General features: G+C 32.8%; 1 protein-coding gene across 5 annotated transcripts; it reads left to right on the forward strand.

Annotated features, from left to right (window-relative positions):
- Window positions 1–15,284: 15,284 nt before the first annotated feature.
- RPS6KA6 (ribosomal protein S6 kinase A6) lies at window positions 15,285–117,398 on the forward strand. 5 transcript variants are annotated; one of them, XM_079124510.1, is made up of 23 exons: window positions 15,285–15,607; window positions 15,793–16,071; window positions 47,985–48,044; window positions 58,693–58,809; window positions 63,797–63,878; window positions 64,506–64,586; window positions 66,140–66,219; window positions 76,295–76,401; window positions 76,699–76,736; window positions 85,994–86,136; window positions 87,880–87,950; window positions 88,185–88,273; window positions 89,056–89,114; window positions 95,143–95,245; window positions 95,796–95,926; window positions 96,417–96,539; window positions 97,035–97,124; window positions 98,188–98,346; window positions 100,526–100,687; window positions 104,269–104,345; window positions 106,347–106,464; window positions 113,073–113,213; window positions 113,804–117,398. In XM_079124510.1, the coding sequence occupies exons 2-23, from the start codon at window positions 15,982–15,984 to the stop codon at window positions 113,927–113,929; spliced, it is 2,247 nt and encodes a 748-aa protein (XP_078980636.1). In that variant the 5' UTR covers window positions 15,285–15,607; window positions 15,793–15,981; the 3' UTR covers window positions 113,930–117,398. The 5 variants fall into 5 exon arrangements, with proteins under 5 accessions (XP_078980636.1, XP_078980637.1, XP_078980638.1 ...); XM_079124511.1 differs by having other exon boundaries at window positions 16,003–16,071; XM_079124512.1 differs by lacking the exon at window positions 15,793–16,071 and having other exon boundaries at window positions 15,286–15,607.
- Window positions 117,399–144,179: the final 26,781 nt, after the last annotated feature.

Raw genomic sequence — 144,179 nt, forward strand, 5'->3', positions numbered from 1 at the left:
TGTTTATCTCTCTGATATTTAATATAAATATTATATTTTTAGGAAAATAATTTCCACAAATACACATTATTTTTACTACATATAATTCAAATGTATTTCAAAGAAAAGAAATCTAAGAGTTGTCAAATAATGATTCTCATTCTTCTTGTATGATATATTAAAGGTATGTGAGTAAGATACATTTAAGAGATGGCCATTATTACCCTATATACATGTATAATTACACTACCTGTGTGACTCTGCATCATGTGCAGCCAGAGGAATGAAAAGTTTTGCTCCATTTGTGTACAACAGATCAAAATGAATTCTAATATCATGTATAACTAATTAGAACAAATTAAGGAAAGAAAGATAAATAATTTCTCTGCCTTTTAATAAAGCAATGTAAGATATTTTGTGGCTATATCCAGATAACATATATAAAGTTAAAAGTATGTAAATTCTGATGTATTTCTTTCTGTCAGTATCCTTCAAAATCTTTTTAGGAGATAGCATTTCAGAGCAATCACTGTGGACATCCCATTTTTCAGATACTCTAAACTATTGCAAGGGATATTTCCTTGCATACACAGATATACAGAAGGACAGTGACTCAGTACATTAGTGGGAGGGAATAGAAGATGACATAACATTCTATTGCTAAAAACGATTTGACATGTCCTTATATAAGCAGCACAAAAACACCTCCACCCATAATCAAGGTAACAATGGCTAGTTGGGTTACAAAGGTTTCCACCCCTTTAAATATTCTCCCTGGACCTCAAAATGCCCTTTTGCAAAATCTACTTCCCTACTCCAGCATTAAGCTTCTTAACAGTACCCTACCCTATTGTTCATAACTTGTGCATCACTGTGTGTGTGTGTGTGTGTGTGTGTGTATGTGTGTGTGTGTACTTCCTTTTCTCTTGACTCATTTAATGCCCTTTTCTGTAAGTCTTGTTTATTGAGGAATATTTTTGGTGTATTAAACCACAATATTTTTAGGGTGCCGTACTGTAAGTTTTGATAAGCACATACATTCATGTAATCATAATCAGAGCACTTTTCCATCACCTTCCCAAATTTCTGGAGAATTTTTACAAATTTTGCTAAAGTGCAGTTTATCATTTTAAAAATGAATCATCCATTTCACATATTAAGGATTCTTCATCTAAGATTTGTAAACCCTAACTCAGAAAGGGTTTTTCCTATGTCTTTTTCTAAAAGTTTATAGTTTTCCATTTTATAATGTGAAATGTATTAAGTTAATTTGCTGGAGTATTTTTGTACTTGCTAGCATGGAGGTGGGACAAGGAGATTTCTCTGTTGTCCCAATTCAGCCTCAATTTTAGATAAGTGTTGTGTTTCTGGTTATCAGGAGTGAAATTTTCTCAGGGATATTCCTCCCCATGACAGCCAACGTCTGCCTTGTATTTTTGGCAGGTGTAGGAGAAAGAGATTGCCCTGCCCTTGCCCATTGGTAGTTATATATTCTAGTTACATAGTCTGGGCCTAGGAAAGTATTCTGACCCTCTCTTAGGAATAAAGGTTACTTTTATTTCACCCTTTGCCAGCAACAGAGGATCTCTACATATTTTCTTGGGGGTAGGGTAACATTATATGCTGTCCCTCCTCATTCTGCCACTTAGTATCATTTATGCAGATTTTTTTTACTTTTCATGCCAACAGTAGCTGTCCCCACTATTCCAGGCCTGTGATGCTCAGAAAGGCTTCCCTTGTATTCTATTCTTCTATCTATCTTTCTCATGATCAGCAGATATTAAGTTTGTAGAGAATAGTGTGAGATTGGAAACATATTTCCTTGCTTCCACAGCACCAAGCACCAAGAAGTTCTATAACTTCATAGGATCCTGCAGCTGGCCTTTAGCAATTCATTAAGAACTTTAACGTAATTACCCTTACTGCTTTTTAAAAATGTCTCTTACCTATATGTACTATTACAGGTGAGCCAATGCTTACATTCCATCTCTCCTTGGAAGACCTGTCTTTTGAATTTCAGGCTGTTTGTTTGCCCTGCGTATTCAGTTCTCCAATGGACTCAAGAACTGTTACAATTTTGTTCCTTAATTATATTTTGTACTGTTGTTAGGGTAGAAAAATTATCTATTCATCTTTTTATATCATTGGATGAAGTGCAACACTGGTTGATATCTTCTAAAATCAATTTGATTAAAGAAAGCTGAAAGAACATATATGAGTTTTCCTTAGTGCCATACCTCTTTGGGTATATGCCTAGTTATCTATTCTGGTTACAAAATGTGTTACAAAGCTCATATTTTATAGATTTTTAAAAGGCTACTAAATCTATCATTTTAAAGTATATTTTAATAATATATTTTCACTTTATTGTCATATAAACAATGAAGGGTTTCAAGGACATGATATTAAATTCAGTTTTAATAATTATTCATTTACAAAAACTTTATTCTATTTTAATTAAATGGATTAAAATTCATGAGACAAGAAATGCTATTGTTGGACTTCTGAATATGAGTAGGTTTTAGTCTTGCTTTAATTAAATTTCCATTCAAATATACTAGATCTTACTCAAAAGAATAAATAACAGAGATGCTAGAATCTGTGTTACATATGAATAACTTTTATGGCTATATAGAATGGATTTTCTAGGAATATGTTAAGGAATTATTCTGTGTGGCATTCACTGTGAAAAACTCCTGAAACTAGATACTAGCTTAACTCATATATTCATTTAGAAGTTAGGGACCGAGCCTGTGCTTAGCATGTGCAAGACCCTGGTGTCAATCCCAGTATCACCCCCCGCAAAAGGGCACCAAATGAACTCTAAATCACAAAGTGAAGAAAGAGAATAGTAAAAATAATTATCAGTTTTAGAATGAAAAACCAGTAAAGTTGGCTCTCTGTATTCTTGGGTTTTGCACCCATAGACTCAGCCAACTCCAATAAAAAATATTTGGAAAATATTGTGTCTCTACCATAAATGTATAGTTTTTTTTTGTCATTCAATAAACATTATGGTATAACTATTTACATAGCACTTATATTAGGTATTATAAGTAATCCACAAATTTATTTAAAATATATGGGATGGTGTGCATAGTTTATATGCAAATGGTGTGTCATTTTATTTAAAGGACTTAAGCCTCTGCAAATTTTGGTAACAGGAGGCAGGATGTTCCTGGAATCAATCCACCATGGATACCAAGGAACAACTGTAATTGGTTTTTATAAGTCTTTTTTTTTTTTTTTGGTCTAAGAGCCCTGACATAGGTCATAAAGGCTCATAGTTATCTCTATGTTGTTCTAAATTAGACCAAAATATGGTCTAATTTAAGAGGGAGTCTGAATGTTACTTGGGAAATTACAATAATCTTCAACTCTCTATAAACAAGGGATTAATTTTACATAAATATGTAGAATCCTTTAACATTCAGAATTCTAACAATAGGTAAAGCTCAAAAAAAGTCTAAGTCAAGTCAAGCAAGACTTAAAACAAATTCTCTTCCAGGGAGCTATCCAGGGTACTAAGACTTCATATACCTGAAATTGTCCTGATGCTCTGGGCAAAACTCGGCCCATTTTCAATGTTTACCTATTTTCCTAATTTCAACCTGATTATCTCTGACTTGTTGAACACGAATAACCTAGAACCCTGTCACCTTCCCTATCTGTTCCCAGAATGAATCAATGTAAATTGGAGCATATACATATAACCTCACTTGTAGACATGTCTAAATTTGCCCATACTCCTAGTTAAGTTTCAAAACAGGGCATCAGGATAAAAGGCAGTTTTTATTATGTTCCATTATTCACACTAATAATCATTTGTTATTAGCATACTAATTATTTTTGTATAATCAGGTCTTAAACTGCCTCATAGAATTTGCACCTTATATAAGTTATAAAATGTTTTACAAGGTTAATGTTTCATAAATCTTTTGCAATGTAAATTTGCATTTACTTTCTAAGTTCTTATTCAATTTTTACTCTATGTTAAAACAATCTGAAATCTGAGGGTTTTGAACAAGAATATTTTCTAAAATATCAATCAATAAATGGGCAAAGGAACTAAACAGACACTTCCAAAAAGAAATATGAAGTCAACAAATACATGAAAAAATGCTCAACATGGCTAGCAATTAGAGAAATGCTAATTTAAACTATAATGAGATAATCATCTTACTTCAGTCAGAATAGCAATTATCAAGAATACAAGTAACAGTAATGTTGGCAAGGATGTGGGGAAAGGGTAAACCCATATATTGCTGGTGGGACTGCAAATTATTGCAAACACTGTGGAAAGCAGTATGGAGATTCCTCACAAACCTAGGAATGGAACCATCATTTGACCCAGTTATCTCACTCGTTTGTGCATATTCAAAGGATTTAAAATGAGCATACTACAGTGACACTGTGGCATCAATGTTTATAGCAGCTCAATTCACAATAGCCAGATTGTGGAACCAACCTAAGTGGCCTTCAACAGATGAATTGATAAAGAAAATGTAGTTTATGTACACAAAGGAGCATTACTCAGGCATAAAGAATGACTGTATGACATTTGTCAGTAAATGGATGGAATGGATATTCATGCTAAGTGAAATAAGCCAATCTAAAAAAATCTAAAGATCAAATGTGTTTTCTGATATATGGAAGTTAACCCACAAAAAGGGGGAGAATAGAATTTCAATGGATTACACAAAAGGGAAAGAAGGGAAGGGATGGAGGAGAGGTAAAGGAAAGACAGTAGAATGAATTTGACATAAATTTCCTGTACACATATATGAATATACCACAGTGAATCTCATCATTGTTTACACCCTCAAGAGATAAATTAAAAATAACTATAAAAGGTAGAAAGATCAATGGGGGGAGGTAGTAGAGTCTGGGCAAAGAGAAGGGGAGTAGAGGTACTAGAGACTGAATTAGAATAAGATATATTCCTTGCTTGTATAATTATATTAGCATGGATTCTACTGTCATGTTTAAGTAAAAAGAACCAATAAAAGATTGAGAAGCAGTTCTCAAAGTATTGTCTCCAGACCAGCAGAACCAAAATTACTTGATAGTAATGTATACACCCAGTTCCCATCCTACATTTCCTGAACTAGAAACACCGGGCATGTGCCCAGGGATTTGTGTTTTGATAAACATTACAAGTGATTCTGAGGCACACTTATTCATGACTTAGAGTAAGACCATAAGTATAAGTCTGAAATTATCTAGTGTAGTTTAACATAAATGCTATTTAAAAAAAAACATAAATTCTAGGGAAACCTAGTGAGGAGGCAAGCAGGGATCTAAGGGAATCTTTTACCATTACTTCAGTGGTAGGAATTCTAATCATATCTTTTATTTTAGGTGATAATAACTTTGCAAATTATATGTAAAATACAGTTCTGAATCTATTCGAATCAGTAGAAGCACATACTTGTAATTATTATTATTTTACAGATTTAGAATTATATTTGAAGTTCGAGCCACAGTAACATAGCTACTCTAATTTCTTAACCAAAGAATGGTTCAACTTTATTTCAGCAATGAAGTTCCAAGATTTGAAAAAGAGCCAAAATTGAAAATTATATTTTTGGGAAGAGACATTGAATATCCAGTCTTATTGGCTGACTCAATCTCAGTGGAACATGCTATGAAAATATTACAACCAGATTACCTTCATAACTAGTGTTATTTCTTTGACTTAAAAAATATCTATTTCTTCAACTATGACTGGTTATTGCACTGTATAGTCATTCTCAAGGCTATACTATCAGGGATCATTTCTATAGTTCATAACTTACGTAATTCTCAAAATTTATTTTTTATTCAGTGGACAGATCAATCTAACATTTTGGCAAAACTACTACTAATACCTACTATTTTTTTTCATAAAAATACTATAACCAAACATTTTTATCCAATTTAAAGAGATTTAGAAATAAAAAAGAGAGCATCTGGTCACATGAGCTGCTAGACTGAAAGGAAAAGTGAGTTATATTGCCCTTTATTTTTGACTTGAACACACTAAAGCTCAGGAAATAATACCAAGTTTATAAATGGGATGACATCGAATTAAAATGCCCCTCCACAGCAAAGGAAACAATTAAGAATGTGAAGAGATAACACACAGAATGAGTGAATATTTGTGCTACTACTCTTTTGAAAGAGGATTAAAGTCTAAAATATATAAAGAACTAAAAAATCTTAATGTAAAAAAACACAGGAGCTGAAGAAGTAGCTCAGTTTGGAGAGCACTTGCCTAGCATGTGCAAGGACTGTGGTTCGAATTCCCGGCCCCTCAGGTGGGGGAAAAAAAACCAACAACAAAACTCTCTGGGGCTGGGGAGATAGCTCCGTTGGTAGAGTGCTTGCCTTGCAAGCACAAGGCCCTGGGTTCAACCCCCAGCACTGCAAAAAAAAAAAAAAAAAAAAAAAAAAAAAAAAGTAAAAAACCACAAATTAACTGATTAAATGGGCAAATTACTGAAACAGACATTTCTCAAAAGAAGAAATATGAATGGCCAACAAATATATGAGAAATTGTTCAACATCAATTGCATTTATGGAAATGAAAATCAAAAGCACACTGAGATTTCCCATCTGTAGCAAAATGAAATTAAACCCCTATCTTTCGCCCTGCACAAAAATCAACTCAAAGTGGATCAGAGACTTAGGTACTAGAACACAGACCCTGTACCTAATAGAAAAAAATATATAGGTCCAAATCTCCACCATGTTGACTTAGGAACTGACTTCCTTAACAAGACCCTTGAAGTACAAGAAGTAAAATCAAGAATCAATAAGTTGGATGGAATCAAACTAAACAGCTTCTTCACAGCAAAGGAAACAAGAGAGAACCTACAAAATGGGAAAAAATCCTTACCACATGCACCACAGATAGAGTATTAATCTCCAGGATATATAAAGAACTCAAAAAACTTAACACCAAAAAAGCAAATAACCCAAGCAATAAATGTGCTAAGGAACTGAACAGACACTTCACAGAAGAAGAAATATGATCGAGCAACACATATATGAAAAAATGTTCAATATCTCTAGCAATGAGAGAAACATATATTAAAACTACATTGAGATTCTGTCTCACTCCAGTCAGATTGGCAATCATTAAGAATACAAGCAACAATAAATATTGGCGAGGATGTGGGGAAAAAGAAACATTAATACATTTTTAGTGGGACTGCAAATTGGTGCAATCACTTTGGAAAGCAGTATGGAGATTCCTCAGAAAACTTGGAATGAAACCACCATTTGACCCAGTCATCCCATTCCTCGGTTTACATCCAAAGGACTTAAAGTCAGCATACTACAGTGACACAGGCATATCAATGTTTATAGCAGCTCAATTCACAATAGCTAAACGATGGAACCAAACTAAGTGGCCTTCAACTGATGAATGGATAAATAAAATGTGGTATATTTACACAGTAGAATATTATTCAACCTTAAAGAAGAAAGAAATTATGGCATATGTCAGAATTGGATAGAACTGGAGAATATTATGCTAATGAAATAAGCCAATCCCAAAGAACCAGAGGCTGAATGTTTCCTCTGATATGCAGGTGCTAATTCACAATGGCAGGGGGAAATAGAGGTATTTTGGACTAGACAGAGGGGAATGAAGAGAGGGAAGGGAAAATGGGAGTATAAATTATAGTAGAATGAATTGGACACTATTACCCTATGTGCATATATGATTAAATGACCTGTGTATCTCTACGTCATGTGCAACCAGATGAATGAGAAGTTATAATCCATTTATGTATGATGTGTCAAAATGCATTCTACTCTCATGTATAACTAGTTGAAACAAAAAAAAAAAACTACACTGAGAAATAATTTCATACCAATCCAAATGACTGTCATCAAGAATACAAATGATAATAAATGCTGGAGGGGATAAGGAGTAAAAGAAACATTTTTGTACTATTGGTGGGATTGTAAATTGGTGCAACCACTATGAAAATCTGTTCAGAAGGTTCCTCAAAAGGTTAGGCATGGAAGCACTGTATGACCCTGCTATATTACTCCGTGGTATTCATCCTAAAGAACTAAAGTCATCATAATATAGTGATACACATATACCAATTTTTATAGCAGCACAGTTTACAATAGCTAAACTATGGAACCAGACTCACTTTCTGTCAATGTATGAATAGATAAAGAAAATGTAGTATATTACACATTGCAATTTTACTCAGCCATAAATAAAAATGACATGTCCTTTGCAGGAAAATGAATGAAACTTGAGAACATTATATTAAGCAAAACAAGTCAAACTCAGAAGGTAAAGGCTCATATGCTTTATCTTATATGTGGATGCTAGAGAGGAAAAGGGAAAAAAAAGTTGGGGGGAATCATGAAAATCAAAGGGATATCAATAGAATAGAGGAAATAAACAAGGAGATGGGAGATAGGAAGTGAGGGGGAAAGTACTAGAGAACTAAAATGATCAAATTATATATTGTTATACTGTGTGCATGTGTACTGATATATAACAACAATTCCCACAATTATGTACAACTATACTGAATCAATAAAAATGTGGATAAAAAATGAGAGCAAAATTTTGTTTTTTGATAGTTTGCTTATATACAACATAGCAATTCTTCTTTGTAATGGATACCATAATTAGAATGAAGTGAGGTGGGAGTTTTAGAGAAATCATAAAATATAAGTAACTTTCTTAGAAACCTTAAGAGTTAGATTATAAAAAAATGGCTGCTACTCCTCTCTTTTTCTAGTATTAAGAAAATTTACCCTCATATATTATATAAATTTTAATTACTGTTCAAAGAGGAAAAACTTTTAAATTATTATATTGATTTTGTATTACTTAATCTCATTACTTTCAACATAAGGGCAGTAGTGAGTTTTCATTTCACTAATATGTGTAAATTACTTGTCTTTTTGCAGTTGATTTGTAGGGGCCCAATATTATTCAGTATTTCTAGAAGAAGTTGTCTGAAATTCTCAAGTTATTATTTAAGGATAATAAGTAAGTATATACTAATACTTATACACTTAAAATTTCCATGTTTCTGTACATGAACCCCATGTTTTAAAATCACTATGTCTCCAAAATAAGATCTTTGAATGTTTTTCTAGTAGTGTTTTTATTATGTGATTGCTCAACATTTTCTAACTATGTGGATTATAATATTTGGGGAAATAGGGGGAGAATTGAGAGGTTATATGGCACTTTTGATAATTATTCCCCAACTATGTATTACTTTTTATAAGTCATAGTTAAAAAATCAAAGCCACAGTGTAGGAACTGTGGGTGGTCTGTGATCCATTGATCAAAGGCCCTTGGTTCATATTTCACACTCCCTTAGTGAGGGCAAGATGAGTCAGTCAACATTTTTCACTTAAATTGCATGAACACCCACTTTCACCTCTGACCCTCATCATCTAGTGTGTGCCATTTGTTACAGGGTAAAAAAAAAAAGTCATTGTGGAGTTTTCAGCATATCCTGTTCCTAGTCCTGGAAACACTCAGAGCACATGTTATAATGGTGTTTTCATAACCTTTTATGATGAAAAGTATATTATCTAGAAACTAGATATAATGCATCCCAATTCTCAAACTACTAAAATTGTGCTAACCCTTCTGTGATTTTTAATGTTATGATATAACAATGGAAGATAAAGAGATGCATAGGCACATAGATGATTTCAGGTCAAAAACATCCTGAAGACTGAAGAGAAAGCATAAACTTCTGCTTTGTATAATTTGCAGAACCCTGAGAATTTCAAATCTTCACCTAATACCTATTTTGTGCTTATGTAAGAAATTATCATAATTTTCACCAATAGTTCAAGTGCCTTCTTAGCTAGTAGAATTGAGGCCCTGTTTACTAGTAGTTTAAAATCAGACAACATATCTCTAACATAGTTTACATTGAATAAATAAGCACTAAGCTTCAGAGAACTAATTCTTACCCATTTTTATATCAGGCTACAGCTTTAACACAAAGTCTGGTTAGAGTACAGAGGGTTGTTTGTCCATCCAGCATATTTATTGAACTCCAACCATATGCTGTAAATGCAGAGGTTAGTAAATCGATTCAATACATGAAAAAGTTCAAATTTTTCTGGTATGGAAAGATTAAGGAGTACTGAAATAAGAATATGAAAAACACCTTATGGAAGTAGGGAAAGATAGTGACTAGTTTCTGCAGGGCATGAGTGGAGGGAGGGTATGGAGAAGTCTTCACAGAGCATCAAGTGGGATAAAGAATTTGGCATCAGGCAGATCTGGTTTTTAATTCAAGATTTCCCATTTAATAGTTTTGAGGTCTTTGAGAAAAATCACTGAAGTTTTCCCAAGCTCAGTTTCCTTGTCTATAAAATACAGATAAAATAATTTTTATAAGATGTTATAAGGGCTAAATTAATTTATGAAGATCATATGCCTGGAGAATAGTAAACCCTTAATAAATGGTAGTTGTTTGTATCAATTACTAGTAAGAGTAAATCGCATCAGGATGCCTGGGAAAGAAAAGAAGCAATAACATGTTCATAGATTTTACTAGAGTACATGGTGATAGATAGTGAAGATGAAGTTGTAAAGGTAGTTAGAAGCCAGATGGTGAAAACATTTGTATTTAGAGATAAGAAGTTTCAGAGACACTGCATATATGGAGAATTTTGGTCACTGGGTTGAAGTGAGGAGAATGGATAGATATGCAAGAGTGTGTAAATTGAGAGACGAGTTCAAGTCATTAGTTCAAATAAGTATTCTAGGAGGTGATTTGAGGAAATGGCAATGGTTATGGAGCAGACATTTAAAAATATTTGAGATAAAGTTAAAAACACTTGTTAACTCATTGAAAATTGTGAGAAACAGGAGCTTGGTAAGCCATAGATTTGAGGAATAATTTTTGATCACTTATTAACATGGGAGAGATGTATGCATTGTTATATACTAAACAGGAGGTTTGTAAGCTATTTATAGTCCTCATTTATTTCACTTTAAAAGAATATTTATTAATGTTTAATTTAAGAAATATGACTTTTTTTGTTATGTTTTACCAAATATATATGCTAGAGTATCTTTTGAAAGCACCAAATTCTGAATTTCAAAATACATCTGACCTCAAGAATTTTGGAAATTGTGGATTTGTAAAACATACACGAGGTTAAATAATAAAATATTTACATAACAACCAACATAGTAATAGTAAAAATATCTAAAATCAGTACTTGAAAAATAGCTAGTACTTGGGTCATGATGTCTCTTTTGGGTGCCCTGCAGATAGGCAGGCACTCAGTCATAGATCCCAAGGGTTAGAGTTAGATGAGGTGGGGGTATTTTCCTGACACTTCCAGGCATTAAGAAAAGCAGAATGTCTGTATAAACTGAATCCTTCAGAGAGTACTGTCAAAATCAGGAAAACTAAGTTCAGTCATCAAGGGGTTAGAGAAGACTTATAAAGGAAAAAGAGAGTCACTGGAAAATAAACACGAATTACAGATAGGCTAAGGGTCCTGGAGAGTTGCCACAATGATGATAGATCTACAACCTGTGGGGTATGAAGTAGATCACACTAATTAAAGCTTACAGTTGGAATGGACTAGTTTGGACAATTGGTGCTAGGACCCTAGATCTAGAAGTGACCTTTAATAACATCATTTAGTCCTAACTTTCTCCTTATTTTACAAATGATTATCCGGAAGATTAATAATATTTTTCCAATATCCAGGTGGTGGTTAAACCACAACACAAAACAAGGATTCAAGTTGCCTACCTTGTGTTGTTTCTGCTACCACAGGGAGAGAGTATTTCAGTTTACAGTAGTCAAGAATGACTTTTCATAGAGTATGAGATTTGAATTGAGTGAATATTACTATAGTAATTTTTTTTTATTGTAAACAAATGGGATACATGTTGTTTCTCTGTTTGTACATGGCATAAAGGCATACCATTTGTGTAATCATAAATTTACATAGAGTAATGTTGTTTGATTCATTCTGTTATTTTTTTCCCTTCCCCCCACCCCTCCCACCCCTTTTTACCCTCTATACAGTACTTCCTTCCTCCATACTTGCCCCCCTCCCTAACCCTAACTCTAACCCTAACACTAACCCTTCCCTCCCCCCCATTATGTGTCATCCTCCACTTATTAGCGATATCATTCGTCCTTTGGCTTTTTGAGATTGGCTTATCTCACTTAGCATGATATTCTCCAATTTCATCCATTTGCCTGCAACTATAGTAATTTTTAAAAATTCTTTCGAATGATCACTATTTATTTTGGGATTGAATTAAGAGGCTCTCTACTACTGAACTTCCTCCCCAGTCCTTTATATTTTTCCTTTTGAGACAGGGTCTCACTAAGCTGATTAGGGCCTTGCTAAGTTGGAGAGGCTGGTTTTGAACTCATGATTCTCTTGCCTCAGCCTCCTGAATTCTGGGGTAAAGGCGTGAGACACCTTGCCTGGCTGACTATATTAATTTGTAAACACTTAATTCCCCATAAATAAATGAATGCATTTTTGTATGTATTTTCCCATTTTAGGTAACTCAATACCATGGATAGTTTTGATTTTGGCAATGCCCAGATCACCTAGGCAGTGTTTTGAACATTGTATGGCTGTGCACTTACAAAGTCTCTCACATTCAATTTCTATTTTCAAAGAGCATAAGGTCAGCGAAGTTTTAAACTTTCTTATTCTGTGATTTAGGTTTGTTTCTCTATTTGCTAGGACATTATAATTGTCTTAAATCCTCACTGGTTTTAATTATTTAAGGATTACAAAAACATAGGTCATAAGAGTTTAAACTTTCCATAGAATATATTCCCTTCTGTAGAAGTATCTGAATCTATATCAAATATAGTACAGATATTTTTGTCAACTGAAAATAAAAGAAATAAATAGCAATGATACATTTGTCAACAATCATTTAATATTCAGCATTGTTATGCAAAGCATTGAATAATACATATTTGCCTTCAGGTAGTTTAGAGTATTTAGTAAGAATTTGTTTCTTTCTTCTTTAAAATTTTATACATGCATAATAATTGTACAGAATGGTGGGTTTCATTGTGGAATACTTGTACATGCCCATAAAATAATTTGATCAATTCCTTATCTCAGTTCCTTCCCTTGCCCTGCCCTCCTTCCTCCCCCTGACTACCTTCTTCTACCCTACTGGTCTCTCTTCAATCTAAAGAGAATGATGGATGAACACATATGAATGTTTGTTTATTTGGTGCTGGATATTGAACCCAAAGCTTTATAAATGCTAATCATGCACACACTTGGCCACTGAACTGTACCCACATTCCCTAGGTTAAATTTTATATATGAAGCAAAGGAGAATATATTAATTCTAAGGAAGTTTCTTAATGTATGTGAGGCAGTGTATTTATCAAAAGTGCATGAAAATAGCAATAAACAAATTTATTTAGAAAAAAGTTAGAGTCCCATTATGTTCCAGATATTATGTTCTGAGGAAAATAATTAAACAAACATATCGCATGTTTATTGGTGAGATGAAGAAAAGGCAGAGTGAGGGGAAATACTTATGGAGATGGTGTTTTAGATAGGATGATTATGGAAGGATACTCTGAAGTAAGAAATACTCACTAAACTAGGTGAATGGGGCAGATCATTAAGTGGCCTGGTTTAAACTAGGGGAGGAACAGATTGGTTGGGGTCAAATCAAGAGTCAGGTTTGAATAGGATACGTTTGAGAGACCTATTAAATAGACAAGTACAGATGTTGAATAGACAGTTGCAGACACGAGTCATTACTTCAAGAATGAGTTTGTCACTGCGTCACTGGAGATAATTTTGGGTATCCTAGCATAAAGATGAGGCTTAAACCATGGGTCTAGATGGGATGTGGGGATATTTGGAATGCTGGGGAAGATGGAGGTCATGGAATGAATCTGAAATTACAACAGTCAGAAATTGGAAAGATGAGAGTTGACCCAGCAAAGAAGACTGAGAAGAAATCTCTGATGATGTAGGAGCAAAATAAGAACTGTTTTGTTTTGGAGGTCAGGTGAAGAAAATATTTAAAGAAAAGGGAGTCATGAACTGTATCAGATGCTAGCAAGTGGACAACCAAGGTAAAGTGAAATCAACATGTGTTTAGCTGGTGGGAATGATCCAATAGAAAGAAGAAAATAGATGATGTGGAAGAAGGTGTGTGTGTGGGGGGGAGGGTCTATGGTAGTAGTGGATCTAGAACTAAGTCTTTGAGTAAGGAAGAGGGAAATGGACTCAGAGCTCAAAAGGATTAGCCTTAATTAAGACACTCTCAGTTCAGCCAAACAAATTTATTTGCAGGTGTGCACTCACACACTCACCCATTTTCAAATTTGATAGCCCCATACACCCATTACTTTCAAATCTTTCGTTTTTACAGAACCTATTCCTAATGTTCACTTTTCTTCCTGGTTTTTCAGCAGAACAAGTGGGAGAGCACTGTTGGTGATTCTTGTTTGTAATTAACTGCTAACCTCTGTAGCCTGTTTGGCTTTCTTAGCTCTCGAGGCCAGATGGTGAAATAAATGGAGGGCATAGATCAGTGTTCTCTGCCAGCACAACACAAGGACTGTAGGTGTAGAAGGGGGAAGGAGTGGTGTGAGTTTTCTGCAGAACGTTAGAAACCTCTCCAAGGTACTGAGTCAGCAAGGAGCTGTTGCAGTTGCTCTTTTAAGTCTCTTTGAAGTGTCAAAGGTTTGAAATAACTGTTTTTTACTTTGAGGTCTGAAATGTCTTGGCGAGAAAGGTTTTGATTATCCATCACCTATGTTTGAGACCATACTTTATCTCCATAATGTCGCTATCGACGAGTACAGTGTGAGGCTCACAGAAGCAAAGCAGTAAAGCTTGTTTTGCAGAAGACAGAAGAATTACAATTATTGTTACTAAAGATTCAATACTCTCAGAGCGAGTCAAGGGAGGGTTAGCATCGTACACCCTGTCTTCATTGCCACAAGTGGAGTTCAATAAATGGTGAGCATGTGTGTGCGTGCAAATACATTGGAAACATCGTGTGGCATGTATCCGGAGGGTATTGAGAGGGACAAGGAGGGGTGGGTAAGGATCACAGGTATTCGAATGTCTCTTAAATGCATTTTCTTCTACCTCTAGCTTCTGGAAGGCTGATGTCTACTGGAGTAAAATCCCCGCCCTAGTATTTGTCACTAAGTATCGAAATGGGCGTGGTTCGGCATATAGGACACCTGTTTTGGGTGAACCCTGCAAGTAGATACTCCCGGAATCCTCCCCTAGCACTAACTCCTCAAGCGTTCGTAAGGGTCTTCCAGTTTTCGCATCCTTTTTGGGAATCCTCCCTCCAGCAAAGCTGCTCTGTAGTCCCAAGAAGGCCTGCTGAGCATGTGTAAAGAGCGCCGCGCATGCTCCGTGAAGTGGGCAGGTTTACCGAGGCGCTAGCTGTGGCTTTTACTACTCTTCACCCGCCTCCCCCGCCTAGCACGCCCCCCTCCCCTATTTCCCACCCCCACCACGCGGTCTCCCGCATCCACCCCGCCCCTCCTTCCCACCCCCCCACCCCAGTCTGGGGAATCTCCATTGACGTTCGGGTGACGCCGCCGTGCTGCCGCCGTGGGGGGTTCCAGGCGCCGCACAGGTAACACCGCCGCTGCCGCCATATTGACAGAGCCGGGAGCGGGGAGGGGGCCAAAGGAAGAGGGTTAGCTGGGGGCGGGGAGGTAGTCACCGTCAAGCGGCCGTCGCGCCGGCGGCAGTGGTGCGCAAGAGCGGAGCTGCAGCTCTTGGAGAGGCAGCACGGAGTTGTCTTCTCTATGGGAGCAGCAGTGTGCGGCGAAGACCCCCGGGTCCCGGCCTCTGAGGGACCCCGCGGCGAGCGCAGTGGGCGCTGAAGGCGGGGCTGGGGGTCACAGCAGAGAAGGCGGCAGCAGCAGCAGCGGGCCAGTTCAATAGACAGGATGCACGGCCGCGCTGGCGGTCCGCAGCTCCTGTTCGAGTGCTTCTGAAAGGGCGATGCTACCAATCCCTCCTCAGGAAGAGCCCTGGGACCAAGGCATGGAGGTGTTCGGCGGCGGCGGCGGCGGCGGCACGAACAGTAGCGAGGTTAGTGGGGTGGCCAAGATAGCCTGAAACCAACTACCCTTGTTACTACAGGACTCTAGCGGGGGACTCAGAGATAAAGGGCGTGGGACCGGAGAGTGGGGCTCCTGGGCAAGCCCCCTTGAGGCAGCAGGGCGGTGGAGCACGTTGTCCCAGTTGTGCCTTCACTGGGAAGCGGGTGGGGATGAGGCGGAGGGCTCCAGCATAGAGTGGAGCCCCAGCTGGGCCTCGGAAACGCCTGCCTCACCGGCTACGCTGGAGTTGTTGTGACTAAGTTTCTCCACTTTCCAGTCCAAAGTGGGACTGGGGGACGCCAGGGGTGCAGTGCCTGCCTTGGCGCATCCCTCTTTCTCCAAGGAGCTGCGTTTGCTTGCTGGGAACACTTTAGGGGACATCTGCGGATTGCATACAACTCGCTGTTGAAGCCTGGGAGCTTTAGGAACCCAGTGCAACAAAAACACACCAAGGTGACGAAGTTACCCTGGGGACATTTACGCATAGGGACGAGTGTTTCTTGGTAACTTAGCTTTCTCGTTTCTTTGTGGCTTGTTATTATTACAATTTTTTCACCTCAAGTACAAATGAACAGTGGGCCGGCCGGGTTTATCTACATTCAGGTGAAGTTCTGCTGCCTCATCTCAGGTCCCCTATTTTACTGCCCTTTTTCTTCTCTCCTTCGCCTTTCCCCATTCACAGTCCCCGCCCCGTTGGTCTGTAAAAGGAGATTTAAAGTGAACCCCAGCCTTTATAAGATGAATCTTTAGTAAGACAGGGAGGTTCAACCAAAATAGTTTGGTTTGCCTCTCTTCCCGCTTCTCTTCCGAAACTGTTCTGGTTGGGCTTTGGTCAGCAGTGCCATGAGAACTTAGATGTGCACAGGTACTTTGTTGTTATAAAAAGTGGGCAACATTTAAATATAAAAACATGTCTATCATGATAGAACATTAGATCCTTTTCTAGTAAATAATCAACAGAATATTACTCTGAAAGAAGCCATTATGAACCTCCTAAAAATAGTTGACAAATGCCAAATTGATTACTAGTAGGCTATTTTAAGGTAAGACTTGCACTCCTGTACATCTCAAGGGTGCAACTTTGTCTTCAAGTACTTGCTCCATCTTTAAAAATCCACTTTGAACTGTTGTATGATTATCTTATGGTTATCTTTGTTCTTTTAAAACAATTTTGCAACTAAACAGGTGTTAGATTACACATTACAATAACATACAACAAGAAATACGATGGAAATAAATTCAGAAGTACCCTGAAGTTGAACTCTTTATATTTTTAGGAAATATTTTATTAGTGTCCTAGGCAATGCCAACATATGCTTTAATATTCTTCATCTCTTAGACCAGTATAAATGAAGAGGGGCTTAATTTCTTCTCAAACTGTGGGAATGGTAACTGCTTGCATAAATTCAAGCAAGACTATTCAAGACTACATAAAACTATTTGTTTTATTTCATGTATATAATCTGTTGACATAGTCACAGACATTTTGTGATAACATGTTAAATGCTCTAATATAAGATGGAATGGGAGGTGGGAAGCCTTTTGCATGTGTGCTATTTATTATTTTAGCTAACTTAATGTAGTATGTTTTAAATTGTAATTACCACATATGGTTTTTTTTATTGTTTGCAGTATGTTTTAGGTATTGTAGAGATTTAACAATGGGTCTCTCTACTTCAGCAATTTGGAAAAATACTCGAGTGGAAATTGTTAATCCCTATGAAGTAAAACGAAAGGTGAAGGTAATGTGGTGAAGGTAGTATTTCTGCCTTCTTTGTGTAAAACAATTAAGATTGGTTAAATTTAGCCTTGTCGGTGACTTAATTAAAAATAGGTGAAAATTTAATGCTACATTTGAACAGATCCACTTAGTACTTACAAGAGATTTTAATTTTAGTGATATTCTCTTGATATGAAGGAAATAATTTTACTGCATAGAAGATATGTTTAATTACATGTTTATTGATGTTGGCTTTAGAAATGCTTGCTTAGAGTATAAACTTTACAACCCATAACTATTAGTTTTTAGGATTAAGGTGCTTTCATTATATAATATATATATGTATATATATATACATTTTAATGTGTTAAAATTCTTAAAGAAAATGTAGGTAAGAATAGTGTAAGTTTAATGTCAAAGGAAATAATTCTTGTCACTTTCTCTGTGTGTTGAACCTTGGTAAGATTAGAGGTTATAGATACTATGATATATTTTCGTATATCTTTCAGTATCATCTTTTACCTATCTTGCTTGCATGGGCAGTTGTTAACTATTGAATTACCATTCAGAAGTATGTATATTTGTTGTTTGAGACTCTTAACACGTTTTCCCACAAGAAAAACTTATTATGAGTAGTTACATTTTTAGATCAGGGCATAATAGAAGAAGCAGGTATAATGATGAAGAGCCTAACCACTGTTTGAAAATTTATCCTATGGTAAAATGTGTCAAGGTTTCAAACAAGAAATAGTTTGGTTCCAATGAAAAGTGAAGAATGGGCCTGAGAATGGGAAATGTGGGCTTTCTTGGTTTTGGGAAAAGAGTTCTTAAAAGAGGGGATATAGGTTAAGCAAGAATCTCTGGTTGTCAGAGCTAAGGTACTGTCTCAATTAGGTCTACTGGGAATAGGGACTTAAAAGGGTATCACCCCTTAAGAAGCTAGTTTTACCTTTTGCCTGGATTCTCTCAGGATCACTGAAGAGGTATTATTTAAGATGGGGCAAGTATTCGTCATTAGTGGGCAAGGGTCATAAAGAACAGCCTATTTGAGTAATGTGAATTTCTCATGAATTAGTGCCATGAACATTAGTTCATGTACTTAGTTTTTTTTCTCTTGGGTTGAGGGAGTGCTTACTTCCTTACAGAGGAGTTGATTGTAGAGTTTTCAAATTGCATATCATATAATATTAAAACTGCTGTTTTGTATTATTTCTTTAACAATACTGCTTTTGTTTAAGGGAGTTAGTTTTAACAGTAATATTATGTCACTGATAATACAATTTGAGATTACAGTTAAAAACTTTAAAATTTAACCAGAATAGTAACTCTGTTGCAGATTGAAAAAAAAAACAAAAAACAAAAACTGCACATTTAATTAAGTTTTATGTGTCCTGGTAGTAATTGAGCAGAGAACATGTGCTTTGGAGGCAGATAAATCTGTTCCAAACTCACTCCCTTCTCATACTCACTGTGGGATCCAGTGTATATCAACTAAGCTCTGTGAACCTCCATTTATTTATCTGTAAATGGGATGAAAATATCTTCAAAAGTTTTATGTGAAGGGAATGCAGTGCTAGTTTTTATACACTTCTGAAGGTGTTTTGCACATCGTAGGTCTCTATTAACAATGTTCCTTGTCTTTCCCCACTGAGCTATGAATCTTTGTCACTTATATTAAAAACCTTGGGATTTAGATAGCCCAGGCTTCCCTACTAATGGGAAGTTTTTTCCAAAGACTTCCCTCATAAATTTGGTCACTTCATGTAAAAATATTGAAGATCTTATTCTGTATATTTGTAATCACAGATAGGGTGATTCGGAAATAAAATATGAGGTTATATTCAGGAAAACTTTGAGGAATATGGATAAACAGTTTCATTATTATAACTGGCCAATGAAATGTTTCATTCACATTTTTTATTTCTATTTGGAACTCTTCTCGTAGGAATTGGTTTAATTCATTGTGTTTATTGAGTATGGGCAATGCAGTACATAGTGTTACAAAATGAAATACCATATTACAACTACATTACAATACATTACAAAATCCCACCCTACTCCTACAGGTTTAAATTCAGGTGAACTTGACAGGAATGTGTATAAATTATTATTATAAAAGACACAAAACCATCAACAATGGGGTTAGAATGGTGGGGGTGGTTGAGAATGAATCTGGTAAAACCTTGTGAAGGAAATGGAATATGAGCAGGGCATGATGGAGTAGTAATATTTTGACAAATGAAAGGAAGATATTGGAAAAAACTTCCCCTTAGTAGGGAAGCCTGGGCTATCTAAATCCCAAGGTTTTTAATGTAAGTGACAAAGATTCATAGCTCAGTGGGGAAAGACAAGGAACATTGTTAATAGAGACCTACGATGTGCAGGGTAGATGGGAAACAATATAGGCAAAAGCATAGAGGTGTTCTGGGAAGAAGGACATATGTGTGATATTGTGAGTATAAGTTTGTAGTGTAGGAATGGGGATATGGTATGAAATGAAGTAAGAAATGTAAAGGCTACACCCAGATTTATGGGGCTTTTAAAACCATTTAAGTGTTCAATTATATCTTGTAAATGGGAGCTATTGAAGGTTTTTGAGGACATGAGTAACATTATCAAATTTATGCATTGAAAAAAATAACTGATGTTACTGTGGAGGGTGAATTGTATTAGGGGAGATACAAAAAGTGGGGAATACTAGCTACCAGGTTATTGTGGTAGTGGATATAGTAATGAGATTTTTGAACTAAGATGGAAGGGGTAATATTATGACCAATGGGAAAGACTTGGAAGAGGTGGAATAACTGGAATTTAGTAACAGATTAGAAGTGTGGTGATAGGAATTAATTCAACTTTACAGGTATTTAATATGTACTTGCCAATATAAGTCTGTGCTAGCCACTAGATTAATAAAAAATTAAATAGATCTTTGCAGCATAGGAAGATAGAAAGCCAAAGTGAACTTCTCTCCTCTTTAATATTGTCATGTGCAATAGCAGACCATTCGATAAAGATTTCTGGTCATGCTTGGCATGCTTAAACTCTTTTCTACTATAGGTGAATGTATGTTTTACTATCTGAAATTTTTTCATGGTTTTTTTAATGGGCCATGGATAGAGAGTACTGTTCAGAGTACATGGGTATAGAAGTGAATTGTACTTCTTTCTGGAATGTGGAAAAGAGAACAAGGGCATCTATATTTCATGTATGCTTTTACTAGGTTCACTAGGAGTCACTAAATTCATCCAAGTCTCTTTAAGCTAGTCTAGTCTGGAAATATTCAGGTCACTTCCTCTAGGGCAGGGCCTCTATATTACACTAATTACACTATCTTGTTTAGTTCATTAAGAGAGCTAATCATAACTTCCATCCGTGGTACAGTTGCTTTCTTACATGGTATAGTTGCTTTCTTAGATCATATTGTTTCAAAATTACCCCTCTTATAGTCTTTCTCATCTATAATTTCAGGAAGGAAATCAGTACTTTTTAAACTTTCTTATAATTGTTTTCTTGATTGGTGGTATTACTGTATTTAGAAACAGTTCTGAAGATTTGGTAAACACATGGAATCTATAGGTAAGCCTTTCAGTACTTAGTAAGAATTTGCCATACAATGTTTACTCATTTATGTTATAGCCAAGGATTATATACTGTTTCTGCTTATATTATTTTCTTGGTAAACTTTATTTTCTTTTTTTTTTTTTTTTTTTTTTTTTTTTTTTTTAGATAGGAGAAAAGTTTGGACAGGAAGGAGATTTAGAGCTAAGTGTAATCTGGCTTTTGTAGATGATAGAGAGGTTATCAAAATTTGCCTGAAGGCATTTTCTGTGACTGATTTTACTGATAGATTTTAACCTGTATCCATACATTTGAAGTAGTTGGCGCTGCTATATATGAGATAGAGAGTGAATGTATGTATTACTTAATGTCTTCGTTTCATGAAGTGTTTGGGATAGGAAATAAAATCAGATAACAAATGTTTGATATTCAGAATAAGGGAAAACATAAACCAGTAAATGTATGCAAAAAGGTGCGGAATGTATGTGTAGTGTGAAATAGAACATAGGTAAGTAGACTCTAGGGGTTTACTATGTGTTTAAATATAGTTGTTATTAATTTGGCTTTGAGTTTCCTTGGGCATGTGTTGGGCTAGTATTTCTCAACTCTGAATGTATGTTAAATTAATCGGGGAGTTAAAAAAATTACCCACACCATTGCTCAACTCACAGATACATTTACTGATATGGAGGGGGCCTTGATATCATTCTCCAGATAATTATGATATATAACCAGAGTAAATGAACCACAACTGTAGGCCATAGTCAAAGGAGAAATCATGTACTTCTCATTATTGAGCAAGAAAAAAGCATATCAGTTTCTCAGCAATTAGGAAAATAATTATTTTCTGAATTGTGGTTTTTATGCATGTTTTATTCTGTTGTTTTAGGATATTCCAGAGGCCAAAGGAGGTTTTTGAGCTGTTTTTTATGCTCATGTTGTGTAGTTTAGAGGAATTTGCTTTTCCATAAGAGTAAAAGTAAAATATTAGTGTCCTAGTAATTTTGATATGGTTTGTCCCCCAAATTAGCAGGTTAAATAAACTGTGCACCTCATTTTTAGCTAAGTAAGGGGATAGTTAGTTTTAAGTAATAAATGATCAATTAAGTCTCCAAACAAAAATTCCAAAGGTCATGCATAATTATCATATTTTACAACTTCTCTGTTTCTTGTATAAAATGGTTAGGGACAAACTTTAAGAGTACATATAGCAATGCTACTAAAATTTTTATACCCCAAAATATACTGAAATTTATTCCCTCTTAAATGTATCTAAACTAGAGAAAGACATGGCATTTATTGAGCATGTAGTATGGATCAGACACTATAAGATAGATTATCTTATTGAACTTTTTCACTTCATAACAGCTCACTAAGACAAGTATACCTTTTTAACAGATGAGAAAGAGGTAAATCAGTGAAAGGAACATCTGGGATTTGAAACTATATTGCTTTAAATTCATGCCTTTTCCTTTATGCATTGCAGTCTCCCCCATAAGGATAATTTTGAAGATAAGGAGAAGATATAGATAAGTTGTTGGAAACCATATCAGATATGCTGATTCAATAAATGTGTGTCTACTCAGTTTAAATAAAAGTCATTAAAATCCCAGCAATCCTGTTTTTTCTTTTGTTTGTTTTTGGGTAACATGAAAAAACTTATTCTGAAATTATAAAAGTAAAGGACCTAGGAGCTCTAACATAATGTTAAAATAGAAAAGTAAAATGCAGGGATCATTCTTCTGCATGTTAAGGTTTACCATGGAACTACATTGAAGACATTGTGGTATTGGTCAAAGGATAGACACAGATCAATGGAACAAAAGAGAACCTAGAAGTAGAGCCACATAAATATGCTTAACTGATTTTCGAGAAAAATGAAAAAAAATTGGTTAAGATCATTTTTTAAATCTAAAGATTATCTAAAAGGGAAATTTGCTGCCTCAAAATGGAGAAATTAAAAATACTTATATTTGTATTTACTGAGATTCTGGGGAAAATCTTACATTAGTATTTTGCTAGTGGCAGTTACACAGTTGAAACTAGTTATGAAGATATGAATAAGTGAAAATGGATTAAAAATTCTAAAAGATATATGCCAGATAAAGAGATGAGAATTATGGATGTATTAAATTACTCAGGATCAGAGTGGATGAAACTTCAGAAAACAAAGAAAAATTTCGTGAGTGGAAACATGGAAAAATATCACATTTCAAATGACTTTTATTCTTTCTTAAATGCAGCATTAGGAGAGGGAGATGAGGTATGTAATGAAGAAATTGTTTTAAGTGAGAATAGCTAAAGTTTAAGAACTAAGGAAAAAGAATAAATTATTAGGTCTGATTAGATGAAAGTCCTTTATATTCATAATTGTTGACCTGGGGCAGCTGCAATTGGAAATGAATGCTGTCTGAAACAATTTCATTTCAAACTTATACGGGTATATATAGAAAACCACATATTGATTAGTTATATACTGGAATAAAAGAACATACATAGAAATAATTTTGTTTTTATACTTCATTTCACAAATGGAGAAGTGTAGCTCCACATTTTCTGGCACAATTATTAAATATTTATTATGTTTATCATGTAGGGAAATTGTAAAAGAATAAATGAATACTTATAAGACCTTTTAAGGGAAGTAAATATGGCTATTAAAAAAGACAGGATCATTTAGTAATATAAGATCTATAAACTATTAATTTTATTTCATATACTCCTTGTCCATGATTTTGTATGTGTCAGTTCTTTTATTACTGCTCTGCATTATTCTGTTGCATGTATTTAATACAGTTGGTTTATCCGTTAATTATTTGAAGGACATTTGGATTCTTAACAGTTTTTGGCAATAATCAATAAAGCCTTTATACAAATTTGTAGATCTTTGTTTGAAATAATTTTGCCTTTGTCTTGAGTAAATATGTATGAGTGGAATTACTATGATGTAAGAGTTTTATTTTCTCTGAATTGTTCTCTTTTAACTTTTGTTATTCTAATTAGGATCCCAGTCTTTTAGCTGTAGACCATGTTGAGTTACAACGTAGTGTATTCTTATATGTACATAGGAAAGTTATGTCAAATTCAGTCCATTGTCTTTCTTAATCCTGTAACCCTCCCTTGCCATTATTCCCCTTTGTATCATCCACCGAACTTCTGTTCCCTCCCATTGTTGTGAGTTAGTATTCACATGTCAGAGAGAATATTCTACCTTTGGTTTTTTTGGGAATTGACTTATTTCACTTAGCGTAATAGTCTCCAGATCCATCCATTTACCCATGAATGTCATTAAGTCATTCTTTATGGCTGAGTAATATTCCATTGTGTAAATAAATCACATTTTCTTTATCAGTTCGTCTGTTGATGGGCACCTGGGTTGGTTCCATAGCTTAGCTATTTTGACTTATGCTGCTATAAACATTCATGTGGTTGTATCACTGTAGTATGCTAATTTTAAATTCTTTTGATCTATACCAGAGAATTAAATAACTGAGTCAAATGGTGGTTCCCTTCCTAATTTTTGAGGAATCTTTATAAAACTTTCCATGGTGGTTGCATGAATATGCAGTCCCACCATTAATGTTCATGTGTCCCCTTTTCCCCACAACCTTGCCAACATTTACTGTTACTTGTATTCTTAATAATTACCATTTTTACTAGAATGATATGGAATCTCAGTGTAGTTTTAATTTGCATTTCTTTAATTTCTAGAGATGTTCAACATTTTTTCATATATTTGTTGACTGTTCTTAATTTTTCTTCGGAGAAGTGTTCGTTTAATTCCTTTGCCCATTTATTGATTGGACTATTTTTTTTTGTTTGTTTCTTTTTGGTGTGAAGCTTTTTGAGTTCTTTGTACATCCTGTAAATTAATACCTTAACCGAGGTGCAGGTGACAAAGATTTTCTCCCATTTCATAGGCTCTCTTTTCACTTGCAATGGTTTCCTTTGCTGTGAAGAAGCATTTTAGTTTTATACCATCCCATATATTGATTTTTGATTTTACTTTTTACGATTTAGGAGTCTTGTTGAGAAAGTTGGTTCCTAAGCTGACATGGAGTGTTTGGCATATATTTTCTTCAAGTAGGTACAGGGTTTCTGGTTTGATACCCATTTCTTTGATTCAGTTTGATTTGAATTTTGTGCAGGGTGCCAAATATGTGTTAAATTTCATTCTACTACATATGGATTTCCAATTTGTAGCACCATTTGTTGAAGAATCTATGTGTTCAATGTATTTTTTGGTGCCTTTGTCTGGGATGAGATAACTCTATTTATGTATGTTTGTTTCAGTGTCTTGTATTTTGTTCCACTTATCTTTATGCCTATTTTGGTGCCAATAACATAATGATTTTGTTATTATAGCTCTGTAGTCTAATGCTAAGGTTAGGTATTTTGATGCCTCCTGCTTCACTTTTCTAAGTATTGTGTTGTCTATTCTGGGACTCTAATTTTTCCAAATGGATTTCATGACTGTTTTTTCTATTTCTATGAAGAATGTCATTGAAATTTTGATGGGGATTGCATTGAATCTGTATATTGATTTTGGTAGTATTGCCATTTTGACAATATCAATTTTGTCTATCCAAGAATATGGGAGATCTTTCTATCTTACAAAGGTTTGCTTCAATTTCTTTCTTTAGGATTCTGTAATTTTTATTGTAAATTTTTTCAACTATTTTGTTAGATTGATTTCTAAATTTTTTTGAGTCAATCATGAGTGGCATAGTTTTCCTAATTTCTCTTTCAGGAGATTCGTCATTGTTTTGGGAACACAATTGATTTATGTATGTTAATTGTATATCCTGGCACTGCTGAATTTATGTGTTCTATATCTTTTTTTTTTCTCTTTCTTTGTGGTACTAGGGATCAAACTCAGGGCCTTGTGCTTGCCAGGCAAGCACTCTATCAGCTGAGCTATCTCCCCAGCCCTCTATAACTTTTTTAGTGGAGTTTGTTGGATCTTCTAAATTCAGTCATCATCAGCACAAAGAGATAGTTTGAGCTCTTCTTTTCCTATTCGTATCCCTTTAATTTCTTCTAATTGCTCTGGCTAGAGTTTCAGTTTTGAATACAAATGGTGAAAGAGTGCATCCCTTTCATTTTCCAGATTTTAGCGGGAATGATATCAGTTTTTCTTCATTTAGAATGATGTAGGCTTGGGTTTAACTTATATAGCTTTTACAATGTTGAGGTATGTTCCTAATTTCCTTAGTATTTCTAGTGTTTTAAACACGGATGGATGCTGTATTTTATCAAATGCTTTTTCTGCATCTTTTGGGGTAATTATGTGATTCTTGTCTTTAAATCTGTGTATGTGGTGAAATATATTTATTGATTTCTATATGTTGAGCCAGCTTTGCATCCTTGTGATGAAATTGACTTGATCATGCTGTACTATATTTTAATGTCTATTTGTATGTAATTTGCCAGTATTTTATTAATAATTTTTGCTTATATGTTCATGAGGGATATTTGTCTGAAATTTTCTTTCCTTGATGTGTCCTTGTCTGGTTTTGGTATCAGAATAATACTGGCTTCATAGGATGAGTTTGGAAGCATTTCTTCCTTTTCTCTTTCTTGTAATAACTTCCAGAGTATTGGTGTAAATTCTTCTTTGAAGGTCTGGTAGAACTTGGCTGAAAAATCCAACTGGTCCTGGGCTATTCTTTGTTGGTAGGCTTTTGATGGCATCATCATTTCCATTGCTTGAAATTGATTTGTTTAAACTTTCTATGTCCTCCTGATTCAATTTGCATAGGTCATATGTCTCTAGAAGTTTGTCCATGTGATCTAGATTTTCTAATTTATCAGATGTAAATGTTCAAAATATTTTCTGTTTATCCTCAGTATTTCAGTTGTATCTGTGATATTTCTGTTTTCATCCTGAATTTTAATAATTTGAGTTTTTCCTCTTTCTTTTGGTTAACTTGGCTAAGAGTTTCTCAGTTTTATTTTTTACCAAATAATCAACTCTTTGTTTCATTGATTTAAAAACATTTGCTTCAATTTCATTGATTTCTGATTTGATTTAAATTATTTCTTGTCTTCGACTGAATTGGGTGTGGATCAGTTCTTTTTCTAGGGCTTCGAGATTTAATATTATTTATTTTGTCTTTCTACTCTTTTAATGAATGAGCTCAGTGGTACTAACTTTCCTCTTAGAACTCCCTAAAGATTTTGATATGTCACTATTTTCATTTAGTGTTTTTTTAAAAAAAATCATCCCTGATTTCTTCTACTATCTATTCATTATTAAACAGCGTATTATTTACTCTCCAGGTATTTGGGTAGTTTCTACTTTTTATGTTATCATTGATTTCTAATTTTCTTCCATTCTGATGTGATAGAATGCAAGTTTTCTCTTTTATTTGTTAAGAGTTGCTAGGAAGTTTATTCAAACTTTGATGGATGAGATATTTTATATATGTCTGTTAAGTCTAAATTATTAATTGTAGTTTTTTTTACTTCTATAGCTTCTTTGTTTTGTTTTTGGTTTGAGTATCTATCCAGTGGTGATTAATGTGTGATAAAGTTGCCCCATCCTCATATTAGTTTGTTTTGGTTCATTTGATTCTTGAAATTGAGAAAGGTTTGCTTGATATATGTTGACATTTCATTGTTTGAGCCATGAATATTTACCATTGTTATTTCTTTTTGTTGTATAATTCCCTTTAGCAGTATGAAATGACATTCTTTGTCTCTTCTGAATAACTTTGACTTGAAGGCCACTTTATCAGATATCAGGATAGAAAGAACCCCTGCTTGTTTGAAGGATCCTTGTGAATATTTTTTCCCTATCCTTTCACCTTCAGTCTGTTGTTGTCTTTGTCTTTGCCTGTGAGGTGAGTCTTGGATATAGCATATTGTTGTGTTTTGTTTTTTAATCCAATCCACCAGCTTATGTCTTTTGATTGATGAGTTTAGCCCATTGACATTCAGTGTTATTTTTGAGAGACAAATTTTATTCCCTGTTATTTTAATTTGCTCTAGTTTTTAATTTGTATTAGCTTTTCCTTTGACTTACTATATTTCTGTTGGAATTTTTTTTTTTTTTTTTTTTGCGGTACTGGGGATCGAACTTAGGGCCTTGTGCTTGCGAGGCAAGCACTCTACCAGCTGAGCTATCTCCCCAGCCCAAGTTACTATATTTCTAATGTAGTTACTCCCTCTGCTAGTTTTCCATTGTGCTTCAAAGGAATGAGTACAGGATTTCTAGTTGTGAATTTGTTTAACTTTTGTTTATCATGGAAGGTTTCAATTTCCTTTTCAATTCTGAAGCTTAATTTTGCTAGGTATATTTGGTTGGCATCCATTTGCTTTTAGAGCTTAGTATATATTATGTCAAGACCTCCTAGTTTTGAGTGTCTGAGTTGAGCAGTCAGCTGAGATCCATATTGGTTTCCCTCTAAATGTGACATGTTGGTTTTCTCTGACTGCCTTTAAAATTCTATCCTTATTCTGTATTTTAGACATTTTCATAATAATGTGCCTTGGTGTGGGTGTGTTGTAATTTTGTATATTTGGGGTCCTGTATGCCTTCTCTATTTGATTTTCCATTTCATTCTTAAGGTTTGGGAAATTTTCAGATATTATTTCATTGAAAAAATTGTGCATTCTCTTGGGTTGTATCTTCGAGCTTTCATCTATACTAATAAATCTAAGTTTGATCTTTTCATGTTATCTCATATTTCTTGGAAGTTCTGTTCATGGTCTTTTAACATCTTTTCTCTATGGTCAACTTTATTTTCAAGATTATATATTTTGTATCAATTACCTGAAGTCTGTCTTCCAAGTGGTCTAGTATGCTGGTGATGCTTTCCAAGGAATTTTTAATTTGGTTTATTGATTCCTTCATTTTGAGGATTTCTGTTTGATTCTTTTACAGAATCTCTCTTTATTGAATTGATCTTTTCCTTCCTTTACTTTCTCTGTGATTTCATTCCTTAAACTATTGTTGCCTCACAGATCAATTTAACTGTCAACTTTCTATATTCCTTCTTAGCATTTCATCCACTGTTGTATCATTGAATTATGTTATTGAGTTATATTTCATTGTTTGGGGTCTTTTGTTCCCTTGCTTTTTCATATTGTTTATATCTCTACCCATTTATCCATTTGAATCCAAGGTTGTAGAGCTTCCACAATATGAACTTACAGTATCCCTGAATGTTTCTAGTACCTCATGGTTTAGGGAGAGACAAATAATACTAACACCCAGTACAGACAATATACAGCATTAAACTAAATTTTAGTTCCTATTATGACATCTACAATGTTAATTGGCATAATAAACAGAAATGGTATGATAAACAATTGCCAACAGTAAACACAGTGAGTTCGCAAAAGGGTTTTCTGTTTCAAAATGTCAATGCAGAAGAGATGTACAATTTGATGATTATAAGAGAGGAGGAGAAAGGAGAAGTAAAAAAATAAAGAAAGAGTAAAAGAGTGATTTGTAGAATTTGTTAGCAAATGAAATGAAAGAGAATCAATAGAAACAGACGAGGGAAAAACAACACAAAACAAAACACAATACACTAATCAAAAACCCTAATCCTCAAAAGACAGTCATTATATATAATTACCTTCAAAAATGCTACAAATGAGAACAGTGAAGCAAATATGGACATATACAAATGTCCATGAGCTGTTCACCACACAAGCAAAGAGTAAGAGAAATAAAAGAGGAAAAGAAAAAAAAAAAGACTGAAATAGAATTTAGAAGAGTTTTTTGTTTTGTTTTGTTTTGGTATTGGGATTGAACCCAGGGGTGCTTGACCACTGAGCCACATCCCCAACCCCTTTTTAGTATTTTATTTAGAGATAGGGTCTTGTTGAATTGCTAAGTGCCTTACTAAGTTGTTGAGGCTGACTTTGAACTTGAAATCCTCTTTTCTCAGCCTCCCTAGTTGCTGAGATTATAGGCATATGCCACTGCTCCTGGCTAAAAGAAAGTTCTTGATAAAAAAATTAAGGAACTGAGATTGGCTTATCTCACTTAGCATGATATTCTCCAATTTCATCCATTTGCCTGAAAAAGCCATAATTTCATTATTTTTTATGGCTGAGTAATATTCCATTATATATACATATACATATATATATTTATTTATTTATATATACCACAGTTTCTTTATCCATCCATCAATTCAGAGAAACAAGATGTATCCCATTTAAAATTCATAAAAATGAATTTTAAAAAATTAAGGAACTGTTTCAGTGGAGGTGGTCAAAAATTGTCAATGAGAATATGTCTTCGTGGTCTTTTCCCAAATGTCTGTTTTTTTTTTCTTTCTATTTTTTGTTTTGTCTTAGGTATGTTCTGGGCATGAATAGTAGCCACAGAATGTCAAGACCTTGTTCCTTTTTTGTTGTCAAGTTGTCAGTTGGAGATAAAAAATTCTCTGCTTCCCTTTTTGGCAGTATGAGTTTGGGAGGGTTGGCCAGTGTTTTCTGCTCTGGTCTCTGGGTGAAGTTGTTTGTTGTACAGTTCTCTGAGAGTATTTCCCAGAGGCAGAGCTCCTAAAGGTGGGGTTTAAGTCCAGTCAGGCCCCAAGTGTTTTGTTAAATGGTGATTAGTATGAAGATTTTTAAATGAGCCCACCTCCATAGCTGGGCAGATGCCCATCCATGCTTGGAGTCTGCACCCCAGGAATCTTCCCTGGGTTCCACTTGTGCAGTAGAAGAAATAATCCTTAACCATCATTGCCACCTTTGAATCCCATCCTTCCTTGCCTCAGTCCCCAATGCATAGTCACTCCCACATGCCTGATAGACTTCCTGAGCCACCTCAGCTGGTCCTGCAAGCCACCAGACTCAAAGTGTGAGAGGGACCTGAGATCTCTTAGGTCTCAATAACCTGAATTCCCCTGGGTATAATACTCTCCATTCCTGAATTTCTCATGGTTTCCTAGGCACACTCTGAGTCATGTGGCAGGCCTCTGCCTGGTCTGGTTTTTGGACCCAGCTTGGATTACACAAGACTGGTCTCTGGGCTTGGTTTCAGTGCCACAGCTGGGACAGCTGGGGATATGGCTTCTGCCTCTGCTCTCTGCAGGCAACTGGGAGACTCTCAACTTCTTTCCTGCATAAGGATATAGAGTAGCTCATCTTCTGATGCAGTCCAAGTGTCCTTGGTCTCTGATTTCTCTGTAACAAGACACATCACAGTGCCATCAACTGTGGCAGCCACTGGCACTGGAGATTTTTTTTCCTTTTATTATATCCAAACTTCTGAGTTTCCAAGCTGTTCTGACAGTTCGATATTAAATTGCAGTAAAGTTCCTCTTTTCACCTACCTCAGAAGCTGTTTATCTGCTTTCCTGGTGTCATGGAGGCATCTTGGAAATCACCGTCCTCTACTCTGCCATCTTGACTCTATTTTCTCTGAATTCTTGCCAGTGCTTATTGTTTTCAGATAAAATTAAGAACAAAATCAGTCATTCTCATAAATGTATAGTGGTATCTAATTGTGATTTTCACTTCCATTTCCCTAATGACAAATGTTGCTAAGCATTTTTTCCATAAGCTTGTTTGATATCCATATATTTAATCTGGTGAGTTGTCTTTTCATATTTTTGTACTATTTTAAAATGTCCTGTTTGGTTTCTTCTTGAGTTTTGAGAGTTCTGAAACATGTTTATCAAGTATTAATTCACATTTTTTCTCCCATTCTGTGGCTAACTTTTCAGTCTTTTAACAAAGAGTAGAGATTTTTAATTTCAGCAGTGTCCAGTTTATTCAGTTCTATTTTTCTGTGAATCTTGCCTTCGATAGATTATCTAAGAAATCTTTCCCCTAAATACTAGTTCACAAAAATTTTCATTATTTTTTACTTCCAGAAATATTTTAGTTTCATGCCTTATTTTTTAGAGCTTTGGTCTTTTTTCCAGGTAATGTTTGTTTACTGTGGGCAGTACAGGTTGAGGTCCATTTATTTCTGTGAGAGTTTCCACTTGTTTTCACACCGTTTGTTGAACAAAATCTGTTCTCCACTGAATTGCCTTTGTAGTGTTCTGAAATTTTTTTGGCTTTTTGTCATGTATGTTTGTTTCTCCTGAAAGGTTTCATGAATTATGTTTATAGAACTTTAGAATTTACACTTACTGAACATAGGTATATGATATTAATACAATTTTGAAATTATTTCTGCTGGAGTTTAGTGCTCTATTTTTTGAAAGAAAATAATTTCTGTTGTATATTTTCTTTGTAGTCATTAATTCTTAACACATTAAGGTGACTTTTCATATCCCCTTTTAAATATTAAGAAAAATAAAGGTATCAGAATTTGATTTCTTTCTTTTTTAATTTTTTTTTTGGGGGGGCAGTCCTGGGAATTGAACCCAGGGGTGCTCAACCACTGAACTAAATCCTAGCCCTTTTTGCATTTTTTATTATTTTATTTTGAAACAGTATCTCACTAAGTTGCTCAGGGTTTCACCAAGTTGCTTAGGGCCTCAGTAAGTTGCTGAGGTGGCTTTAAACTCAAAATCCTCCTGCCTTAGCCTCCCAAGCTGAGCTGCTGGAATAACAGGCCAGTGCCACCATGCCTTGTTAACATGCCAGTATCTTCTATGTGAATTTTTCATGCTGAAATAATGCTTTTCTGCCTATCCCCTTACCCATATCTATGTAGTACCCCTAACAATTTATTTTTCTATAGTAGAGGGTCACCTGTTAGTTTCTCAGGGTTAGACATGAAAGTTACGAAACAGAACAAACTTTGGAAAACACTCTAGAAACTATTTATTTGCCAAGAAAATGGAAGCCTGGATCACTAGCATTTTGTTAATCATCATAAATATTGACTTATTTTTGCTGTTTTAAAAAATTATTTAACTTTTTTCTTTATTTAGTTTGGTTTAGCAAACTTGGGAAATCATTTTGTTATAAGCTACTCAGAATTTATAAACAAGTCTCCCTTAAATTGCATTTTGTTTAAAATAATAACTTTATATCATGCAAATAAGGTTCAAGTATGAAAAGTGCAATATTGAAATAACAGCTCTCTTTACGTTCAAAATGTTTAGTTTATAATAAAACTGTAAATTGTAAAACACAAGAAAGTAGTAAAACTATCAGTGTCATTGATTGTAGAGATCCAGCAAGTTACAGCAAAATATATCTGGAAGCAGCATATAAATGAAAAGAAAATATCTGTGTTTTTACCTTGTTACATTGTTATTATCTGTAGTCTTTTCTCCTTTCCAAATAGAATTCTACATCCTCTAAAATGCTGCTCTTGAGTCAAACATTTTGTGCAGTCATCACTTGCATATTTCTAAAATTACCTTCTTCATTTTCTTCTTTTTCCTGTGGTCCCATAATAAAAAATGCATATTCTTTTTGATCTTAAGAGGTAAGGGCTAGGGAGATAGCTCAGTCGGTAGAGCGCTTGCATTGCAAGCACAAGTCCCTGGGTTCGATCCCCACCACCGCAAAAAAAAAAAAAAAAAGGTGAATGACACTAGTTCTGTGAGTAGCATTTAACTATCTCATTTAATTAAACCTGAATAATGGTACTAAATGCCTCCTGCCTTTCTGTGTGAAAGTGGAAGTATGAGAATATTGTGTTAATTAAGTTGATTGTTATTCTTTGATTTAAAGAAGTGTTAAGAGTTGGTTAGCCATCCCTGATTCTTTAGACACTCAGGACAACATAGAATATAAAAGTAGGTGTTCTGGAGCTAGAAAACATGAGTTCAGATTCTGGTTATTTACCACGTGATCTTTGTATAAGTTACTTAACTTCTCTCTGCCTCACTTAGTTGCTCTAACTGTAAAATGGGAATAACAGTAGAACATAGTACATGTAAAACACCCAGAAGAGTGCCTTCTACATTGTAAGCACTCAGAAAATATTATTACTTTTAATTTTGTCATATCTCAAGCCAAGTTTATTGAAGATGATTAACAGGTTTCCAAATTTAAAAAAAAAATGAACTCCATGTAAGTACACAGATTGGGTATTTCTGTGTGTTCAATTTATATCCAATATAGTACATGTATTCTTTGAAAGCAAATTTACTAAGGGCATAAGTTGTAGCCCACGTGAAACTGATCAAAAGGCCAGTGCATTGGCATTGGGAATACTTTGGAGCTATTCAAAACCATTAAAGCCATTGGCTCTGATTGCAGCTAAGCAGAGTAAACAAATTCCTGCTTGAATAGAAACCCAGGAAGCTGCATTTCTGTCATTGAATCAAAGTTTTAAAAAATCAAATGTCCCACAAATACCTTCTGGTGTGTACTATAGTGATATGCTTAGTTCAACTCAGTAGTAGTATAATAGTAGTACAATCACTAGTTCTTTCTAAAGCATAATGATATTTGGATTGGTTTTAATTGATTCTGAATATTATTTTGCATGCATTTATTTGCCAAATAAATGTGTAGTATGTATAATGTAGGATAGTTACTTAATAGAGTTCATTTGATTATTGCTTCAGATTTCTGCCTTTATAACTGAGAACCAGCTAACTACCCATTCTTCCATAATCACAAGGAAATATGTAAATGGAAGGATAATATATAACAGACTTATGTTTATATAAAGCTTTTTAAAACTATTTTTCTGAGGTGTTAGTATTTTAATTCCTCACGGAATTACTAATAGTTTTGCTGATAGATATTTTCTGTTTTGGTTTTTAAAAAAATATTAGTAGCTGATTTCCTCCCACTCAAACTGTCAAGAGCGTATAGCCTGAGGGGGAAAAAAAAAGTTGTGGTTGTGCATGCCTACAATCCCAGCTACCATGTACTCCTGGAGATTTAGGCAAGAGGATCACAAGTTCAAGGACAGCCCTGGGTACCTTAGTGAGACCTGAGACCTTGTCAAAATTAAAAGGGCTGGGGATGTAGCTCAGTGGTAGAATACACTTGGGTTCAGTGCCAATACCAGAAAAAGGGAAAAAGTAAATAAGCTTAAGTCAATTCAATTCATATTTCATTCTTACCCTACATAGCTCTTCTTATCACTAGCACTAGATTATGGAATTTAGAGAGTGTTATATTTGGGCATATAACCCTCTTGATTCTATGTTCTTCTATACTCATTTGTGCCATATGGGGAAGGAAACTTACTTTTCCAATGCATGATCTTTTAAAAATATTAATATTTAAATCTATTGCTTTTGAATTTAAATCTCTTAGGTATTTTGAACTCTCAACATTAATGTTGAAATGATGAGGTTTCTATGTGGTTGGTTTTCTAGGTTACAGTGTTACCCTAGAACTAATGGTAGGTCCTAACTGAGTGGTGTTTGATTTTGTACATTCCATATCTAGTTGCTAGTGTATATTGAAATTAAGGCATAAAATATATACAGCCGTTATAGCAATAACAATTTAAAAATCATTCTGATTCTTATTATTTTCAAAATGAAGTTGTTCAGAACCTGGATTGCAATATGTAAAGTAGTATATGTGACTTTTGGGGTCTCACTGTGTTGCCTATATGATCTTGAGTTACTGGTCTAAGTGATCCTCCCATCTGCAGCTTACAGAGTTAGCTGGGACTATAGGTGCACAACAACTTAACCTGGCATTTTGGCCCTTTTTTGTGGTGTTGGGCATCAAACCCAGGGTCTTGTGCCTAATAGTCAAGTGCTCTACTGTGAGCCACATCTCCATCCCTGTATAAACAGTCCTTGGGAAACATGGGCTTGGTTAGACAACATGGAGCTGACTTTAGCCCTTTTATCTAAACTGTGAGGCTGTAAGTTTCAGAATGCTTATTAAGAAGCCTTATAGCATGGTCATTTTTTTTTCTAGAAATAACAGCATCTATGAAGATAGACATTGATGTTTGTATTAGGGTAATATTTTCAAAACTTATTCAAATTGAATAAATTTTACAACTTGGGAGTTACTGTCTTTTGATTTTGAAAGAAACATATCATCATTTCAGTTTTTACATTCTTAAATCTGACATTCTTTGAAAGAGGGTGTGCTTGATTGTATTAGATCTTTTTAACAATACTATGACACAAGTAAATTATTTAAAGTGATTTTGCTGAATTATGCCAATTCCAAAATGTGAATTAAATGTCATCATCTATTAGGCTTTTATTAACAGCTTCTAAGTCTAATCTTTCCTTCAGCGAGTTTCTTCCAGCAAAAGTCTGGTTGTCTTGTTAGCTTTTTAAATCCTTTGATAAATAAGAATTCACTTTTCTGGCCACCTTTGAAGAAAAACTTACAAAGGTATAAGGGATACTGGAGTAAAAGTAAGTTGAAAGTACTGGCTAAATTTTATGAAATAATGAATATATTCTGGGTAAAGCAATATCCTTTGTGTACTGTGCCAGTTATAATTACATAGAGTAAATAATTTTAGTTCTTTCTTTGATAGGTTAGCTTGATACTCTTTTTTTGTGTATTTGTTTAGTTTATGCTTATAAAAATTATATAGTTAGGCCAGGGAATGTTAAATGTTTTCCAGAAAGTGCCAGATGGTAAATATTTTAGAGTTTGTGGGCCACAAACTCACACCTCTATCACATATTCTTCATCGTTTTTAAAGGAGATTTTAAAAAATGCTGAGCAAAAACAATTGTTCTTAGGTAACAAGCCATACAATAATTGGCAAAATTTAGCCCATGGTCTGAAGTATAGACAAAGAGCTTTAGGATATAGTTTGAGTAGTTTATACTAATTTTGTTAACAAAACTTAGGGTTTGGAATATAAGTCTGAAAAAATATAACCCTTTGAAATAATATCCATGCAAATTGTGAAATATGAAGAAATTTTAAGATACTGTCTTTTGAAAAAATCCTTATGACTCATCCAAGCTCTGCATTTTAAAAATAATTTTGAATGAGCTGGATTCCTGTTGGCTTTTAGAATTTAAAATTAAGAGTCAAAAATGATAAGCAAAATGACTTACTGAAAATAACTTCATGAAATTAGCTTTCAAAGTTGCTTTCAGACATTTCAAGTAAGAAAATCTAAGGAAAAGTATGCACTTTTTATTGAATTTATTTAATAAATTTATTCATATTCCAAATTTAGATATTATTTCACATAAATATTTTTTCCAGGATCTCTTTATGTTCCAGAAAATATGCTAGGTCTTGGGATAACAAAGAATAATAAGATGTGATACTTTTTTTTAGGGAGCTTATAGTCCAATAGATGAAACAAGATACTTAACAAGTAAGACAGTGTTTATCGATGGACATCTATATAGGGTAAGGTGAGTCTCGATTTTCAAAAACATACATGACCCAAAATGGTGAATATGCCAAAGATCATTCATATTTAACTTTGACTCTGTTTTTATGTCTGAATATGAACATTGAAATTTTTTAGCTAATTCATTGTGCAGCAGAACTCATAATTGCTTTTATATACATAAGGGATAAGCATGGAGGCTATATACAACTTTCCCCATGCTGAGATTCTCTTTTTAAGAGACTACTCTGTCAGATACACTTCAAATAGAATTGCCCTTTCTTAACTCTTCCTTGAAACAGTGACAGTAGTTAGGTGGGGATGTTTCAAAGGACTTATCCATTGGGATAAAATCTTTAAGAACATAAGAACAAAATCATTAAGAAAAGGATCAAAATTAATCATTTTGAATGAATATTATAAATGCCATCAAATTTCATAACAGTATGTTAATGATGGAATTCAGTCTAAAAGTTTAAAAAGGTAAATAGTCTACCAGGGAAGTGACCGTAACTATTAATAAAAGTTTGAAAATATTTGGTAGTTAAAAGTTAGCTGACAGATTGAAACCTTTATGTGGAATGCAAAACAAAGAAAAACAACCATCTCCCCCTTCATTTTGGATATGCCCTGCTAAAAGACTGTAAGAGAAATTGAGAGTGTTAGCATAAAAATACACAATGATGCTTATTTGTAAACATCTCTCCAATTTGTTATTCCTTTGTTTTAGTATTGGGGATTTGAATCCAGGGGCACTTAACCACTGAACCACAAGTCCAGTCCTTTTTTATATTTTATTTAGACACAAGGTTTCACCGAGTTGCTTAGAGCCTCGCTAAGTTGCTAAGGCTAGCTTTGAACTCATGATCCTCCTGCCTCCACCTCCTGAGCCACTGGGATTACAGGTATGCAATACCATGCCTGGCTCCAATTCATTACTCTTAAAGCAAGGAATATATGTGAGACTGTGTATGTATCTTTATGGGTTGGTTTGAAATATTCTTTATAAGTTGACTGAAAATAATTCTATCATTATTTTAAAAGTAATCTCACAAAAGTATGACATACTAAAACAGGTCAGTAGTTTATGATTATGATGGAAGTTTTGATTTATAGGTGTATTACTTTGTGTACAAATAATATTTTGTGCTTTTGTGACTTTTTAAAGTTTATTTTTAACTGACCCATAATGATTGTACATACTTAAGGGGTACAGTATGATGTTTTAATACATGTATATGATTTGTAATGGTCAGATTATGGTAATTAATATATCAATCATGTCAAAAATTTATTGGTTCTTTGTAAAAGAAGTGTTCAAAATCTATTTGAAATAAACAGTGTATTAAACTAGTTACCTACTCACAGTAGAACTTATTCCTCCTATCTAACTGTAACTTTGTACCTGTTGACTAATTTTTCCTTATTGTTTCTTCCCGTGTGCATTTCCCAACCTCTGGTAACACTATTTCTCCCTCTATAAGATCAATATTTCTAAATTTCACAGGAGAGCTCATTCTTCATTTGAAATTCCAAAATTCAGAATGGTTCAAAAGCCAAAACTTTCCCAGTGCTAACATGATGCCTCAAATGGAGGATTCCATACCAGACCTCATATGAGTCACACTAAAAACTTGTAAAAAATTACTTTCAGGTAGCTGGTGATATAGCTCAGTGGTAGAGCACTTGCCTAGCATACTCCAAGTTCTGTGTTTAATTCTTAGTGCTGCAAGAAAAAACAATGGGTATCTATAAAGCATATGTGAAACAAATTTTGTACGTAGATTTAGGTTCCATCTCTAAGATAGGTAAAATATATATGCAAATTAAAAAAAAATCTGAAATTTTTCCAAAGCCTCAAAAAATTAAAAATCCAAAACTCTTCTGGTCCCAAACATTTCAAATAAAGTACACAACTTAACTTAAATTTGTCCTTAGATTTGTGTCTGGCTTATTGCATTTAACATAATGATGCCTAGGCTCATGAATGTTGCCTCAATTGACAGGATTTTATTCTTTTCTTATGGCCAAATTGTATTCCATTGTGTAAATATGCATGTTTTCTTTATCCATCTGTTGGTGGACCTTTAGGTTAATTTTATGTCTTGAGTGTTTTGAATAGTGTTGTAGTAAGCATAAAGATGCAGGTATATTTCAGATTTCTGATTTCATTTCGTTTGGATATATCATCATGTGCTACATAATTATGTTTTGGTCAGTGAAAGCGCTGTGTATATGATTGTGGTCCTAAAGATTGTGTTTTTTTAAGAATACTTCATGCTGTTCACACAGTGATGAAATCACCTAACAGTACATTTCTCAGAACCAGTTCCCATGATTAAATAACACATGACTCTATACCTGTGAATGGGATTGCTAGATCATATAGTAGTTCTGTATTTTTATTTTATGAGAAACATCCATACTGTTTTCCATAGTGATGGTACTTACCTTTGATAAATTTACTAACTAAAATGTTTGTTATACTTTTATTTCTATATTCTGTTTTTTGGCAGAAAAATATTCACACATCATATATTTATTGAGCATATGTGAAACACTGTTCCAGCTGCTTTAGAAACATTATATTAATTTCAACAACAACCCTTTGTTGCTTATTTCACAGAAGAAGAGATTGACACTAACAAAGTTTAAGAAACTTTCCCAAAGTAGTAAAAGTAGAGCTTTAGAATGTGAATCTACTTCAGTTTGATTCTAAATCATTGATTTTTCATGATAGCACTGTACTACACCTGCTTCAAGAATAAATCACATTATCTACCCTTAAGGAGGGTAAATCTACATACACGTAACAAGAGATTTAACTTTGTCCTCATGTGACTACCTTATTTCACTTAGCATAATCTCTTCAAGTTTCATCCATGTTGTAGTAAGTCAGATTTTTGTTTCCTTTTTAAGACAGAATAATATCCCATTGTTTGTATTACCACATTTTGTTTATTCATCTGTCAATAGTCAATAGATGCTTAGGCAGCTTCTAGCTTTTTAGCCATTGTAAATAATACTGGCTGTACAAGTACTTCTTTGACACCCTGCTTTCAGTTATTTTGGGTATATGCCCCAAAGTGCAGTTGCTATAAACTAGGTTAATTTTTTCCTTATTTTGAGGGAAAACTATACTGTTTCTTATGGCAGCCATACCATTTTACATTGTCACCAACACAATACAAAGGTTCCATTTCGTTGGGCTTTACTTGAACAAGTAAACTCCACAGTATGTTGCGGGTTTAGTATACATTGGACTTTTGTATTCTATTTTTTGCCTCTTCTGTAACAACAAATCTGTGCATTTGATAGTTCACGTTCAGAGAAATAACTTAAGATACTGAAATATCCCTGATTATTAAAGAAGTATGAAATTATGTTCTTTACAATATGCTTATTAAGTTAGCAATTGATTTCTCAGAAAGCAAAATTAAAGGGCAAATGTGTATCTTCTCAATCTCACTTAAAACAAAAAATAATTAGGTAGCCCTGTTGGTCAAATGTTTTAACAAATATTTGGTTGTACTTGACTGTTGTTCTTAGGTTACTTAGTAGCATGTAATTGACAAATGAGAACAAGTACATACATTTAATAAATATGTATTTTTAAAAGTATTAAAATATAAATTTCTCCCTAGAAACTCTCTTTTGGGTGATAATTTTAAATCACAGGTATTTTATCTAGTAATATTGATTGTATTAATTATCTATTTTTAAATTACAGTACACCACAAATTTAGAAGATTAAAACAAAACACATTATCTCATAATTTCTTTGGGTCAGGAATCTGGGCATGACTCAACCTGGGCCTCTGTTTAGTCCCACAAACCTGTAATCAAGGTTTTGGCTCTTCTGCATTCTTATACAGAGGCTTGAGTGGGGAAAGATCTACTTCTAAACTCCTTCAGATTCTTGGCACAATTCTTTTTTGTGATTGTAAGACTCTGAAGGCTCTAGCTTTTTGTTGGGTGTTGACTGGAGGCCGCTCTCAGCTCCTAGAGGTTGCTTAGAATCCCATATTATCTCACTACTTCAATAAAGTAAAAAAGGAAAGTCTCTAGAGTCCTCTATGATATAATATAATCATGCAAGTGAAATTCCATCACTTTTGCCATATTCTTTTGTGTGGAATACAACCATAGGTTGCATTCACACTCTAGATGATGGAGATCATACAAGGGCATAGACACCAAGAGGTGAAGATCCTGGAAGATCCATCTTAGAATGTGTCTGCCACATTGATCAGCTGTGGAAGTTTCTGTTCTGGGCTTAATTCAGTACACTGACATAGGTATTTATTCTAGGTAGATATAAATACAACTCTTAAGTTTTAGATATTATTTGTTCTGGTTATTTAATGTGGAAAAAAACTGATGAACTCTTTATAAAATGTGACAGGCTAATGGACAAACATAAATCTTATTCAGAGAAAGTTTTTCTTTATGCTGCCAACTTATTAAACGTGTTCAATATTAGGCATTGTTTGAATACAGTGATTTTGTTTACTAGTTGCATTTTGAGGATCCTGGAGAGTACTTTTAAATTTATAATAGTATCAACTTTGTTGAGAAAACTGTTAGGTTTTGTTAATCACATTGTTAGTTTACATCACCCATATTTCTTCTTACTTTCTACTTAGTTTTTCCTTATTTGTGTATTTCTCTACTTCTTCAGTGTATTTTTCAGCACCATGTTTTGCTCTGTTACATTACTCTTGTATGTTAGACTAAGGGGTAGGTTTGTATTATAGAATTATGGACCAGATAGTAGTAAACTCTTTTCAAAACTATATTTATTTATATTTCACTTTGCTACATCACCTCCAATTCTAAAAATCTAAAAGGAAAATATGTTTTTCTTTCTCAGTTCAGGTTTCCTTGATGACCTGTGTTTGTCAATAGTAGTAAGAAAGTGATAGATTTGAAGTGACCCATATGCTTTTCTGAGGTTAGATGATTACAGCAACTCAGTTTGTTTCTGTTTGTCCAGAAGACTTGTAATTCAATTCTTTTCTGACAAAACAAAAATAAATTTAAAGTATTCTTCATTAGGCTTTGACATGAGAGTTTTATTCACTTGGATTTTGGAATATTTGTGTAAATTTTTATAGCATTTATAATTACTGGTCAGCTTTCTAGGCTTTGGTAGAAAATTATTTCTTCTCCATTGGGGGAAACAACATGATTATTTTTCTTTTCAAATTATATATTTTTTGAAATAAAAATTCATTGTTCCAGAGAATTATGAAAACATTTTTTGTTTTCACATGGGTAGAAATGATTTAAATTCTAATAATGATCAGTGAATATTGTGGTCCTCCGTAGGAATGAGTAGTTTATATTGAAAATCTGGTACCTTGAGGGTAGATGAAATGGAAAAAAAATGTAGAGTTCTAAAGGTAATTTCTGGTGACAGAGATGATTTCCAGAATAGAGAGATCTTTTTGACTCAAATTTATTTTATTTCTAGTTCCTTCAGATCCACAGCTTCATGGAAAATTAGTCATAAGATGGTATGAATAAGAAGTAACCAGTAACTAAGTAACAGAAGGGAAGCAGTGTTTTTCTTTTTTGATTAATCATCTTTATTCTATGTGTTACCCTTCTTCTTTAGATAATCCTTAGAGTTGCTTTATTGTAAAAGTAAAATATAAGTATTCAGCCTTTTTTGATTTTTGGACTGTTTTGCTGAATGCTCACTGTTAATGACAAATCTGTCTCCTGGAAAAAATTACACACACACACACACACACACAGACAGCACTTTGACAGTTCTGTTGAGGTAAAATGGTAAGATAGTGGCATCAGTTATTGAAATGGGGAACCCTAGAGGGAGAGCATATTTGTAGGGGTCACTAATTCCTTTGTATCTTGGTTATTTTTGAGATACAGTGAGATAAACTAGTGGAACTGTTAAGTATGCAGGTGAGAAGAGTAGTATCAGAGTAAATCTGAGATTCATCAGTAATTTAGTTGCATTTCCTGAGGAGTTACTGTGTTTCAAAGATACAGAAAAAAAGCAGTCAAGTAGGGTAATAGAAAATGAGGTAGTGATATCAAAGAAGTCAAAGAATCCAATAGAAATTTGGTCACCTGTGATATGCTACAGAGATTAAAATAAGATAAGGACTAATGGATCCATTAGAAAAATAGGCATCATTAGTTGCTTACCTTGGTTTTCATTGTTGTTTTAAGATAATGTTCATTAAATTATATAAATAAAATTTACTCCTGGAACTGTGTGGTTTGAGGATAGACAAATGCTTAGTATTGTGTAACTACCAACACAATCAAGATAAGGAATAGTTCCATCAACCCAAAACCACCACCCCCTGATGCCCATTAAGGTGCCTCTTTGTAGTATGCCTTAAACCCTGGCAACCACTAATGTCTTTTCCATTTTTTATTGTTTTGCCTTTTCAGAATGCTATAAATGATGTCTGTCGCATTATGTAGCCTTTTGAAGCTTGCTTCTTGCATTTAAAATAATATATTGAAGGTGCACCCATGTTGTTGAGTGTATCAATAAATCATTCCTTTTTATTGCTTAGTAGTGAGTCCCCTTATTCTACTCCCAACCCCTGGAAACTAATGATATGAATTCTTTCTCTGTAGTTTACCTTTTTCAGTGTCATGTATATGAAGTCATCCAATATTTAGCACTTGGGTTTGATGACATTGAGTTATTAAAATGCTTTTAAGATCCATCTGTAATCTCAAATATCAGTGCTTCTCCCATTTTTATTGATGAATAATATTTATTTACCAGATTAAAGACACATGGCCTGTTTCCAATATGACAGTTATGAATAAAACTGCTCTGTTAATATACAAATTTATTTGTTTACATGTATTTCCATTTTTCTCAGGTGAATGTTCTTCAGCTGTTTTCTGACCTCCATGATTTCTCTTGGAGGAATCTATAGTCATTCAATTTGATGTTCCCCTTTATTTAAAACTTTTCTCTCATTTCATTATTTTTTCCCCCAGTTTTCTTTTGGTTTAGAGTAGCTTAATTAAGATATATCTTTAGGTGGTTTTTCTATAACTTTGTACTGTTTGGGGTTCTCTGACCTTGAATCTATAAATTTATGTCTTTTACCAGTTTGAGAAATTTCCAGTTATTAATGATTTTTCAAAACGGCTTTGAGATATAATTCATACATTGTATAATTTACCCATTTAAATATATAATCTGTTGCCCTTATTAAAATATTTACAGATGTTTGTAGACATCAAATTTTTCCTCACATCCAAAAGAAACATTGTACTCTTTAGTTATTACCTTCATCCCCACAAATATTAGCCTTGAACAACCAGTAATCTACTCTGTTACTATAGATTCCCTGTTCTCCACATTTCATAGGAATGGGATTGTCTTTCTTTAAGTAATTTTTTTCAGTATGATTTTATTTTTAATGGGATATTAATGAAATTGATTTTAGACCATTTGATATTTTTCTGTGCATCTGAGGCTCTATTTTTTTATGTACATATGTATTCATGAGGTATAATGTGATATCCTGATTAGTGATAACTCAGTAATTAGCATATCCAATATCTTAAACTTTTATCATTACCTTATGATAAGTTCTTTTAAATTTAATTATTTTGAGATCGAGAATGAAAAATTGTTGTATTCACCTTGCTGTGCCATAGAGTACCAGAACTGATTCTATCCAAAAATAACATTGTATCTGTATTAGATCTCTCCCCACCTGCCAACTATTTTCCTCAGTCTCTGGCAACCACTATTTTGCTCTGAATTCCTACAAGATTATCGTTTTTATATTCTCTATATAAGTGAGATCATGCGGTTTTCTTCAGGTTCATCTGTGTTGTTGCAATTGACAGAATTCTGTGTTTTTTATGGCTGAATAGTATTCTATTGTGTACAAATACTGCATTTTCTTTATCTATTCACCTGTTAATGAACATTTAGTTTGATTTTATATCCTGGGTGTTGTGAATAGTGCTGCAGAAAACATGGGAGAGCAGGTGCAGGTTTTTTTTTTTTTTAGCATATTCGTTTTATTTCTTTTGGGTGTATACCCAGTAGTAGGATTGCTGGATTGGGTTGTAGCTTGTTGTAATCATTTTCACTGTCTTCATATTGGATTATTTCTGTTTATCTGTCTTCAACTTTACTATATCCTCTTCTATCTGCATTCTTTTATTGATCTTATACAGTATTTTAAAAATTTCATATATTATGATTTTTGATTCTGGAATTACATCTGTTCTTATTTGCTTTCTGTGAATCTGCTGAGAAGTGTTTATCATTCTGTTCAGGTATGTTTATTTTTATTCAAAAAATCTTGGTACAGCTGTTCTAAAATACTTGACAGATATTTGGAGTTGACAGACATCTTGGAGTTGATTCCATTCACATTTGTTTCTTTCAGTAAGAAAGTGTTTGGTTCACACTCCCAAGTTCTGTCTCCCCCTCTTTGAATAATTGTTCCAATATTATTTCAGTTTTCAGACCATTTGGGTCATTACTCTGCATTTGCTACTGAATGCACTTCATAATTCAGTTGGTCTAAATCTTGAGAAATGGTTGATATTGCAGGTCAGTTTTCGAAGCCTTTTTTGTGTTCTTTGGTTTTATTTGCTACACATGCAGTTTGTTGTTGAACATGACATATATTGTTTCATACAGTCAATTAAGAGATTATCTTTCTGCCATTCTGTTTTTGCTGTTATTTTTTCCAAATTATCTGGTTCTCAGAGACTCTTATGCTGTTCTTCTGGCAAACAGTGTGAGTTTCTCTCAAATTCTTAGTCTTTCATTTTGTCACAAAGCTTTTCACTGTGAGGGATGCCCTTGGAATGAAGTGAAGAAGAGAATAAAAAACTAATAGGGATGACTTCCATACCTTTCCTATTATAAAATCCTCTTTTCCTGCTTCCTCTTGCCAGAGAGCTAGGTTTTCTTTTGATTGGGGTTTACCTTAGATTAGGACTGGGAGTTGAAAAGAAGGAATGTCATGGGAAATGCTTGACTTTTCCTTATGATCAACATCTCAAAAGTGCATTTTTTCCTGGTTCTGTATTTACAAAGTAGGATTTCTCTGGAAATTTTTGTTCATGCCTACAGTAGAAATCTATGACTTAGCCTGTCCTTGGGTCAATTTCAGGGGATAAATTTGGAACATAAGCTCAGGGAACTCATCAGTTATTTCTCAAATTTTGATCTCTCTTCCTGTTGCTATTGCTTAGTTTCTAGAGTCCTTAGGTAGTTTCCTTTTGTTTTATGCCTAGGGTTTTAGGTACAATCAGGGGAGACGCAGGTGTTGTGGGCTTATTTCATTTGACTGTCACCAGTAGCTCTGTATAATTTACTTCATTTTTCTACTTTTTTATGGACTTTTTCTTTTTTTTTTATTGTAAACAAATGGGATACACGTTGTTTCTCTGTTTGTACATGTATGCCTTTTATGGACTTTTTCAAGTGGACAGTGTTAAAATTCCTTTTTGCCCCTAGACCATTTTGCTGTTTCAGATATCTTATGTCTATGATTGGAAGACTTTTTTATGAATGCTCAAATAATAAATACTTAGGCCTTGCAGGCATAGAAACTCTATCACAACTATGCAGTTTTGCTGTTTAGAAACAAATGGGCGTGGCTGTGCTCCAGGAATATTTTATACAGAAACAAGCAGCAGGCCAGATTTGGCCTATGGATCATAGTTTGTAGACCCTTGATCTAAGTTGTTTATATTTAATCTTCTTTTAATTAGCAATTGAAGAATACATTTAATTATATACTGAGATTTGTATGTTGAAATAATTTCTTTTCACTGCCACATATCTGTCTTCTACAGTTTATTCTTTCTTCTGTGTAGTATTTTATGTGTTTAAATTGAACTCATATGATTGGAGAGGAATTCGCAACAGGGAAATTATATAAAACTCTTACCATCTTAATTTTCTTGAATATATTCAAGGTAGATTTCTTTTTTTTAATAAAATATGTATTTTAGCTGTCAATGGATCTTTATTTTATTTATGTATATGTGGTGCTGAGAATCGAACCCAGTGCCTCACACATGCCACTAGGCTACAGTCACAACCCCCTAAGGTAGATTTCTTCTGTCTGACATTTTTTTATGTCATAGATATTTTCCTTAGGACAATCTTAATTAAAATACATGATTCATGTATTTAGTGTATGATCATATGTCCTAGCAGAGTCCTAAAATATATAAATGAAATATAAAGCTCTGAGGAATCAAGGATTCTTAAGGACAATCTGGTGAACCATATTAGTAGTTTTTTTTTTTTCTAAGTACCTCCTACATGTCCTTTATCTTTCTGTTTTTCAGTAATTGTGGGCCTTATTAGATTTCAAAGGGAGATGCTTAGGGTTATATATTTCTTAGTTATTACTCTTGTTTTAATACTACTGAATATCAATTTTCGAACAATGTTTTTCAGGTAAATGGTCTTAAAATGGTTGATGAGCCAATGGACGAGGGAGAAGCAGATACTTGCCTTGTAAGTAATCATGTTGATTTATTAGGCAACATTTTTAGCATTTAAAGAAAGAGAATAATGAAAGAACATCTGTCACTTACTGCTAGTTATTCAGGTAAGGTTTTAGTAAATAAATGTAATTATAATAATCAACTACAGTTAAAGTATAGAACAGACTTTTCTGTCAGGAATTTTTGTGACTGAAATACTTTTAATAAACAGCTTTTTTGAAACAAAAGTTAGGTGCCTTAAGCTTCTCCCATTTTAAGTGCAATGGATGAAAGACTTAATTGACAGTAAATAAGTAATTGGAATTTTTAAATATAGAATCATTTGAATGAAATGGATAAGTTTATCTTTAATATCAGGGTAGAAAGAGCTCTTATTTGGAAATGTTGAACTATAGGAATAGTGTGCGCTAATTTAAAATTCACTTTCTGGATTTCAGAGAGGATTAAATTTAAATTATTTCAGAAGTTACTAACTAGTTTTAAAGACTGTTTAGGTAATTAGTTCTGACTAATGTAGGCCTCTCCATTTATGCTGTAATTTTATGGTTGCCATTTCTATAGATATTTCATATAGTTGTAGATTTTTTTAAGTTGGAATGAGCCTTGAAGATAGTATTTTGTAATACCTTCATTGCATAGATTAGTATACTCAGATTTGGAGAGACTGTGATTTACAATAGGTGATAAACAGCAAGTAATAGAATCAAGATGTATGACACAGTATGCCTCCTCTTAGCTTAGCTATATGTTGTATAGACCCCCAAGAAACAAAAGAAGGGCAAAACCATTTGTTTTCTCATTTAGTTGTGGATAAAATCAACCTCTCTTTTTCCCTTGTAAAATGTGTTTTCAAGTGAATATATCTCACATAGAAACCAGCAGTTGGGTTAATCCAAGACTATTATTTGAAATACTGTAACTGTCTCTGCCAGCTGTTATCATGAAACACTTTCAGGTGACAAGCCGCATAATGTTGGCATTTTAGTTTTTGCAATTTACTTAATAACATTTTAATTTTGAGTACAGATATAAACTTTAAGCAAAATCATCTAGAGATTTATCTCCAGATCATATGGGCTAAGAGGCATAGAAATATTTATGTTCCATTGTGTGTATATATATATACTACAGTTGCTTTATCCATTCATCTGTTGAAGGGCATCTAGGTTGGTTCCACAATCCAGCTATTATGAATTGAACTGCTGTAAACATTGATGTGGTTGCATTACTTTAGTATGCTAATTTTAAGTCCTTTGGGTATAAACTGAGGAGTGGGATAACTGGGTCAAAAGGTGGGTCCCTTCCAAGTTTTCTGAGGAATCTCCACACTGTCCAGGTCCTAGGGCCATTTATTGATTCTTTGTATTTTTGGTGTAAAGTTTTGTAAGTTCTTTATAAATAATATCATGGCATTTGCAGGTAAATGGATGGAATTGAAGAATACCATGCTACGTGAAATAAGTCAATCCCAAAAAACCAAAGACCAAATGTTTTCCCTGATAAGTGGAAGATAATGTATAATGGGGGTGGGGGTGTGAGAGAAGAATGGAGGAACTTTAGATTATGTAGAGGGGAATGAGAGGGAGGAGGGGGCAGGGGTATGAAAAGGTGGAATGAGACAGACATCATTACCCCTATGTACATGTATGATTACACAAATGGTATGAATCTACATCATGCACAACCATAGAAATGAAAAGATGTACCCCATTTGTGTATAATCAATCAATGTGCAGTCTGTAAAAATAAAAAATAAAAAAGAAATATTTATGTTGTTACTTTAGAAAAGATAAGGAATATAAAGAGCTACAAAAAGCAGTAGAAATGAGTACCTTATTAGATTTTAGCATTAATAAAATGAGAAAACAAGCCTAACACCACAGAAGGAAAAAAAAAGTGTGTGTGTGTGTGCACACATACTTTGTGCACTTTGTACATGTTTGCATGTATATATGTGTATATGGGAAGCCAACATATATTCATAACCATGAATGTAGAGTGATAGCCACATATTCACCATTATAATTTTAGTTGAAAATTAGGAAGTACAGATTTTACTGAAAAGACAGTAAAGATATATATTTCTAGATGTAATATGATTTATTCCATGCCACCAATTTAAATAGCTATACGGTAGATCCTGAAGTTTTAGAAAGTAATAGACCTAGGAACACTTTCAGGGATTTGATTAATTCATGGTTGATCTTAAATATTTAGGTGTGTGATGGCTTAATGGTGCAGTCTGTACCAGTAAAACTATATGAGTGATAAATGCTAACCACATAAATTTATCCTGTTTTCTTTTTTAGTACCAGGAATAGAATCTAGGGGAACTTAACCACTAGGACACATTCTCAGCTCTTTTTTACATTTATTTTTTGATAGAGGTTCTTGCTTAGTTGTTGAAGCTGTCTTTGAACTTGGTGGTCCTCCTACCTCAGTTTCCTGAGCCACTGGGGTTATAGGTGTGCACTACCAGATTCAGTAAATTTATCCCTTTAACAATTGTTTTATTTATAGGATTTTTAGGTTGTCATTGCCTGTACCAATGTGATGTTCACAACTGTGCATTTTTGTTGGCTTTTTTTTTGGTTATTGTTGTAAAACAGTATAAATTGTAAAAATTGCTCTATGATACACGTCATTTCAGCAGTCATCTTTAAATTTGAATTTTAGGGCCTGGTGATGTAGCCTGCATGAGGCCCTATATTCAATCCCCAGCTTTGAAAAATAAATAGATAAGATAGTTGAATTTTAGGTGTTGCCTGTGTGACTTGATGCTGTTTTTTGGTTGGCTGATATAGACGACTTATCTACTCCATCTCAACTAGTGTTACTGTAGTCTTTCATAGTCATTTGTTCACTTTTCTTCAGTTAAAATAAGTAAAATTAAATGTTTCTCAGACTACATATATATCTAGCATAGGATCAGCAAGCTGAAATATATGCTATGTATAATGCCAGTATATCTCTGTCATGAGCCATTTTCTAATTTTCAGGACAACCTTCACACTGGGAAAGTTTAAAATAACAGGTCACTGATAAAAGATATTTATATAAAATTTTACCACCTAGTCTCCTAACATCAAGTTTAGAAAAAGTATGTTACCATTCACCTCTTTTAGTATAAGATGGCTGATGTGAGTTAATTTCTTAAATTCTTTCACAATAATAATAGCTGTCTCTTCAATTTGATACTTTATGATCCATTTATGTTTACATTTAAAGCTTTATGGACCTGGGTACATTCCTGTAATCCCAGTGGCTTGGGAGGCTGAGGAAGGAGGATCATGAGGTCAAAGCCAGCCTCAGCAATTTAGCCAGGCCCTAAGCAACTTAGTGAGACACTGTCTCAAAATAAGATATAAAAAGGGTTGGGAATGTGGCTCAGTGAATAGGTGCCACTAGGTTCAATCCCTGGTAACAAAACAACCCCCAAAAAACAACAGAAACAAAATAAACTTACGATGTGTTTGTTATTCCCTGAAATCCTGAAATAATAGATTTTTTTTTTACTTCTATGAATATCTTAAGAATTTCAAGGAAGATTAAATTAGTGGTTAGTTACTTTTTAGTTACTTTCTGGTTCCATTACTGCAAAATCATCAAGATATTTAGTATCTAAATTGATTTATAGTTTTACTACCCAGAAACATAAATGTTTCATTTAACTGAAAATGTATGGTCAAAAAAAAAAAATCAAACAAACTAATCTCCTATATTTTAAGACCTAATTTTTAATTTTAAAAACTATTATTATTATTATTTGGCACTGCAATCCAACCCAGGGTTTTTTGCCACTGAGCTAGGTCCCAATCCCTTTTTTTTTTTTTTTTTTTTTTTTTGGTGGTGCTGGGGATCAAACCCAGGACCTTGTGCTTGTAAGGCAAGCACTCTACCGACTGAGCTATCTCCCCAGCCCCCCAATCCCTTTTTAATTTATTTTGAAACAGTGTCTTGCTGTGTTTGCGATTGGTCTTGAGTTTGGAATCCTCCTGAGTAGCTGGGATTACCGGCGCATGCCATTGAACCTAGAGAAACCGTTCTTTATATATGCCCCTTATAAGAATTAAATAAAAATAAAGCAGTATGGAAATTCCTCAGAAAACTAGGAATGGAACCACCATATGACCTAGTTATTCCATTCCTCACTATGTATACAAAAGATTTTAAATGAGCATACTATAGTGATGTAGCCACATCAGTGTTTATAGCAGCATAATTCACAATAGCCAAGTTATGAAACAAACCTAGGTGCCCTTCAACAAATGAATAAAGAAAATGTGTTATATATTCACAATGGAGTATTTTCATCCATAAAGAAGAATGACATTACAGCATTTGCCAATAAATGGATGGATCTAGAGGCTATCATGGTAAAGGAAATAATCCAGTTCCCCAAAGTCAAAAGTTGAGTATTTTCTATGACATGTAGAAGTTAATCCAAAATAAGAGAGAGGAATACAAAAAGAAATGGGAAAAAGGAGAGGAAATTTCACCAAAATAGAGGAAAGATCAGTAGAGTATACAAAGGAATTGAGGAAGAGGAAGAAGGGATGGGAAAATGGAAGAACAGTGGAATGAATTTGAGCAAACTTTTGTGTGTGTATGCATAGTTGTGACTTGGTGGGGCCTGGCATGGGTGTATCCACAGGACACTGCTTAGATAAACAAAAAAGTAAACTGTAAATGTTTTGAAGAAGGATCAGTGGAATAGAGGGAGATCAGCTGGGGGTGGGGCTTAGGGAGAGTGCTGGGGAATAAAATGGAGCCAGTTGTGTTCCATGCTTTTGTGATTATGTCAGGGTATATCCTGGTGTTATATATATGTAAAAGGAATACATTTTTAAAAATTAAAAAATACTCTTTCATATGTTGGTTTTACATAGTTAAACTCGTGGGATATTAAGCAGGTAGTATTTCAAGTGTGGAGATGAGCTGTTTCCTATATTATTGTTTTTTTCTTTCCTGTATTTCCCTTTCCATTCTGATGGGCACTGTAATCTTGCTATTCTTCAATATTTTTCCATTGCAGTGCTGGTATTTGTTTTCTATTCATTTTTTTCTTTAAAAATTTAGAACCCTGTACTACAAAATGCAAAATTCTCTGATTAATAATTATTGTTTAAGTAAAAATGGTTGGATAGTGATTATAAGGTAGAGTGAATGCTACACAATTAAGTACACAAAGATAATTATTATAAATAAACTCAATAGGCTCAGTTTTATAATACCTTTCAAAGTTCTTAGTTGTTCCTGACATAATTGAGATTTGAGATGGATAGAGCAGGTATTATTTTCATTTTATAGATGAGGAAACTAAGGAACTTAAAAGAACAACAAAACTTAGTTTTCCACCCTTCTTTGATTTCCATTCTTCATTACAAAAGTTTACAAAGCTAAATTTTATGCAGTTACTTTCCAATATGTATATTATTTTTATATGTTTAGTTCAACCTAGTGGTATTGGATATTTATGTGATAATTGTTGTAAGCCTTTTCAAAGTATGTTGTTATTTGGCTTGGTTTTCACTGACCCTTAATTTTTTTCTGTATGAGAATGGTACATCAAGCTGCTTTTCTGATTCTCCACATATTCTTTAACTACTCCATAACTAAATGCTTCTTAAAATTTCAATGTGATCTTTTCAAAACTTTTTTAGACAAACTGGCCAGTCTTCCCTGATATAAAGCAATTGTTTCAACAGATGAATATTTCATTATTACAGCAAACATAACAAATTTAAACATTAAAAATCTCTCTCTTTTGACTTGTTTCCTGGAGGTTAATTCCATAGTCCTGTGAAACTGTTGTGACCGAGGTATAGTACATTACTAATAGGTTGTCATCAGCTCTTTCTCTTTCTGTTTAACAAGTGGTTTATTTTCCCTAAAGAAATTAGTTTTCAAATGAACAGAGCAGTAGTGTATTTGGCAGTTAATTTTGTACTTGATCAATATGTTTTTTCAATGTTACAGCATTATTCACCCCCTGAATTTAAAAAATGATTATAAATTACAGCGGTCAGATCATGCTATTTTTTCTTGTGGTGGAAATGCCACAGTTTTTTGTTAAATAATTACTTCAAGCTTGGAAAATCTAACCTAATTTTGTAGCCATTCCTGTTTTAGATTTATTGTTTAATGTGGATAGAATAGTAGTCTCTGGTCATTATTGAATCTTTATTTCCTAGTAGCAGCTTTGTTTTCACAGATCCACTAAGATCAGATACTATTTATGAGTTTGCTAGGGCTACCCTAACAAAGTACTATAGACTGAGTGGCCTAACCAACATAAATGTATTTTCTCACAATTCTGGAGTCTGTTAAGTATGAGATCAAAATGCTGGAAGGGTTGGATTTTCTGAGACCTCACTCTTTAGCATGTACATAGGTCCCTTCACTTTATGCCTGCTCATGGGGTTTCCTTTGTGTGTATGTGTCTTAATCTCCTCTTGTTATAAGGATATCGGTCATATTAGGTTAGGCAACATCCATTATGATATCATTTTACCTGAATGACCTCCTTAAAGTACCCCGATATGGTCATACTCTAAGGTACTGGGCATTAGGATTTAACATGTCAATTTTGAGGAGAACTGATTCAACCCTTAACATGAATGGATCTTTTTGTTTCTTTAAAGGATGTGATTCTGACCAAATCTTCTTTCTCCAAATATTTTACTCCTGAATCCCCAGTGTGTAGCAGCATCTGATACAGAATATTGTTTAATAAATGTTGTCAATTATTTGAGTATATATGCAAAATTTAAAAGAGTGTTTATATGGGAAGATAAGATGATATACCAAAAATTTATTATACAAGGATAGAGAACTTTCTTGAGGATGGTATACTCTTAGGGAAGAAACAGAAGACTCACTGAGAAGTAAACTACTACCTTATATAAAGCTAGATTGTTGCTATTCTTAAACTTATGGAGTAGTGTAAAACCTGAAGAAAGTGAAGTAGAGGGTGGTTGGAGGGGGAATTTCAGAGACAAGAAAACAACATTATAATAGTTAACAATGAACATAGCCATGGGAATGCTACACTATGTTCTGCAATATTTAGGAATATGGCGGGAAACAGGAAATAATAAAAGACAATATTGGAAATGGTAACACAGGAAGGCATCAATTACTTTGATAGTAAAAAAAAAAAGAGCTAGTGGCATACAAATGATAAAACATTCCTATAATAAGTAACTGTAAGCACTTATATATATGTATGTTCATGAAGAAATATATCTGTATATGTATTTTATGTGTAAATATCTGCATTGGTATATATATATATATATATATATATATATAACTTCAATTACCCATATTTGAAGTACCAAAATCCTAGACAAGTATCAGAATAATCATCTGGTGAGATTTAAAAGTATGCATGCCTAAACCACCCTAGTTTTCCTGAACCATAATCTCTGGAACTGGGATCCAAACAAGTGTATTAAAGACATTTTTCTTCTATAGATGATTCTTATGTGTACATAGGCCATTATATACTACTATCTACTTAAAGACAAACCAACTATAATATAAAATTCTATCCACTTAAAGGCAAACCTCCCGTAATTTAGTGATTTAATTTGTAGCAGATGGTTGCCTAGGAACAAATATATTTATTTAAAAAGACAAATGGATAAGCATTAAATAAATATCAGCATTTAAAAATACAGATTATGGGTTATTATGTCCTTCATTTGTGTTGAATACAGTACAGTGTAATAAAAATAATGTTTATGAATAATGGGAAAAGTTCATTAACATTCTTCACACTCTAAAGGAAAAATGCTCATTTTAATAAATTTAGAAATATTGCTATCAGAAGGTTAGTAATATTTTAAATTCACATAATTCCATTACCCAGAATGAGATTCCTGTTTTATTGTTTTCTTTATATATTCAAAATAAATTCTATGTATATATTTTTCTGCTTTTTAGAAAGTATTTAACTTAATGCTCTCCAGTTCTATCCATTTAAGCCAAGCTGGGAAAGGTAATGCCTTATTTTTTTTTCTCATATGGAAGCTAAAAAGAAAAATGGAAAAACAGATTCTATTAAAATAGAAGAAGATTAGAATAGAGGAAAGGGACCAGGGGTCTGGAGGAGAGAAGGACAAGGGGAGATACTAGGGTTTGAATTGATCAAATTATGTTATGTGCATGTATGAATATACTACAGTGAAACCCACTATTTTGTATAACATCTACCAATAATTTTTTTTAACTATTTAAAATAATTTTGATATTTCTTATTGGTTAATTTTACCTTTCAAAATAATTCTTTTTATTGTATGCATTTAAGATATATAAAATGTTTTCACATGCATAGTGAAATGCTTAATATAGTGAAACAAATTACCATATCTATTATCTCACAAAACTACCTTTTTCACATGTTTGGTAAGAGCTATTTTTCTTTCTAAAATATGTTTTTCTTCTCTCTATTTTTATAAAACTCCTTAGCTTTCTTCTCCCATAAGATCAAACAAGTGTTGTACTAAGTGTTAGGAATACAGAGATGAATGTGGTAATTGCTGCATTGAAGAAATTAACAGTCCAGTAGGAAAGAAAGATAAGATATTAGAACACATTATAACATTATTTTATGGTGGCTGCCTGCTAGGAAGAGGGGTCTTTCTCATCTACTAACATTTTCCTGTTAGGAACCTTTAGGGCACTTCTGTTGAAAATTGAGAGACATATTGCAGTTTTAAAGCATGGGCATGTGTGTATTTTAATAAAGGGAGGAAGGGGTTTTGAATCGACATTTTCATATGGAAGACTTGTTTAGGTTTGGTGAACCTAATTAGTGTACACTTGTTTCCCAATTTAGAGCACTTCTTAGAAAACCTGATGCTATCATGATCCATGCTTGTAATGATGTTAAACATGCTAGGTACCTGAAGTGCCTTCTTAACCATGATAATAGTATATTGTGTTCAATATAGAATCCAGGTCTAGACACCCATCCAACAAGACCCCTTTGTCATCTGAAAATACTGAAGTAGAGAGCAGTTTGTGATTTGGTCAAGGGTGCTTAGTTTGTGCATGACAGAGCTAGGAATAGAAGCAAGTCTCTTATCTCTTCTAATGTTCTTTTCACAGGAAAAAACTTCCAGAAACTTTCATACTTGAAAGACCAGTAATATATGTATAATATGTAGTGAAAACTCATTTATAATATTAATAACATGTAATCTATTGTTTTTGGTGTACACATATTTTAAAGATACACACAAATACACCATAATTTCATAGATTTCAAAAGTGTCATCTACAAAGCATGTACTTTAACATTTAAAAAAATTATTGACTATAAAAAAGAAAGGACCCTTTCAAATGGTAAAGCTGACTCATAGCAGGTTTATTTATTTTTTGTGTGGGCACTGGAGATTGAACCCATGACCTTACACTTAGATAAGTGCTCTGCCATTGAGCTATGTCCTCAGTCCTTATTTTTATTAAAATTTACAGATCTTTGACTACTTAAAATGGTCTATTAAATGTTATTTTGTTGTATAAGAAACATCCATTGGCATACTCTGAGTCAATTAGTATTTTTTTCTGATTGATTTAATAATGGTTCCTAACAACTAAAACTAAAATTTCTCTGCCTGTGCACTCTCTTGATAGAGTGAATGTTTGATTACCTATGTAACATGGAAGTTATTTGAGCTGCCATGAAGCCTGTCTAATTTGGGACCACATTATTCTTCACCTTGGCCATAGCCATCATTGATTAGTCAATTAATATAAGGGTAAATTGATCAAGAATATTCTTAACATCCAGACCAGTATTAATATGGTATAATGGAAAACTCAAGAATTCTAGACATTGTGAACAACTATTCATGGAATAATCTGTGTGAGAGGGTTAAATAATGTATCCCTTCCAGACCCTTCCAGATCCTTCCAGATGTGTTATTTTATGATAAGTAATGCAACTGAGTTTTTTTTTCCCTAGAAACTATGCTTTCTTTAGGGATTAGAATTATAACTCACTTGAATGTAGTCATACAGTTGAGTGGAACCCTGTACCAAAGGGCTCAAATATTCCCTGAGTGGCTTCCTTTCTGCCTGGCCCCGATGAAAGAAAATCTGGCATGTAATTTATATTCAGTTATTCAATAAAAGTAGGATCATGGCCTGGAAACATTTTTTGAACTCTCAAAATTTTCTTTTATTTATGCCAGTTTCTTTTGCATTGATGTGTCTAATTAGACACTTAACTATTCAAAAGGGTATAGTAAAACATTATCGAAAGTAACTCTTGAAGTTTACATTTTTTGCCACGCTTCACAATTTACAAGGTTTTATCTTGACTAACTCTGCCTTATAAGTCACAATACAGTGAGGGTGTTGAGAATTTTAGTTGGTAACACTTAGTTTATTATTTCCTTTTTGGAAAACTGAAGCATAGATTTTATTTTGCTTGCTTCCACTCACAGAAAAATATATGATAGGGAAGATAGTGGTGGTGTACCTGCATGTTAAGTTAGAAAACAGGGGAATGGGGATAAGAAATAGCCCATAAAACTATGTGATAGATTGAAGGAGGCAGATAGTATGTGATTTCTGTTTTAAATAGAGCTAATTGCAAGATGTTAGAACTATATTTGTGTATTGTTTGGATTTATTTTTTACAGGATGATGGTGTTGTTAAAGAAATCCCTATTACTCATCATGTTAAGGAAGGTTATGAGAAAGCAGATCCTGCCCAGTTTGAATTGCTCAAGGTTCTTGGTCAGGGATCATTTGGAAAGGTAATGAATAATTTTTTCTACATTTGTTATTTTTAAATGTTTTGGTAGTTGTATCTGGACAGAATACCTTTATTTTATCTGTTTACTTCTCTGCAATGCTAAGGATCAAACCCAGTGCTTCACATGTGCTAGGTGAATGCACTGCCACTGAGCTATAGCCCCAGCCTTCTACATTTATTTTTCTTGTAAACATTTAGCCAAAAAGTGTATACATGAATATAAATTTGATAAATGTTTCTAAATTTCTCAAAATGTTTCTAAACTCCTCCTGCCTTTATAACCATGTCAAAATTAATCCTGATGTTATGCATAACTAAAAAGAATTAATAAAAATGGAAAAAAGATGCCCACATGGGTAACTCTAATTTTATTTGTTGTCCTTTTATTACTATTTCCTTGCACTTCTCTGTAATAGTCAAGATTTTTCCAATCTCCTGGAATTACTGATATCTCAATTAAAAAATATAGCATGCTCTTTTTTAGGTGTCTAAATCAAGTTAGTTTGATTTTTATAGAGTGATATTCTTTGTTTGCCAGTTTATGATAGTACAAACACAACTTGCTTTGTCATGATGAATTCATCTATATTTATTCGCTCTATCCTTGAAGTTAGAATTTATGTTTTAATTCATGTACAAATTTATAGGTTCATCTATCATCTCTTAGAGTAAGGTAGAACATGGATGTATAAAGTAGAACAAGGGTAGGTACTGGCTGATATGTATTATGTGAAACTCCTGCCTTTAAGGAATTAAAAATTTAAGAAAGCAAAATTGAGAAAAAAATTACTTATATACTCATTATTGGGATTGTTTAATAAGTATTTGCTATCATGTTTCTTGGAAAAAAGTATGCAGGTCTAGTTCCTGACCTTCTATTATTGCATATGTACAGCAATTAACAGCCTTTAGTAAAATAGCAACAACTACAATTTAAGGAAGAAGAGAGTTAAGTAGAAACTACTAATTTTTTAGTAGTTGAGGTTTAGTTTCAAAAGGAAAAAGTAAGGCAACTGAGCAGTGATTAGTTGTAGTACTGTGGAACATTTTTAAAGACATTTATTGAATACTCAGTATTTATACAAAAGTTGTATGCATAGTATTGATGAATATGATGTATATATTAATTATCTTAAAGTAACGCAATATCTCTGCAGTGTAGAATATAATATGTGAAATATATAGAAACATTTTTGGGACACACAAAGGACAAAAAGAGATGGATTATGGCTTGGCAGCAAATTGGTACAAGGAGATATCTAAAGATAGTAGATAGGATTTGAACAGTTTTCCAGGGAGAGAAAAACTAGAAAGGGCTATTAATAGATTGTAATGGTGGTGGAGAGGTGGTTTTCAAACTGACCTGTAGAGTAGGTATGTACATTCTAGACACATTTATTTTAATGATTCCGAGAGTATATCTTTATTTTAACTATTTTTTAAATTTTTAACTGTTTTATGATCCTAATTTTAGAATAATAGAGATGAATTTCTTTTATATACCAAAATGTGTATTTGGATTAAATGAAATTTCACCATGCAAACATTTCAAACCATTAAGATTAATTGTTTTGTTATTGATATGTATATTTATGTATGCATTTATTTCTTCCTAGCCTTATTGAAAGATTTAAGGCTTTTATAGATGAATATTAAATAAAATAGTATTAAATATAAGTGGCAATGTAAATGGAAGCAGAAATATTAGAGCAGGAAATATTAGATGAATCTAGGAATTCATGTTGTTTTTCACAAATGTATGACATAATGGCCTAAAAGTCTTCCAGAAATGGGCCAAAAATGAAGACTTCAGTTTTCGGCAACCAGTGTAAGAAAGCTGTTGTATTCTAATGTGTTATTATTGATAATATCTTTAAAGTAGAAGCAGATTAAAAAGAAGAGAAAAATTTCTCTTATGGATCTTCATAAAGAGAATAGTATAATGTATTGAACTTTTTCAATCATATCTTCACATTCAATATGATGAGTTGTCATTGTAGTCCTTAAATTCATGGAACACTCAGTTTTGTGCAGGAATTTGGTTCAACAAGGACACTACTAATTATTTTTTTTAAATTCGTAATGTTAAAATATAGAATAGTGAAGTTTATGCAGTTAATTAACCAAACCGAAGAAATATTATTGAAGTGTTTTTTGTTTTATTAATTAATTAATTAATTTACTTATTATTTTGCTTCTTAGGATGTGAATGTACTTGTTTGTCAGGATTACATCATTTGTGTGTAGGCATTGTGTAGGTATGACTTGTTATATGCTGAGCCTATTCAGGAATTTGGACAAGGCTGTGAATCAGATAAGTGTAGGAGCAATTCTAAGAAACTTTGGGCTGCAGAGTTTTATTTAAGTTTTTTTTAATAAAGTTTGTATTGTTAAAAGGCAGTAAATGGGATTTTTAGTTCATATAAAGTCTTATGGTCTTATGATATTAAATGTCATAATAGTCTAATGGGAAATCCTCATAAAGTCAATTCAAATTACACTTTAAAAAGCAAACTTTATCATCATGAAAGGTACATATAAAATTCCTTATGAAGCATATATAGTATTATGCTATTAATGATCAATAACATATGGTTTAAAATGTAGTACACTTAAAAACTTGAATTATTCTAAAACAAGTTCAGGCATAAACATGTTTGAAATCATGAGATTGGACTTATTTATATATCAGACAACAAATCATATCTATATAAAGCATACTTTCATGAATTATAAAACAATGTTTTTGGTTTTGTGGTAATAAAGCCTTTAAGTGTAGGACTTAAAATATATTTAAAAAATATCGAACTCTTGTGCTATTAAATAACTGATTAACTGTCAAGAAAGGTTTAAAAAGATATTTTTATATTTTAAAATATCCTTTAGTAGGTATTTTCTCTATAATCAGCATTTAAATATGTGTGATCTTCTACTTCACCTGAACAAATGCTTATTGAGTACTTCTTAATTAGCATTAATGGAAAATATAAAAGCCCATGTTATTGACAGAAAAATATATTGAAGTTATTCATTTCCCATCTGAGCAATTTCCTAAAATAATACTAGTGTAACTGAAAAGGATTCTCTTCTGTTAGGATAGGTTTGGTTTTATATGCACTAGTTGGAAGCCAAACTACTCCTTCTATAGTTGTTTGTGAAACAAGGACAGAGAGATATGTCGTCTTATACTGATAAAAGGAGACCAGGTAATGAACAAATAAATGGTTACTTCTCTATATTGTGAATGATGACTTCTATAGATGACATATTGGGATTCTAAGGAATGTTAAAAGAGCTAGTAAAAAAATGGCTGTTTTGTATGACAGCATATTTGTGAAAATCTAGAGTATTTCTTTCTTCCTTATTCCCTCTTCTCACCCTGAATACTTTATTTTTTGCAGTTCCTCTAAGGACTGTGTTCTGGAATAGTATTTCTCATGTTGGTTTGCATATCCTTGGACATCCCCAAGACCCTTTCAGGGAATCTTCAGGTCAAAGCAATTTTATAGTAATCCTAAGATATTAATTGTACACTGCTAGCACCTTGGCACAATAAAGATAGGGAGTCTAAATAGTACCAGTAATCATTGTGTTCTTCACTGCCCCAATATTAAGGATGTCATTGATGAGGGATTAGCAGTTTATCTAAATAAATTATTAAAATTTTATTAAATCTCAGCCCTGATATACCCTTATTTTTAATATTCTATGATGAAATGGAAAGTACATATAAAATAATTTGACTGCATCTGGAAATAAAATAGATGTCTTAAAGCAGAACACTTGTGTAATTTTTTGGGTTGTATACTGAAGTAGCTAATTTTTCATATATTACCATTTATACTAGAAACAATGACAAACTGATTACTATTAAATGGTACAAATACCATGTCATAGATTTTGAATTAAGACACCTCCCCATTGTGTTGAAATATAATTATCATATACATGATATGCAGTTAAGGGTTTTGAGTTATACCTAGGGAAATGGGAAACACAAAAATTAACAGTTCTTCCATCTGCAATTGTGGGTGAATAAGTTTGTGTTACTTATTTGCATTTTAAATTTAAGCAACAACACTTGATTAGAACTTCTTAGGGTTTGTAATAGCAGGTTGAGATGGAGAACAAGTATTACTTATTAATTGAAAAAAGAAAAAATTCTTTTCTAATGAATAATTCTTATAAAACTATAATCTGTTCATATTTCTTTCATAACTGAAGCCTTGTAAAAACCTAGCTTTTAATGAGTCACATTCTTAATTTGAAAAGATAGTATAATACTAAAATTTGCTTAGTAACATTTAAGAGTTAACATTCACTAGTATATTGAGATAATGTGTCATCTTGATTCTTTTATGTGTCAGACAGTAGATAAGCATTGCCTGTGATTACTCACTAGAAAATAGAATGTCTGGTAACTTCTAAAATAGACCAATAAATAAAGAGAAATGGAAGTATCAAATTCATGGTAATAAACTTTATTCTTTATTAAGGACATGGACATGGGCTTGGGTTTTAGAAGGAAGACTTCACCTCAAATTAGTCATTCATTGTTATTTTATTTCTTATATCACAGACTTCTCAAAGTATAGTACCATGTCATTTCTTTTTAAAATTTTCATTCCTAAAGTGGTTTGTATGAAGAGTTTTATTTACTCAATGAAGGAGAATATGAGAATATACTAACTAAAAATATAAATTACTATATAACTTACTGGGAAAGTATCTTTATAACATTAGAGAAAATGTAAGAACAAAGATATGAGCTAGTGAGTTTATGGATAGCCAAGAATGGCTTCGTTTTTCTAGCTTTTTTGAAACATATAGCCTATTATTTTTATCTGTAGTTACTTGACTGCAGTAGCATACCTGAACTTCTTGCTCTTGTCTAAGTGCCTTAATACCTGTTGGTCAGCCTTAAAAAAATGAGAAAAATAAAAAAACAATGACGTGAATTTCACTTTTTAAGAAAATTCTCCTATTAGGTTTTTCTGGTCAGAAAGAAGACGGGTCCTGATGCTGGGCAACTCTATGCAATGAAGGTGTTAAAAAAAGCTTCTTTAAAAGGTATAAAATTAGAAAGTTTATTAAAATAGAGTTTGGAATAGTTTATTTTAAGTAATATGCTATACATTGCATGTATAATGTGAGTAGATATGGTTTCTTAACATTAGTAATTCTTATAGTTTTTGAACCAGCATGTAAGGGATTAAAGAGAATGTATCTTGGTTAAAATTTCATGCTTAGAAATGTGACATATTTAATTTAATTTTATCTAGATATACGCTTTTCTTTCACTATTTTTTGTTTTTTTTCTGTTATATCTTTGTTGGTGTTACATATTAAGAAAGCACAATCACCTACATATACTTTATACTATCTTCTAGGCTATGATAGAAATAATAATAAGCTCAATTTCTAATGATAAATTCATTTGCAGAATTAAAGGCTACTACACAATAAATGCATAGTAGCCAAATATTGATTTTTGCCACTGTAACCCTTCTCTAGATATATACTGAGTTTGTTTATGTTCTGAGAATATGATTGTTATTATCTAGGAATATATACACTGTAAACTTAGGCACCTTTGAAGTTATATTTTATTATTTTATATTCTTGATTGGTAAATCATTGATTAGATCATTACTGAAATTATAAGTTTAATATGTTCTACCCTTTTGTAATTTTTAGTTCGAGACCGAGTTCGTACAAAGATGGAGAGGGATATACTGGTGGAAGTAAATCATCCATTTATTGTCAAATTGCACTATGGTATGTAGTCTTCTTATTTAGAGAACTGGAGAATGAAGATTCCCATTTACATAATAAAAGAACAAGAAACAAATACTTCAAATTTATTATTGTTATTCAACTTTGTAAAATATATTTATCTGAAATGAGTATAAACATCTAGCTTTTAGTTTTAATTATTTTATTGTCTGTGTTGGTTAACTTGTCCAAGGTAACAAGATAATGTCTTCTGCATACTTGTCTAGTAGTATTCCTATACTAGGCTGCACCTCCAGTGATCTTAGGCAATAAACTACTGTGATAATTTTTGTAAACTATTTGGGTATTTGTTCATAATAACAATATTAATCTTATTTCCTGGTTCCTTTCAAGAGGATCATGTAGTTACAGTAGTCTGTTTTTTTAAAAATATATTTTTATTAGTGGTACATGGACACACTACCTTTATTTTATTTTTTTATCTTTATGTGGTGCTGAGTTTCAAACCCAGGGCCTCACATGTGCTAGGCAAACACTCTACCACTGAGCTCCAACCTGAGTACAACATATTAGTCTGTTAGAACTATTTTTTATACGTAGAAGTAACAAAATATCATTCAAAAACACTGAGAATCATTGAACAAACAGGAGCTTTGGAGTCAGGTATTTCTAAATTTGAATAATGACTCCAGTGTTAATGTATGGATGAGATTGTGGAATATGGCTTCCCTGGGGAACTAAAAGATAAAATGAAACTACTGATGCAGTCTACTGTGTTACTTTCATTTTCTTACATTTAAAAAATTAGTAGCAGCTATTGATTTTATTCTTAGAGTAATTTTGACAAATATTGCATTAAACTATTTACCCAGTTGTATTTTAAGGACCTGTAAGAAATTTGCATCCATTATTCTTTCACTCTTTGTTAGCCTAATAGAATAAAAATAGCATTATCTGAGAACCTTTAATCTCCAGTATATCATTAATCATTAAGCACCTATTGTGCAAAACACTGTATTAAATACAGTGGTTATGAAATTTATAATCTATAAAGAACACAGACATAAATGAAGTAATTTATAAATCAAACCGCAATAAATATGATAAAAGAGAGGCATACATAAAGTGTGATGAGATCTCAAGAGTAATAGCAAATAATTTCATGTGGATGGGGTTAGGTATGATATAGGAAATTGAAAATCAAGAATCCTGGAAAAATTAATGAAGGGGGTGTTATTTTTCTTGATCTTTATGGATTTAATAGATTTTCAATAGATGGTTGGGGTGAAGTTCAGACTGTGGTAGAAAAACATGCTACAAAAAAAATCAGGAAAACATTGGTGATAGAAATTTCTGTGTAAAGCCACAGGCAAAGTTGATTTTTTTCTGAGAAGGAATTTATAGCTATATTAACACTGGATTAAAAAGTGCATTTAATTTTGAGACATTATCCAACAATGGCCCATGTGAGTAAATATTTAATCACTTTATATTGTTTAGGGATAAGACTCTAAACAGACATATTAGCTTAAAAGTGTATTAAGCTTTTTAAGCCTTTTAGATTGTTCTGGTACTACATCATGATTTATAATTAGCTTTTCAGACTGAAGGGAAGCTGTATTTAATATTGGATTTTCTCAGGGGAGGAGATGTCTTCACAAGGTTATCCAAAGAGGTGAGTATAAATTTTTACTGAATTTTGTAGAAATAAAAACTAAGAAAACTCATATTTTCCTATAGAAATTCAATTGGTAATTATTCTTATTGTTTCATTGCATAGTACTTAGTGATGTGCCAGTTAATAGCATTTTCTGTCTGCATGTCATTTAAATCATCTTGATGTACTACTGTGTGCAATTCATTTTACTTTTAGACACACAAAACATATGAATAACATTGAATTAGATAGGAATGAGCCTAGGACTTTTGCTACTCAAGGTACCTAAATGCCTTTCAGGGTAATATTTAATAAATTCATTAAAATAGATTTATTGAAGTATAATTGACATAAAATAAACTGTACATATTAAGTATACAATTTGATAAATTTTGACATGTAAGTATACTTGTGAAAACATAATTAAAATCAAAATAAGTAGCATATCCATCATCTCCAAAAGTTTTCTTATGTGACTTTGTAATACCTTATTCCTACCCTAACCACACTGAATCTGCTTTTTGTCATTATGTGATTTGCGTCTTCTAGGAGGTTATGTAAATTTAATTATACAATATATATTACTTTTAGTCTGGCTTAAATCAGCATAGTTATTTTGATTCATCCCACATTGTTGTATGTATCAGTAGTTCATTTTTATTACCGAGTAGTATTACCCATTTTATGGATACACCATGGTTTGTTTATCTATTCACCTGTTGATGGATGTTTGAGTTGTTGCAGTTTTTGGATATTACCAATAAAGCTGCTGTAAACATTCATGCACAAGTGATTGTATGGACATATGTTTTCATTTCTCATGGGTAAATACCTGGTAGTACAATGATGTGTCATATAGAATGTGGATATTATAGCTTTAAAAGACACTGACAAACTATTTTCCAAAGTGGTTATATACTTACATTCCCACTAGCAGCATATAAGAATTTCAGTTGCTTCATATCATTGGTAATTGTTGGTATGGTCAGTCTTTTATAACTTTGGACATCTGATAAGTGTGTAGTTGTAGTATCTCCTTATAGTTCTAATGTCATCACACTTACTAACAAATGATATTGGACATCTTTTCCTGTACTTACTTGCTATCTATCTTCTTTGACAAAATGTGTTTGAACCTTTTTTCCATTTTAATTTGTTTGTGTTCTTACTGAGTTTTTAGAGTTCCTTATATATTTGGATGTTATTTCTTGATCATATATGTTATTTGCAGATATTTTCTTCTAGTTCACAGTTTGTCTTTTCAATCTCTTGATGGTATCTCTTGGCGAACAGGAGTTCTTAGCAATTCTTTTGAAGTCTTTCTGTAGTTTTTTCTATTAATTGTGTTTATAATATCCTGTTTAAGGAATATTTGCCTCATCCCAGGTAAATATTTTCTCTTAGAATTTACATTTAGATTTCTGGTCCATTTTAATCACATTTTAATACATGGTTTTAAGTATGTGTTGAAGTCTTTTTACATATTATCCAGTTGTTCTAGCTTCATCATTGGAAAATACTTTCATTTTTTGACTGAATTTTCTTTCATTTTATTTGAAAACCAAATGATCATACATATGAAGGACTATTTCTGGATACTCTATTCTGTTCATTTATCTCTTTATGGTAATCGCACATTGTCTTTTATAATATGTCTTGAAGTCAGGCAAGTATAATCCTTGAGCTTTGCTTTTCTTTTTAGAAGTTATTTTGTCTCTTTCAGTTCATTTGAATTTTCATATTAATTTTAAGATAAACTTTTCACTTTCTAAACAAAAGCCTGCTAGGATTTAATAGGGATTACATTGAATCTATAGGTCATTTTGCAGTTAATTAACATTTTAACAATATTGAGTCTTCCAATCCATGAACATGATCTCTCTCTCCATTTATTTACCAGTTGTTTATTTCAGTTATGTCATCTTTTCAATGTATAGGTCTTATACATCTTTTGTCAAATTTATCTGATTCATATTTTAATGCTAAAAATAAATTTTATCATCAAATCAATAAAATAGATTTCCTAATTTCAGTTTTAAACTGCATGGAAATACTTATTCTTATATTGAGTTTGCATACCACAGTGTAGCACAACTTAATTATTACTTCTAGAATTTTTTTAAAATAGATTTCAAGGACAATATATTTGTTCTCTGTGACCAAGTTGTTTTACTTCTTCTTTCAATTATAAACATCACTTATTTCTTTTTCTTTGTACATTGTCTTCAGCCTCTAGTCCAAGAGGACTGGTGGAAGTGGATATTTTTGCCCTGTTTCTGATCTTAGTGGGAAGCAGAATTTTACTGTAAACTGTTAACTTAAATGTTGGTATTTTAAGATGTTTTTCCTTCTCTTACTGCTTTATAGGGAGTTTTTTTTTTTAATGGATGTTATGTTTCGTCAAATACTTTTTCTGCATTTATTGAGATGATTATGTTTTTTCTTCTTTAGTTTCTTAATGTGGTGAATTACAGTAATTGATTTTCAGATGTTGAACCAACCTTGCATTTGTGTATGAGTCCCATTTAGTCATGATGCATTATCCTTTTTGACTATTTTTGGATAGTGTTTGCTAAAAGTTTAAGAACTTTTACATATATTTTCATGATGAATATTTGACTGTAATATTCTTGTATTTTCTATTTATATTAGCACAGTAATTCTTTCTTCATAAGATAAGTAGGGTAGCATTTTTTCCTCTTCAACTATTTGGAAGACTTTATGTAGATTCAGTGATAATTATTCTTAAATGATTGATAGAATTAACCAGTGAAGCCATCAGAGCCTGGATGTTTTGTTTACCATGAAGTATTTAACTACAAATTCAATTTATATGTAGACTTATTCGTTTTTGAGTGAGCTTTGCTAGCCCCTGCTTTTTAAGATTTTCTCCATCAAAATTACCAAATTTATAGGCATAAAGTTTCTCATAATATTGCCTTATTATCATTTTTATAACTGTGGAATTGTTAATGATGTTGCTGCATATTCCTAATGTTGATAATTTATGTCTTCTCTTTTTTTTTTCTTTTTGTCCAACTTAGCGTTATTAGGAGGCTATCAATTTTATTTTTCTCCTGAAAGATTCAGCTTTTGGTTTCATTAATTTTTTTCCCTCTATTGTATTTCCATTCTCCATTTCATTGTTTTCTGCTTTAGCCTTTATTACTGCTTACTTTGTGTTTCATTAGCTCTTCTTTTTCTAGTTTGTTAAGATGAAATGTTAAGTTATTGATTCAAAGACTTTCATCTTTTCTAACAGGCATTGTTACAAAGTTCCTTCTAGTTACTGCTGCTTTAATGTCAATCCCACAAATTTGTATGTGGCATCCCCCCCCCCCGTCTTCATTTTTAAACTTACTTTTAATTTTCCTTTGTTTCCTTAACTCATTGGATATTTAGAAACATTATTTATTTTATAAATATTTGGTCATTTTCTATATATCTTTCCAATATTAATTTCTAATTTAATGTCATGATAGTCATTAAACATTTTGTTTTGACTTGAATTCTCAAATTTATTTATACTTGCTTTATGCTTTAGAACATGGTGTATCTTGGTAAATATTCTATGTGCGTTTGAGAAAAATTCTCTGTTCGGTGGTGGAAGGTTCTATAAATGTCAACTAGGTCAAGTTTGGTAATAGTAGTATTTGGTCTACTGTATTCTTACTAATTTTCTACCTGCTTGTTTTATAAATTTAAAAAATTTGATGTACAAATTTCTAAATTTTTGAGACAAATCTTTGAATATAATTATTGATTTGTATATTTTGGAATTTCAGTCAAATTTTGTTTCATTTATTTTTGAAGTTCTGTTACTAGGTTCATTATTCCTTCTTGAGGAATTGACCCTTTTAACATTACATTGACTTACTTTCTACCTTTTTTACTTTGAAATCCACTTTAATATTAATATTAAAGTACTCCAGGTTCTCTTTAAAAAGTATTGCTATTAGCATAGTGTATCATCTTCCTTATTTTAATTTTAACCTATTTGTGTCTTCATGTTTTAATGTGTGATACTTAAGGAAGCTTAAAGTTTCCTTACTTTTTATCCAATCTGAAATATCTTTACATGGGATTTTAGATGTCACTTTTCATGATTGTTGAAATGGTTGGGGTTAAATCTCCATTTTTCTACTTATACCCTTAATTCTCATTTATTCATTGTTGTTTTCTCTTTTTCTTCCTTTTAACTAATTTTTGTACTATTTTATTTTTATCATTGCTGTTTTCTTGACAATATTAACTATAGCACTTTGTTTTTTGTTATTTTAGTAGTTTTTCAGTGTTTATAATATGAATCTTTAACTTAGGGTCAGCAAACTATGATAGTCTTTAGGCCAGATATGGACAGATTTTTTTTTCTTTATGAATAAAATTTAATTGTAATAGAGCCATCCCCATTTGTGTAAGTATTGTCTATGACTTCTGTCATGTTTTAATGGCAGCATACTTGCATGATCATTTTAATTGGATGGTAGATATTGTAAATGTAACTTTTTGCATGCTATAGATACATTGTTTTCCTATAAATTATATGATATATAGCTTTGTTCTGAACTGATGTTGTGTTATTGAAAACACTTTGTATGTTATTTGAAATATTTTGATTGTCTTGGTTTTTCTTTGTTGATGTTGTTTTGTTTGTTTTTTTCAGTACTAGGGATTGATTCCAGGTTCTCACACTTGCTATACAAGCTCTCTACCATTGGTTTACACCCATAACTCTGGGTCTTGATTTTAAGCTTTGTTATATGGGACTAGGGCAACATTTTATATAGAGTTAATATATCCCGACTGTTGAATCAGGACTTTTCTTAATGCTTTAACCAACATCCTTCAAATTGTGAGATGTTTTATTCTGACTGTTGAGAATTGGAGTTATCCTGGTCCTTTGTGAACTCAGTAGATTCTGTTAATCCTTTAAAGTTATTCTTTTCCTGGGGTCAGGTATTTTCCTCTGATCTATGATTGGTAATTTCTTACTAAATGGCAGACACTGTGAAATGTACCTTGTTAGGTGATGGATATCTGTGGATATTGCATTTTTTTCCCAGGATGTCAAAGTAGTTTTACATCTTAGCTTCAGGTCTTACTTTAAAGGTTGTTAAACTGCAGCAGAATAGCATTTGGTCAGGAGTTAACTTTGCTCTACTACTGAAGTAAAACCCTTCTGATTATTCTGATACTTTAAGTATGAGGTTTTTCTGCTCTGGCTAGAGGTAACATGAACTATTACTGGCCCGATGTGAGTTCCATGGATTGATCCCTATAATCCTTGGTTCTTTTCCTGGTTCAGAATAGTATCCTCCCTTCTATATGCTGAGCATTTCTCTGCTGTATGCTTGAGGAGACTGTCTACATCTCTCCAGAGTTCTCTCTGCAGTTTTCTTTGTTCTGTTTCTCTATCCTGTGAATTCTGTCTTCTTTCTCCCAGACTCATAGCTCTAATCCATTAAATCAGGTAGTCTCTTGACTTCATTTAATTTAGCACTCCCTGCACTACTTTTTGGAAATTTTTTTCAGGTGGTAAGCTGGGCCGATTTTAGGACATGCCTTGTTTGTTCCTCATCGTTCAGTATTTGCTGTTTTGTTTTTTTTTTTTTTTTTTTTACAGTTGTCCAGTGTCTTGAAAAAAAAAAAAAACATTTCACATATTTTGTCCTGTGTTTTAGATGTTTCATGCAGGAGAACAACTCCTGTTCTTGTCCACTTCATTTTGTCTTGAAATGGTAGACTAGGAGGACTGTTTTAATTGGATGATAGTGGTTCACCATCTCACTTCCAGAATTTACAGTATTGGGTGTGGGAGAGCTACTGTGGTTTCCCAGAACTATGGAACCTGTTGTGAAAAAGGAACAATATGTTTCTGGGATAGTAGCCAGTGATTAAGTGGCTCAGGTCTCTGGCTTATATCTGTCTAGCTCTAGTGCAGAACATGTCATGCATGAACAATAGAGTGTGTTCTTGGTATATTTATCATTACAGAACAGAATTCAGTATGTAATAGGGTCTGTTTAGGAATCCCCTTCCAAGATGGTTCTTTAAAGAAACTTTTTAAAAGCTGGTCCCAAGGTTTATAGGGACAACAATATGACAAGGCTCCAGAATTCATGATTTCTTGTGTTAGATTATAGAAGTGTCAAAAATGTTTTTTGAAAAATTCTTCCCTGTAGTCATTTCTAATTTTCTTTTAAACTCTTCAGACCTCCATTCTCGATGTGGGACTATCTAAACCCATACTAGCACAGAGATGCAGTCAGTAAGTTTTGATTCCTAAGTCTGGAATATTAGGTAAGAGCAAGCATTTTAAATGCATTTCCCAAAAGAAAGTAAATTAGTTTATTCATTGAACAGGCTTTAAAAAATTGATTCAATGTTTACTTCTATAGGCAGAGTATTATAATTAGTTGTTTGTTGGTTATACTTCACTTGTATATATAAAAACTTTGTTAAATAATCCAATATAATACTTATTTTTATTCTTTAGAAATAGACTTTTGAAAGTACATTTTTGGCATGTGTTAAGGAATTTTATAGTGTATTTTATTTATATTTTAAAGGAAAGGTACATTTCAAAATATCTCTTTCCCACAATGCATACACTCACATATACCAATATACATATAAACACACAAAACTCAGGCCTAATTTGTTAGAATCAAGAAAATATAGTTAAATGAATGACTGGTTATTTTAAAGTTGTTGGTTCTTCCAAAACTAACTTATTGTTTTAACAAAATTTGAAGAAAGCTGCAATAGGAATTTTTGTTTGCATTTGCCATAATTATACTATATGCAGAAAAGTAAACAAATGAAAAGTACTAAGAAATTTTTAAAAGTCTGAAGGACACCCTTCCTTTTCTCTATTTCTTTGTTAAAACTCTAAATCTTTGAATTTAGCACAGTGATGTGCAGCTGTAGTCCCAGCTTACTTGGGTGACTGAGGCAGAAGGATCTCTTAAGCCCAGGAGTTTGAGGCTGGCATGGGAAACATAGTGAAACCTCAAAAACAAAAACAACAATAGACTTTATGAAGTTTCTATAAACAAATATCACAGTTTCAACATAAGTTTATAAACATAGTATGTGGCCTAAGAATATCCCGTTACATATGACATATTATTATATATAAAGGAAGAATCATAGATTGTGACAAAGAAATTGGTCAGTAAACAGTATTTGATAATTGGTTAGGCTTTTTAAATTGAAAATACCATGTCTACCATATAGAAGTGTAAATTTCACTTATATTAAAGAACTTAGTCTGGAAAATAATTACTGTATCCTAATAGAAAATGCAGCTGAATATTAAGTTGACCATTGAATGGAAAAAGTCTTATTAAGCATTATAGCAATTAAGGAAAAGCATTGAGAAATGATGAATAAGGTGAACCACATAAAAGTAAAAACTATTGAACATAAAAACAGCACAAAGCTGGAAAATATTTGCAACTGACATGATGGGGAAGTGACGATTTTAACATTTAAAAGGGCTTGTCCCAATTGACCAAACAGTAAGTTAATAGTGGGAAATGGGCAAAAACATTACTGGTTTTGAATGAGAAACATGGAAAGACCACTGAACAAAACATGTTCATCATAAGAATAAAAATTTAAATTAAATCAGTATTGATCCCATTTTTGTATATCGAATGTGGAAATACGTTTAATGGTTTATCTGATGGTGTCATAGATATGGAAAGATAAATGCCATCATAACTGCTGATGGGAGTGGAAACTATCGTAACCTTTTTGGAAACTAATTTTACTGTGTATATCAGGAATCTTGGACTATTTATACCTCTTTGTACCTGTTTTATTTCTTAGGAATTCATTTTGGGAAAATAATCAGTATACCAGTAAAAATGTATGCATATTTCACAGTTGTTTTAAACAGTGAAAAACTGGAAATAACCTAATTATCCAGAAGGGGAACAATTAGATAAATCATGGCAAATGGGTATGGTTGATATTGTGCAGTTGTTGAAAACTGTTTAAGTGGGAATAAGTACTATAACATTATAGCATAATATTAACTGGGGATGAAGGAGAACCCTGAGTAATATATACAGTATGATTTCAGGTATGTTAATATAACTCATCTATTCATACACATACACAAATAATTTCAAGTGCAATAAAAGATTAATAGAGTTTTTCTTCATACTGAAATTTTGGATGATTTTCATTTTGAAGAGGGATTTATGAGTAGGAGAATCAGATAATAGGAAAGCATTATTGGCAACAAACTTAAAATTTACAATGAAATTGTAGAATGGCATGTGGTAGAAGTGGCTTCTGGGGAAAAGGTCATTCTTAAGGGCACATATCCTATCCTTGTGTTCAATTCCTGAACCTCATACTTCTTATGTTATTTTTGGCAAATTACTTACCAAATCTCATATGTAAAATGTGGATAATACCTACTTCACAGAGTTGTCTGGAAGATTGTCATAAAATAACAAAGGTGCAATGTTTGACATATAGTTAATTGTAGTTGTTCCATAATTGCTACTTAGTACATTTCTTATTTGTGTCAATTATGAATCTTTCTAACCAGATAACTTCATGACATGATGGTAGGTTTGACATAAACTGTAACCTAGACAATGTTTCTTCCTTTTGAGTTTTTTTTTTCCCTGATGATGGGGATCAAACTACCCATGGCCTCATGCATGCTGGGCAAGTACATAGAGCCACATCTCTAGCCTTCTTCCTTTATAGTTGTAAAAGACTTTTATTTATGGTTTACTCCTGTGTTAGGTTTCAGTGAACATTTTCATTATTCTTTCCCATAAGTTAAACAAGTAACAAGTATTCTTCTTTAATATAAATGGTCATGTGACAATGATGTTCTTATACATTTGCAATTTTAATATTCAAATTAATGTTCCTGAAACTTAGATAATGAATATTTGTGTTTTTTTCTGTTGATCATTTTAAAAAGTAAATGGGATATCAAAAATTATCTTTAATTGCTTAAACTCTCTGGAGTTTTATTAGTAGTTTTAATATGTATTGTGAAATACTATGGCCATAATACTAAATGGCCAAACTGGTTATTAGATTTTATGATATTTTATTAAAAATTTGAGCCTTATTAGTAACCCAGGTTTTTCTTTAATGAAAATAACTCAGGGCTAGAAAAAATATTTTTTGCCATTTGGAAGTCCTTAGTAAACTCTAAAAATTACATGTAATGATTGAGTAGTACCCAATTCTGTATATAAACTAACACTTGTGAATGAATACATATGTAAACTTATATAATAATAGCTCTGGTTGTACTTAGAACATTTTACAGTTTAGAAATATTTTTTTTGCCCCACATAAACTAATTGAAATTTCACAAGTACCTTTTTAGGGAGATAATGCAGATATTTTCCTTGTTTTATAGACTTAGAAACTGAGGCTCAGAGGGCTTAAGTGATGTCTGATAAAACTGTGTATTCTGGTTTCAAGTTTAGTACTCCTTTGTTATAACAGTTCTACTTCCAGGCACAGAAAGAATGAGGAATACAGTGTCATAAACTCATAAACCTTTCTAACAGAAAAGACTTAGAGGTACCTCATAAATCAATGATGAGTTTAGAATTTTGTGATATAACAGCTACTCGTTTAACAAGTCTTAGTGGTAGGTTAGAAACTTTGGGTTAGTATAGCAGGAAAAAACTGAAATACCTGAGAAGCAAAAATGGATAGTGAGAGAGTAAGAGAAATAATGGAATTAACAGTGTTAAAACAAAATATCCTATATACTTCAAATACCTAAGGGCACCGAAAGATCATCAAAAAAGATGAATTGCATATAGTATACTTAGAATATAAGAAGATATAATCATGCTTTACAAAGATTAACATTAAAATGGGTAATATTTAAGGAAAGGATTATTTAAGAAATTAATTTTATCTATCTAGAAATTTTACTTTTTTGGTATACCCAGTCATTATTCCAATCAAATAAAAATTGACTATGTTTACTTTCTTATTATTTTCTCAAATTTGCTGGTTTTTAAAGAAGTACATTCTTAAAAATACTCAATATTAGAAGAAAGATCAATGGTAAATTATTATTTTATTTCAGGTTCTGTTTACAGAGGAAGATGTGAAATTTTACCTTGCAGAACTGGCCCTTGCTTTGGATCATCTGCATCAATTAGGAATTGTATATAGAGACCTGAAGCCAGAAAAGTAAAACTATATTCTCCTTATGTATCACTGTTGTCTATATTTCTACAATTATAATTACATTTTGACATACTCCACTGCATTTTTAAAATATTATAAGAAATTCTGTATGAAGTACATTAATTACATGAAACTGATTTGTAAAAAGTAATCTTCATATAAACAAACCTTGGTTTAATTACTTAAAATTTTTCTAATATGCCAAATTATGACCTGTTTTAAGTTTATAATGGTTTTTATGTAGATGTGTTACATAAAATATTTTATTCTATCTTACTGAATATGAATTTTGATTTACAGCATTTTGCTTGATGAAATAGGACATATCAAGTTAACAGGTATGCAGATTTTCTTATGTACTAAACCCACTGTTTTTCATTATTTTACTGTTACTCTCAGCCTTTTTCCTTTTTCTTCTTTCTTCTTTGCATTTGCATTTTGTTTATTTAGTGAAAAAAGGTTTAATTAAAGGTTAGATAGCTTTCATAATAGTTTTTAATTATAATTTTCAAATATAAAATTCAGGCACTGTGCAAATTAAAATTGATATTTGATGTCCTGAGTAAAAATACATGATCTTATTTTCAGCATAGGCTGAAAGACTTTACAATACTCATTACATTTTAAATATAGTGACAACCTCTCTCCCCATTTCCTGCTCTGCAAACAGTTTTCTATTCTGTATCTATGAATTTATTATTTTGAGAATATTATATAAACCAATTTTGTAAAACCACACAGCATTCACATTCCTCTTTATCTAGAGAAGTAAAAATTTACATTCACACAAAAATCTATCCATGAATGTTCAGAGCTCTTCTGTTTGTAAAAACTCAAGACTGGAAATGACCCTGGGGTTCTTTAAAGGGTAAATGGATAATCAGTGATGCATCCATATAATAGAAATCCTACTCAGCATTTAAAAGAAATGAACTGTTGATTCTTGCTGCAATTTGAATGGAGTTCAAGGGCATTATGCTGAGTGAACCAATCTCAAAGTTTACATGTGCTTTGAGTAGATAGTGCATTCTATATTTAATTATCAGAATGCCTGAACAAAGATAAAATGAAGACGTGATCTTTACAGAGAATTTTAAACTGGTAGGTTTATAAGGTTAGTTGCGCTAAATTCCTTAGTGCACTGTATCAAGGTAAAATTAAAGTATAAAGATGTTACCTTGAAAATGAAAGTAAATATGTCAAAGTTAAAGTTTAGTGAATCTCATAGTCTCATTCTTTTTTTCATGTATATAAAAACAATGTAGGTTTGCAAGGGATTGAAAGCAGAAAAGAAAAAGAATGAGAAAGAGAACAAAAGAGTTCTGAAATTTTATATAACAGTTTTTTTTATTTTAAAGCAATTGAACTTTAATCAAAAAGCTAATTGGAATTTAATTGCTTCTTTCATTTTTTCTTAATAAATTATACCTGTTTTGTCAGAGGTGAAAAAAGGAGATGGATAAAAGTATAGAATAAATCTTTCCTTTATCTCTCTACTACAGTAAGTTTAATTGGGTGAATAATTATGCTAAGTTGTATTATAGTTAGTCTTCTAATTGGAATTCTACCTTTTATAGCTTTTAGAGACATAAACTGAGGAAGGAAGAGTAGTTAGCATCAATGTTAATTTATAAGCAGGGGACACAAGGTATGTAAAAAGAAGAAAGTGTGATTTATAATTTTTTACAATGCAGACTATTTTTCTTAAAATTGCATGAATATTTATTTTAAAGAAAATATACGGTAATGACTATTAGATAATTTACAGTTTTATGATTATAACCTAATTCAGAGTTTTGTGATGAAAAGTACATTTGTGGATTAAACCTCACAAGTATTCCAGTGAGGTTTGTTAAAGTGAGAAGCTTAACAGCAATCATTTTAAAACTTTATTCTTTTACACTTTTTCCTTTAATTCCTTTATTCTCTATTCCTTCCTTTTTGTTTTTTCTTCTTTTCTGCTTTTCTTCCCTTCTTTGTCTTTCCTTCTGTATGTCCTACGACCTTTTTTTTCTTTTCCTATTTCCTACTTGACATTTTAAACACTATAATCAAAATACAGCAGACTGATTGCTGTTTGCATTGACAGCAGTGGGCGCTGTGTGGGCTGCAGTGATTTAGGAATGAGTCATTTCTAGCATTGTGAACTTTCCCAGAGTAATCTTAGAGCAGTGGTCTTTTTTTCCCCACCTGTTGATATTAAAGCTCCTTAGGACAGCTGAATGCTTTTGGCATAGACTTGTAATCCCATTTATTCTGGAGACTGAGGCAGGAGGATCACAAGTTCAAGGCCAGTCTGGGCAATTTAGTAAGACCCTGTCTTACAATAAAACTAAGTGGATTTGAGATGTAGCTCAATATAAGAGCACCCCTGGTTTCAATCCCCGGTATTGCAAAAACAAACATTAAGGATGGACCTAATGTTTAACAAGCAACCTGGAATGACAGTGGACTATAGAAAACTTCCTGTTTTAACTGTACTTTCAGTATTATTTGCCTCATACTGAGATTAGATTGTATAGCAAAATGTTAGTAAAAGGAGAGTAGAGATCCCCAGATATCTGTACTCTTGCTTATGTATTATTTATATTTTGTATATGACAATTTTTTTCAAAATCTTACCTATAGTATATAAAAATCTTAATCATAACTTGAGCTCAAATAAATTCTGTGGTTGCCATAATGTGGTTTTGAGGGCCATAATTTAGGGGTGACTAATAAAGACAAATGATGTATAGAATCAGAAATTTAAATCACACAGTACTTAAGTATTTAATAGAAAATGTGGACATGAGAAAATAATTTTAATATTTTTTAAGATTACTTGCAAATTCATCATTGGAATTACTTTTGCTTAATTGTAATTAGTCAACTTGGGTTCTGGGTATGCTTTTTAAAATTTAAAATGTTAGAGTCATTTAAGCTTGCAACAATGTGAAATATACCTCGATACCCCCTTGTCCCCAAACCCTTCCTTTATGTAACTGATTTCTATGTATTTTATTCAAATTAACAACTTGGAAAAACCAGCATTTAGTGTCTATCTCATTTAATCTTGCAACTGGTTTTATAATGGTCAAATTTTTGTCATTTGATTACTGAGCAGACTCTAGTGTTAAATATCAGTTTTGTCTGAAGTAGTATGACAAAGGAACTTTTATCTGTTAGCCCACAAAATGTTATTGTGGGTCTTCTATCATTAAAAGTAAGGTTGTTCTTGTAGCTTTTTATTTTTTTAATTTTACTTACAGTAAAATTCATCTTTTCCATCTTGTGATAGGAATCTGTTTCTTGATTGCACCTGTGTTAATATCTTGGCTATTTTATTATACTATGGTTTTGTAAGATGTTATCATGGGATAAAGAGTAAACAAGATCTCTGTAATATTTCATATAACTGCATGTAACTCTACAGTTATTTCAAAATACAAAGTTTAATGTAAAACAAATTTCAAAGGTAATTTAAAAAAAAACACTTTCTGTGTGTGGTTCTGCAAGTTTTAACAAATACCACACTTTTATAACTACCAATAAGATAGTAATATAAAATAGTTCTGTAGCTTCTGAAATTAGACCTTTAAAAGTCAGTCCTCCCTTAATTCAAACTAATTACTAATGTACTTTCTGTCCCTACACTTTTGCCTTTTCCACAGAGCAATATAAACATAGACATACAGTATATAGCATTTTAAGTCCAGTTTTATTTGCCTAGCATACTGCATTTGATTTTCTTCCATATTTTTTAATGTATCACTACTTTTTTTAATTGCTGAGTAATATTTCTATTTTATGGTGGTACCTTGGTTTGTTTATCCATTCAGCAATTAAAGGGTATTTGAATTATTTCCTGTTTTGGGCAGTAATGGATAAAACTGCAATAAATAGTACAAGTTTTTATATGAATACATTTTATTTCACTTGAATAATTACCTAAGGAGAACATTATTGCTCATATTGCAAGTGTTTAGTTAACTTAGTGAGAAACCTCCATACTCTCTCCCAGTGTGGTTGTACCATTTTGCTTATGTGTGTGAGAGCTGCAGTTGCTCTTTATTCTCACCATTTCCTGGTGTTAGTATGTTTTAGTTTAACTATTCTAATAGTAAACATAGTAATATCTAATTATGATTTTAATCTGTATTTCTCTAATAACTAATGAAACTGAGCATCTTGTCGTATATGTATTTCTTTGGAGGAGTTTCTATTCAGATCTTTTTCCCATTTGGAAAAAATTTATTATTTTCATATTGAATTTTTTGTTTTTTATATACTAAAAGTACAGGTCACTTATCAAAAATGTGATTTGCAAATATGTTCCCCCATCTAACTACTTTTTTCATTTTCTTAAAATGTCTTTTCAAGACCAGTTTTTTGTTTTTGTTTTTGTTTTTGACATAAGGGAGTTTATTAAGCAAACAAAGTGTCTCCCTGCAGGTAAGAGAGAAACTATGAGAGGAAAAGAAAGGGAAAGAGAAAGGGCACTCAACTAGAGAGAGTGGAAATAGAGGAGGAGAAAGAAAGGAAGTGAGTAGGAGAGAAAAAGCAAGAGAAAAGATCTAAAGACCAGTTTTTACTGTGATGATGTCCAGTGCACAGCTTTTATTTTTCTTCTATATATTATACTTTTGAGGTTGTTTCTAAGAAATTTTTGTCTGACCCAGGTTTACAAAGATTTTTTCCTACATTTCCTTTTAGAAATTGATAGTTAAAATTTTACTAGAATATAGTTCTATGGTCCATTTTGAATTAACCTTTGCTTTTGGTAGGACAATGAATTTTTTTTATTAATATCCTTCATATTCTGGCATGATTTGTCAGAAAAAAATATGACCTTCAGTGGTTGCTTTTGCACTTTTCCAACAAACTATCTGGCAATATACAGCCAGTTCTGTTACAGTGTGACCTAATGTGATCTTAATCACTACACAATGCAAAATCACACAGTAAAAGCTGCAGAACTTATGGAGGAAATGGAGTTAAAGGTATAACATTAAAATCTTAAACTATGACACACTCAGCAAATTATGGAAATCATCCTTGGTGTCATCAAAAGACACATGGATAAAAAATGTGTTGGATATGTTCAGTAGAGTTTTACTCAGCCATAAAGAAGTATAAAATTATGTTATTTGCTGGTACATGGGTGGAACAGGAGAACATCTTGCTAAGTGAGATAAAAAGACACAGAAAATCAGGGGTTAAGTGTTTTCTCTCATGTGGAATTTGTAGATTAAAAATATAGAAAAAAGTGAATCTCATGAGAATAGAAAACCACTAGAATAATGGAAGGGATTTGAGAGGGAGGTAGCAAGGGAGAGCATGGGAAAGTTGTAGGGGATGAAATCTACCAGATTATGATATATCCATGTACAAATATACCACAGTGAATACAGTTTCATTTATAATTTTAATACACTAATGAAAATAGTAATAAAATTAGAAGGGGGTTTAGTAGAATAGAGTGAAATAGAGCAAGCCAGATCATGGGGAGGAGGGAGAGAACAGAGGAGGGAAAGAGAAGTATAGGTGTATTAGTTTTCTCTTGCTGTGATGAAAATACCTGACAAGAAAAACTTAGAAAAAGTTTATTTGGGCTCATGGTTGCAGAGGTTCAGTCCACAGTTGCCTGACTCCATTGCCTTGGGCCCAAAGTAAGGCAGAACACGATAGTAGAATGGTATGGTGGAAGAAAGTTGCTCAGCTCATGGTAGATGTATTAATCCACTGCTGAAGTTTTAACTATCCTAATCCAAACTTTTTTGGGGGGTGGGTATCAGGGATTTAACTCGGGGGCACTCAACCACTGAGCCACGTCCCCATCCCTTTTGTTTTTTAATTAGAGACAGAGTTTCACTGAGTTGCTTAGCATCTTGCTTTTCTTGAGGCTGGCTTTGAACTTGAGACATTCCAACCTCAGCATCCTGAACTGCTGGTATTACAGGCATGTGCCATTGCACCCACCTAATTTAAACTTTTCACCTCTGAACATCGTTATGTTGCCTAACACATGAGCTTTTCAGGAAACATATCATATCCAAACCATAGCATTTCACCCCTGGTCTCCAAACACTGAACACCCATCTCACAATGCAAAATGCATTTATTCCATCTCCAAGAGTCCTCATGGTTTTAACAGTTCAAGCATTGCTCAAAAGTCCATGTTCACAGTCTCCTCTGAGAATCAAGGCAAAGTGTTTGTGGGCCCTTGTACAAGTCAAAACAAGTTACATACATTCAGTATAAGAGGGCACAGAGAAAACATTTCCATTCCAAAGTGAGGGAATAGGAAACAGACAGAAGGGATGGGAACCAAACAAGATGGAAACCCAGCTGGGCAAACACATCCTTTAGCTCCATGTCTGGTATCTAGTGCACATGACAAGATGTGAGCTCCAAAGAACTTGGGCCTTGCTAGTTATAGCTCACATGGCCTCTCACTTGACCTGACTTTTCCTGTTGCTTCTTGCAGCTTTCCTGGAAAGACATTTCATGATACTGGCAGCTCTTAATTCTGGGGGTCTCCAATGTAGCTCTGTCTTCATTCTCACATCTTCGTGCATCACTCTCTCAGAGACTGTCTATAGAGATTCTGAACCTGCTACCCTTTATTTAGCTTCCCAGACTCTCCTTGGATATCAGGGTAGAACTTGGAGAAGTAGTACCACATGGAGTATGCCGTGGTTTGCCACCAGTTTGAACCACATGTTCTTTGGCCTCAGTTTTATGTATACTTTTTTTTACTTGTCAAGTTGTTTCAAATCCTTTCTCTTCTTTCTGCTGCTGATTATCACAGTAACCCTGATTAAAAGTAGCTAGGATTACCTATGCTACTGCATGAATAATATACTGCCTTGAAATTCCTTCCACCCAGTTAATTATTCTATCTCCTATAAATTTGGAGAATTTAAAAGTCTTAAGAGCGTAGGCAAAATGTAGACAAGTTTTTTGTTAACCTGAATGTACTATAAATAGCTTCTATCCCAGTTCTCAATAGTCTTCAGTTCCATCTGAAACCTCATGAGCAGAGTCTTTTCCATCTGTATCATTATAGGCATCCTTGTATTCTGAGCTCCCACCAGAATTTTCCATTAAGCTCTGCTTACAACATTCTAATACTTCCCTATCCTGCATTTCCAAACTTTTCTGAACTCCTCCCACAAGCTAGTCCAAATGCTTCTGAACCAGATTTTTTGATATCATAGCAGTGACCTTGTGTAGTCAGCTTTTCATTTCTGTGACTGAAATACCTGGCAATAACAATTTAGAGAAAGAAAAGTCTGGACTCATGGTTTCAGAGGTTCGGTCCATGGTCAGTCAACTCCATTGCTTGGGGCATGAGGTGAAGCAGACCTTCATGGTGGAAGGATGTGGCAATGGAAAGCTTCTTAGATCATGGAAGCTGAAAAGCAGAAAAATAGAAAACAAAAAGAGACAGAAATACAGAGAAACAGGGTGTGTGGAGTCAGGGACAAGATATGATCACTGAGGTAAGCCCCCAGTGACTTACCTCCTGTAGACATGTTTCACCTGCCTACAGTTACTATCGAGAAGTATATTTAAATTATTAATCCACCAATGAGGTTACAACTCTCATAATCCAATCTTTCACCTCAGTATTCCCACATTGCCTAACACATGAGTTTTGGGGGGATAGCTCATATCCAAATCATAGAAAGTATGTGAATAAGGTGAATTATGTTACCTGCATGTAAACAAATATGATTCCCACAAATGTTTATAAGGCACCAATAAAAAGCAAAGAAGAAAAAGGAAATACAATACTATAAAAAGATAGGTACTACAAAATTATCACTGTTTTACATACTATAAATTATTAAGAAATATATAAAGAGTTGGGTACATGCTGGTAAGCCTAGTGGCTCCGAAGGCTGAGACAGGAGAATCGCAAGTTGCAAAACAGCCTCAGCAACTTAGCGATATGGTGTCTCAAAACAAAATAAAAAATAAAACATGCTGGGGAAGTAGTTCAGTGGTTTATCTCTGCTGGGTTCAATTCCTGGTCCAAAAAAAAAAAAAAATAGAGTAAAGGAAAGGAAAAACAAATACACAAAGAGTGCAATAAATGTGGTATATTACCTTGAGAAATACCTGACATTTGTTTGTGGAAGTGGATGTCAGAAAGGTTTTATTTTGTAAGGTATAATGAAGTTGAGGAAGATAAATTACATTAAATAGGAAGAAAAGTAGTAACAGAAGTGGACAGGAATAACTTATAACAAGATTAACTGAGGTAGCTGGTAGATGTTTGAGTTGCAGGTATGTGTGCTTTATATGAATTTCTACTTTGCTAATCTTAGCTAGGTTCAATTTTCTGTGTTCTTGCAGACAAGACCTTGTGTAAGCCAATGCCAGATTCCTGTTATGCTGAGTGTTTCATAATATATCTATTGCATTGAAACACATTTGTATTTTGAAGCAAGTGTTATAGCAGAACTAGCTGTGTATTTCAGTCTGTTATCATCTACACTTCCTCTAGTAGGAGAATATTTATTACTGGTAGTAGCTTTATAGCAAGTCTTGAAGAGTTTAAGTTCTTCATATTTTTTCTACTTTTTCAAAACTGTTTTGGCTGTTCTGTTTCATTTGCCTTTTCGTATAAATTTCGGACTCAATTTGTTAATTTAACAAAAATTTGCAAAGATTTTATTGAAGTGTTATTGATTCCATAGTTCAGTTTTTGGAGAGGTGACCTCTTAACAACATTGAATCTTCCTGCCAGTAAACACAATACATCTCTCCATTTATTTAGGACTACTTTTATTTATTTCATCAATGTTTTCAGTTTTCAGCATATAAATTTTACACATATTTTGTATATTTTTGCCTGTGGGTTTCTTAGAATTTTGGGGGGTGTTAAAATGGTACTTTTAAAATTTCAGTTTACAAATTTCCATTCCTAGTACATAAAAATAAAATTGATTTTGTATTCATGTTTAGTTCTTTGAAGAGTTTAAACAAAAATGCAAGCTTGCCTTAGCAAAATTTTGCTTTTTTATTATTTTAAAAACTCTCAATTGCTACCTCTCCTTTGTCTTATTCTATTTTAAAATTTAGATTAATTTTACAACTTTGATTTAATTGTTATTCATTAAAAACTGTTGCATGATATTGTAGTACAGACTTAAAGCCAGGTATTTTGATCATGAGGTTTAACCCAACCATATTTACGTATCTTATAGTGTATCATTATGAAATACGGGTTGTTTTCTATTGTTGGTCTCACTGTAGTTTTCTTAAGAGTAATTGTAGACCATCCATTAATTGTTTTAATTTTTTTTATGGGTACTGGGGATTAAACTCAGGGGCACTTGACCACTGAGCCACATCCCCAGCACTATTTTCACTATTTTGTATTTTACTTAGAGATAGGGTCTCACTGATTTGATTAGCACCTCACTTTTTGCTAGGTCTTCCTTTGAACTTGTGGTCCTCCAATCTCAGCCTCCCGAGCTGCTGGGATTATAGGCATGCACCATCATACCTGGCCTAATTGTTTTAATGTTTAACCCATTATTTTGTTTCTATTGTTGTTTTGTATTTTCTGAAGTTTTTCAATGTTTTTGTATTGTTATAGACTTTGGACTCAGCAAGGAGTCAGTAGATCAGGAAAAAAAGGCCTACTCCTTTTGTGGTACAGTAGAGTATATGGCTCCTGAAGTAGTAAATCGGAGAGGCCATTCACAGAGTGCTGATTGGTGGTCATATGGTGTACTTATGGTAAGTAGTAGTATTTTTATTTACCATGTCAGCATATGATTCATATTATTTAGAATGTTGTTTTAGTGAAAATTTTGGAATGTGTCAGGTAAAAAAGGGGTTCTGTTATTTCATGATTAATGCTTAAAAGTTGTGGTTGGCTAGCTGTTTTAAAATAATAATTAGAATTTTAGTCTTTTAATGTTGCTACTACAAAGGTAAGTGGTAACATTGTTATATAAAGTTTATAAATTTGAGACTTAGAACAAGGTCTTTCGATTCTAGAGTTCAGAATGCTGAGTTTAGCAGTTACATGATATTTTAATTAGATATCTCAGAAATTATCACCCTACCATATACTTTCTTATTGTTCATTTGTTTCAGGCATGGCCTAGAATGTAAACCCCTTGAAGAGAAGATTTCTGATTTGTATTACTTTTCATCCTCCATAGTAACTAGCATAGGGAACATTTATTAGATGCTTAATAAATGCCAACTGACTAAATTGATATGAGATTATACACAGAATATGTAGTAGTAAGTAGGATGATTGGTGAATAGCTGTTGAATCAGACATAATTTGCCTCTGAAATCTGATAATCCACTTTACCTATTTATCAAAGAATGACACAGAGTGTGACACATCTGGTGGGGTGGTAACTGATTCAAAATATATTTAGCATTTTATCTGATCTAAGAACACATACAATCTGGTTGGGGGAACAATTGTAATGGCTAAATAAAATGTCCAAAAGTACTTTAGAGAAACTTCATAAAGTTGATCTAGACAAAGTAGAGAAGATGGAACTTAGGTTATGCCTTGAGTGATAAGTAAAATTTAAATTGTTGCATGTCAAGAAAGAGAGTATTATGATATTAGCAAATGCTTGGGGAACTAGTTTGACTACAGTAGTGAAGAAAGAGGGAGAAGTTGCAGGAAGTGAAACTGCAAACCTGTAATGTTTGTATAATTTTCTGAGTAGTAATACATGATTTTAGATTCTTAAACAGGATGCTAGTTAGAGAAAATATGTACTTTAGGAATATTAATTAGCCTTGGCAGCAATGTATAAATAAATTGGAAGTGTCAAAAACTAGAAACTGACCAAAAGAACTCCTTACAGGACAGTTGTAAGATAATAGAATTTAAAAAGAGGAAATATTAAAGTGTTTCATAACTAACTTTAATAGCAATTTAAGTGATACAGATGAAACCAAAGGTAAAGCTCAAACACAAAAGCACCTCTAAAATTTATGAAATTTAGGGATTGAAAGAATGGTACATTGATAGAAAATAGATAATGACAACAGGTGGGGAAAGAATTTATTTTTAACTTATGTAAATAACTTATTTTTAACTTATGTAGCATAAGTTACTGTAGATTGGTGACTAAACCTTTGGTCATGATAAATTAAGAGGGGCAGTGGAAAGAAAACCAATTATGTGGACTCTGTATTTCTCTCTCTCTCTCTCTCTCCGTGTGTGTGTGTGTGTGTGTGTGTGTGTGTGTGTGTGTGTGTGTGTGTGTGTATGGTCCACTACCCAACCTGTTGTTTCCTTGAGGGGTCATTAAGATTCCTATATCAAGAAAGTTATTTCCTTACGTGATGGAGTTTTCTAGTTCTGTTTTGACCCACTCTCGTAAATCTTGCATGACTTGATTTCATTTGATGATCATGTAATATGAGTTTCAGTTTTTTTCTAAAGAATTTTATTAAATATTCTGTTATGCTAAATTGACTCTGATTATTTTATTCTTTTAGTTTGAAATGCTCACTGGTACTCTGCCATTTCAAGGGAAAGACAGAAATGAGACCATGAATATGATATTAAAGTAAGTATGAACACTCATTTGATTTTGGAAAAAATCACTTGCTTTCATTTTGAGTAATTTAATGTGGTTTTACTTTGAAGCAAAAGAACCCTTTTTACTGTTTTGTTCTATTCCCCTAAAATATAGGGGATACTATTTGCCATTGTAAAAACAAATTTTAAGATTAGTTTTGAGATTTGTTCATTTACAAGTGTATTCGATTTAAGTGAAATTTTCTAAAATCCTCTTTTTCAGAGCAAAACTTGGAATGCCTCAGTTTCTTAGTGCTGAAGCACAGAGTCTTCTAAGGATGTTATTCAAAAGAAATCCATCAAATAGATTGGGTATTGCTTATTTCTTATCTTTAAAATGATGTACTACATATTTGGGGATCTAACTATATCTTTATTCTTTCTTGCTTAAGTGCTTCAGTTCATTTGCTTTTGTTATACATTTATATCTGGAATTGTGCATTTTGTTCCAGAAACAATAGACTTTGTTGTATATAAGGTTAAAAGGTTAAAAAATAGAGTAGTCTCATTAATCAAAACTTTTCTTATACATATATCAGTATGTATATGATATGGGTTACCTCTTTTGGCATAATTCACAGAATTACCTTGTAAAGGCAATCCTTTTAGATATTTGATGATAATTACTTTGTTTCTCCTAATTTTTTTTTCAAAGTAAATAGAATGTTTCCATTAACACTTAATTATAAGACTACTTACTGATAGCCTTTCTTTGATTCTAGATGTGATCCTCTTATCCTGTTAGCATCATTGTATTAAAATAGTTTATGACTTTATTCCTTTAGTTTTTGATCTGTCATAAAAATCTGAGGTCATGAGTTGAATTATGAAGAAAAGAAAGCATACTTAACTTTTAATGCTATGTCAAACATGAATTCACTACCCTAAGCAGTTCAGTATAAACATCAGTTGTTTTTATTATAGTGAAGTGAAAGGATAAATGAATACAATGCCAGATAAGAATTCATAGATGTTTTCACTTCATGAAATCTATGAAATGTGTGTAGTCCAATTTATAGATGAAGCCAATTAAATCAGGTAGCAAGATTTAAAAACAAAAGCATGCCAATAAAGTATTCTTTTCATTTTTATAGGTTCAGAAGGAGTCGAGGAAATCAAAAGACATCTTTTTTTTGCAAATATTGACTGGAATGTAAGTTGGGTAGAAAGTTTTTTTTATTAAATAGGTTTATATTAGAATGAGCATAAAATTTATAAGTAAGTAAAAATATATGGACTTTGCTGATAATCCATGTGTTATATTTAGTGAAATTTTTTTTAATAAATATTTATAAATCATGGGATTTATCTTGAACCAGATGTGTAATAATAGTATATTTTTGTTTATCAATTGTTTTATCTGTTAAATGTAGTTAATCTTTTGCCCTTATTCTAGACTGGGGAATATGAGAGAGGGAAGAAGGGGAAAGGAAGTGAAGTATGTAACAGATTCTTATACGAAATATATTATGAAGAATCTAAGGTGTATTTAATTTCAGATTGTTCATTGTTTTGTATTAGAACAAATTAAATTTATTAGTTATAACAGCTGTTTCATTAAATTTTGACAGGATATGAAACCAAACTGATAATTCTGCTGAGTCATGTATAGAGATTTTTAAAAATTGCTCTTCTCAAACTAATCTAAGAATTTCTTAGAAGATTTAATTTTTTGTGCTTTATAGAGCAGCTTTATATATTTTATATATTAGAAATAATCTACTTAAACATTTTTGATGTTATGTGGTTCTGTCATGAGTATCAAAATTGCTTCAAAAGTAAAGATTATCTATTTTAAGACAGAGATCGAAAGCTGGTATTCACTGACCAAATCATTTCTTCTTCGGGCTTGTAGAACAGGTTTCAGTAGGCAATTTTTTTCTTTTTTCTTTTTTTTTTGGTACTAGGGATTGAACTCAGGGGCACTTAACCACATGTCTAGCCCTTTTTTGTATTCAAATCAAATATAGGGAGACAGGGTCTCACTGAGTTGCATAGGGCCTCACTTTTTGCTGGGACTGGCTTTGAACTCGCAATTCTCCTGCTTCAGCCTCCCACACTGCTGGGATTACAGGTGTGCACCACCACACATAGTTTCAGTGGGCAAAATTTTATTATTACAAAACTAACTTGTTGTAATCCATTAGTATTAATACCCCAAAACACCATTGAGTGGGCATGCTGCATGGGAGCTGACTCTTTTTGGTATATCATATAAATCTTTCCTCAGGTATCTTTGTATCCTCTTTCATTTTCTCCCAGTGCTTCTCTATTCTTTCTTTCCTAGAAAAAAGGAAAGTACATTTTCTCCCATTATTGTTATATCTAAATATTTAAAAAAAATTTTCCTTTTAAAATTTAGATTTTTAATACATTAAAACATAAATGCATTCTACTGTCATGTACAACAAATTTGATCAAATAAAAAATGTAAAACATAAATCTGAATGTATATGTGGGTGTCATGCAATATTCAGATACATGTATACATTGTGTATTGTTTAAATCAGAGTAAACATGTCGGTCTCCTGAAATATTTATCGTTTCTTTATAGTGACAATGTTCAGAATCCTTTGATAAAACTCTTTGAAATTTACAGTACTTTATTGTTATTATAGTAAACCTACTTAATGCAGTAGGTCACCAGAACTTTTGATATCTACCCAAGTATAACGTAGTACCCATTGATAACCATTCCTCCACCTTCTCTCTGTCATTAATTTTAATTTAAATAAATTAGTGGAAAGTTTACATATTTCATTATGTGAAAATTTCTTTAATGTAATTCCCTCTAAATTTTTCTGTAGGACTGTGAGCTGTGAAAAAGTAGTTTCTAAAACATTGGCATACGTATATTTTCTGTTTTTCAAAATTAAATTTACTTTAAACTGACATCATCACATAAAATTATACGTATCATTTACGTATACGTAATCATATACGTAACTACTTTGATACATATATAATATTTTAATGTATCTCCTCAAACATCTGTCATTCAGTAGTGGTGAAAACTCATAAACCTTCCTTTTAGCTTTTGAAATATATAGTACATTATTGTTCTCTGTAATCACCCTACCATGCAGTAGCACACTAGAATGTCTTACTTCTATCTAAGTGTTACCTTTCTCTATCCTTTCTTCCCCCAACTTTTCCAGAATCTGGTAGCCAGCATTCTATTCTTAACTTCTATGAGATCAACATTTTACAATTACACATATAAATGAAATCACGTGGTACTTGTTTTTCTATGCATGGCTTATTTCACTAAACATAGTGATCTCCACTTCCATCCATGTCATCGTTAAAAACCAGGATTTCATTCTTTTTAAAGACTGAACTGTATTCCATTGTGTATGTGTATCACATTTTTAACCTATTCATCAGTTGATGGGTACTCTTGATTATTGTGACCAGTGTGCCAGTGAACATGAGTATGCAGATATCTCTTAGACATACTGAGTTTTTTGGTTTTGATATATACCAGTGGCAATGCTGCATCATGTAGTTGTTCTATTTTTTTTTATGTATTTTGAGGAATATCAGAACTGATATTTGTAATGACTATAATAATTTACATTTTTATCAACAATGTGCAATATTCCCTTTTCTCCATATATTCATCAGCACTTGTTATCTTTAGTCTTTTTGATAATAGCCATTATTACTGGGGTGAATTAATATTGCATTACAGTTTTAAATTGCGTTTCCCTGTTTATACAGCTTTATAATGTATTTTGAAGTCAGGTAGTACAATGACTCCTGCTATGTTCTTTTTACTTAAGATGGTATTGACTGTTCAGGGTTTTGGGGGGTTCCATATAATTTTTAGGATTATTTTTTCCTACTTCTTTGAAGAACATCATTGGAATTTTCATAGGGCTTTCAGTGAATCTGTTGATTGCTTGGTTAGCATGAACATTTTAATACTATTGATTCTTCTAATTAACGAGTTGGGATCTCTTCCCATTTTTTGTATCCTCTTCAATTTCTTTTATCAGTGTTTTATAATTTTCATCAAAAATTCACCTCTTTATTAAACTTACTCATATATATTTTAATTTTATACCTATTGTGTATAGAACTATTTTCTTGATTTCTATTTCAGATAATTCACTATTGGCATGAAGCTATACAACTGAATTTTGTATGTTGATTTTGTATTCTACAAAATTTCCAGTATCATTTATTAAAGTATTATTTTAGTGGAGTCCTTGGGGTTTTCTATATATAAGATTTTGTCATCTTCATACGATGATAATTAGATTTCCACTTTGACCTTTGAATGCTCTTTATTTCTCTTGCCTGATTGTTCTTAACAGAGACTTCAGTACTGTGTTGAGTAACAGTGGTGACGGTGGGCATCTTTGTCTTGCTCTAGATCTTAGATTGCATTCAGCTTTTCCCCATTCAGGGCAATGCTAGTTATTTGCTTAGCATAAATGGCTGTTATTATGTTGAAGTACTTCCCTTCTATACCTAATTTGTTTAGTATTTTATTATGAAATTGAGTTTTATCAAATGCCCATTTTGCATCTATTGAGATGATCATGTGGGTTTTTCCCTTCAGTCTGTTGATTCAGTGTATTGTATTTATTGATTTGCCTATATTGAACCATCCTTGCATCCCTGTGATGAGTCCCACTTGATCATAGTGAAAAATCTTTTTATTGTGTTGTTGTATTTGTTTTGCTAGTATTTTGTTAACGATTCTTTGCTCTGTGTTCATGAAAAATATTCGCCTGAATTTCAGTTTTTTGTTTTGTCCTTATCTGGCTTTAGTAACAGGTTACTCCTGGCCTTGTAAAATGTGGAAGTGTTCTTTCCTTTCTGATAATTTGGAATAACTTACAGAGAAATGGTATTAGTTCTTTAAATGATTGGTACAGCTGAGCAGTAAGGCTGTGTGGTCCCAGGCTTTTCTCTAATGGGAAATACTATTGATTCAATATCATTACTTCTGATTGATTTTTTAGGTTTTCTGTTTCATAATGATTCAATTTTGGTAAGGTGTATGTATCTTGGGATTTGTCCATTTCTTCTACATTATCAAATTTGTTAGCATTCGGTTGTTCATAATAATCTCTAATGACCATTTGTATTCAGTGGTGTCAGTTGTAATGTCTCCCTTTTCATGTGTGATTTTATTTATTTGAGTCTTCTCTTTTTCTTAGTATAGCTAAGGGATTGCCTATTTTGTTTATCTTTTCAAAGAACCAGTTCTTGTTTCTCTAATATAATCTTTTGTACTTTTTCCTCAGTCTCAATTTATTTATGCTTTAATATGTATTACTGCTTTCCTTCTACTGATTTTAAATTTTGATTGCGCTAATCTTTCTGATTCCTCGAGATGCTTTGAATGGTTGCTTATTTAAGATCTTTCTGCTTTTTTGGTATAGGCATTGATTGATATAACTCCCCTCCTTAGTACTCTACTTTTGTTCCCATTGGTTTTAGTATATTGTGTTTCCATTTTCATTTATTTCAAGAAATTTTTGGATTTTATTCTTGATTTCTTCCTGATCCATTAGTTGTTAAAATGTAAATTGTTGAATACCCATATATTTGTGTAGTTCCAAAGTTTTTCTTTTGTGTGATTTCTAGTTTTATAGTTTTGTGGATGAAGAATACACAATATGATTTTAATGTTTTTGAATTCATTGAGATTTGTTTTGTGTCTCGGAATATGGTCTACTCTGGAGAACCTTCCAGGTGCTCATAAGAATGTGTATTCTAAAACCAGTAGGGTAAGATGTTCTCTAGGTGCATGTTAGGTCCATTTGGTCTCTGGTGCAATTTAACTCTGCTCATTATTGTTCAACATTCTGTCTGGATGTTCTGTCCATTGCTGAGACTGGGGTGTTAAAAGTCCCTAAGTAGTATAGTACTAGTGTCTATCTCTTTTTATAGATCTATTAATATTTCTTTGTATATTTGGATGCTTCAATATTGGATGCATGTATGTTTATAATTATTCTTTAACTTTGCTGAATTGACCCTTTTCTCCTTGTATAGTGACTTTTCCTTGTCTTTGCTTTTGATAAAATCAGTTTAATATGATAGAAGTATGACTACTCTTACTCTTGCTTTCTTTTGGATTTTATTTGCATGGACTATTTTATTCTGTGCCTCCACTTTCAGTCTAAGTATGGCATTAGTGTTGAAGCAAGTTTGTTGTAGGCACCCTATAACTTTCTTTCCTGCCTTATTTGATGCTTCCTTTTTACATACTAAAAGCTAAAACTATGATATCTGACTTGATTTCATTAGGTCTTGTAAAGGTAGTTTGGTAAATTAATAGTTGCTCACTGTGTCTGTGGGAAAAGATAGCCTGAGGAACTTAGCTGCCACTTTGCTCCACTCTTCTGTGTTTTTAAATATATAAATTTTAGCAAATAAGATTGTTAAACAAGACTGCATTTTTATTCTATGACTGAAGCCTTAAATAGTACATTTAATATACATTTTCATGGCAGATCATAATACTTTAATTGAAATACATACTTCTTGAAAATAGTCTAATTATTGATTTTAATAACATAAACATTATTTGATTATTTATTCATGATGATGTTATGACATATTCCATATGGATATAGTACCAGTGAGAATTCTAGTTAGATTTATAGCTGAAATTGAACATATTTATTCCTCGTGAATGCAAGTTTTGGCATCTACTGCTGTGTTTTCTGGTCTCAGAAGATTTTGGGCATTATCTCTCATTTTTTTACAATTTAGTTAACAGGTACCTGAAGGAATTGTGAGTCTTCTTTAAGAACTGTGAATATTATGTTCTACTTCCCCTTACTTTGGATAAAGCTTGAGTATACTTTAAAGTTTTGGGGACCAGAAATAATTCAAATTTCAGATTTTTTAATATTTGTATATTCATAATGTAATAACTTTAGGATGGGACCAGTCTAAACATAAAATTCATTCATGTTTCATATATACCTTGTACACATAACCTGAAGGTAATTTTACAGAAGATTTTTAGTGGGCCTGCATTTTGGCTGCTGCATGTCACTTGAGGTCTGTTGAATTTTGCACAGTGATATCATGTTGACACTCAAAAGATTTTCGAATTTGGAGCATTTTGAATTAAGATTTTGGACTAGGAATGCTCGATATGTGATGATATTTCAAATGTAAAATGTTTTGTGTTTCCCTATTATTTCTAGAAATTATATAAAAGAGAAGTTCAGCCACCTTTCAAACCTGCTTCTGGAAAACCAGATGATACTTTTTGTTTTGATCCTGAATTTACTGCAAAAACACCCAAAGGTAATGCAGGTTTACAAATAAAATCACAACTTTTATTTTAATAATGATTAAATAAACTATCTTCTTAGGTTAAAAAACTAATAGTAAATTTGTAGAGAGTTGGCTTTCTCCCTTTGGAAGTGCAGCATTTATTTACAACATTACTTGGCTTCCTGTCAAGTAAAGTTTTTAAATGGGAACTGTTTGGTGATTCATTTGACATGCTAATGAAATACAGGGTAAAGGGCAAGAAATAAGACATGAGGTATATTATACAGACTCAATTTAGAATTTGCTGTGGTTTACTATGAGTGGCATTTGCTTCATATAATCATTGAACAAATATTGAATGCCTAGCAGATTCTAGGCAATGAGGAAGTGACAGTTAACAGAAGAGACAAAAATCATTGACCACATAGAATATGCATACTAGGGATGAGAGACAGATAATATAAGTTTAATAGCATGTCAGATAGTGAAGTTTAGTGGTTTCCTTTGCATTTAAAAAACTGCTTACGTTTTATACCAAAAATTCTGTAAAATTTTAATTATGTAATTATTTGAACATTAGATTCTCCTGGTTTGCCAGCCAGTGCAAATGCTCATCAGCTCTTCAAAGGATTTAGCTTTGTTGCAACTTCTATTGCAGAAGAATATAAAATCACTCCAATCACAAGTTCAAATGTATTGCCAGTTGTTCAGGTAAATTCTACTTAATCACATTATTCAGTTTGTGAATATATAAGTTTGGGAATAATTATCTCTTTGTTACTGATGGTGGATTTTCCACAATTTTTTAAAAAGTAATTTTATGAATTATTTATTTTTTGTTTTGATTTTTACAGACTTTCTTTATCTCTTGGATGAATTAAATGTGTTTCTGTGTGGTTTGGAAAAAAAGCAGAGTGTTAAAAACCTTTAATTATATTTATGTGGTCCGTATTGGCAAGGAAATGTTAGCTTGATTTATAATCTGACTGATTTATTATATTGGTCTTGAAGATCTAGAAAGCTTGCAATTTAGGAATGGTTCACAATCTGCATAGCCAATTTATAAATATTAAAACTTTTCTAGAATGAGTTATTTTAGATTTTTTTAAGATTTACAATGAATGTGTATTTAGAACAAAAGATAGAAAACGTGAAAATATTTCATTCTTCTTAGTTGTTTTACTTTTTAAAATAAAAACAGATAAATGGAAATGCTGCACAATTTGGTGAAATATATGAACTGAAAGAGGATATTGGTGTTGGCTCCTATTCTGTTTGCAAACGGTGCATACATACAGCTACCAACTTGGAATTTGCAGTGAAGGTATTGTCTCTAAGCCTAACTTGTTTGTTTGATATATGCATTTTAAAGTATAGGTTAACTTACAAACATTTTCAGTGAAGTGAGAGAGGAAGGATAATATGATGAGAAAGACCTCTAAGACTTATTATTTTCATTTTGAATTTTTTTGCAAGGCTTTTTTGGTGGAACAGTGTATTTCATGAAATTTTTGCTTTTGAATACTTTTAATATACTATATTAATATTGAATGGTAGTAACAGTTATAACCCATTTGGAACATATCATTTAATATAGTCTCAGTGAAATGGAATGTAATGTTAAAGAAAGTACTCTGGTTTATTTTTTCTGCTAAGTTTCAGTTATAGAAAATATGTAAATGTTAATGTAATAAGCAGTGTTTTTGAGCTGTAAGTATTTGTTTAAAAGTATAAACAAATGGAAAATATTCCATTCATTTTAGATAAAGAAAATGAGTTTTTCCTCTGAGATTTTTCTCTTGTCCAATTTCTTTCTTAGATCATTGACAAAAGCAAGCGAGACCCCTCAGAGGAAATCGAAATTTTGATGCGCTATGGACAACACCCCAACATTATTACTTTAAAGGATGTAGGTATTTTAATATATCAGGATAAGCTATGTTAGAGAAGCTATGGTTTGAATCTTTATATTTGTGCCATTTATAATGGCAATAAAATGTGAAGACCTTTAAATTTACCACATTAATTCTCTTTTCCTAGGATTCTATACTTCTACTCTCATTGAATGCCAAAAACAAACAAACAAAAAAAACAAACACTATAATGGTTGGTAAAAGAGTGTCTTCATTACTTGAATATATTCTGCCTGGTTAACTCATTAACATTGTAATTAGTGCCATTTATTATTTTCTAGTCCTGTAAGTATAGAAAATACAGGAAGTTGTCTGTATACCAGGCTCTTGAAGATTTTACTTTCTTGATTATGCAGCAGTTGGCTACAGCATTATGGATTGTTCCTTGAGTGAAAGAGTATTTGTAGAATGAACATATCTTGATAGATATTAGATGCTGACTTTTCACATAAGATGATAATATTTTCTTTTTAGAGAAAGAAAATTTAACTATTACTTTATCAGTTTATTTCATATAGACTAACATGCACTTTCATTTGTAATCTTTCAGCAATAGTTTACATAGATGTACACACAAAAACACACTCTTTACCAATGTCACATGCCTTGAGTATAAAGGATATAAATATTTTTCTGATTTATTTTCTTTGACATGCTATTTGAATTCAGTATACACTTAAGACACTATGTAAGAATATGGACTGACAATGTGCTTACTGTCAGAAAGAAACTTACTGTTAGGGATGAAAAGTACCTATAATATATTAAAATACTATATATATGTCATTTGAAAGACTTGAAGTTTTACTTTTCCATTTATATCCTTTGATGAACTATAACTTACAACAAAACTTAATGAAATTATATGTTTAACATGGTCTTACAGTACTGTATTTTTGTAAATCCACTTCAACTTCAGTACCTTATATACTACATTAAAAATAAAGAAATAATAAATCTATTTTAAATGCTAGAGGTTCACTTGCAAAGCAAATATAATTTAAACCATTTAGAATTATAATTGCAAATAATAACACCTTTAAATATGTTCTCTTTTAGGTCTTTGATGATGGTAGATATGTTTACCTTGTTACGGATTTGATGAAAGGAGGAGAGCTACTGGACCGTATTCTCAAGCAAAAATGTTTCTCAGAACAGGAAGCTAGTGATGTACTGTATGTAATAACTAAGACACTTGATTATCTTCATTGTCAAGGAGTAAGTTATAGTCTTCCCTTTAATTATGGGACCTATATCTTCATGAAATTATATTAGGAGATGATGCCACCTAAGATGAATTGTATTTTCTGTCACTTGTATATTTAATAAAGAATATCCTAATAATGTAGTAAAGGTTATGAATTTAGGAAATTGTCCAGTGCTTTATTCTCTTCTCACCATCTCTTGAAGTATATACATATGCCTAATCTTGCCTTTGATATTATTAAACCTAATCATATTGTAACAATTCTTGAAATTATATTATATCTGACATGTAAAGTTCTGGCAGGAAGAGAAATATATACCTTGATCCTTGTCACCACTCCCCCAATTACAGTAAGAAATTTGGATCCCAAACACTTGAAATATTAATATATTTGTGGTTATGGTGGAGAGACAGGCAGGCTTATTATTTTGCCTCCTATCTTCTTTTTGTTTTTTTGTTTTCAGCACTGGAAATTATACCCAAGGCCTCACACGTGCTACGCAAGTTTTATACCACTGGGCTACATCCCTAACCCTTTAAATTTATTTTGAGATAGGGTCAGGGTAAATTGACCAGCCTAGCCTTGAACTTGGCATCCTCCTGTCTCAACCTCCTGGTAGCTTGGATTATAGTCAGACACCAGCTATACCTATCTCTTCATAAAGTAGGGAAATGAACTGAGTTACAGAGTCAACTTTTATTATATATAGCTGTTCAAGGAATCAAAGTAGCAAGTAATTCAAAAATTATGTTTCAGACTTGTAATGGTATACATACACTCTTTTAACTATAAACATTAAAAATGTCAATTCAAAATTGATAGTGAAAATTATGCATGATCCCCTCAATAAAAGTAAACTAATCAATTTTGTGTATGGCATAGTAGAGTACATTTTCAGTATATAATATTAAAGGAGTAGAGTAGTTTATTACAATTTAAATCCTCTTTGGTCTTAGGGAACACTTTCTAAAGGGTGACCAGAATTTTGAGAAGAGAATGATAATATCTTCTTTGGTTTATTATTTTATATTCTTTCAGATTTTACGTCAATAAAATTAATAAGAACACATATTGAACATTTCTACATAATAGGCATTATCAAGGGTGTTATAAATTCAAATGGAGTAAAACTTGGTCCTTGTCCTTGAAGAACTTTCAGTTTTATAAACTGCTGATTAAAGAAGGTACAACTAGATTAAATGAAGTGGATAGTGATACTAGGAAAGTTACCATACTGGGAATTTCAGAATTTTTTCCAGTTCTGCATTTCATTTGGTCCTTCTTCATTATTTCTGTATTTTTGCTGAGACATCTCATTTTTCTGCTAAAAAATTCATGCATTGTAAGTGTGCTTTGTTTACTTCATTAAAAATAGTTACAATTTTCCCTTTAAAATCCCTGTCTGAGCTGGGTATGGTGGCACACGCCTGTCATCCCAGGGGCTCAGGCAGAGGCAGGGTCTCACTGAGATACATAGTGCCTGGCTTTTGATGAGGCTGGCTTTGTAGTCAAAATTCTCTTGCCTCAGTCTTCTATGTCACTGGGATTACAGGTTTGGGCCATTGCACCAGGCTCTTCTACACATTTTTGATTAAGGGGTCAGTTCTGACTCTTACTTACAGTTTTTCCTGAGTCAGCATTAATAGTTCCCCATAATCTATTTTCTAGTTCTTCAAGCCAGAAAGACTGTGGGGTTTTCCATACATGCCTTTACCACCACTGTGTATCGTAGGAACTGCACACAACCCTAGACTAAAAGTCACAAATACAGGAAGCTATTCATATAGATCACTATATTTCCTCTTTACACCAAGTGTGTGCTTTTTACCAGGCTCTGTCTGCTTGTATTCACACAGCACATTCAGATAATTGATTTTTTATATTATATCCAGGTTTTAGGATTTTTACTGTGCATAGGGGACATTTGGTAAGGTCTTAGTTTATAATATGCAAAAGTGGAACTGAGAGTTGAAATTGGAAAACGTTAACAACACTGGTGGCTTGAATAGAAACTGGAGGATCTATCTGATAATTTTCTGTGTATACTTTAGGTCATATATTGGAGAAAAGGTCATTTTCAAAGTGTTATAATTAGGAGTTTCTTTTTCTGGAAACATATTAAGATGTTTTGTTTTACAAATATTTAGTTAGCTATAAAAATTTAGTGCTTCTTTTCCTTTATGTTCAAGGTTGTTCATCGTGATCTTAAACCTAGTAATATTTTATACATGGATGAATCAGCCAATGCAGATTCAATTAGGATCTGTGATTTTGGGTTTGCAAAACAGCTTCGAGGAGAAAATGGACTTCTCTTAACTCCCTGCTACACTGCAAACTTCGTAGCACCTGAGGTATTCTTTAAATAAATTAGTGTTCACCTTTCATTCTTCTCCTTTACTTGAATGTATACAATGCCATGTGTATGTTAAGGCAGGCAGGTAAAAACTGAGTTATCTTGTCCTTCCCAGCTGAAAACTCTTTAAATTAGTGAATTCCAATAATACCTAAGGTTCAGACGTATCTTAAACCAACCTAAATATAATAATCATACTATTCTGTCAGGCTATATACTAGTTTCAGAATCATACCATTTTTAGAACTGGGAGTCAGGGTAAAGACAGGTCACAGCTTTAACATTACATATTCTAAATGAGGAGACTGAGACTCAAAAGTACATAAATGACTTATTTAATACCTAACATTGACTTAGCAACAAATCAGTTCATGCTGAACATGCAATTATTTATATCAGTTAGCATTAGGCATAACATATAAGGTCAGTGCTATTCCTGATTGTTTTTAGGGTCTTCTAACTCCTAGAGAAAATAGTGTCACAAGAATGTTTATAAACAGTGGGGTTGTTTATTTTAAAATGATAAATGCATTCACATATAGATCTCAGGGGGAAGAAATAGAAAAGGTCAGACTGGCAGAGTAGAGGAGCAGATTTTATATTTAGGAAGCTCTAACTATTCTGACCATGGGATAGAAACTACGATACTAGCACCTCCCACAGCAGTGAAAGTAAGTTGGTGAAAAATTAGTTGGGAATGGCATTGGCTACAAAAGTTTCCTTATAACTTTGTTTGTAAATCAGGAATTGTTCTTACGTATTATGGATATTGATAACTGGTATAAATCATTGTGTTTTCAATACAAATCAAAATACCACTTCAGGTTTCAAAAATTAAATAAGACAATTTAAAAATGAAGTATTATCTCATAGGCATATTTATGACTACTTTTATGAAATGGCAGCCCTTTCAGACTTGTATTATATGTTAATGTCAATCTATATTTAAAGTAGCTATTAGAAAAATAATTTTCTAATAATCAAGATAGAAATATAGAAATATAACTTTCTGATAATGAAAACTTCTCATTTTAAAATTTTATAAATCTTTTTTAAGATATTATTATTTATTTACACTGGCAATTGAACCCAGGTCCCTGCTAGGCAAGTGCTCTACTGCTGTGCTACAGACCCAGCCTTGTTTTAAGATATTGATATTGAAGAACAGGAATGACACCTGTTTTATAGGCTTTTGTTGATATGAAATTATTTCATCATAGTGCGCATGGACTCCTGGTTTCCTAAAAGAACAACTGATTATTGCAACTTTAGCCTTCTATATGGAGAGAATATTCATTCACCTTTTAGGATAGGCATCATTTCAATCAACCTCTTAAGGTTTACTTCATAATGTGCTTTACTACATAACTGTAGTACAAGTTAATATAAAGTTATTATATATCCAAAATACTATTTTATGAAGGAAAATTCATTATATTGTATTATTAAACTGATATTTAATGTCAAATGAGATCTAAGAATATTCATGATTGAATGGTGCTTACAACAGATCTGAGGAATGTTGAAGTTACCCTGCTTTGCCCTGACTCTGGTCTGTCATATGATTTGCCCAAAATATGACTTAATTTAAACTTTAGAGCAAAGGGAGTGAGAATATCTGTATATTTTCCTTTTTCCTAACTTGAGAAGTCAATGTAAGAGAAAAGTATGGCAGTGAACTATTTGAATTGTAATTTCTTTCTTCTCTGTATTTAACTTAATGCAAGTAAAAACATGCAGGACAAAGCCTCTGTACTGTACTTCCCTTCATCCCACCTCCCTACCTTGTTTCTTTTATAACTACATATTCTCACTATTATAGGGCATTGAGACTAGATCTAGAACAAAAGTGAACTGCCTCTTCTTTACCCATACAATATGTGTTTTAAGTATCAAGTTTTCATGGTCAGCCCTATTTAAGCAGTGTGATACCTCCTACACATTTCTCATAACTAGGAAGATTATAAAAGTATGGGTTTGTTTTGTTTTGCTTTGTTTGAGAAAAAGACTTACTGTGTTGCCCAGGCTAGCCTAAAACATCTGGGCTTAAGCAATCATCCTACCTCAGCCTCTGGAGTAGCTGAGATTAAAGATGTATGCCACAGCATCTGACAAAGATATGGAAATATGAAAACCAATAGCTGATTTGTTGTTTAACCCTCACCTATCCAGCTTAAACAGTGGCCCTCATTTGGGGCTATGCAATAGATAATCAAGGAAGCTTTTAAAGCTTCCTATAGGAACCAGGGTAAATATGTGATGCTCAGAATTATAAGAGGTCATGAGAAAAGAAAAAAGAGGGGAATTAAATCAGCAAAGGTTTATGTTTTACTAGAGCATACCAACTTAGGTTTACCCTGATGTGAGTAGTTTATCTATACTGTCATTTTTTTAGGGCAATTACATTCCCTACTTCTATTCTTCTATTATTTACTTGAGGCAGAGATGTAACTCCCTCTTTCCCCATCTCCCCCCTCTCCCTCCCTCCCTCTCTCCCTCTGTGTCTATGTGTGTTTATGATTTTGGATACTTTCTTAAGCTTCTCAGTATTGCACATGTATTCTTTGAATAAGAAAAATATATCTCAAAATAAGTCAATTACATATTCATTATTCATGCCTGCCATTTGGTGAAACCAAACATTAATATTGTTTTAGCCTTATGGAGATGAAAAGTCTATGCTAGTGTTTGTGTAGTCCCCAGTGTTAATGCATCAGTAATGTTTCTGTTTTGTTCATGTGCCTAAGTCTTTAGCAATAGGCTTGTTTTCCTAAGAAAAAAAAAAAGCCTCATTTGCCTCATTTTATCTTTATTTTTCTAACAATTAACTTCATAGAAAATCTCACTTGAATATTAAGATATTATTTGATTTTTATTAATACCCGATGATCAAAAGTTATATAAATTATTGTATGAAAAATTAAAGAAGTTATTCAAAATATATCAAATGTGTATTTGTAGTCCAGAAATACACTGCCAGTTTCAAGACATCAGCCTTGTATGTATGTAAAATATGAATTTGTCTATCTTCTGTAAGAAAACATGTTATCTCATGTTTAATAAAGAGGCAGTTATCGTAGATATTAAAAGCACATACTCTAGAGAAAGAATGCTGTCTCTGTTATGCCTAATTTTGTGATGTTGGACAACTTACCTAACATCTGTTTCTTTCCTCATCTTCAAATTTGTAATAGTAATACCTTTGGCATATAGGCAGTGTCAGAATTAAAATCCTTAGTACTCTTATACTATAAGCTCTCTGTACATTTCAGTTTTAAATTTAGATGTCTGTGTATCTGAGGTCCTAAGAGGAGGGGAGACAGTTCATTAAAGTCAGGGATTTTCTATGACAAGGTTGTTTTTTGGTATGTCCTGTGTTCTGAAGTAATCTATAATACCATCTGTTTATTCTCTGCTTGCTAATTGCAGAAGGAAACTTACAATGTTAAATACATAAACTGATTTATACTTTAATATTGTGAACATTTGTGGAAGTTTTAGAAGCGAAACAACTTTGTTTTGGATGAAAAAATTGAGTTTACACTAAGTAATACCACATAATGAGTATTTCTTTCTTAGGTTCTTATGCAACAGGGATACGATGCTGCTTGTGATATTTGGAGTTTAGGAGTCCTTTTTTACACGATGTTGGCTGGGTAAGAAACTGATACACTCATGTCGTTATTTCAATTTCACCTCTATATCTATATCTAGAAAGAGGAGAGACAAAAATAACATGAAAAAAATCCTAACATTTCAAAAGATTATATATATTTTACTTATAAAATTAAAAGCACAACATAGGGTATATGAGGTACTCTTGAGTTACAGTAATTAGAAAAGAGATTTCAAATGGAATAAAAAATTAAGAATAAAGTGTGCATTTATATTTTGATTTTTTACAATGAGTGCATTACTTTTTTTTTTTTTTTTTTTTTTTGAGGTGCTGGGGATCGAACCCAGGGTGTTGTTCTTCACAGGCAAGCACTCTGCCAACTGAGCTATCTTCCCCAGCCCTGCGTTACTTTTTAATGTATTTACCAGGTCATAAGATAATAATTTTTCAGTGGGAACTTGCCCATTGAACTTTTTGGCATTAAGTTTATTTTTTAAGTACTTAAATTCTACTTTCCCTGTTAATATAGATTTAATAAGATTATACTTTATAAAAATTTAAATGCAATATTCAACAGTACTAATGTACAGAAACCCATATAGTGATACTCCCTTAAAAGGATAAAGATATGCTGGGGATGGTGGTGCAAGTCTATAATCCATCAGCTCAGGAGGCTGAGGCAGGAGGATCACAACTTCAAAGCCAATTTAGCAAGACCCCATTTCAAAATTTCTTTTAAAAGGGAGAATGGGAATGTGGCTCAATGGTTAAGTGCCCCTGGGTTCAATATCTGGTACAAAAAAAATGAATAAAGATAAGCTGAAAACAAATGTAATAATTTTACTGTGTTCATGTTCGTAGTATACAAATACTACAGGTGCTGTTTTAATTTTAGCAATGAGTAACACTAAAGAAAAGGGAAAATTTATGACTGCTGAAATTATTCTGATGGATAAGTAGGCCTGGTTAACAAGTAAATATAATGTATTTAGATGTAACTTTTAAATGCTTAATTTTTTAAAGTGGTACAAAAACATGTAAATTATACTTATAAAATATTTTAACAGTTACATTGAAATTTTAAGTGGCATAGTGATAGTTGCATATGTCATTGAATTTCATGTGACTTTTAGATATTACAAATTTATCCAGAATATTCAGTTATAAATTACAACAAGTGCTCAAGTAAAAGGTAGCTAAAGTTTTCATATCAAATGCATTCAACATTGGTTTTAAACCATAGGATACTACTCCTAATTTACTTCTTTGAAATAGTTACTTCATAACTAAACAAGAGATTGTTTATATATGTATTTAGAATATTAAGATATTAAAAATTAAATTTTTAACTGTGAATCAGTTTTCCAAGTCCCAAATTTGAATAGCATTTCAGTTCCACCTGTTAAAATGGCACAAATGTAATTAATTTTGTCATTCCGTTTAATTTTTAAAAACCACTTTATACTTTTTATTCCCATCCATGAGTAATCTGATCTACATAATAATTTTAATGACACCAGAATTTTTAATTATATTGATATAAATACTTAACCAATCTGTTTTTACATATATTCATTACAAGTATTATGGAGCTATTTCCACTAATACTGTTGATGAAAGTAAAATATTAATGAAAAAATTCAACTAACAAAATAAAAATATTTTTAATATATACAAATAACATTTTTCTCAGAGTAGGTATATTTGTTTCCTTACTTAACCTGAGAGAATACAAAATGTGTGTTTCATTGTGGTCTGGTTTTAAAACTAACTTTACATGAAAAGCCACTCTTCATTTTATTTTACAATGATTAATGGATCAAAGACAAAAGGAAAAATCAATATAGGCAAGATTTTTAATTTTATTAAATAGCTTGTTAGGATTAAATTCATTTTGAAATATAATATTTGATAATATTGAAAGTATTAGATGATTATAATTTTTATAATAAATATTGCATATAACTATATATTAATCACTTCAAATATATTTATTATGCATGCTAGACTTTCATGTCTTTAAAACTATTTTTATCAATAGCTACACTCCATTTGCTAATGGTCCCAATGATACTCCTGAAGAGATACTGCTACGTATAGGCAATGGCAAGTTCTCTTTGAGTGGTGGAAACTGGGACAATATTTCAGATGGAGCAAAGGTATAAATTATAAATGTTTTATTTTGTTACATCTATGTCAGTTTGCTAAAATCTTTAAGTTTTATCCTCATGTGTATTTGCAGAGTATCTGACGATGTCATGTAAGTATGACTTTACTTTTAACACATATTAATTGTTATTAATGGGTTTCACTGAGACATTTCTGTACATGCATGTATCATATCTTGATCAGGTCCACCCTCCTTTCTACCTTCTTTCTCCCTCCCTTTTCTCTTCCTTTTGTATGGGCCCCTTCCCATTCATTAATGTCCCTCTTCTATTTTCAGTTCATCTTTTTTTCTTTCCTCTAGCTTCCACATTTGAGAGAAAATATGTAATATTTGTCTTTCAGTGTCTGATGTATTTCAGTTAATGTGATCTCTTCCAGTTCCATCCATCTTTCTTCACATGGCATGATTTCATTGTTTAAAAGGGCTAAATAATACACCATTGTGTATATATACCACATTTTCTATATTCATTCATCTGTTGATGGGCACCTAGAATGATTCCACATATTGACTGTTGTGAAAACTGTCAGAATAAATGTGGACATGTACATAACTCTTTTGTACGCTGACTTTATTTTCTTTGGATATATATACTTGGGAGTGGTATAGCTGGATCATGTGGTAGCTATACTTTTAGTTTTTAAGGAACATTCATAGTGTTTTGTATAATGGCTGTACCGATTTACTTTCCTTTCAAGGTGAATAAACTTTCCTTTTTCTCCATATCCCAACCAATATTTATTTGTTTATTTATATATTTATTACTAATAGCCATTCTGATTGGAGAAAAATGGAAAGTCAGTATATTTTTGAATTGCATTTCCCTAATGACTAAAGATGGCACTTTTTTCATGTATATATTGACCATTTGTGCTTTTTTTTGTGGAAAGTCTATTCTGATCAATGACTTATTTTTTGATTGAATTGTTTGGCCTTCTTTTGATAGCTTTGAGTTCTTTACGTATTCTGGTTATTAATCCTCTGTCAAATGAACAGCTGACAAAGATTTTCTCCCATTCTGTGGGTTTTCCCTTCACTTTGATTATTTTGCTGTGCCGGTGCTTTTAAATTTCATGTAATTCCATTTGTCAGTTCTTGCTTTGTATGCTATGCTATTGTAATCCTATCCAGGAATAATTTCCTGTGCCAGTATCTTGAAGAGTTTTGCTTGTTTTCCTCTCATAGTTTCAAATATGTCATTTAAGTCTGTGACCCTTTTTCAGTTACTTTTATATAGGGTGAGAGGTAGGAATCTAGTTTGAATCTGCTACATATGGATATCCACTTTTCCCAGAATAATTTGTTGAAAAGGCTGTGTTTTCTTCACTTTATATTTTTGGCACCTTTGTCCAGAATCAGTGTACTGTAGATGTGTGGATTTATTTCTGGATCTCTATTCAATTTCATTGCTCTGTGTTCTTGTTTTATTTTTTGTTTGTTTGCTTTTTATGCTAGTGCAGTGCTGTTTCTGTTATGGCTCTGTAGTATGTTTTGAAATCAAGTATTGTGATGCCTCCAATATTGACCTTTTTGATCAGAATTGCTTTGGAAATTCAGGATATTTTTCACTTCCATATAATTTTTTGGATTTTTTTTTTAGTTCTGTGAAGAATGTCATTGGTATTTTGATGAGGATTACATTGAATCTGTGGATCATTTTAGGTGATAGAGCCAATTTAACAATATTGTTTCTCTTAAATATGAACATGGGATGTCTTTCTGCTTCTAATGTCTTTTTCATTTTCTTTATTCAGTGTTTCGTGATTTTCACTGTAGGTCTTTCATGACCTTAGGTTTATTCCTAGATATTTATTTCAATTTTTTGAGGCTATTGTGATTGAGATTATTTTCCTGATATCTTTCCTTGTAAGTTCATTATTGCTATATAGAAATGCTACTGATTTTTAAAAAATTTTTATTTTGTACCTAAGAGTTTTTTGGTGGAGACATTAAGGAGTTTTCTTTGAATCATATCATTAGCAAACATAGATAATTTTACTTCCTCCTTTCCTATTGGTATCTATTTTTTCTCTCTTGCCTAATTGCTCTGGCTAAAATTTCTAGTACTATATTGCATAAGAATGGGAAGAATAGATATCCTTTTCTTGTTCCTGAACTTAAAGGATATGTTTTCATTCTTATTGCTTTAATTTCTCATGTCACCTATATTTCTGTGTTGACATTAATGCTTCTTTTGGGATGACTGTATGTATCTTCCACTTTTATTGAGGGTCATTATAGTGAACTGCTTTCTGTTTACTGTATACCCCAGACAGGGGGTGTATCTCAGCATCCATGTGCCTACTATATGTGATCATAGTGCTTTATGTTCAATCTCCTGAGCCATCAGATCAGCCTTTGGAGTGAACCGGTGTATGTTGAGATGAGGACCTAAGAAGTGTTTATAGGGAAGGGATGTCATCAGCTTATTTCCCTCCAGACCCACAATTGGTATGTGAACTGAGCAATCGGGACAACACAGTACATACTCCCCTGAAGCAGATGCAATGTGGATTAAGCAGCCTGTGTGCTGCAGATATGTAACCAACTTAAGTTCCTTTAAAAGAAAGTAAGTGCAACATCAGACTTGGTGCAGTGGTCCCTATATGCAATCCTAGCAACTTGGAAGATTGAGGCAGGAGGAGCATGAGTTCAAAGCCAGGCTTAGCAACTTAGTGAGGGACTTAACAACTCAGCAAGACCCTATCTCTAAATAAAATATAAAAAATATTCTGAGGGTGAGGCTCAGTGGTTAAGCACCTCTGGATTCAATCCCCCTTACCAAAAAAAAAAAAAAAAAAAAAAACAAAACCAAAAAAACCAGTAGCATAATGTTGATTCTTCTGCTGTGAAGTCATTTGATAATATAATCTACATTCTGTTAATCCCTTTCTTAGAAAAACAGTGATTTTAAAATATATGCATTTATACTAGGACTACATTTAACTGTATTTTTATTTTGAACTATATATCAGGAAAATATATTTACTTTTGGAAGTTAGTTCTTATTTCCATATATAAATGGACCATCATTCATTTCAAGGCACTTGTAGACAAATTTATAAAAATACTTTAGTCTTTAAAGACTTGGTTGAGTTTTATCCCAAGAGTAAGTATTTATCTTTTGCTTTTGCTAAGTTGAATATGTATCACGGTTTTCCTGGGACAATCCTGTTTTATGACTTTCATTCACACATGTCCTGATTTGGTGACAAATTTTATGGCTATCCTAGCTTGAACTATACTTAATTTCTTTTTTTTTAAATGTTTTTCAGCTATAGATGGACACAATACCTTTATTTTGTTTATTTATTTTTATGTGGTTCTGAGGATCAAACCCATGGCCCAATCTAGTCTGATTCTGCTAAATAAGGATGGCTCCCCAAATGTGGGGGTTCTTCTTTTGTTCTTGATCTTAAGAGAAAGCATTCGTTTTTCACCATTAAGGATAATGTTAGCTGTATATTTTACATAGATACTTTTAATTAGGTGGAATAAGTTTTATTCTGTTCATGGATTACAGAAAATTTTATTAGAGATGGATATTACATTTCATTAAAGACTTTCTGTGTTTATTGAGGTAATCTTATGGATTTTCTTTTGATTACATTGACATACATTTGAATTACATTGCTTTTCAAATATTAAAACAACCTTGTTTCCCAGGACAAACTTGATTTTATATATATAGCTGAATTTTATTTACAGGTTTCACATCTGTGTTCATGAAGGATATTGATCTGTTTTTTCTTTTCTTGTAATATCTGTCCAATTTTGTTATTAGGGTAATATTGATCTCATTAAATGAGTTTGGAAGTATTTCCTCATATTTAAATTTCTGAAATACCTATTTAGAACTGGAATTACTTACTCTTAAATATCTTTTTTATAAGTCACCACTGAAGCGATCTGAAACTGAAGTTTTTCTTGTTAAGTCTTTAGCTTCACATTCAATTTATTAAACAGGTGTAGTATTTAGGTTATCTATTTCTTCTTGAGTGAGCATTGACATACAAGGTATTTACCCAGTGTTGGATATATTGTCATAAAGTTTCTCATATTTCTTTACTTTTGTGCTAATATCTACTGACTCCATAGTGATGTCTACTTTCTCATTTCATCTATAATTATGGGTTTGTCTATTTGTCTCTGTAGTTTTAATGATTTCTTGCTTCATGTAGTTTGAAGTTTTGTTTTTATATAAATAAATGTTTATAAGTTTTCTTCCTCTCTTTCATGAAGATAGGTGGGGGACCATGAATAGAAGGAAAGGGGAGGATAAGGGGAGGTCCTAGTGAATGCAGTTGACCAAAGTATGTTATGTGCATGTAAGTGTATGCAACAATAAATCCCACTATTATATATAATTATAATGCACCAATGAAAATACGTTTGTCCTCTTGATTAATTGCCCCTTCTGTCATTATGAAATGACCATCTTTATCCCTGGTAATATTCGCCTTTGTTTTTGAAAAATACATTCCCTCATACATGAGTTCTTCCTTCCCCGATAACATTTTTATTTTCTTTTTATAAAACATACAAATAAATCATGTCCAGAAAAGAAATTGAGACATTTTTGCAAGGTGCATCAGCTAAATGAGCATAATATATATCAATTTTTTTTTCTTTCAATATTTTCCAACTTTTAGAATACATATTTTTTAATTGACACATTGTACTTGTACAAAATTCAGGGTCCGCTATGCTTTTGTTTGATTTCACTCCAGTCCTGTGAGATGGTTCTTCAGTTGTTTCTTCAAACATGTGTTTATCAGTAGTAATCTGAATACTTAGGAAATATCCTCTCCAGAACTCCAATCTTTTTCTGCTACTTTCACTTCTCTCATGTTCTGTTCGAACTGCTAACTCAATTTGCCTCAATCTTCCTTAATTCTCAGTTCTGTCTCCTCAACTCAAACTTATAGGCTCTGACTAGGTTTTCTTACTGCGCAGCAATCTGAAAATACTTACAACTTGGTAAGTTGGGATAATCATATGCTTATCCAATTAGTTTCCCATCTCGTATGGATCACTCTCCTTCATTGACTAACATCTGATCTCCTATTTTGTTTCAAAAGGTTGGTTTGTTGTTTTGGGGGTATTGTAGATGGGTGGGTAAATCCAGCACCTTGTACTCCATTTTGACCAGAAGCAGAAGTCCTTGGACTGTTGAAATTTTATCCTTTTTGGTGTATTAGGTTTCATATATCAGTTAAAATATTCATGTCAGATTTATATCTCATATGTGAAAACATACAGCTTGTACATATTAACAAAGTACCAAGTAATATTTCAATGCACGTATACATATATTTAAATCAGGAAAAACATATCTTTGTCCTCCGACAGTTATCATTTTTTTGTGGTGAAAACTTTCAAAATTCTTTCTTCTAGCCTTTTGAAAAGTACATTCCCTTATTGTTACCTGTAGTCATTCTACTATGCAGTAACGCACCAGAACTAGCTCCCATCTAACTTTAACTTAGCACCCATTGATCACCCTTTCCCCACCTCTCCCTTTCACCTGTTTTCCTTCTTATAACCACCATTTTAACTGTAGACTTCTATGAGATTGACTTTTCTAGATACCACATAATGAGTGAGATCATGATGTACTTGTCATTCTGTGAATTGCTTACTTCACTTAACATAATGATTCTGGTTCTACCCAGTTTGTCACAAATGACAGGATTTTATTCTTTTTTTTTTTTTTTTTACAACTGAATAGTGTTATATTATGTATATGTACCACATTTGTTTTATCCATTCCTCAGTTGATAGATAGGTTGTTTCCATTTCTTGGCTTTTTTGAGTGGTGCTGCAGTGAACATCGGAGTGCAGATATCTCTTAGATAAACTGAATTCTTTTCCTTTGGATATCTACCCAGTAGTGGGAATGCTAGATTATTTATATAGTAGTTCTATTTTTAAGGTATCATCTCAGTTTACATATGATTTACTGAAATAATTCATTATCTTTTGTAATATTCTACATTTATTTCTGCACATCTGTTCTTTTCTCTGTAGATTGCCTTGTTTGGTTGTCCTAGTCCCTTAAATAGTTACAACCAATTACATCAATCTTTATATTCTGATATTACTCCTTAGAGCCTTTAGTCTCTGATTTTGCTATTGATGAAAGGTTCACAAATGATGATTTTCTTTATTAAAATGCTTGTTAAGGAGTTTACTACTTCTTTTCTAAAAGATTGTAGGGATATTTTATTTAAAAGTATTACATAATTTAGTATATTTAAAATTTCATTTTACTGTGAGGGTATATTGTTCATAGTATTTTATTATGATAGTTCAAATAAGCATATTTATAATTTAATCTGATGTAAAACTCACAAAACTATGCTAGCATCTATCTGCTAACACTGGATTTATATTTTACATTATTTAGTATGTTGTGCAGTAAGCCCCTAGTGAGCGGATTAACTACACGGAACCCTACCTTCTATTTTGTGTCTGAGTGCATACGCTCTTGCACCCTAGGGCCCAGCTTCCCAGCAAAGTTCCATAGCTCCTTTCTCCCCTTGATCATTTAGCATATACCAGGATATTCCATATATATTTTTCATTTTCATTTAGGATTTGCTTTCTCATATGCTTCATATGGACCCACATCAGAGATATACTACTGAACAAGTATTAAAGCACTCATGGATAACCCACAGGGATCAGTTGCCGAATGATCAGCCAAAGAGAAATGATTCATCTCATGTTGTTAAGGTAAAACAAATATACTTTTATATGCCTTCTAAAACTTATTAACTAATAAAGCCATTGGGTGCTATTCACTAATTATGGTTCTTAATATATCTTTATTTCTTAGAGATTTTTTTGATTTGTTTCTTACTAATAATGACCATGTACTCTTCTTAACTGTCTTTACTACTGCCTTTCTGATGATAAAATAAAAAATGTCTTAATTGTCTATTGCCTTGCTTTTGAGAGACATTTGATATAGGAATGATCTAAATAGCCAAGTTTCATATGGAAAGAAGATTGCTATTAATTCCTATATTATAGCTATTTTTTCCAGTTCCTATATTTATAGACATTGAAGCAATATATTATGTTTTAGTGTTTTAAAATTTTTGTATTAGAAGCATACTTGTTAAAATGAAAAGTACACAAATAACTGGATATTAATTCACCAAGGCAGCATTAGGGCATAGAACATACTCACTTATTTTCCTGGAGCAAAGTTTTGTTCTACATAAATAGCTCATAATATAATGTGGAAGTTTTTATTTATTTATTTATTTATGCATCTGAGATTGTTACTCTATTTTTTATTATTTTTTTTGTTATTCTAGGGAGAAGTTGTTGCCACATATTCTGCCCTGACTAACAAGACTTTTCAACCAGTCCTAGAGCCTGTAGCTGCTTCAAGCTTAGCTCAGCGAAGGAGCATGAAAAAGCGAACATCAACTGGCTTGTAAGATTTGCAGTGTTCCTCAGCTAAACAGGATGAAAAGAAAATTAAACATGTGGCTTTTTGCCTAATCTTATATCAATAGCATTGTTTTCTGCTACATTACTTGAATATTCTGGTTAGAACCCTCTTTTTAAGGGGAATGAAGTTACAAAAACACACAGGTCCACAATATTCATACTATGTTGTTTGTAGTCATGTCCAAATGTTTATATAAGCAAATAAATGGTGTCCACAGGTCTTAACTTCTCTGCACACACACTTCTAAAATTCTTTTCAAGTAAAATTACTCTTAGTTTTAGCAGATTCAAATAGTAATGTTTTGGGGAGTCATGCTTTTAGTGCAATGCCAAGCAAGATCAGTATTTTTTAACATCTAATCTTGAAAGATAGGCTATTTTTTTCCTAAAAATAAAAACAAGTATGTGGAAGCTTGTTGTGCATAACCAAAGGAATCCATTCATTTATGGCTACTAAATTATTGTCATAGTAGTTTGGTGCCAGAACGAGATACATTTATCATAATATATGATATGGTTGGTGCCAAAGTCTTTATGGAAGAATTAAATCACCAATAATGTGTGAGACCTGTATATTTATCCATAAGTGGCCTCATCTAGGAAAGATTTTCTTAAGGTTTCTAACATTTTACAAATGAAAAAAATAGCAACATACTTTATATTGATGTTGTAATCTTCAAACTAGGCCATAGTTAGGCCTTTGAAAATAAAGTACATGGTGTTGACACTATCTTGGTGTTATGTAATCTGACTTTCAAGTTAACTAATTGGATTTAATCATCATCTATCCCCTTTATAAATGAGCTACACTGTTTTTTTCTGACTTCCATGTGCTTTGAACTACAGTGTAGCATACTGATCTACCTTGAATCCTATGGTTACATAGTTCAAGTTGTACTGTAGTGGACTTGTGCTCCTAGCACATTTGATATAATATAATGTATTTCAGTAACTTTAGACAGTGCTACATAATAGTTATGCTTTGAGAAGAAAAACTAGCATTTTAAATAGTAATATTGATGATCTAAAAAAAGTTTAAGCACATTTAAAAATCATATTTATAAAAAATCTGTTCAAATTGGTCTTATTAAATTTATAATTCAGAACCACTGTGTTAATATGAATTGTTTTCTCTAAATACTGAAATTTTGAAAAATTGTTTTGTGTCGTTGAAGAAAATACCATTACTACTACTACTTCTACTACTACTACTACTACTACTACTGCTACTACTGACAGAAAGAACTCATGAATGTAATCTGAAGGATATCATAGTTTTGTTTAGTGAATATAATTGAACTACTTGTGTGTGCTAGGTGTACTGTTTGCTGTGTATTTTATTTTGCTTAATTCAGAGAGAGTTGATTGCTGAGTATACAATTTAGGCTAGAAGACATGTAACTTTGGTATTTAATAAAACCAACTATACATCTTATCTTTATAATGTAAGTGATCTATGCCCATGCACAAAAATCTGTTTCCTGGGTGTAATATATAAAAGTATGTACTCTTATTTTGAGGTGTTTTTTGAAACAATTAAAAAACATTAAAAAGCATCTAATGCCACGTTGAAATATTACTTAGAAGTGGTTAAACTGGTACTATATTTTGTGGCTTTTTATGTTCCAATTTGGCTTTTTTTTCTTCAGTTTGCTTAATTACATTAAGTACTTGCATGTAACAATTTGTTTCTAAATATTTTGAGTTATTTTCCTCTTGTCATTATCTTGTTTGTGTTGTTATGCCACCTTCTTATCAGAATTTACACCTCAAACTCAGAGGTATAATTTTGATGCTGAAGTTTTCTGCACAGAAACTATATCCATGTGTACTTTTCATGTAATAAAATTAGGTGAAGTGAAATTGAAAAATTAAAAATGATCAGAAAATAACCTTCAGGATTTTATATTCAATAGTTTTTAAAAGTAGACAATTTTCAGTTAACATGCTCAAAAAGATCATGTCATACAGTCCCATCATGGAAGGAACACTAAGAATTAAGCAGTGTTCACTATGATTCCTCATCAACCAGTGAGGACTGACAGTGTGAAATATACAGGCATGTAACTGTGGGACAATGTTCTGCTGGAATATTCAAACACACTAACCCAAAAACTATAGTAATGAGTGCAACTTTAATAAAGAAAGGCTTAAACTGTACCCTCATTTTGTAGAAGGTGCCCTACTAGGGATACCTAATCATGTCCTTTTTGGCTAGAACTCTGTAGCCATAAATTTAGATTTGAATGGAACATTTTTTTTGAGACTTCTGTAAATGCTTGACCAGCAAAAACAAATCCTGTCTTTAAGAATTTATGATACTGTGGTCTCTAATAGATTCATGAACAATTATTTTACTTTGCTTTACTTTCTAGTTAATAATTATTTAAAATATTTAATGATATAACATCTGAGGGTTTTTTACAATTTTTTCTGGGAGACAATATTGAACTTATTTTTCTCAAAGGAAAATACCAGGTTTGCTCAGATAGACACAATCTTTCATTCTAAGACACATATTACAATGAATAAACTCAGGAAACCATTTGCAAGAAAATTAGAGTAGCACTGGTGACTGATTTTGTGGGTAAAACAGTAGTTTCAGTTCTTTTATGAAGATCAAACTTCAGCCTGTTTTTGTTAGATTCAGGAATACCTAAACCTTGTTTTTTGGTAATTTATTTTCATTGGTTATTAGATATAGTAAAACATTTTTGATAACCCCTCTGGTTAGCTCAAAACAATTCTATGGTAGGCAACCCACAAACTTAATCAGTGATGTTATATAATATCTATTGTTATATACTATTTGGTGTTATATCTTCTCCATTGAAACCACATGTTAAAATAGTACTGCCCACAGAAACTTATTCATACATATTTTATAGTATGCTAATAGTAAGAAGCTTTTCATATACGAAGAAGGAAAACAAAACAATACTTACTTTGGATTCTAAGGCCCACTAAAAAAATTAAATTTCCACCAACGCAAAGTTTATCTTTGGCACTCTCTACATTCTCTTTCTCCTGCTCTCCTACTTGAGCACCTCACGGGAGTATTCCATCATTAAGATTTATCCTATTTTCTGTGTGCTAAAAGGACCTCAGTCCTTTTTCTTTCCCCAAATCAGGAATTCCATTCCCTCAGAACAACTATTTTCAACTATAAGGGTGAAATGAATGCCATCTTGTAAAATAATTACATTTTTCTATTAATGGCTAACAGATGATTGGCATTTTCCAATGAATACGTCCATTAAACAGACAAGTTTCTATTTATAGGAGTTTCAGGCATAATAACAAAATGAAATTAATTTTAAATTCAGTAATTATAAGTGAAGTTATTTGTGTGTGTGTGTGTGTGTGTGTGTGTGTGTGTCTTTGTGTTTGTATGTAAGGAACTTACACAGTAGGTCCAGTGTTGAATTATATAATAAATTGTTTCTTTTTTCCATAGTACTTTCTGATTTTCAATCTGTATTTTCTTTTAACATCTTCCAAGATTTTGGGTAATAATGAACTTCTGTTACAAGATAGCATGGAGAGAGGCAGTGATTGATGGTCATTTCTGTATATGTTATTGTTAAGCACATATTTGTCTGTATTCTTGTTTCTCAAAGTACACAATTTGTAACACAAGGACTTTTACACCTCCCCCCTTATATTGATAGAGAATAAAAGCACAGAGAGTTCGAATGAAACTATCCATGGATTCCAAGTTTTTAAACACTTTGTCAAGATTTCAGGACATAGAAGTCCTATTTATCATTTATTTTGCAAGAAAAATGCAAGCCATAATAAATATAGATTGTCCAACTGCAATTAAACTGTTTTAGAACATATTTTTTTTTTTACTTCAAAGCTTATTCAGGCATTGTTTAGCATTTATTTCAAGATCAATTTCTGAAATGAGTAGAATAAATCAGTATTGTTGCTATCTGCCTTCCTGTGCAGGAATGTAATAGCATTGATAGTGATTATTCACAACATATATTACTTTCATGAATGCACTATTCCTAGTTTTAGTCTTACAAAATAGTGAAGTATGTCATATGCTTTGAATAAAATGATAATATTTGATTACTTAACAATTAATTTGTTTGATAATACATGGGAAAAACTGGAAGTTAATAAGTCTTAAATTACAGGCATAACTTTATTTGAAATATGAAGCAAAATACAATGTAAAAGTACTTTTAGGATACATAAATCCAAGCTTTTTTACATCATATGGGCAAATGATGTATCTTTCAATCATTACCTAGCAAGAAATTTAGCTAAATGCTTATATATACATATATGTTTATTGTTATATGTATGTGTATAGTATGTGTCATTGTGCATGTGTGTACACACACATACACAATTGCCAAATTAGGGTTTGTTCTGTGTTTACATTTCTAAACTCTGGATAATGGAGCTTCTTTGGATGACTGTTTTACTTTCTAATTGTCTAGTTACAGAAATTACTCTTCAGAAGATGTATTAATCATGAAATTTTATGTGGGACAGTTCTAGAATATGTTTAAATAACCTCATTAGTTTCTTAATAATTTACATCATGTGACCAGTTAGATTATTTACTTTTTTCTTCCCTATCAACAAATATTGCTCAGGTCACATTTGATTTTTCTGTTTGAATTCTTTCTCTCTGAAATGGATACCACTTATAGCAAAAATGAAAGTTTCGTTTTAGTATGGTAAAATTATATTCAACAACAGGAAAGCAGCCTATCAAGAAACTACCATTTTTAATACTATATATAAAATCTTAATTAAATATCCAAATTCTAGCATGGTTTAGAAATGGAAAATTATATGGCATTAAAATCCATAGTACAAGAAAAGGAAAATTTGTTTTTTTCTGAGTTCGATATTTTTTTATTTTGTTTTTAGACAGGAAGTAGCATTGGCAGTTGTGAGTTATATAGGCTTTATTATGCTGTAGAGACATAAACAAATGGTTTGCCACCACTTTCCAAGCACTTTTGAATTTCTATACTTACTTTATGATATGTAAGTATTTATTTACTTCCTTTCATTGCACTTCTCAAGACAGAAATGGTGTTAAATAGAAGTTATGTATAAATATGATTCACATGTAGTTAACAACTTAAAAGCTACCATTGAAAGAAAAATGTCCCCAGTGTTCAGATAAATGTATTTTCTTTTTCTGACTATATTATGAATTTATGCCATTATTTATCTTATAAATATTTTCTTTAAAGCACATTTGTTTTTGGCATTAAAGTTTTCATTCATTGTACCACATTTTTCATCATGTAAACCTAATCCAGTAGTGCATTTTACAGTGTTTTTCCCTTACAGTGCTGCTAAAGAAATGGCTATCATTTTGAATTTACAACATGCCAAAGACAACATAAAATTATATATATTTTTTGTTCTTGTTAAAACTCTGTGAGCAACAATTATCAAGATATTATGTTAAATTACTGGCATTCTCTTGGTACTAAATAAAAAGGCTGCAGATTTCTAACATTTTATACTTGAGCTTGCTTGATCATTTATGGATATAAAATTTTCTGTCTGCTTTTATTAACTATAGCTAATTGCAGAATTCATTGAAACTTACATCCATCCATCAGGAGCCTGACATAACAAATGTTTCAGGATATTGTTTGTTAGCCATAAACTTTGATATCTCCTGAACTGTAATATTTTTTGTACTTTACAATTATTTTTCTCATGTTCTTAAAAAACAAAGGAATTGAAGAAAATGACCAGGAAACACATACATTATTCTTAGGACTTATCAGGAGAATGCATTTGTCTGCAAGTAAGTTAGCTCATTTTGTCCCATCGTCCCAGATGTGGAAAGCCTATATAAAAATTTAATATAATTTATAGTATATAATTATATAATAAGAATAATACTGTAATTCTTTTAAACTTGAAATCAAATAGAATAACAGACATTTAGCCAAAAGAGAAGTCACATGTTTGTATGCTATGTTAAATTATAACAGCTATATACACACATAGAAACTTGATATGTAAGCTCTGGATTATGATTCCCACCTATTTTGATGCTCCTATGTCAGTTACATTGAAATACAGAATTAAAAACTTGAAAATTAGTGGCTTAAGGTGAACAACATTTTCTGCCATGAGTTCAAATTAAAATCTTAGCCTCTATGTTTGGAAAGATTCCATTGAAAATAATAGACATTTTAGCCCAAAGAAAAGTCACATATTGTAGACCACATTGAATTATAACAAAGGAACATACACAAATAACAAAGCTATTCATACACACATATAAAGTTGATTTTATATGTGGTTTAGAAATTCATATGGAGTATGGTGATCAGACTCTCCATATACCTCTTTTTTAAAAATTTATTTTAATTAAAAATCATAAATTTACATAGGGCAATGTTGTTTGATTCATTCTGTTATTTTTTTCCCTTCCCCCACCCCTCCCACCCCTCTTTTCCCTCTATACAGTCCTTCCTTCCTCCATTCTTACCACCCTCCTTATCCCTAACCCTAACCCTAACGCTAACCCCTCCTACCCCCATTATATGTCCTCATCTGCTTATCAGCGAGATCATTCGTCCTTTAGTTTTTTGAGATTGGCTTATCTCACTTAGCATGATATCCTCCAATTTCATCCATTTGCCTGCAAATGCCATAATTTTATCATTCTTTATACCTCTTTTTTTTAACTTCTTAAAGGTAAACAGTACAGATGCTAGACCAGCTTTAGGAAGTCTATAAATATTGCTTTCCCGTTACCCATTTCTTTTCATCTCTCCTCTGCTTTTGCTTCTTTCATGTTTCCCATTTACCAATCCCTTAGTAAAAAAATCTGGTCACCATTTATATATCATGATTCTTTTAGAAACTTACTCCTATTAAAGTACTTCATTCTGCAGTTGTCCTTTAAACATTAGCTACTGAAATAGAGAGTGTACATTTTGTTTAGTGAGGCCCTGAAATAATTTGGGCCTACCAGACTAAACAGTTTAATCTGCTTAGGTTGACTTAGAGGATAGGGAGAGAGGTACAAGAAACAGACAACAATTTGTTTCCCCTATCATTCCCCCAGTGTTCTCTTGAAGAAACAGATTGTCTGAAAATACTAGGGTTCTCTTTTAGAAGGGAAATTTCATGTCCTTTTATTATTGGTCTCTTGTATAACCAAGAATCTGCTGTACCCAAGCATGAGGCAACCTCCCACTCTAGGTCTCTCCTTCCCCTTATCCCTCTGTGTGACCTCCCTACTTATGCATATGTTAAGCTTCAGATCTTGCCTTTCTCTCCTACTTCAATATTCTCAGATACATTTGGTATATTTTCTGAACATTGACAATTTAGATTTTTTATGAAGTATTTTTAAGTAAGCCACCTATTTTTTACATTTGATTATTCAGTTTCTGACAAATATGTAATTGTCAATAGGTACATTTTTTTACTCAACAAAATGTATGTTGTGTTTCTGTGCCTGCCACTATTAGTGATTTTTATTCTTTTTCTAAAAGAATACAGCAACTGACATGTACAAAAAGGTGGTCAAAATTGAAACAAAAACAAAACTATGAGAACAATATGTATGCTAACATCTAGGGCTAACAGATTATTTTGAACACTCAATTTAACTTCCCAATAGGGAAGGCAAGTAGAGAAACTGAGCAAGTTAAGTGATAATTATGAGCCATAAAGCATTTATTTTCAAGATATCCCTTTGATTGATACTAAAATTTTAAAAGCATTTAACATAGGAAGACCCCTACACAAGGGGCATTGAACAGGATAATGTTTTAAACCATGGATGTAATACAGCAAATCAAATACCTAACTCAAATACCTAATTCAAAACTTGCTTAAGCATGTAAGGGGAAATCACTGGCTAGATTCAATGTCGTGGAGCATTTTCTTTACCTTTCCCTCTGATGTCTTCATTGTTGACACATTCTCAGGTTCTATATGATGGCAAGATGGCAATAACAGATTCGAACCTTACCTCCTCTCAGGTTTAACTTTTAGCTCCTGAGGGTAGAGACAACTGCATAAGAAATGCTTGAACTGCAAGTGGGAAGACCTTGAATACTTCAGATGGAAATTGATTATTTTAACTAGAATAAGAGCAAATGGATGATGGGTAGCAAATCATGTTTGCCATTCTACTTTTGACTACCCAATATTCCTTGCATACACATGCTTTTAAAATTATTTATGCCTATGTAAAATGCATATTTTGTACTGCTCTTCCACAAACAATACCAAAAGTCTCATCCACTTCTGTAATGTATCAAAAACTCTTAAGTGATGTGCAGTTCCCTTAGGTAGAAATGCTAGATGATTTATAGCTAAGGTTTTTTGTTGCTATTGTTACTCTTTAGCATGGTTGTTTTTTGTTTCAAATTCATTTGAGTTTATTAATATTTAAGTTTTAGTCCCCATTTCCTATTCATGATTTATTTTGTGAATATGTAGAACAATGACATGTTTACAGAAGTCAAACTATATAGAAAAGTACAATCAAGAGAACTGTCACTCCCTTCAGTATTGTCTCTATTCCATTTTTCCACATGCCTTGTAAGTAACTAATGTCATTGTTTTCTGGTTCATCCTTTCTGTGTTTCTTTATGGAAAAATAAACCTATGTATGTATGTATACTTTCTTACTTCCATTATTGCTTACACAGAGTTATCATGCTCTATTTTCTTATACTTTGCTTTTTCACTTACTATATTTTGGAAATTCATATGAGCTCATAGGTATTCTCCATGTTCCTTTTTACAGCTGCATAGTACTTCATTTTGTATATGTACTATATAGTTCATTAACAAAAGTCCTATGCTTTATTGTTTCTAATATTGTACAACCGTAAAAAATGCTGTAATAAATAATCTCACATGTATATATTTTTATACTGTTGATATATCATTGGGGCAAAATTTCTGAGAGCAGGGTTTTTCCATTGAAGGATAAGTACATATATAATTTTGTTAGATATTGCTAAAATCCCGTCTATAAGCATTATGCCATTTTGCATTATTCCAAGCAATGTATGAGAGCATATAATTTTCCATAGTTCCCAAAATACAGTGTGCTGACAAACTCTGGTAATTTTGCTAAGTTGAGGAATGAAAAATGTCACCTTAATGTGGTTTTAGTTTGTATATATTGTGAGCAAAATTGAATATATTGTCATGTTTGTGTCCATCAGATTTTGGTCCCTATTCCTCAAATTTTAAAAAGTTTTTATATTAGAGCTGTTAACCCCTTATCTGTGATACATGTTGCACATATTTTCCCAAAACTTTTGTTTTTGACTGTATTGTATTTTTCATGCAATTTAATTTTTTATTAAATCAAAAATCACATTTATTTTATTATATCAGGATTTTTAGTTATATAATTAGAAAGCCTTTACTAGTACCCAAGTTATAGAGTAACATGTTTTTCTCTAGTATTTGTATTGTTTTGTATTGATATAGCTGTGCACTATATTTGAATTTTATTTTGTGGGTGGTGTTTATATCTAATTTTATCATTTTTTCATATGGCTTGTTTTCCTAACACTAGTTATAAAAACATTAACTGTGCCAAGGTAATTTGAGGGATACTAACTTTATCATTTCCTACAAGTTTATTATTGGGTTTTTTTCCTTGTCTGTCTCGATTTACCAATTCAATGCTACAGTGCTACACTCTTTTCTTTTTGGAGGCTTTCTGATAGAATGTTTTAATATTTGAAGGGGCTGGTTATCCCCTGACCTAAGATATTATTTTTTCAATGTTTTCATAGCCATTCTTGTATGGTTTTATTTCTATATGAACTTTAGGATTAACTTGTCTAAGCTTCATAAAAATGTAGCTAGATTATAATATAGACAAAGAACAGGATTATTGCAATATAAATTTTCATTTTTATTATGGTACAGTGGGAACACTGACATACTGTGATCCTCAATCCATAGAACATAACACACTTAGGGACTCGAGTAAGAATAACCTGCCTTAGCAATGGAGTGAGGCCAGGGGCTCACAGATCAATGAGCCCCTGGTTTTGCACCCTTGGACATTCGATGTTCTCCATAGCCACATATGAGTGATTTAGATTACCTTAACAAAGCTGCTCTCATTACCAGCCTACTTTCTCTCAGTGCCCCCTACGTACCAGAGATATCTTAGGCCATTTGTTCTCAAAGTATAACCCTTGGACCAGCAATATCAATACCTTCTGCCACTTGTTAGCAATGCACATTCTTTGGCTTGCCTCAGACTACAGAATCAAAAACTCTAGGACTGGGCCCCAGTGTCTTGTGGTTTAACAAGGTGATTCTTTAGCTGATGTTGGTATATGCTCAAGTTTGAGAATTACTGATATGGGAATGGAAAAGGCACAAGTTGTTTTCAGGTTTGGGGTTTCTCTAAAAATATGGTACCTTAAAAATTTAACATGCTTTTGGTGAATCGCCATACTGCTTTCCAAAATGGTTGTGCTAATTTACAGTCCCACCAACAACATATGAGTCTACCTTTTCTCCCACAACTTTGCCAGCAATTATCGTTTATGGAACCACCATGTGAACCAACTATTCCACTCCTTGGTATTTATCCAAAGAAATAAAATCTGCATACTATATTGACATATACAGACTGATGTTTATAGTAGGACAAGGCACAATAGCGAAGTTATGGATCAAGCCTAGGTGCTTGTCAATAGACATAGAACACTTGGTATATGTACACAAAGAATTTCTACTCAGGCTTAAAGAATGAAATTGTAAATTTTGCAAGTAAATGGATGGAACTGGATAACATTCATGCCGAATGAAATAAGCCAGACTCAAAGAGTCAAAGGTCCCTCATATGAGGAAACTGGAGAGAGAAAATGAATTATAAAAGGGGATCTTGCAAAAATAGAAGGGAGAACAGTAGAGTCAAAATGGGGGGCCAAGGGCATGGAAGGGAGGAGAGGGAAAGGGAAAGATCTGGAGAATGAAGTTGAGCAAATTGTGCTGACCATGTATTAATATATCACAATCTATTTCAATTTTACATGTAACTATAATGTACCAATAAATAAACAGATAGAAGAAATACCAATAAAGTAAGTGAAGGGGACCAGGGGGAAAGAGGAAGGGAGGGGATGAGGAAGTATTTGGGATTGAAATGGAGCAAACTATATTATATGCATTTATGAGTATGTCAAAATGAACCCCACTATTATGTATAAATTTGGTGCACTAATTTAAGAAAAAGTTTAAAATGATTTTGATTATGATCATTTGCTAACTATCATGTATTAGCAAACCAAACTTAGGAAATTTGCTAAATCATAATCTTTGAACATAGAATAGAACCTGGAAATTACCTTTACTTGTTCTTTTATTTATGTTTTCATGTCTCCATAACTATAATCTACAAAATTAGGTTATGACCATGTATTATTATACCACAATGTATCCTGCTTATATATAATGATAATGCACAAATTAAAATAATACAAACAGAATAATAATATAAAATATATAATAATATGAATTAATAGTAGATGCAAGATCAGTAAAGCAAGCATATCGAGAGAGGGAAGGGGAGAGGAAAGGAAGTTACTTGGGAATGATCTTGATCAAAATATATACATGTAAGAATATGGCATAATGAATTCCACTATTATACATAATTATCATGTACCAATAAAAAAGAAAAAATCACAATGATATATCAGTACACACACCTATGAGTGCACCTGTAATGAAAATGTATTATGCAAAGAAACTGTGTTGCTTATACATTGTTGGTAGAAATATAAAATGTCAGAGGAACTTGTAAAGACATTTTGGGAGTTTCTTAAAAAACTTAACATAAAACACCATGTGACCCACCAGTTTTTCTTCTGGGGATTTATCCCAGAGAAATGAAAATTCACATTCACACAAAAATCTGTACACAGATGTTTATAACAGACTCATGCATAATACACCAAGTTGGAAATAATTCCCATGTCCTTCAGTGAACAAACAGTTAATAAAAAGGAATGACATAATACATACAATCTGAATGAGTTTCCAGAATAATGTACTGACTGATAAAAGCTAATTCCAAAAAGTTACATTATTCAAATGACAAAACAGTAGAGATGGGGAATGAATAATATAGTGGTTTTAAGAGTTTTGAGAGGGAAAGAGCAGGAGAGAAGTGGGTATGTCTTTAAAAGAGTAATGTCAGGGATCCTGTACTGATGAAAGTTTTTCTTGTGTTCTGACCGTATTAATGTCAATGACTTGGTTGTGACATTGTGATTAAGTTAGCAAGATGTTACCTAAATTAGGGGAAAGTGTTTAAGGATACATGGGATATCTCTATAATGTGAGAATCTACAATTATCTGAAAAAAAAAGAATAATAATCTTAACAGTGCTGTGCTGTGAAACTGCATCTTAGAAAATCAGAATCAAAAATTGCTTTTAGAGTTGGCATGACCTTGGAGAGTTCATGCTGTATATGCTTTCCATTGGAAACCTTCTTATAAATTTCCACTGAATTAGTCTGTGACAATTAACATAGCAGGAAAAATATCTAGTAATGTTGCACAACATTGTGCACCAGAGTAACTTCTATGTGACCATTGGTGCTATGGCCACAGAGGAATATGTTTAACATCATTGTTAATGAAAAAAAAGACTGATATTTCTGTTTCATAAACATTTCCCTTACAGTTCACTAGAATATCCAATGATTGTTATGGAAGAAAGAGTAATGATTAAAATCATGTTTATTTGACTGCACTCCTCCTTTCTCCTCACCATAGGAAAATTTAAAAAACTGAAAATCTCAAGAAATTAGGAAAAGAAAACAAATGGATATGATAGATATATAATAAAAATAAAAACCCTGAGCAATTTTTGAGCAAATAAAACCTTCCATTGGATTGGACAGAAGGAAAGTAAGGGAAGGGAGAGAGGGGAGGGGAGTAGGAATGAGAATGTAAATAATCAGACATTGCTTTCCTAGCCTTTTATTATAATGCACCGCCAAGGTGACACCGAATCATGTACAGCCACGAGAATGGGATCCTGACTGGAACGACTTAACACTCTCTCTGTGTATGTATAATATGCCAGAATACATTCTGCTGTCGTGTATAACTAAAAAGAACAAATTTGTAAAAAACATGCTTTATAAATTGTTTGCGAAAGTACATTCAGCTCTGATTGAGAAGCAAAATTCTTTATTCTTAGCCACCAGTGAACTGGGAAGGCACCTTGAAATAGCAGTTGGCTCAGCACAATGCATTGGAAGGCTAGCGATTCCTCACCAACCAAATTAGCAAAATAGCCTCTGTGGGGAAGGGAAGGGAAATTTGTCCATAGTTCTTTGAAGAACTAGACTAGTAAGCAGAGTTTCTCTTTAAGTAGTTAAGTGTCCTAACTATAGTCCCTGGATGTACTATTTTGGAGAAAAGGTTGCATTTCAGAAACAACCCCCTTTAGTTTATTTATGTAATTGTGAAATAATTGATACTATCAATGTTAACTGAAGAAGAATGAAACCCTCCCTTACTTCATGCTACTTGTTTTATTTTTGTTTGGCATTGGAACATAGGCTAGGATGAAATTTGGTAGAGAAGGTTCACTGGTATACATGAAAGCTCTCCACACACCAGGAAAGTGAGTTCTGCTAGTTATTTTCAAAGTATGTTCTTTATCTCCCAAATCCTAAATATCAGAATGTTTGACATACATGGTGTTTCTTCCAGCACCACCTCACAAGGTTCTATACATAGTTTCAATATTTTTCTCTCTCCTTTTGGGACCCGTCCCCCAAACTTTGCATTGGGTTATTCTCTCCTTTAGACAAAAGATGATTTGATTGTGATTTTTTTTTCCCAAATGTGACTATTTTAACTCCTTTTTGTTCTATTTTTGTAGTGTTTCAAGTAAAAAGATTAAAATCAAAGAAAATATCACATTCAATAATTTGAATTTCTGGAAATGTGAGACCTAATATGCATTCATCCTGACTGTAATTTTAATCAAAGCAAGTTCCCCATAATGTAAATTAAGTATACTGAAATAATATAAAGTTTTCAAGGAAGATTTATTCTCTACCATCATAATTGTATGACTTTCAAAATCAAGTTTAATCATCCCTAGCTTTCTTAAACTACTGAGTTCTTACCCCTGTCCTTTCAGTACACAGATCAATGTTGAGTCCTTGGCTTGAAATTTTTAAAATCCTATATTTTTGGTATCATAGTTTGAACACAGGGTCACTTAACCACTGAGACACATCGTCACATCATTTTTTATATTTTATTTAGAGACTGGAACTTGCTAAGTTGCTTAAGCTTTACTAAGTTGCTGAGACGGGCTTTGAACTTGTGATCCTCTGCCTCAATCTCCTGAGCAGCTGGGATTACAGATGTGCACCACCACACCCAGCAAATCCTAAATTTTTTTAAAAAATATTTTTTAGTTTCAATAGATTTTTATTTTATTCATTTATTTATATGAAGTGCTAAGAATTGAGCCCAGTTCCTCACACATGTGAGGCAAGTGCTCCACCACTAAGCCACAACCCCAGCCCCTATATTTTTAATTATAAAAGAATCCATGCTTACTATAACAAACTCAAATAGAACTGAAGTGTTTCAGTAAGAAGGCAAACTCACCTCACCCTGCTTTCCTCCATGAAAAACTCTCAGAGGTAATCTGCATTAAAGGTTTATTGTTTATATTTTCACAGGTATTCTTATATAAATAAACATAAGTTCATGCACAGATTTATTTTGCAAATATAGATGATGCTGCACATATTTTATATCTTTCATTTCAACAATAATAAAAGTGTACTTACTTGACAGTATTTTCCTTGACAATATATTCCCCATTATGTTAAATGGCTACCTAATTTTCCATTTTATGAGTGTACAATATTTTAACTAAAACATCTATTATTCATGTCCTTTTAAAGTTTATTCTATGTCACAGACAGTACTAGGAAGAATAACCATGTACATTTGTATGAGCATTCACATATGATAGATTTCTAGAAATTATATTTGTGAGTCATAAGGTTATCAGATATAAACATTTAAAATTTGGACATAACCACCAGTTTATCCTCCAGGAAGTTGTCAGTTTTCAATCCTGCCAATAACATATATGAGTGGTTAAATCTTTAATGTCGAAGATCTTGAACTATATATATTTAAATACCAGTCATTAGCAGTTTGAATTTCTGAGAACATGAGACCTAATGTGAATTTTCACTGTAGCTTAGGACTTCTAAGATATACCAGTCCAGGAACCACATTGAAAATGAGGTTACTTGGATTTTTCCCAGTTCAAAAATAATGAATGTAGGGTGCTCTTGCACATACTACTGATATAGAAGGATATCCATAGACTGGATAGGAGGGAAAATAAGTCCAGAAATGGGAAAATCTACTGAAAATAAAATGGGTGTAGATGGCATTCAATGTAAATATGAGAGTGAAGTGAGAGTGGCATTGATTAAGGAAGAGAGGATAGTGTGTGAAGAGTGTGGAAATTACAAGTTTAATACCTTTAAGGTGCGATGTAACTTCTTCAAAGTTTCTTTATAATTTTAACATAAAACTCTGAACCAGTTACGTTACTGTCGCTAGGAAGTGAGATGTGGCGTTTTATTTCAGAATGACAAATTCTAGATCAGGTCATAAAAACCAATCTTTCATAAAATTGTGTTTATCTTTAATATCCTTCCTAGACAGTGCCTCTCAGTTTCAGCAGTTCCCAACCCTTTAAACCCTGGCTTCTAGGACTATCTTCATAGGGACTCCATTTGTCTGCATATTTCCTCATTCAAAGCTTAGATTTAGCTTTCCCTATTCCTCCTACTAAACCACCAGTTCCATATTCTAGTATTATTAAATAAATATTAACCTAATAAATGCACTAGTGCAAATTGTTTCTCTCCAGCACTCACCTTTACTTCAGTGTTAATAACATTTGCATTTTTAGTGCCTTGTCTGGCCAGTTGAAGAAATGTTTCTTTCATTAAGAGACAGTCATTTCTTCTCCCTATGTCAACCTATTACAGCTTAGGCAGCCATTGTTTATGAATAAAGCCCTCAGGAAATCATTATCTAAGGCTTCTAGGTATCACAAAAAGTAGCTGAGGGGGCTGGGGATGTAGCTCAGTTGGTAGAGTGCTTGCCTCGCAAGCAGAAGGCCCTGGGTTCATAATCCCCAGCATCACACACAAAAGAAATGTAGCTGAGGTCCTATGTGCCTTCAACAGATTCCAATATTCATTAAACTTACTTAATCCTTCTTTTGCAGACATTTTCTCCTATTATTCCTTTCCTCAGGAAGTTCTCAAAGTTTGACCTGTTGGAACTTTAATGAGGTAAGGATATCTGGCAGTAAACACTTGCTTTTAATTTCAACCAGGTATACATGTGAAAATAGTACCTACCTTTTCTATAGCCATTATCCTGGTAATATTATTGTCATTCTCTTTGTTTAGACTCTGTGGAAGCTTTTTCCTAGATATTTTTGTTGAAGGCCTTAAAGCCATTGTGTTGCTGCCAGGCCATATTTTAATGACTAATTTCCAGTGTTTTTCCCAGAAGATTTCACAGCAGAAGACAGATGCCTCATAAAGAAACCTTGTCCTAAATTTGTCATTGGATATCGACTTAAAATATCAATTTGTGTTTTCTTGCATGTGTCAGAAATAAAAAGCCCCACTACAACTTCATGTAGGAAAAGAATATTATATTTAATACAGGAACAGAAAATGATATAAGACAGGAAATGTAAATAAAATTTGTCATTCAAAAATTGTAACCAGGAGTCTTGCATGTGCAGAAATTTTTAAACAAAAATAGTAAACCTATAACTAGAAATGGGTAGTAATAATGGTGACCACTTATTACATGCTCTCCATATACTAGATATTATTCAAAGAGTTTGAAGCTCATTATTTCATTCAAATCATATGACATCCCTATAAATCAGTCAGTGTTATTATCTATAATTTTTTCTGATATGAAGATGGAATATCAGAGAGGACAAGTAAATCACCTTGCATCACAAAGCTAATGAAGGTCTGAGCTTAGATTTGAACTCAGTTTTCTCTGTGATTGCACCCAACCACTGTCTCATATGACCTTCCTCAGGTGGACATATGGCAAGATATAAAAACATGAGTTTTCCAAACAGGGAAAATATTAAAAAATATCGAAGGCATAATGGAATATGAGTGTGGGTGTTGTGCAAGTGTGTGTGTTTAGTGATAGAGGGGCAAACAGACAGTCTGAGTGGCATGGTGTGGTTTCTGGTCCCATTTGGGAGGAAAATTCTTAGAGGCTACATAGGAGACTCCGCAAGGGCTGCCTTTTGTCATTTTTCATTCCACAAGCAGTGAATCAGGCTACAGTGTAAGTTTATGATGGTAAACAGGTATAGTTAATAAAGTGGTAATAAAGTTGTAGAACTTGATTTTTAAGTCGAGGTTTTAGGAATCAAAGAAATCCTAGATTCTTACTCTATCTGAGCTTTGTTACACTAAGAGCACAATCAAAATGTACAGAGTCAACTTCTGAATTGGTCAATTCATTTTCAACTGATTTGAAAAATACTATTAAAGACTAAAAGAAAGAAATGATGTAAAGTGATACATTGTTTTACTTTTTCTACTTATAACAAACTTTTAACTCTCTTATTCATAGCCTTTTATAGATAAGAATTTAAGAAGTCACTTTTCATTTATGATTCCATGAATTTGTATTAAATCAACTTGGGTCCTTTCTCTTATACTCAAATTTATTCATTGCTGTAACTTAAAGTCTATTTAGAATTCTAGTTTCAGAAGGATCTTTTTCTCATACTATGAATCATGTTAGGAAGGCCTTTTACCTGGTTTCCATGATGACCTAGACCTCTTTATTGAAACCACATGAAGGAATGTTAGCTCTTATTTGGAAAATTAAACATGTCAAATGGATTTCTTTCCAACAGTCACCTTTAGTCATATGTGATATCGCTTCTGATTTACAATAAAATTTTTTTTCCTAGTGAAAGAATCAAATTCTACTGATAAATCTAAAGAAATTAAGTAGTTCTGTGTTGCCATTTATGGACAGAATCATCTGCTCAATCAACAAGATAAGCTGAATGAAAGATTGAAGCTCATTTAGCTCACTTTTAGAACATGTATGCAAAAAAGGATAATTTACACTCATGTTAATTGCTGACAGCTATAACATTAGACAATGTAAATAATTGTGAAAAGGTGCCTGGCGTGGTGGTGCACACCTGTAATCCCAGCAACTTGGGAGGCTGAGGCAGGAGGATCACATGTTGGAGGTAATTTAGGGAGACCAGCAATTTAGCAAGATCCTGACTCAAAATAAAAAAGGGACTAGGGGTGTAGATCAGTGTTAGTGCGCCCCCTGGTTAAATCCCAGCACCACACAATGATGATGATGATGATGATGATAAATGTGGAAGGTTTAGTAAAATGTTTTATGAGAAATCCTATCTTAAAAACACATGTTAAATAATGCCTACACAATACTATAATCAACTAGACCTTTACAGAACATTCTATGAGCATTTTTAAAGTGAAAATGGAGCCTTCTCCATAGTATGCTATATATTAAACTTTAAAACAACTGTTAGTGAATATTTCTCCAAAGAAGATATATAAACAGCCAAAATGTATACTAAAAGATGTTTCACATCAATAATTACTAGAGAAATGCAAATTGAAGTTACAATGAGGTATCACCAAATACCCAAGAGGAGTAAGTTTGAGGCATCTATTGGACAGCAAAGTGTCTACAGTTAACAATGTAGTGCAATGAAAAATTTCTAAGAGGATAGATTTCATGGAAAGTGTTTTAATCACAATTAAAAAGAGGATAAGTAAATGCATACATTTAAAATGATTTAAAGTATGTTGTTGAACCACAAAGACTGAAATTAACAATGAATATAGAAGGAAATTTGGAGAATTAATAAACATGTATATATTAATTTATACCAAAAAAATAATCAATGATTCAAAAAGAAATCACAAAGTACATTAGAAAATACCCTGAGGTCAACATAACACAACAAAAATTATGAGATGAAGTGAAACCAGTACATTAAGAGAAATTTGCAACATCAAAAAATTTACATTAAAAAGAAGAGCTCAAATCAGTAATATAATCCTCTAGTTTAAGATACTAAAATAAGAACCAAATACTAACCTCATAACAAGCAGAACAAAGAAAAAAACAGAGAACTTATAAATAGAGAATTTTAAAAAGAGTAAAATTGGTAAATATAAAAGTTCTTAAAAAAGATTTTAAAAATTGACAAATCTTTAAGTGACCAAGAAAAAAGAAAAAAATTTGAATTATTAACATCAAAACTGAGAGATGGGTTATTATTTCTGATGTTAGTGAAATAAATAGCATTATAAGGGAACTATGAGCTATTTGCATGCTAAACATTAGATAATTTAGAAAAAATGAACAATTTTTTGAAAGACGCAAACTACTGAAACTGGCTCAAGGAAAAAATAAAAAATCTTAACAGCAGTATAACAAGTATAGAGATTGAATTTGTAATGATAATAAGAAATTATTCAGAATGAAATCCTCAGGTCGAGATGGCTTTACTGGTGACTTCTAGCAAACATTTTAAGAAGATTTTATATCAATTCTTTACACACTTTTCCAAAAACTAGAAGATGAGGAACACTGTTTGAATCATCCACTATTATGTTACTACCAAAACTAGACAAGAAAATAAGAAAAAAAAAAAAACTTCAGACAAATATTCCTCAACAATATACAAAAATCATCAACAACATACTAGCAAATAAAATCTAGTGACATATAAAAAGGGTTTGTACACCATAACAAATTAGGATTTATTCCTGGATTGCTCAATTGGTTCAACATATGAAAATATATGAATGTAATATACCACATTATTGTAATAAAGGAGAAAAAATTCATCTCAATACACACAGAAAAAAAAACCACTTGGCAAAATCCTTTTGTAGTAAACAACAACAAAAAAATCCTCAGCATACCAGGAGTGGAGTAAAATTTCTTCAACCTGATAACATGTATAAAATAAACCAAAGCTATCATCACATTTAGAAGTCAAAGACTGAATGATTTCCACATCAGATTAGGATTAAGTTGTTTGGTGTGGTGAAGCATACCTATAATCCCTGCTACTTGGGAGACTGAAGCAGGAAGAATGCAAATTCAATGATAGCCTGGGAAATTTTGTGAGGCCTTGTCTCAAAAACAAAACAAAAAAAATGTGAGAAAGGGCCAGTGATGTAGTTCAGTGATGAAGCACATGCCTAGCCTTCATGAGGTCCTGGGTTCAATTCTCGGTACTGAAAATCAATAAATATCAGGCCCGAGGAATGTTCATTTTCACTACTTTTAATGAACATTATACTGAAGGTTGTAGCTACAGTAATTAAGAAGGAAAATGAAATGAAGGTAAACTAAGATTGGAACAAAGAAGTAAAACTACATCTATTGGCAAATTAGGTGATCTTTAATACAGAAAAACTCCTAAGTATCAAGTAAAACACTATTACAGGTTATAAATAATTTTATCAAGCTTCCTGGATACAAGAACAAGATATGAAAATCAATTTTATTTGTATATGCTGGCAATGAAAAAAAATCCAAAAATGAAATTAAGAAAATAATTTCACGTACAATAGTTTCAAAAAGAATCAAATACTTAGAAATATATTTAATAAGGAAAGTACAAGACATGTAGACTGGCATATACAAATATTGTTGAACTACATTAAAGAGGACCTACAAAAATGGAAAACACAAGCCCATGTATTGGAAGAATTAATATTGTCAAGATGGCCATACTCCCTCAAGTGAATCTGTTAATTAAATACAATGCCCATTCCAATGCACAGCTTACTCCTCAACCGAGAAACTCAAAATCTGCTTTTAAAATACATATGGAGATTCAAAGAAGCCAGAATAGTCAAAACAATGTTTAAAAAAATTTCAGAACTCATATTTTCTGGTTTCAAAACTCACTACAAAGATACAGGAATAAAGATATTGGTGTGCTGACATAAGAGGAGACATACAGATCAATGGAATAGAATTGAGAATCTGGATGAAACCACATATTTTTGGTCAGTTGATTTTCAACAAGAATAACCAAATAATTCAATGGAGAAATGAATAACCTTTTAACAAATTGTGCTGGAACAAGTATTGGTATATGGTACAATAAAGATAAAACTTGAAAGCATGTCAAGTAAACAGTTCAACACAAAAGCCACGCAATTTGTGGTTTCATTTATCTAAAGTGTCCAGAATAAACAAATCTGTAGAGACCAAAAGTCCTGCCAGAAGGTGGGGGTAGGGAGGAATGTGGAATGACTGCTGATGGTATCAGGTTTCTTTTGGGGATGATGAAAATATTCTTGAATTAGGTTGTAGTGATGGTACACAAACAACACTGTGAATACACTAAATTCAACTGAACTTAACACTTCAAATGGTAGAATTATATGATATGAGAATTTCATAATCAATGAAAGAAAACATTTTTCATACATTTCATTCTTTCAAGAACATGAGGAAATCCTACACTCTGGAGATAATTTGAACATATGCAAGGAGAACAAGGACACAGATCCCAACTGAACAAATACCTTCTTATATAAACATTTACACATGTTTATATATGCAATAAATTCTCTAGGAATATACTTGAGAAATGGGTAACTAGTTGTATTTGGAGAGGGGAGCAGGGATAATAAGGGCTAGAAAAACAATAGAAGATTAACATTCATTGTATCCACTTTTGAACTATTTAAATATTTTTACCACATTTATGTATTTTTAAAAAGGATTTCTATCAAATTAGTTTGAGACATTAATCAATGGTTTTATATATGTGTGTTTCTACATATATATATAATATATATATCAGATGGAAAGCAGTCTAAAATTCAGTTCTGATGACATTGCTGCAAGAGAGTCTAACAGATCAGATCAGGTTTGGGGCCTATAACATTGACTTTTCAATAGGCTTTCAGGTGATTTTGAGGCAGGTTATTCTGAGACCACACTTTAAGAGTCACTTTTGTAAAGTCACTTTTGTAAAGAGCAGGGGGCAGAATGACAAGGCACAAAGTGATTCCAAAATAGCTTTTAATTTTAGGGAAATCTCCGTTTTTATTTAGGTGTAGATTTTGTTTTCCTTTGAATTTTCTTTCTATGTTCACAAAGAATAAAGCAACACTTGGCAAAAGCATCTAAAGTGCCAAAAGGTTAACTGTGCATGTACCAATGTAACAGTGGATGAGTTTTCTTTTTTTAGTTTCCATATTACTGTATTATTACTTCTACAAGAAGAATACATTTATAAGAAAAAGAAATGTGTGTGCATACACACACACACACACACACACACACACACACTAGGGAAAACAAATCTAATTAGAGAAAAGATGACTTGAATTTCAAAAATTCAAACTGTTCCAAGAAATGATGTATTTAAAAAAGTGGATTGACTTCCTAGCCACCCACACACACACCCTCAATCGCTCTTCGCTCCACACACTCAGGGCAGCTGATATGTTCATTCGGCTATAAGAGCATTTTAATTAGCAACAGCAGTAGGCTTGACTCATTCTATTAGGAAATAAATTTATGAGGGGGAAAGGCTGAATGAGGCAGTTTCAGTGTGGCAATAACCATATACCTTCCTCGTGATTCTTGAAGTGCTGCTTAGCATACAAATAAGACCAGCTTACATTTAGATTCTGCATTATGGTTTTGCAGAGTGCTTTTAAATTCTCATCCATTTCTCCCTGGAGCCTTTCCATTTACTATGTAAGTAAGATGAGAAAACTGAGGCCTGGAGAGGTTGGAAGACCTGACCAAAGTCACATAATCAGCTCAAGTCTGACTAATAAATGCTCTGTGGTTTGCATGTTATGAAAAGGATCAGAAGCAAGAGAACTCGTGTTTGTTGGGAACACACTATTCCATGCACTTTGTATACATGTCACTGGTTTTTCAAAGCAATTCTAGGAAGTAGGTGCAGTTGCTATCTTCACATTGTAGGATGGAAGAGGTAAAGGGAGTTACCCAAGGCCACAGAGCCAGTAAGTGGCAGAGCTGGAATTCAAATTGTCATCAGTGTCATTCCAAAGCAGGGATGTTACGTTTATGCTAATTTCTAGAAGCAAAACGTTCAAAGGATGAAGACTGTGTCCCGACAATTTGGGAAGTAACAGATTAATTTTAAATGAATGATCAATTACCTTTGCGGAGAGATACTAGTGCCTATGAAACAGTGGTCTATGGTTACATTAGCAGTTCAATTAGCTTGCTTTGTTGTCATTTATCCTAAATGATTTTGCCAACTGTGGCTTGTTATAGCTATATTTTGCTATCTGTGCACAGGGGATGCATATGCTATTAAAACTTCCTCATATCAGTGAAAACATTTCAGCTTTGGCCTTTTGGAACTGGCTTATTTCACTTAGCATGATAGTCTCTCAGTGGATTCATCCATTTGCTGGCAAATGTCATAAAGTCATTCTTCTCGATGGCTCAGTAATATTCTTTGTGTGTATATGCCAAATTTTCTTTATTGATCCTTCGATTGACTGGCACCTAGGTTGGCTCCATAGCTTTGCTATTGTGAATTAAGCTGCTACAAACATTGATATGGAAGCAAAGCCAAAATAAGAGGGGAGGGAAAAAATTCAGTAGATTAGACAAAGGGGAATGAAAATAAGGGAGGTGGATATGAAAAGGACAGATGTGGAATGAATCTGACATAATTTTCCTATGTACATATATGAATACACCACAGTGAATACCACCATTGTGTCCATCCACAAGAATGGGATCCTAATTAGAATGGGATATATTCCATGCTTGTATAATTATATCAAGGTGGATTCTACTGTCACGTATAACTAAAAAGAACCAATAAATTTTTTAAATTCCTCAAAGTTATTGACACAAAATTAGTGACCCTGTATCTGTCTCATAAATGCTATTAACTGGTTCACAACATAATTCTTAGGCATACAACACCTTCTGTTTTACTCAGCTATTTTGCTGCTGTGACTAAAAGACCCAACCAACACAATTATAGAGGAGGAATAGTTTATTTGAGGGCTCATAGTTTCAAGGCTCTTAGCCCATAGAAGGTTGGCTTCATTCCTCAGGGCTCGAGGTGAGGCTGAACATCATGGTTGGAGAAGGTGGCAGGGGGAAGCAGCTCACATCACAGTGATCAGAAAGCAAAGAAAGAATTCATTCTCCAGATCAAAAATATATACCCCATAGCCATGCCCCAGTCCCCACCTCCTCCTGCCACACCCTACTCCTTCAATTAATCCCATCAGGGATTGAATCACTGATTGAGTTAAGACTCTTACAACCCAATCATTTTGCCTCTGAACCTTCCTGCGTTGTTTCACATGTGAGCTTCTGGGGGACACCTCACATCCAAACCATAACACCTTCTTCGCAGAGGACTTATTAGTATAAAAATATTCGGTAACCCTTTACCATGAATTCTATAATCAGTTATATAGGGAAACTAGTCAGTTAGACTTTTATAATAAGAAGGCATTCATGATAGTGTCACAAACACTTCCAAAGAGTAAATAAAATGGTGTGCAGTACTGTCAATTAAATTTTTCTTACTGATTTCTGATTTAATATTGAGATAATCATATTAATAGAAGGAGGGAAAAACATGGGTGAAAATGTAATGAACTCAAATTTAAGAAAATAATACAAAAAGCAAAAATGTTAGGGCTGTGAATACAGCTCTGTGGTAGAGCATTACCTAGCATGAATGAGTCCTGGTTTCAAATACCAGCACTTTGTTTTTAAGAGCTAATATGCTATCTTCAACCCTTTTTGTACTACATTGTAAAAAATCTGATAGGAAAATAGGTGTTAAAGTGGATCACAAAATACACAAATGCTAATTACAGATACTCCCACTGGATTCTGAAGCTGCCACAGTGAGCCTTTTGGTATCAAGAAGGAGCTTATGATTTGCATTGCTTTGTGACTTTTCTCTAACGGATGGACGGCTGTTTCTCTTCATATCCCCTTTAAGTAGTTTGCCTTGTACAATTGTTATTTATGTAGCCACCTCTGCTCTGAGACTGTGAGCTTCCTGTGTCTGCTACAGTTCAATCACAGCTCTTCCCATAATAGTCACTCAGTAAAATTTGTTGAATAAAACAAACAAATTAATAAAAGATGGAGGAGTCATTCAGGAAAGGTTACCAGGGTGGGAAGAAAGGGGACTCTTTGTGGTTTTCTCTATATTTGGGCAACTCAATCAAGTTTTTTTATTTTGTGTTCACTCCCTCTGTTGCATCTTGGTAAAAGTTCTGCCAATAACCCATACTTGTTTTCTTACTTGCTCTCCTTCCCTTTTCTTCCTGCCTAACAAAATGTGTGGAAACATTGGTCTCAAGAACTTTAAGGGCCTAGGACAAAATATTATGCTTATGACAGAACCACTTTAAATTTACATGGTAAATTTTCAATTAAAACATTTTTGGTTTTACAACACTCTTTGATCCCTAAACTTATTCCCAGTAAGCTTTCTATCTTCTTAATATGTACTTAACAGTTCCCTGTCTTCCCACTGGAGCAAATGAACATTGGAATTCTGTGGAACAAACCTAAGTATTTGTCTATTTTTAGTATTTTAGTTGTAAATACAAGGACCTTAACAATCAATTTTGAGCAGCTATTGGTTGTTTAGCACTGGAGAATAAATCAGACAAGGTCCTTGTTAAGCAGATTATTAGCCCATGAAAGATGGCACAAATATTCAAAATATGGAATTTGGTTTTAGGTGAAGAACTAACTACATCTATTTATTGAAGGGATCAAGAAACATGCTTTTTTACTGATTCATTTAGTTATCAAGAAACATGCTTTTTTACTGATTCATTTAGTTATATTCATTTAGTTAGTTCATTAGGATACATTTTGACATAATTATAAAAAACATTGACTAGAATATGCTCTAGTTCACTCCCCAGCACTCCCCTCACTTTGTGTTCCTTCTCCATGCTCCCGCTTCCCTCTACTGATCTTTGTGTTCATTATTTATAGAATGTAAAATATTAGTGTCTTGTGGATATACTTTACATTAGAATTAATTGAGGTATATTCATGTATTCACATATGAAAGATTAATCACATTTATTTCACTGTACTTTCTTTTTCACATTCCTCCTTTCTCATGCTCAATCCCCTTCATCTCCTCTTCTGAACTTTCCTCTATTTTGATGAAATTCCCTCTCCTTTTTTTCTTTTACATTTCTCTCTCTTTCTCCTGCCTCCTTATTTTGGATTAAGTTTATGCATTTCAAAGAGAGCATTTGCCTTTGACTTTTGGGGAGTGACTTATTTCACTTAGCATGACAGTGTCTAGTCTCATCCATTTACTGACTGGCAAATGCCATAATTTCATTCTTTTTTAAGGCTGAATAATATTCCATTTTGTATATATACCTCATTTTCTTTATCCATTCATTTGTTGAAGGTCATGTAGACTAGTTTCATAGTTTAGCTCTTGTGAATTGAGCTGCTATAAATATTGATGTGGTTGTGTCACTATAGTATGCTGATTTTAAGTCCTTTGGATATAAACTGAGAATGTGATGGGCTGACAGATCTGGCTCCATGAGAATGTTATAGGCCAGACTCTAAGGGAAATGACTAAACAGACTCCATTTTGCTCTGAGACCCCATGTTATGTAGGAAATAAGTTTCTCCCATGGGAACACCCCACCTCTGTGCCCATCATCAGTTACTTGGTGTGACATGTTTAATAATATACAATGACAACTCCTGTGTAGTAAAGAATTGCTCTCTTTTGATTCCTATTGCTCCTAAACAATGTACCATGTGAACAGTGATTGTGTGGATGTTAGCAACCATTCTTTAATTTGTACCTAGGTAAGGGTCAGTTTGACCCACTTCCCCCTCTGTCAATGATCTCATGATGTTAGCTTGTAATTTTGAATCATAGCAACAGACACTTATGATTGATGTGATTTTTGGTATAAGAACCCCTACAACCCTGTGGTCAGGGCTGTTCTCCCAATAGCCATTTTTTGGGGCATTGTGTGAGACAGTCAGCTGGCCAGCTTAATAAAGAGTCTCAAATTCGGACTTCTCAGTCGTGATCGGTCTGTTCTTAAGTTGCACCCCATAACAAGAAGCAGGATAACTGGGTCAAATGTTGCACCCCATAACAAGAAGCAGGATAACTGGGTCAAATGGTCATTCCATTCCAAGTTTTCTGAGGAATCTCCATACTGCTTTCCCTAATAATTGAACCAATTTGCAGTCCCAACAGCAATGTATGAGTATACCTTTTTCCCCACATCCTTACCAACATTTATTGTTACTTGTATTCTTGATAGTTGCCATTCTGACTGGAGTGAGATGAAATCTTAGAAAAGTTTTGGTTTGCATTTCTCTAATTGCTAGAGATGTTGAACATTTTTCGTATATTTGTTGATCATTTGTGTTTCTTCTTTTGAGAAGTGTCTCTTTAGTTCTTGTGCCCATTTATTAATTAGGTTGTTTTATGGTGTTGTTTTTTGAGTTTTTGTATATGCTGGATATCAATGCCCTGAGACACTGGAGGCAAAGATCCTCTCCCATTCAGCAGGCTCTCTGTTCATGCTCTTAATTTTTTCCTTTGTTATACAGAAGTTTTTTTTTTTTTTTTTAATTTGAGGCCATCCTACTTATTGATTTTTTATTTTATTTATTGCTCTTTAGAAATCTTGATAAGGAACTCTGTTTCTAACATGTTGGAGAGTTAGGCCTACATTTTCTTCTAGGATTTGTAGAGTTTCTGCTCTAATTCTAATGTATTTGATCCACGTCTAGTTGAGTTTTATGCAGGATGAGAGATAGAGGTGAAATTTCATTCTTTTACTTATGAATTTCAAGTTTTCCCAGCATCATATGTTAAAAAGGCTAACTTTTTTTCTCCAACATATATTTTTGGTGCCTCTATTCAGTATCAGATATCTTTATTTATATGTATTTGCCTCTGTGTCTTCTGTTCTATTCCACTGGTCTTCAAGCCTGTCTTGGTGCCAGCACCATGCTGTTTTTGTAACTACAGCTCTATAGTATGATTTGAGGTTTAGTATTGTGAAAAACTTTGCTGTTTTTGCTAAGGATTGCTTTGGCTACCAAATTTATTTCAAACTGTTTTTTTCTAGTTCTATGAAGGATGTCCTTGGTTTTTAAATGAAGACTACATTGAATCTGTAGAACACTTTTGGTAATACGGCTATTTTGACAATATTAATTCTTCTGCGTATTCAATAACATGAGAGCTATTTCCAACTTCGGAGGTCTTCTTCAAGGTTTTTCTTTAGTAATCAACGTTTTCATTGCAGAGATTCTTCACTTCCTTTGTTTAATTGATTCCCAAATTTGTTTGTTGAGGTTATTGTGAATAGGATAGTTTTTCTAATTTATTTTCATGTAGATACACTATTGCACTATAGGAATGTGATTGATTTATGGGTTTTGGTCTTTTATACTGCTACTTTTCTGAATTCATTGATGAGCTCTAGAAGTCTTCTGATGGAGTTTTTGAGTCTTCTAAACATTGAATCATGTCATCACAAACAGATAATTCAAGCACTTTTGTGCCTACTTGAATTCCTTTTATTTCCTCCTCTTGCCTAATTGCTCCAGTTAGTTTCAACTGCTATTTTGAATAGGAGTGGTGAGACTGGGTGTCCTTGTCTTGTTCCTGTTTTAGATGAAATTCTTGCAGTTTTTCTCCATTCAGAATAATGTTGGCCTTGGGATCATCATCTATACAATGTTGAGATAAGTTCCTTCTATATGTGGTTTTTCTGGCATTTTAAACATCAATGGGTGTTCTACTTTGTCAAAAGCTTTTTCTGCATCAATTGAGATAATTATATGGCTCTTGACCTATAATCTAGTTATGTGGTGAATTGTATTTGTTGATATCCATATGTTCCATCAACCTCATATCACTGGGATAAAACCCACTTGAACATTGTGCATATTGATTAATGTGTTTTTGAATGAAGTTTGCTAATATCAAGAATTTTTGCATCTATTTTCATCAAGGATACTGACTGAAGTGTTCTTTCCTTGATGTATCTTTGTCTGGTTTTGGTAACAGTGATACTGGCTTCATAGAATGAGTTTGGCAGTGCTCCCTCCTTTTCTATTTCATGGAATAATTTGAGGAGGATCGGTAGTAATTCTTCCTTAAAGGTATACTAGAAATCAGTTAAGAATCTGTCCAGTCCTGGGTTTTCCTTTGTTGGAAGGCTTTTGATAACTTCTTCAGTTGTATTACTTGAAATTGATCTGCTTAAGTTTTCTATTTCCTCCCAGTTAATTTTGGGTAGGTCGTATGTCTCTAGGAATTCATCAGTATCTTCAAGATCAGGAGCAGTAACTCCCTGCCATATGGGATCAGGCAGTTTTCCACCTTAACTGACCTGCCTCTGCCTATGGTTGTGAATGCCTTCTCCTTAAGTTTCCTGGGGTAGTCAGGCAACTTCTCCTAATGGCCTTCTGATGGTGGCTGCCACCTTCCAGGAAACAGATCTCTATGTCACTGAATATTCAGGAAGTGTCCCTCCAGTATAGACCCCATGATCAAGAAAACAGTCCCTATTCTTCCCATGGTGCCTCCCCACAATGCCAGTGGTCAGGGCTTGTATGGTCCTGATGGATCCATTTTCCTCTGTTATGAACCAAAATTGCTTTACTGTTCCATCTCTGCCCAGTCTCACAGAGGCTACACAGAGGTTTCCACCTCTGCCCAGGTCACAAGGAGGCCAAGTAGATCATGGGGTTAGATACACTTTTCCCACACAGGTCTGATCCACCCCACTCCCATTGTTTGTGGTGATGGAGTGGGAGTTTCAGCAAATTTTGGCTAGTAGCAATTCCTCTAGAAGTTCTTTCTAGCCAGATTCTTAAGATATCTCACTTCAGGAAACTTCCCTCTGATTTAATTTGCAGCTGTCTAAATGAGGGAAGATGTCCTGTTGATGTAAGGGGGGTGATTAGTGAGCTGAGGGCTCCACAAAATGATTGCAGATGCCCAGTACAGTTTTCTTTTCACAGTTTGTTCTTAAGCTGTTCAATTTACTTCAAGGACACTTCTTTTCCAATCATGC

This window comes from Sciurus vulgaris, assembly GCF_902686455.1.
Source record: "Sciurus vulgaris genome assembly, chromosome: X".
Taxonomy (NCBI): Eukaryota; Metazoa; Chordata; class Mammalia; order Rodentia; family Sciuridae; genus Sciurus; species Sciurus vulgaris.

What these genes read in the sequence shown, in the direction of transcription:
- RPS6KA6 (XM_079124510.1), top strand. Translation starts at nt 15,982, where the DNA reads ATGCTACCAATCCCTCCTCAGGAAGAGCCCTGGGACCAAGGCATGGAG. An exon ending in TATTGTCAAATTGCACTATG is followed by an intron (nt 64,587 to 66,139) that starts GTATGTAGTCTT and finishes ATTTATAATTAG; the next exon opens with CTTTTCAGACTGAAGGGAAG. An exon ending in TACTGCAAAAACACCCAAAG is followed by an intron (nt 95,246 to 95,795) that starts GTAATGCAGGTT and finishes TTTGAACATTAG; the next exon opens with ATTCTCCTGGTTTGCCAGCC.